The sequence below is a fragment of the Pan troglodytes genome, chromosome 13 (assembly GCF_028858775.2).
Source record: "Pan troglodytes isolate AG18354 chromosome 13, NHGRI_mPanTro3-v2.0_pri, whole genome shotgun sequence".
Taxonomy (NCBI): Eukaryota; Metazoa; Chordata; class Mammalia; order Primates; family Hominidae; genus Pan; species Pan troglodytes.
In genome coordinates, this window is record NC_072411.2 from 31,664,515 (window position 1) to 31,773,711 (window position 109,197).

The following is a 109,197-nucleotide window of genomic DNA, read 5'->3' on the forward strand; positions in this document are numbered from 1 at the left end:
GAGACTCCATCTCTAGAAAAAAAAAATTTATAGCAAACACTTTGTTCTTTTACTAGCACTGTGCAGTATTTGAAATACACTGAGAAATGCAGACCAGGATTAGCAGACGCTCATGGACCCACTATCCAGGATTAGCGAATGTTCACATTTTGCCATATTTGCTTCCAATTATTATTATTATTATTATTTTTATTAGAGACGGAGTCTTGCTCTGTCGCCCAGGCTGGAGTGCAGTGGTGCAATCTTGGCTCACTGCAACCTCCACCTCCCGGGTTCAAGCGATTCTCCTGCCTCAGCCTCCCAAGTAGTTGGGATTACAGGTGCATGCCACCACGCCCAGCTAAGTTTTGTATTTTTAGTAGAAACAGGGTTTTGCCATGTTGGCCAGGCTGGTCTTGAACTCCTGACCTCAACTGATCCACCTGCCTTGGCCTCCCAAAGTGCTGGGATTACAGGTGTGAGCCACCGCGTCTGGCCTGCTTCTAATTATTTTTATATAACGTTTTATGTTACATATAACTAGATATAAATATATTTACATGTAAACATATATTACATATTGTATACATTTTTTAACACAGCAAAGCCTCTCACATACAGTTACAGACCCCTTTGTCACCATCCTCTGGCCTATTCTCTCCCTCCCTGCACAGTATCCACCCTGAAGTTACTGTATCTTCCTCCTGCCCATATTTTTGAACTTTTGCTGCAAATACATGGTCCCTGAACTATATATAGCATTTATTCTATATTTGGTATGGTTGCTTCATTCTACTGCTGGCATTTTCCACTCAACATCCCACCTTCTGGGCCAACGCTGTTGCCATTCACAGGCCTAGTTCATTCTATGAAAATGCTCTACAGCGTTCCCTTCTCTGGGCACCTCACCACTTATTTCTCCGCTGCTCCTTGATGGATGTTTTTGCTTTTTTCCAGTCTTACAAGCAGGGCAGTGACAAGGTTGCTAGGTGGAGTCTGAATGTTCACCTAGGATGTTTCTCTAGCAGGAGGAATCACATGGTCAGCTGTGCGAGATGCGCCGTGTTGCCCTCCACAGCATCCACCCTACACTCCCCAGCAGCGTGTGAGAAGGCCCTGCTGGAGTGGTCACGGGACCCTCAGAGGAGCCTAGGCCCTACAGGGTGGGCCGGTCTCCTGTCAAGTGCTGTGAGGTTTGCTAAGTTCATTCAGGCACCACTTTGGAGGTGGACCCTCGGCACTGAGGAGGAGGCGGGTTCTTGTTTGGATCTAGATGTGTTGCGTTGTAGGTAGCATAAGGAGCTGTGTTCCCCTCCTGGTCATGTGGTAGGACAGCCATATGTTGTCACCATCCCTGTAGCACCAGCACATCTGATGCCAGCAGGAGTGGACAGCCTCACTTCTCCAGGTGTCTTCACCTGCCACTTACTGGAACCTGCTCTGTCAAGGCAGGCACTGAAGGTTTCTTCAAATACAGCTGAGACAGGGAAGGGATGCTTTGCCTTCAACATCAGTGACCCGAGTCCTCTGGAACTATGTCCAAAGAATAAGAGCACTTTCCTCTCTCAGACAACATGCAGGCAGGGTAGCGGCACCCCTCACTCTCAACATAGAATGGAACATAGTCTGTGCCCCTGTAGATGATCTGAAGGCATCAGGGGACCATGTGACACCAACCTCAGTCTCAGACGGGAGGCCCTGCACAGGGGTGCGCAGCGTGAGATAGCGCCTCTCAGCCCTGCCCCTCTGTTCTTCCTGATCCTGCAACAACATCTCTCTGGAATGGCAGTCACTGCCTTCCTCCAGCCCCATCACCATGGCTGGAGAGGAGGAGGCAGTCACAGAGGCCTCAGGGAGCAACATCTCCCACTGCCCATGCCGTCAGCAACACAAGTGAGACGTGGCCTCTGCCCCAACAGTGCTTGCAGAGCAGCGGGGAAGGTGAGTGTGGTGGTTAGTGGTTAATATTAAGTGTCAACTTGATTGGATTGAAGGATGCAAAGTATTGTTTCTGGCTGTTTCTGGGTGTTGCCAGCAGAGATTAACATTTGAGTCAGTGGACTGGGAGAGGAAGACCCACCTGTAATGTGGGTGAGCACCATCCAGTAGGCTGCCAGTGTGGCTAGAAAAAGCAGGCAGAAGAAGGTGGAAGAAGCTGACTTGCTGAGTCTCCTGGCCTTCATCCTTCTTCCGTGCTGAATGCTTCACGCTCTTGCATATCAGGCTCCTAGTTCTTCAGCTTTTGGACTCTCGGGCCTACACCAGTGGTTTGCCAGGGGTTCTCGGGCCTTCGGCCACAGACTTAAGGCTGCACTGTTGGCTTCCCTACTTTTGAGGTTTTTGGACTCAGACTAAGCCACTACTGGCTTCCGTGATCCTCAGCTTGCAGACGGCCTATCATGGGACTTCACCTTGTGATCACGTGAGTCAATTCTCCTTAATAAAGGAGTCAATTCTCAATAAATTCCCTTTTATGTATATATATATATAAATGTTTTATATATTTTATATATATATATGAGATATATATATCGCTCCTATTAGTTCTCTGCCTCTGGAGAACACTGATGAATACAGTGAGAAAGGTGGTTGGCACACCCGGGGACCCACAGAGGAAGAGAGGGGGGAACTCGAAAGTCCCCACTGAGCGCTAAAGGGATTCCCAGAAAGAGTGAACTTTCCCTCCCGAGGGGAGGAGGAGAAACAGGATGCTCCTGCGGGTCTGGGATGGTGTGGATGGCTTGGAGGGGATGCGGGAGCCACAGGTAAACTGAGGCTGCTGATGGAGGGAACAGTAGGTACCAGTCCAGGGTTTGGGGCTGTGATTTTAGGTCCCGGGCCTACAAGCTGATTAGGCCCTTATAAAACAGTTTAACGCTGCCACCTCGTGGCAAGCTCAGAGCAACTTATTCCTGGAAAACAGACAGAGGAAAAACCATCTGGTGGTGAGAATGCAATGAGAAGAGGAAGGCGCTGTCTGGTCTGGCATGCAGGGCATGGCATGGGAGAGCACAGCCGCTTGGCACCTTGAGCCTGTGGAGAGAGGCCGTGAGGGCATTGGTCACCAGAGTCCTTCCGCTGAGGCCCAGTGCTGCCCTGAACCTGCCTGCAGGTCACTGTGCCACTGCGTGATGCTGGCACCTTGTCTGTGAGGGGGAGTGCAGGGGTGGCTGTGAGGCTTCAGGGCACTTGCCCCACTGGGTGCCCACAGCCTGCCTGGAGTCCCACCTCTGCTCACGCACTACAGGCTGTCACTGGGAACCTCCTACTCTGTAGGCCCACCCAGCTTGTGACTGTGGCAACCCTGTCCCGTATCCAGACTGAACAATATCTTTCTTCTGCGCTCACTTGGGAGCAGCTTGGGCCAGGCAGGAGGGGTCGTGCTTAGGACCAGCAGCAGGACACAGAGGGGCAGGTGGCCAGCAGGCCTGCCCACGCCCATGCTCCCCATGCCCATGCTCCCCACATGAGGTGGGTTTTCCTTGGCTTCAGGCTCCTCATCTGCAAACTGACAATGCGCATGATTGTGAGGTGACATGGTGTGGGAGGTGTGGTCCCTGGATGCCTGAGGAACAGCCCAGATGGTGAGCAGTGCATTCCAGCACCCCAGCTCTCCAAAGCCCCTTTCACCTCCCTGAAGACAGTGTTCCTGCAGCTTCCTGGGGCCAGGCCACCTTCGTCCTCACCCACCCGCCTAGTGTGTTTCGGCCCCGCCCAGTGTCACCCACCCTGTGTGACACCTCCACACCCCACTCCGGGAGCCTCCTCTGTGGCCACCCTCAGACTTCTTGCATTGCCCACCCCCTCTAGCTTCCCTATACAATTCTCAGTCTCATCCTCTACACCTCTGGCTATATTGGGGAGGGGCACATTACTTTTTTCCAGTATTTTTTAAATTGTGGTAAAATATACATAACATAAATTTGTCATTTTAACCAGTCTTAAGTGTACAGTTCAGTGGCATGAGGTACATTCACACTGTTGTGCAGCCATTACCACCGTCCATCTCCAGGACTTTTTTATCTTCCCAAACTGACGCTCTGTCCCCATTCAACACGAACTCCCTGTTCCCCTCCCTCCAGCCCCCACCATTCTACTTCCTGTTTCTAGGACTCTGGCCTCTCGAGGCACCTCATGGGAGTGGAGCCCCACAGTGCCTGTGCTGGTGTGGCTGCCTTCTTTCACTTAACATAATGTCTTTAAAGTTCAGCCGTTGTACTATGCATCAGAATTTCATTCCTTTTCAAGGGTGAATACTATCCCACTGAGTGTTTATACCACATTTTATTTATCCATTCATCTACAGATGGACGCTTGGGTTGATTCCACCTCTGGGCTTCGTGAATGATGCTTCTAGGCAGACAATTGTCGCTTTGAGACCCTGCTTTCAATTCTTCCGGGTGTATACCCCGAAGTGGAATTGCTGACCAAAGGGTAATTCTGTTTAATTTTTTGAGGAACTGCCATAATTTTACGTTTAAATTTTAAGTGAAGTTTAAGTTTTATTTTTAAACTTGATGTTCAATTGTTTGAGGAACTGGCATTCACAGCATCTGCACTGTTTCAGATTCCCAACAGCAGTGCGCAGGGTTCCGGTTTCTCTACATCCTCAACAACGGTTTTTATTTTCTGTGTTTTTAATGGTAGTCATCCCAAGGGATGTGAAGTAGTATCTCATTGTTTTCATTTGCATTTCCCTAATGATTAGTGATGTTGAGCATCTTTTCATATGCTATTGGCTATTTGTATATCTTCTTTAGAGAAATGTCTATTCAAAGCCGGGTGCAGTGGCTCACACCTGTAATTCCAGCACTTTAGGAGGCCGAGGCAGGTGGATCACCTGAGGTCAGGAGTTCAAGACAAGCCTGACCAACATGGTGAAACCCTGTCTCAACTAAAAATACAAAAAAAATTAACTGGGCGTGGTGGCAGGCGCCTGTAATCCTAGCTACTCAGGAGGCTGAGGCAGGAGAATAGCTTGGACCTGGGAGGCAGAGGTTGCAGTGAGCCAAGATCGCACCACTGCACCCCAGCCTGGGCAACAACAGTGAAACTCTGTCTCAAAAAGAAGAAGAAGAAGAAAAAAGAAATGTCTATTCAAGTCCTGTGCCCGTTTTTGAATTGGGTTCTTTGATTTTTGTTGTTCAGTTGTAGAAGTTTAAAAAGAAAATATTCTGTATATTAACCTTTTATCAGATGTATGATTTACAAAGAAAAAAACAGTTCAGAGAGTATAAAAAGATCAAGTATTTTTTAAAGGGTAGATAAAAGTAGATAAGTTAGAAATGCACCATTGTTCCATGTGTAAACTTGAGACTCTTTTGCCTGTGTTTATTCTGGTTCTTTTCACAGTACATTGAAATCATCAATTGGTCAGGTGCAGTGGTTCACTCCTGTAATCCCAGCACTTTAGGAGGCCGAGGTAGGTGGATCACATGAGGTCAGGAGTTCAAGACCAGCCTTGAACCCAGGACCCAGGAAGCAGAGGTTGCAGTGAGCCAAGATTGCACCATTGCACCCCAGTCTGGGCTGCAAGAGTGAAACTATTAAAAAAAAAAAAAAAGGGCTGGGCACAGTGGCTCATGCGTGTAATACCAGCAGTTTGGGAGGCTGAGGTGGGTGGATCACCTGAGGTCAGGAGATCTAGACCAGCTTGGCCAACATAGAGAAATCCCATCTCTACTAAAAATACAAAATATAGCTGGGCGTGGTGGCATGTGCCTATAATCCCAGCTACTTGGGAGGCTGAGGCAGGAGAATGGCTTGAGTCCGGGAGGTGGAGGATGCAGTGAGCAGAGACTGCGCCATTGCATTCCAGCCTGGGCGACAGAGCAAGATTCTGTCTCAAAAAAAATAAAAAATAAAAAAATAAAAAAAGGAAATTATCAATTTACTTTTCTGCATCTCGTGTCTGCGTTAGCAGAATCTGTCTCATAGGAGACTGTGGTAGGGAGAATTCTAAGCTAACCCTCAACAACCCACATCCTATGTAATTCCTCCCCACAAGGGTGGGAGGGACTGTGAATATAATGGGCTATCAGTCTTGTGACTGTGTTAACCATATAGCACTTTAAGAAAGGGAGATTATTGATTAAGGAAGGGTGATGTCCTTGAAAGTTCAGACCAAATCATGGGAGTCCTTTGTATCTGGGTCTAGAGGTCACAAACAGGAGAAGTCAAAGATTCAAAGCCTAGGAAGGATTTGATGCAAGAGATCCTGAGGCTACCCCTGAAGGAGGAAGCTGCGGTATTGTGAGAGGGCCTGTGAGAAGCAGCCAAGTGGAGTCGACAGTGGCTCCCAACAAGCAAATGAGCGCCTCAGTCATTCAACTGCAAGAAACGGAATTTTGCCAACAACCTAAATGGGCTGGAAGGCAAATTCTTCTGCAGAGCCTTCAGAGAACTTGTGGCCAGTCGACACCTTGAGCATGAGACCTTCAGCAGAGAACCAAGTTGGGCCATGCCAGACTCCTCACCCATGGGCATGGCATGGTCATATATTTGTGTTGTTTTAAGCCACGAGGTTTGTGGTAATTTGTTGCATGGCAACAGAACACTAATAGGAACTTTGGTTCCAGGAATGAGGTGCTGCTGTAAGAAACATTTAAAAATATGCCAGTAGTTTTGGAACTGGGCAGTGGATGGGGCCTGGAAATATTTTGAGGAACCTCATTTAAAAAACTTAAACTACCTTAGGGAAAGCCTCTATTTCCTCAGATAGACTGTGCACAGAAATCTAGAATTTAAGGCTTCCATGGTTGACAGCTCACCAGGTAGGTGGGGGGTATGCTACTGGAAATGGGGTAGGTCCTGATGGCGTCACAGCAGAAATTGTGTCCAGCTGCTGTGTAGGGAGCAAACTTTCAGGGGCCTGTTTGCACATATGTGTAATCACATATCACCAGACAGGTTCTTCCTGCCTGCTGCACAGACAAAATCAATCTACTGAGACTGTGCTGTTGCAGTAGAGAAAGACTTTCATTGACCAAGCCCAGCTCACACAGGAGAACTGGCATTCTCACTCAAATTGGTCTCCCTGAAGGCTCAGAAGCCAGGGGATTTTATGGACAATTGATGGACAGGGGGTTAGGGAATAAGTGCAACTGATTGGTTGGGGATGAAATTATAGAGGTGTGGAAAATGGTTCCCGTGCACTGAGTCCACCTCTGGGTGGGGTCACAGGGCCATTTAAGTCATGAGTCACAAGTCTAGGTGGGGTCAGTCTGAAAAATCTAAAAAAAAAAAAAAGATCTTAGGTTCTACAATAGTGACATTATCTATAGGAGCAATTGGAAGAGTCACAAATCTTGTGACCTCTGGCCATCTGACTCCTGAGCTGTAAGGGATTATAGAAACTATGCCTACCTTATCAGAATTTAGTCCCCTCCCATAATCCTATTCTTGTGGCCTTTCATTAGTCTTACCAAAGGTGGTTTTCAGTCCCTGAGCAAGGAAGGGATTAGTTTTCAGGAGGAGCTATTATTATCCTTGCTTTCAAATTAAACTATAAACTAAATTCTTCTCAAAGTTAGCTTGGCTTAGCCCCAGGAATGACCAAGGACAGCTTGGAGATCAGAAGCAAGATGGAGTCAACTATGTCAGATTTCTCTTACAGTTATAATTTTGCAAAGGCAGTTTCATGTGGCTTAGGAGATTTCTAAGCAACGCTTTGAGGTGCTACCTGGTTTCATCTTGCTACTTATAGCAAAATGTGAAGGAAGAGAGATAAAATGAGGCAAGAACTGCTAAACCAAAAGGAACCAGGACTGGAGGGTTTTGAAAATTCTTAGCCTCTCCAGATGTCAAAAGATGCTAAAAGTCAGAGATGGTCACTGAAACCACGGCACAGAGAAAAGGTCGACACTATAATGTTCTGCTAAGACCCCAGAAAGACCAAGAGGTCAGAAAAGTCAGTCGATCAAAGGGCCCTTTCAAGACATTGAGGTATAGTCACAACAGAGGGCCCCAAGCCCGCTGCCATCTCAGCAGGAGGCCCAGGTGGAGGAGGGACTATCTCAAAAATATTGTGCATGTGACTTTATCTAATGAAGTGAAACTGGTGAAACACACTTACAAGGACTATGAGGTTCTTGAGATGTTTATGTCAGCAGAACATTCCCGGCTCATACTGACAGGGACAGGGAAAGTACACCATGAAAGAAGGCCCCCAGAATTCCACTTGCGGGAAGCAAGGCAATAGAACTACTTAGATGCAAACGTGCTACTTTGCATAAAAAAGGAAGGATGACCAGAGCTGAGAGCCACAGAGAATTTTCTCCCAGGCCTTGAAACCTAATGGAGTTTGTCCAGAAGGATATAAAAGCTGTTACGGACCAGTAACTGCTTTTTACTGTCCATTCCCCCAACTTCCTTTTGAGCATTATGCTGTGCCCATCTTGTCATTGTATGTGCAGAATGTTGCGGTAGGAAGTTTCTTTAATTTCATAGGTCCACAGGTGAGGAAGAATTGTACTCAAGGGCTGTGTTTAGCAGATTACAGCTGGGAACCTCATCCATATTCTATTTGGAGTATTTAAATGATGAGATTGTGGATTTTGAGCTGATGAGATAATTCTATTTAGATTTAGATGATGAGATTTTGAATTTTAAGTTGAGACTCTAATGAGATTGCCAGAAGCGTTCGAACCAGAGCAATTCCATCTTGAATAGGGGCCGGTAAAATGAGGTTGAGACCTACTGGGCTGCATTCCCAGGAGGTTAAGCATTTTTTTTTTTTTTTTTTGAGATGGAGTCTCACCGCTCTGTTGCCCAGGCTGGAGTGCAGTGGCGCAATCTTGGCTCACTGCAAGCTCCGCCTCCCGGGTTCACATCATTCTCCTGCCTCAGTCTCCTAAGTAGCTGGGACTACAGGCACCCACCACCACCCCCAGCTAATTTTTTTGTATTTTTTAGTAGAGACGGGGTTTCACCGTGTTAGCTAGGATGGTCTCAATCTACTGACTTTGTGATCTGCCTGCCTCCGCCTCCCAAAGTGTTGGGATTACAGGCGTGAGCCACTGCGCCCGGCCTTTTTTTTTTTTTTTAGACAAAGTCTAGCTCTGTCACCCAGGCTGGAGTGCAGTGGTGTGATCTCGGCTCACCACAGCCTCCGCCTCACAGGTCCAAGCTATTCTCCTGCCTCAGCCTCCCCAGTAGCTGGGACTTACAGGCACCCGCCACCATGCCTGGCTAATTTTTGTATTTTAAGTAGAGACGAGGTTTCACCATGTTGGCCAGGCTGGTCTCGAGCTCCTGACCTCAGGTTATCCACCTGCCTCGGCCTCCCAAAGTGCTGGGATTGCAGGTGTGAGTCACCGTGGCCAGCCCCCAGGAGGTTAGGTATTCTAAGTCACAGGGTGAGATAGGAGGTAGGCAAAAGATACAAGTCATAAAGATCTTGTTGATAAAATAGGTTGGGGTAAAGAAGCCAGCCAAAACCCACCAAAACCAAGATGGCAACGAGAGTGACTTCTGGTGGTCCTCAATGCTCATTATATACTAGTTATAATACATTAGCATGCTAAGAGACACTCCCACCAGTGCCATGACAGTTCACGGCAAGGTCAGGAAGTTACTTTACATGGTCTAAAAGGGGGAGGAACTCTCAGTTCTGTTAATTGTCCATCCCTTTCCCTGAAAACCCATGAATAATCCACCCCTTGTTTAGCATATAATCAAGAAATAACCATAAAAATGGGCAACCAGCAGCCCTCAGGACTGCTCTGCCTATGGGGTAGCCATTCTTTTATTCTTTTACTTTCTTAATAAACTTGCTTTCACTTTATGGACCCGCCCGAATTCTTTCTTCTGCAAGATCCAAGAATCCTGTCTTGATGTCTGAATCGGCCCCTTTCCAGTAACAGGATGAGGCTCTTGGTAACCTTGAGGTATGCTGAATGCATTTTGGGGATTGGGAGGGACATGCGTCACTGGAGGCCGGAGGTTGGGCTGTGTTAGGTAGAATTCTAAGATGACTCCCTGCCACTCAGCTGTTGTCTATGACCCTCCTGTTGAGTGTGGAGGGACCTGTGACTGAGATGGCACAGCCCTCTCATGACTGTTGTATGCTGGAGTTTAAGAAAAGGATATTGTATTGTCCCTAGTGGGCCTGACCTAATCCCTTGAGCCGGCGTCCTTATGGAGGAGTGGGTTGAACTCGGAAAGCAAGCTGGAAATGCTTGATGACGTGATGTAAGCACTTGCCCTCTCATCATTACTGTATATTTCTGGGCTTGGGCCACAGTTGCCTTCATGTCTCCCCTGCACAGTGGACTTCCTGGAGGGAGGGGCCCTGTGATGCTCTGGGGGTTTCCAGTGACCCCTGCCTCCTACCGACCTGGACTCCCCGCACCCGCCGCGCGAGATCCAGTCCCAGCATCCTGATGGACGCAGGCGTTTTCCTGGAGCCCCGCGGTTGGCCACGCGCCGCGCTCTCCGCCCCGTCGGGGACGCCCAGGCCACCGGCCTGATGAGGGAAGCAGGGGCAGAGAGCTCAGGCCAGGGCCGGTGGGGGCACTGCGCACTGGCCGCCTCCCTCCTCTGGCCAATCCTCCTGCCGCTGCGGGTCTAGTCCACCTCGTCCCTCTCTGCAGGTGAGCGGGCAGGGGTGGCCCAGACAGAGCGAGGAGCAGAGGTCGCCTGCCTCTCGTGGCCGTCCCCCTCCGCCCGACGAGGACACCCGCCAGGAGGGCCCAGCCAGGCCAGGTCTGGCTCTCCGGGCCCTGGGAGGAAGGCGCCTTTGGAAGGAAGGGAGAGGGCGGGGCGCTCCCCCGCTGGCTCTGCCGGGTTGGATCTCAGGCCTCTACAGTCCAGCGCCCCACACACCCTCATTTCCAGGATGGGGAAATGCTACTGCAGACGGGATTGTGCGCGGACTGTCTCTCGTTCGCTTCAGTCTGGGAGAACGCTGGGCCGGGAAGGGAGGGCACTGCCGCTTAGGGGCCGCGCAGTGGAGCAGTGCATCCCTTGCGCCATCACAAACGGCATTGAGGCCTGGGAAAAGTCGGGCCCAGTGCTCACCCCGTAGCCCCACGGGCCGTCGCCCCTGACAGGGGGCCATGGGCTGTGTGCTCCCGGGTCATCCAGGTGGTGCTGTCACATGGGCCACGTGGCTTCAACCTGAGCCTTGGACTTGTCCCTCCTGTGAAGTGAGAGGAGGGGCCTGGTGGCCCCGAGTCCTGTTGATCCTGATATTTGGGGGCACCAGGGGCTGGCTGGCGTCCTTCGTGCAGGCACCTCATTGCTGGGCTGTCTCCACAGTGTGTGAGAAGACCAGATTCAGCGGCAATTCCTCCGGGAGGCCCACCGGGAAGATCTTTGGAGGCCAGAGGGCTGAGCCTGAGCGGTGGCCATGGTAGGCCAGTCTCCTCTACCTAGGCGGGCACATCTGTGGAGCTGCCCTCATCGACAGCAACTGGGTGGCCTCTGCTGCTCACTGCTTCCAAAGGTGCATCTTCCCTCCACGGGCCCCGCTGTGGGAGTGCATGCAAGAGGGAAGCCCAAAGTGAGGGCGCAGTCTTTTCTTTGTACGCTTTGTTCTGGGACAGTTTGCTGCCCCAGGTGTCCTGCCTTTGACCCAGCAGTGCCCTGTGCCTGGAATGCTGTCCCTGCTCGTCACTCTGCTCCAGTCTCCTGACCAACTGTGTGGCATCTCCCAAGCAGAGGCTCCTACCTCATCTCTCACTCTGGGGTTGGGCATTCACCAACCCCACCCCACCCCACACCACATTGGTCAACCTGCTAAGATGGTGTGGTTGTCTCATTACATTGCACATTACTTTGAAATAGCTAAATGGAGCCGGGTGTGATGGCTCACACCTGTAATCCTAGTACTTGGGAGGCTAAGGTGGGAGGATTGTATGAGTCCAGGAATTCCAGACCAGCCTGGGCAACATAGTGACACCTCATCTCTACAAAAAGTACAAAAATTAGCCGGGCCTGGTGGTGTGCGCCTGTAGTCCCAGCTACTTGGGAGGATCACTTGAGCCTGGGAGGTCAAGGCTGCAGTGACTGTGATCACACCATTGCACTCCACTCTGGGTGACAGAATGAGACCTGTCTGAAAATAAGTAAATAATTAAAAGTAAAAATAAATAGTTAAGGCCTGTCACAGTGGCTCACACCTGTAATCCCAGCACTTTAGGAGGCCAAGGCAGGTGCATTGCTTGAGCCCAAGAGTTCAAGACCAGCCTGGGCAACATGGCAAAACCCATCTCTACTAAAAATAAAAAAATTAGCCAAGTACGATGGGGCAGGCCTGTGGTCCCTGCTACTGAGGAGGCTGAGGCAGGAGGATCACCTGAGCCCAGGGAGGTCGAGGCTGCAGTGAAATGTGGTTGTGCCACTGCACTCCAGCCTGGGCCACAAAGCCAGATCTTGTCTCAAAAATAAAATAAAATAAAATAAATAGCTAAATGAAAATTAACTCACTCTAGTTGGGACTGTCAATAAATACAGGAAAACAGACTTTCGTTCTAAAGGGAACCACTTCCAGCCCATTCTCCGTCTGCTGTAAACTTTAGGAATCAAAATCCTAATGTTCCACTCAGGGTGAACTTTGGTTTCTGCATCTTGCCCAGCTCTAGGCCATCCACACAATCTCAGTGGGCCTCGGTTTTTCTTGTGTAAATGGTAGTGGGTGTGCAGTGTCCCAGGCCACACACTTGACACACACTTCCGGTGATAAGACAGAGTGACAGTCCCAGGGCTTCTTAGGGCCAGGCAGGCATGGTCGAGCACCTGGCCCCTTCCAACCAGGGCTCATTGCAGGCTGTCCGGGGAACACCTGCCGGAGGCTCCCCTAGGTCCTGGCTACCCACATATGCTGGCACATTCTTCCCCAGAAGGGTCCTGCGACTCTGTATGTCCAGCCACCAGGGGGTTTTTGTCACTTCTGGAGAATTATTTGCCACCGTCCCTACAGACCAGAGTGAGGGATGAAACAGATGGCCTCTGTCCCAGGAGGTGTGAGGCAGAGGGTCAAGAGACTGAGTTACTCCTCCGATGCTTCCTGGGCTCGCTGTGTGCCCAAAGGGAGTCAGGGAGGATGTCCAGTTCTGAGCCAGGAAGCCAGAGCTTTGGACATAGCTGGCTGTAGCATCCTCCTCAGGTCCCACTCATTTATTCAGCATCCACAGGTGCCAGGCCTCAAGTGAGGCCCATTGTGTGGTACACAGAGATGCAAGCCCCACTCTGAGGCTTCTCATCCTGTTAGGAAAGTGAGGCGCAAGCCCAGGACCATGGTAGACCCTGCGCCAGACAGGGGCTTACAGCAGGAGAGGCCTTGGGGGAGGTGGATGCAGCCATGTTGGGGGAGGAGAACCACACAGCCAGGACCTGTGGGTTGGAAAGTCACTCGTTTTCTGGAAACAAGAAGTTCAGTTCCATTAACTCCTCCATGTGCTTCACAAATACCTACTGAGTTCCTGTCACCAGGTGGGGCAGCCTTGGAGAAGGTGGTGTGTGAGAACCGGGGAGAAGTGGGTGGAGCATGCTGGCTAGGGAAACAGGGTCTTTGAGAATTGCTGTAGGTCATGGGGCCTTGGGAGGGTTCTGGTCAGAGCTAGGAATGAGCCAAGTCTCTTCTTTTCTGAAATGAAGGGGTGAAGTGTAATGCATCGCCAGTGTTTTCTGCACTAAGATTCTCTACTCCTTTGAGTCTGGGGAATGCTGGGAAAGCCATCAGGAATCATCCAAGGCCAAGTGTCCTGAGGCTGTAGGCCCTCAAGCTTGTGTCAAGAGCAAAGCAGGGTTATCTGACACGAGGAAGGGAGGAGAGAGAAACCCCAGAGTGATGGTGGGGTCTGGGTGCCTTCCAGGTGGGCAGCCGGGGTGAGGGTGCCGGCCCAGCATTCAGAGGAGCCTCCCCACAACAGGTCCACTAACCCATCTGATTACTGGATCCTGCTTGGGTATGACCAGCAAAGCCATCCCACAGAGCACAGCAAGCAGATGACAGTGAATAAGATCATGGTGCACGCTGACTATAACGAGTTGCACCGCATGGGGAGTGACATCACCCTGCTGCAGCTGCACCGTCATGTGGAATTCAGCTCCCACATCCTCCCCGCCTGCCTTACGGAACCAATCACGTGGTTGGCCCCTGACAGCTCCTGCTGGATATCTGGTTGGGGAATGGTCACCGAGGATGGTGAGCAGTGCAGGGCAGGCAATGCAGGTGAAGGCGCGGGAGGCTGCTTCGGGGCTCTGCCAGTCCTCCCTAGTGTCACAATTCCCCCTGGCATGGGTCAAGCGGCCTGAGCTTCTCCCACTTTTGGAGGCAGGTACTTGGGCTCTTTGACTCTGAGCCATTCAGGATTCCCTGGTTCTGAATGTTGCTGACTCCACCCTGATTACAAGGGCCTGCTGCCATCTGACCTCCTCCAGGGCCTCACCAAACTCCACTGGAGCTTCCACAGCTGTGGAAGGTGCTGGGCATCAGTAGCAAGTAAGAGCAGGCCTGCGGGTGCGGTGGCTCACGCCTGTAATCCCAGCACTTTGGGAGCCTGAGGTGGGTGGATCACGAGGTCAGAAGATCGAGACCATCCTGGCCAACATGGTGAAACCACATCTCTACTAAAAAAAGAAAGAAAGAAAAAAAAAATATATATATATTTTATACACACACACACACACACACACACACACACACACACAGAAATTAACTGGGCATGGTGGCACGTGCCTGTAATCCCAGCTACTCAGGAGGCTGAGACAGGAGAATCGCTTGAACCTGGGAGGCGGAGGTTGCAGTGAGCCGAGATCGCACCACTGCACTCCAGCCTGGCAACAGAGCGAGACTCTGTCTCAAGAAAAAAAAGAGCAGGCCTGTCCTCCAGTCCAAGTGTTTATGGCTCAAGAACACTTATCTCTGTGAATGTGAACCTCACTGCTCACCCAGTATATTTGTCATATATTTGTATATTTGTAGACTGAGAGGGAAGAAATGTTAGGCAAAGACTCTAGCAAAAGAGTGAATGCTTTTGATTTAGGGAAATATAATGATGAGTGCAAAAAAGTAGAATGGCAATTTGGCATTATTTGTGGGGTCATGATCTGGCAGAATATCTCAGAGGAGGCATTTGGGACAGGACTTTCTTCCATGAACAGGCCAGAGCTGGCCTCCCTGACTTGGCCACTGAATGTCAGTCACATGGCCCTAGTCATGAGAGCAGCCGGCCCTCCAAAGACAGCCTCCTGGCACTGTCATTCTCAAACTATTTTTTTTTTTTTTTTTTGAGACGGAGTCTTGCTCTTGTTGCCCAGGCTGGAGTGCAATGGCATGATATCGGCTCACCACAACCCCCACCTCCCGGGTTCAAGCGATTCTTCTGCCTCATCCTCCTGAGTAGCTAGGATGACAGGCATGCACCACCACACCTGGCTAATTTTGTATTTTTAGTAGAGACGGGTTGCTCCATGTTGGTCAGGCTGGTTTCGAATTCCCGACCTCAGGTGATCTGCCCTCCTCGGCCTCCCAGGGACTGTCATTCTCTAAGAATCAAGGCAGAGAAGATTCTCCAGGTGGGAAAGGAGGAGCTAGGGCCTGGGGAAGTCACCGGTTAGTTGGATCAGCTACTGAGCAGAGAGCCACCGACCTTGATGAGAGATCTGGGCTCCAGTCATCCTTCTCTCTCCACACACCGGCAGCCCCCAAGGACACATGAGGCCCACACAGGGCAGGCATTGTGCAGGGGTGGGCCCCTGTCATCGCGCTGCTCCCACATGGGGACCCCAGGCCAGATCTGGGAGCGACATCTGGAAACAGAGCCCAAGTGTCCCCAGACCAGTTGCTCCTTGAGGAAGGGCCATGCCTGATTTGTCACACTGCTACACTGCTCAAACCCACCCAGCACCTGCTAGGTATGCCACCGGCCAGGCTGGCACTCCAGCTGCCACCCTCCCTGCCACCAGCTCTGCCTCCTCTTAGCAGCCAGAGGGCTTGTTTTTGACCCTTCTATTGTGTCCCAGTGTGCTTGGAACGACACCTCCAACACCACATCCTGGCTAGGAGGGCCCCTGCTCTGGGCCCCGAGGCGGCTGCACCTCACCTTTCACCCCACGCCTGCTCCCTTGCAGCCACATTGGCCTCCCTCCTGGTTCTTCCTACTTCAGGCCCTCCCCCTTTGGCTGTCCCCTTATCTTCGTGTGCTCTCCCTGGGCGAGCAGGCTGGGGAGGGAGGGCTTCCCTCTGGCTGCAGCTGCAGTTGAGGCCCACATCTGACACCTCCTCCCACATCTGACACCTCCTCCCACATCTGACATCTCCTCCCACATCTGACATCTCCTCCCACAGTCTTCCTGCCTGAGCCCTTCCAACTTCAGGAGGTCGGTGTCATGGACAACAGTGTCTGCGGATCCTTTTTCCAGCCCCAGTACCCCGGCCAGCCAAGCAGCAGTGACTACACCATCCACGAGGACATGCTGTGCGCTGGGGACCTCATAACAGGAAAGGCCATTTGCCGAGTGAGTGGGCTCACTCTCTCTCCCCTGTGCTGCCCTGGGCCTCTGCCACAGGGTCTCCTCTGGACCCTGCCCCAGCCCCGACTTCTTCCTGAGCCCAGCCAAGCCTGAGGTGTCGGAGCCAGGACAGAAACTCCCAAAAAGCACTGGCCCATCTGTTTTCTTTGTATTTTTTAAGAAACGTGGTTGGTAGGGTACAGTGGCTCACGTCTGTAATCCCAGCGCTTTGGGAGGTCGAGGTGGGTGGATCACCTGAGGTCAGGAGTTTGAGACCAGCCTGACCAACATGGTGAAACCCCATCTCTACTAAAAATACAAAAATCAGCCGGGCATGGTGGCACGTGCCTATAATCCCAGCTACTCGGGAGGCTGAGGCAGGAGAATCGCTTGAACCCGGGAGGCGGCAGTTGCAGTGAGCTGAGATCATGCCACTGCACTCCAGCCTGGGTGACAGAGTGAGATTCCGTCTCAAAAAAAAAAAAAAAAAAGAAAAGAAAAAAAAAGAAAGAAAGGAAAAAGAAACCTTATTGAAGCACACCATGCACAGGAAAGGGCAAAAGTACAAGTGTCCTGTGGAGGAATTTTCAGAGACTGACCACTCATGTACCCGGCACCCATGGGTTTCATCCTTGCCCATTCCTGATGCTAACTCCCCCAGGATAACTCTGCCTGCTTTCTAAAGCACCATAGCTTCATGTGGGGACTTTCAGCTGAGTGAAGCCATATGGTATGCAAGCTTTTGCCTGGTCCCATCAGTCAATGTTGTGTCTGTGGGATGCATCCATCTGGTGTGCAGTCTGTATTGTTCATTTTTATTGCCGTATGCTATTCCACTGTGCAAAGACACTGCAATTTACTCATCCATTCTAGTGTGGGTGGCATTTGGGTGGTTCCCATTTGAGGCTGTTGCAAATGGAATTGCTGTGAACTTCCTGGTGTATGCATTTCAGAGCACATAGGTTCCCATTCTGGTTGGCGGTCCCCCTGGCAATGGAATTGCCTTGCCATGAAACATGCACATGCTCATCTCTCGTTGATCATCTGAGAAACTCTGCAACCTGGTTGTACCAATTTACATTTCCACCAGCTGGTGAGTGATAGTTCAGGTTGCACCCTGTTGCTGCCAGTCCTTCAAATTGTCTGCCATTTTCATATGAACTCTTGTGTGTGGTTTTTAATGTGCATTTCTCTGGTGACTGGTGAAGATAAGCCCTTTGTCATATGTTTATTGACTCTTTTGTAAAGTGTCCGTGCAAGTTTTTTGCCAACTATGAGATTGTCTGCCTTTCATTCTGAATCATAGGAGTTCTTTATCTATTGTGGCTATGAGCCCATTATTGGATATGTTCATATATTATGAATGTCTTATCCCACTATGTGTGATCTTTTCATTTTATAGTGCGGGGAACTGAGGCCCAGAGAGGAAGTGTATCGCCCATCGTGAGGGGTCACAGCCATAGTCAAGCTTGGAGAGGCCCTGCCCTTCTTGGGAGCTGTGGGTCCCAGGAGGACTCCTGCAGGATCCTCTCCCTCTTTTTTTTTTTTTTTTTTTTTTTTGATACAGGGCCTTACTTTATCGCCCACAGTAGAGTGCTGTAGCGCAATCTCGGCTCACTGCAACCTCTGCCTCCTGGGTTCAAGTGATTCTCCTGCCTCAGCTTCCTGAGTAACTGGGATGCACTACCACGCCCAGCTAATTTTTATATTTTTAGTAGAGATGGGGTTTCATCATGTTAGCTGGGCTGGTCTCAAACTCCTGACCTCAAGTGATCCGCCTGCCTCAGCATCCCAAAAGTGCTGGGATTACAGGCGTTAGCCACCGTGCCCGGCCTCCTCTCCCTCTGTTGCGCCTCCCTCTTTTTCTTTCTCTCTCTTTGGTCACCTCATGGTGCAGAAACATTCTTCGATGACTCTCGTCACAAAATGCCCTACAGGCACCCTCCCTGCTCCCCACAACCTCCTCCCACCCCACCCATCCCAGCAGGGCTCACCCCAGGGTGCCTGCCTGTGCCCGCTCTTGCTTCCTGGGCTCCGTCCTCACCACAGCCATGCTGTCAGGCGTTGGTGCAGCATCCCCCATCAGACACTGTGGGCGGCCCCTCCTGCTCTCTGCTCTCCTCCTTGGAGGGGCCCTTCAGCCTCCTGACACCAACAGCCCACTGTGCACCACTGGGCCTGCTTCCCTTGCCTTGCCCCATTTCCTTAGACAGAGAGAAAGGGTCAGATATGGCAAGTCCCGTCTGTTGACCATTTCCCGCCAGCCTCTGCCATCCCTTCTCCTGCAGTTGTGTCCTGATGGGGCTCAGGCCAGAACCATCCTATCAGACAGAATCTGCACCAGGTCCCATGGGTTCCCTGCCCGCTGAGGAGGCTGTGGGCTGGCACAGTCAGGTCTTGCCCCTCCTTCCTGTGTTGGCTCAGAGAAGCTCTAGAATTAGAGCAGCCCTTCTGGGGTCCTTCCAGGCCGCCCCGATCCACACCCCACGTCTGCGATGTCTGTTCATGTGGAATGTCCCTCGGGGCCTCTTCAGTGCTGTGTGCACACAGAAAGACTTGGTCATGTTGATTGCACAGATGGCAGGAGGATGCTTGTTTCCTTGGGATTCCCTTTTTGGCCTATGGGATGGGGGTGCTCTGCCCATGATGTCAGGGACTTCCCCGCTTGGGGGCCCTGCCACACTCACAATCCCCCGCGCTCACCTGGGAACCCCTGGCACTTGCCCTACCCCCAGGCTGGGCATGGGCAGCACCTCTTTTCCCCTCAGCACATCCCACAGCCTGGCATTTTCTAAAAAGCTCAACCAAGAAATGGAGGGAACACTAGAGACCTTAATAAGTGAAGGACATCTGGATTCGGGACTAGATTTAATCCCAGCACCTTGGAGGCCAAGGCGGGAAGATCACTTGATACCAGGAGTTCAAGATCTGCTGGTAACATGGCAAGATCTCCATCTCTATTTTAATTTTTTAAAAAAAGTTTAAAAAAGAACAAAAATGGCTGGGCGCGGTTGCTCATGCCTGTAATCCCAGCACTTTGGGAGGCCAAGGCGGGTGGATCACGAGGTCAGGAGATCGAAACCATCCTGGCTAACATGGTGAAACCCCGTCTCTACTAAAAAGACAAAAAATTAGCTGGGTGTGGTGGCGGGTGCCTGTAGTCGCAGCTACTCGGGAGGCTGAGGCAGGAGAATGGCGTGAACCCAGGAAGCGGAGCTTGCAGTGAGCTGAGATTGCGTCACTGCACTCCAGCCTGGGCACAGAGCGAGTCTCCGTCTCAAAAAAAAAAAAAAAAAATACTGGTGGGATGCAGTGCTTGGCGGAAGATTCAGGCCAAGGCACAGCCATTCCTCCAGGCTGGCACCCAGCCACCCTGGGGACCATAGGCAGCGCCTTCTCCCCACTGGGGTCAGGAGGGCTAGGCCTGGATGTCCATCTCCTAGAATCCCCTGCTTATTCTCATGGGTTTGTGACTGCCAGGATGGAGGCTCTGCCCAGGGTCTCCTTGGGAGCTTTGTGGAGTGAAGCTCCAGGGCCCCGTGCTCGAGATTTTGATCCAGGAGGTCCCTCCTGGGTCTGGGCTTCTAACATCGCCCAGGTGACTGATGAGCGCCACTCACTCAGACAGTGGAGACACCTGCCCCACACCTTGCTTCCCACATTCCATCCTGGAGAAGCGTAAGGTCCCCTCCTGTGCCCTGAACAATGCGTGTCCCTCCCTGTCTTGGTCCCTACCACCCATGTCCTCTCTGTTCTCAGCAAGACTCCGGGGGTCCCCTCGTCTGCCCGTTAAATGGCACCTGGTTCCTGATGGGGCTGTCTAGTTGGAGCCTCGACTGCTGCTCACCCGTCGGTCCCAGCATCTTCACCAGGCTCCCCTACTTCACCAACTGGATTAGCCAGAAGAAGAGGGAGAGCACCCCTCCGGATCCTGCCTTGGCTCCTCCTCAGGAAACGCCCCCAGCCCTGGACAGCATGACCTCTCAGGGCACCGTCCACAAGCCCGGGCTCTGCGCAGCCCTTCTGGCTGCTCACACGTTCCTCCTGCTGCTAATTCTCCTGGGGAGCCTGTGAAGGGCCAGGGCCCCTGGCCTCTTACCACAAGCATGCCCACCTCAGGCCGGCCTCCTTGCTGAGCTCTGCACACTCCTGACGTGTTTCCATCTCTGAGCTCTCCTGTCCACCCAAGGCCACCCCTGCCTCAGGCCTGACAAACTAAAAACCACTCAAGAAGCTTCTTGCTCTGGTTTCTGGCCCACCAGAGCCATCTCCCATGCTCCACTGTGTCTCCAGCTCCTCAGGGAGGGAAGGTCTCCCTCCTCCCTGGGCAGGGTCCAGGCTGACCATATGGGAGCCAAGTCACTCTCCTTGGGAAGTTGGGTCGCGCAGACTCAGGCCCCATTCCTGTCCTCCAGGGCATGCAGTCTTCCAGAAAAGTGGGGCCAGGGCCTCCCCACATGGAAGAAGCCGCCTGTACTCCTGGAGCTGGGTGTTGTGCACCGGTCAGGGATGAAGCGGCATCTTCCAGGTGCGCAGGTCACAGAGGCTCTCCTCGACAGCTTGCAAGTAAACTGTGAAGGGGGCTGAGGTCTTCGGTCAGCAGTACCAGAGCTGTGTCCCATGGGTCAGCTCTCAGCTGACTGCCCCCTGTACCCGCTGCCCTGCCCTCTCCCTGCCTCCAGAGACCCAGCCCCCATCCCTGTGGCTTGCTCCAGCTTGTAGGGGTTGTGGCTTAGCTGACCCAGGACTTGCTGGTCCAGCTCTGAGCCCATAAACCAGACTCTGAGTTGCCCCTGTAAACCTGTCTGAGTCAGGTTTGTATCCTAACGAGTCAGCAGGACTCTCGAAGGGCCTCGCACCACAGCTCTCCCGCAACCCCCAACCTGAACTCACAATAAAAAGAGGGCAGCCCCCCGTCACTGCAGGTACACTGTGCCCCAAGAGCCATCCAGGTGTTCTGTGCAAATTATTTCTAGTCCTGTTGTCACCCAGATAGCCCAGGCCCTCACCAGCAGGTGGGAACAAGTGAAGTCTCATGGGCATGATCGGCAGAATCTCTTGGTCTTGAAGCCCTCTGACACTAATACAGAGGTTTCCTTTCCAACTCAGAGCCTTTCTTCCCTCCTTCCTGGTGAGGTGCCACTGAGCCAGACACCTATGCCCAGCACGGTATCTGGCTTTACAAGCTCAGCAGTGTCTGGAAGCGAGAAGAAAGCATTTCCTCTCCTGATGGCAAACTCAGTTATGGGGCTGCAGAGTGGGACTGCTGGGCCCTGAGGTGGGAATTAGCACTTGATCAGTTCAGATTTAAAGCATTAGCCACTGCTGTTGCCAGAACTGCCACTTTCCCTCTGCCCATGGTGGCCCCATGCTGGCTGGGCTGGAGTTCCCTCACGTGGTGACTTGTGCTTTGTTCATCAGCAGGCATGTTCCTACGTGGAGCATGGAGTTACGCAATGGCCTGCCTGTCCATGAAGTTCCTCTGGCCTCCTCCGATTCTGTGGCTGCAAATCCACACCTAGGAGCTCCGCAGGCCTGCTGGAGCACAGCGCCTGTCGGTTTCTGCGCCTGGAACCCACCTCAGGACCACAAGCCGCATTCAGTCTCTTTTTATAGATCTGGAACCCGAAGCCCAGCGTGGTTAGGAACTTGTCTAAGGTCACGTGGTAGTAAATACTGGAACAGGGATTCAAACCCACATCTCCAGAGAGAGCTCAGAAGCCTTGTGCTTCCCATGAGTGCAGCTGTTCCCAGAGGCCTCCGGCCCTGTCTCACCTTCCCAGACTGCCTTGAGAGGCTCTAGCTGGCCTGTCTCTAGTGTGGCCAGATTCTGTCTGGTCAGTGGCAAGGGAGGACCCCAGGCCACAATACTGACATCAGGGAACAGAACAGATCTGCAGGGCCAGTGAGTGGTGCTACGGAAAGGCTGGGAGTGGCCCCTGCGTGGTTTTCCCTAGACCCATTGTCAGGGGCTCCAGGCCTCCATGTGTTGTGCTGCACGGGCTACTGGCTCCCTCTCCAAAATCGACCCTGGGTGAGCTGTGGAGGTGAGAAGGCAGTGTGCATTTCAGAAACTAACCAAAATCAGTGAGAAAATCTTGGAGAAACTGAAGTTACCCTGGGCGGCTGTAGCTGGGAATGGAGGATGGGGCAGCCAGGAGCCAGACTTAAGAAGGCTGTTCACACTCTGCTCTTGTTGCTTGCCTCCCACACCTCGTGACAAATGCTGCCTGGTCCTGCTGAGGTGTCAGGATTGCAAGGTGGCTGTGTCAGCCAGCGTGAGGGCCCCACAAGCCACCGGTGTTGTGTGCCCTCCATCCTCCTCCTGAAACCCCCCTGGGTGGGACAGTTGCTATCCAGGGAAATGGGCCTCTTCCACTGTGATCTCCTCCAGGGCTTTCACCGGAAGGCCCGCCTGCAGGAGTGGCTTGTGGGGTGGCAGGATGCAGGAGAGAGTGAGTGAGGTGCTTCATGCCTGGGGCCCTCTGCTCTGGGGCCACCTTCCTCGTTGACTCATTGGGAGCCTTGCTAGTGCAGACAGGGTGACCAGGAGCTGCTAAGCCCAGGGAATGCACACACGTGCACTGGAGCAGCTGCCTATCTTAAGAGTCCAATGCCCACCGAAACACAGTAGGCTGCACAGCATCCACCACTGGAAGTAGAGTTGCTGGAAAAGACAGACCAAACGTATTTAATAAGCACAATAAATATCTTTTTGGATACAGAAAAATATTATTAGCAATAAGACCTAAGACAAAGAAACTACCGAAAAGAACCAAGTCAAAATATTACATATGCAAAATGTAATCGTTGAATTAAAGACCACATTACATTGAGCAAACAGGGTCAATGCAGATGAAAGAGGAAGCCAGTCGTTACTTTAAAGGTATGGCTGTCACAGTGTGGACTTTGGAGCCGGTCCACTTTAGTTGGGGTAATTTGTAGAGCATTTATTTACAAAAGTACTAATCACCCAGGTATGTTTGGGCTGAAGGCTCCGGGAAAGCCCAGGGCAGGGGTCTGGCACAGGCATCAGAAGCAGAGCTCTTGCCACCCAAGGCCCTGAGGGACCAGTGAAGTAGGAGCCGTGGGGAGAGGGTGCCTGAGAGGAGCAGGGACACTCAGCCGAGGGACACAGCCAGCCAAGGCGGCCTCACAAAGAGGGTTTTCATGGAAACAAATGCACTGACTACTTCATTCCCACATCTTTGGCTGAGGCTCCCATGGCAAGTGGAGAGAGCAGCTGCAGGTGGCCTCGGTCACTTGGGTCAGCTCTCCTGCTTAAAACAAACACAGAAATCAATAAAAATGTTGATTGTATTATTTAAAAAAAATCTTCGGCCGGTCGTGGTGGCTCACACCTGTAATCCCAGCACTTTGGGAGGCCAAGGTGGGCAGATCACAAGGTCAGGAGATCGAGACCATCCTGGCTAACACAGTGAAACCCCATCTCTACTAAAAATACAAAGAATTAGCTAGGTGTGGTGGCGGGCACCTGTAGTCCCAGCTACTCGGAAGGCTGAGGCAGGAGAATGGTGTGAACCTGGGAGGCGGAGGTTGCAGTGAGCTGAGATCGTGCCACTGCACTCCAGCCTGGGCGACAGAGCGAGACTCCATCTCAGAAAAAAAAAATCTTCATAAAGACATTGGAAATGTAGAAAGAGAACGGGGATCTGCTAGGCCATGTTCTAGAGGGAAGCCTGCCATGAGAATGGTCATCACATATCTGGGACGCACAGTGGTCTCTGCTGGGAGGGCCTTCTCAGAGCTCACAATTGGGCTGCACCTCAGCAGACCTTTGCAAAAACAGCAGAAGTCAAGGCCCAGGAGTGGAGCTGTGTTGGAGTTCTCCAGAGAAACAGAACCAATAGGATGTGTATGTATATTGTATAGTGAGACTTTTCATCTTAGGGAATTGGCTTATGAGATTATGGAGGTTGGCAGGCAGGCCAGCAGGCTAGAGACTCAAGGAGAGCTGATGGTGGATCACTTGAGCCCAGGAGTTGGAGACCAGCCTGGCCAACATGGTGAAATCCTGTCTTTACTATAATAAAAATACAAAAATTAGCCAGCCATGGTGGTGTGCGACTGCAATCCTAGCTTCTCCGGAGCCTGAGGCAGGAGAATCCCTTGAGCCCAGGAGTTTGAGGCAGCAGTGAGCTATGATCACAGCACTGCACTCCACCCTGGGTGACAGAGCAAGACCCTGTCTCCTAAAAATGAAGAGTTTCCGGGAGCTCTTTCTTTGTCCCCTAATGGTAATTTTTCTTTCCATAAACACAACCAACAAAATTTCAATTTTAAAAACTTATGCTATGGTAAGAAAGACATAGTTCTATGTTTCATGTTCTAACATGAAAATGTTACAGAAGATGCTGCTTTTTAAATGTGAAAAATCGAGTTATATTGATTTTTATTTATTTTATTTATTTACAAGATTGGGAAACAGATAAAAGGAACGTAAGTAATGTCTTAGTCTGTTTGGGCTGCTATAATAAAATGCCATAGGCTGGATGGCTTGTAAAGAACAGAAACGGCTGGGCTTGGTGGCTCACGCCTGTAATTCCAGCACTTTGGGAGGCCGAGGCGGGTGGATCACGAGGTCAGGAGTCCAAGACCAGCCTGGCCAACATAGTGAAACCCCATCTCTACTAAAAATATCAAAATTAGCCAGGCACGGTGGCGGGCGCCTATAGTCCCAGCTGCTCGGGAGGCTGAGGCAGGAGAATGGCATGAACCTGGGAGGCGGAGCTTGCAGTGAGCCGAGACGGCGCCACTGCACTCCAGCCTGGGCGACAGAGCGAGACTCTGTGTCAAAAAAAAAAAAAAAAAAAAAAGGAAAAACAAAACAAAAAAAGAGAAATTTAGTTCTCACAGTTCTGGAGAAGTGAAGTCTATTTTCAAGGTGCTGGCTGATTTGGTGTCTGGTGAGGACCCACTTCCATAGATGATGCCTTCTGGCTGTGTCCTCACTTGGCAAAAGGGGTGAGGGGTCTCTCTGGGGCAAACAATTCTATTTAAATACAATGTATTTCACACATATACATGAGCCAGAAGGAAACTCAAAGTATAATGTGTTTGAGTTTTTCTTGTTTTTTTTTTTTTTTTTTTTTTTTACAGAGTCTCACTCTGTCGCCCAGGCTGGAGTGCAGTGGGTCAATATCCGCTCACTGCAACCTCCACCTTCCAGGTTCAAGTGATTCTCCTGCCTCAGTCTGCTGAGTAGCTGGGATTACAGGCATGTGCCACCACACCAAGCTAATGTTTGTATTTTTAGTAGAGATGGGGTTTCACCATGTTGGTCAGGATGGTCTTGAACTCCTGACCTCGTGATCCGCCCGTCTCAGCCTCCCAAAGGGCTGGGATTACAGGAGTGAGCGCCACCGCACCTGGCCATCTGTGTTTTTATTTATTCATGTATCTGAGACAGAGTCTCATTCTGTCTCCCAGGCTGGAGTGCAGTGGTGTGATCACGGCTCCCTGCAGCCTCTACTTCCTGGGCTCACGTGATCCTCCCTCTTCAGCCTCCCGAGTAGCTGGGACCACAGACGCGCACCACCACGCCTGGCTAATTTTTAAAAACTTTTTCGTAAGGAAGGAATCTCATTATGTTGCCCAGGCTGGTCTCAAACTCCCGGGCTCAAATGATTCTCCTGCCTCGGCCTCTCAAAGTGCTAAGATTACAGGGGTGACCCACTGTGCCTGGCCTCATTTTATATTTATATTTACTCAAAATGACAACCTCGACAGGTTTCCTTGCACAGGTGTGCTGAGCACAGCAAGAATTTCAACGGGTAGAGTGGGCGGACTCGGGTGGGGCGCGGCACCCCCTCCCCCATCCCCTGCAGAGCTTTTCTCAGCCTGCGCCTTCCCGCGCAGGAAGAGGACCATGTGCGGTCCTGACGCTCTTCCCTGAAGAAACCCTCATGTCGATTTTCATATTATAGTGTTTCTTGCTCACCACACAGGAATTATGGCGGGCAGGAGTGAAAGAGACAGACTTTCCACACGATAACGGCATTTCCTATTCTTGGCAACATTGTTTAAAGCAAAATATTAGACTCCAAATGGTGAAACTTGGAGGATGATTCCCCCAGCTCTGCCCAATGGCTCCTTTTTCCTGAGGTTCTCAGCAGCACTTGGCGGATGTGGCTACACCGAGGTCTGACTGCAGAAGGCAGGAACCCTGTCCTGCCTTCCAGCTATTGAGATCCTGGGAGGGCTGACTGAGGCCGCCTGTAATACCAATGGGAATGAGGGAGGGGCTGGAGTGATGCTGCAGTGGGGAAAGTTTCTTTTATTAAAAAAAATATATTATTTAATTTTAATTTAAAAATTTTTGAGACAGGGTCTTGCTCTGTAGCTTAGGCTGGAGTGCAGCGGTGGCATCATATTATATAGTTCACTGCAGCCTCTACCTCCAGGGCTCAGTGATCCTCCTGCCTCAGCCTCCCAAAGTGTGGTGATTACAGAGGTGAGCCACTGTGTACCTGGCTGGAAGTTTTCATTTGATGCCAAAAGTGTCTGAGGGAGCAAAGACTCTGGGATGACTGAAGTCTCAGGCCTGGCAAGCACCCCACACAGGGAGGCTCAGGAACAAGGGTTAAAATGATAATTGACGTCAAACTTGTAGTGGAGGTTTACAGTCTCTCCTAGACTGCAGAGAACGTGCCTGGGGGTTGGAATCAAGGGGCCAAACTGCAGCCCCCTGATTTCCTGTTCGCTGGCTTCCGGACCTGCTGAATTCTCCCACCTCCTCAAGCCTGGGTTTTCTACATAAGTCAAAGACCGTAAAGGTGGCTTTTCTTTCATCATGATCTATCACATGCCATGAGGGAAAAATACAAAGGTCTGCTTGGAGGTGAGATTTTTTATTAATATTATTATTATTATTTGAGAGGGAGTCTGGCTGTGTCGCCCAGGCTGGATGGAGTGCAGTGGCCGAGCTTGGCTCACTGCAAGCTCTGCTTCCTGGGTTCACGCCATTCTCCCACCTCAGCCTCCCGAGTAGCTAGGACTACAGGCGCCTGCCACCATGCCCGGCTAATTTTGTGTATTTTTAGTAGAGACGGGGTTTAACCATGTTAGCCAGGATGGTCTCGATCTCCTGACCTCGTGATCCGCCCACCTCGGCCTCCCAAAGTGCTGGGATTACAGGCGTGAGCCACAGCGCCTGGCCTATTATTTTTTTTATTTTTATTTTTTTTTTTGAGACAGAGTCTAGCTTTGTCGTCCAGGCTGGAGTGCAGTGGCGCAATCTCTGCTCACTGCAACCTCCACCTCCCCAGTTCAAGCAATTCTCCTGCCTCAGCCTCTGGAGTAGCTGACATTACAGGCATTTGCCACCAAACCCGGCTGATTTTTTTTTTTTTTTTGTATTTTTAGTAGAGTCGGGGTTTCACCATGTTGGCCAGGCTGGTCTCGAACTCCTGACCTTGTGATCCACCCGCCTCGGCCTCCCAAAGTGCAGGGATTACAGGCGTGAGCCACTGCGCCCCGCCTGAGATTTATTATTAAATGAAGTCATTGATTCCGTGACAGATTCTGAAGCAGGGTGTGTCCGTTTAGAACCCAGTGAGCATGTTCTGGGTGGTGATGAGACTTCCCCCTAGGTTTACTTAGGTGTCCTTGCCAGAGAGTAAACCTCAGAGGCAGCAGCAGGCTGCTGAGCACAATGCTGGGTCCGAGCAGATGCTTGTTACTCATCATCCTCGTCTCGGCTCTGGGGTGTGCCCCGCCAACGAGACAGAAAGTCACCCCACCAGCATCAGGGGAGCTTTAGCAAGGACAGCCCAGTAGCAAGGCCTCAGTGGCTCCTTAGTCCATGGAGGTTCTAATGGTGTGAACAGCTCTTGCCTATTTGTTTTTAAATGTGGGTTTTATTGTTATTTAGGTAGGACAAGAATGCAGACATGGAAATGATGAAAAGATAGTTTATTATATTCATAGGGCAGGAGGACAGGCCACCCCACCCCACACAGGGCCACATGGAGAGGCACCAGGGTTGGTCAGGAAGCAAAGGGAGCAAGGGGAAAATGTACCAGGCAACTAGGGACAGCCCCTGTGCCCTGAAGCCTGCAGAAATGACTCACTAGCCAACCCTACACCATCTGCCCCTGCCTCACCTACTCCTTCCCACAGAAGCCACAGTACAGGCTCCTGCCCACAGTGCCCACTCCCTCTGCCTCCCGGCCCACCCTGGGGCTGCCCCATGTGGCCCTGCATGACACGCCTCCTGTTTCTAAGTGAGTATACACACTTTTTCCTCCTTGACATCATTTCCAGGTCTGCATTCTTACCATATCTGGTTAAAACGAATCTCATTTGAAAACGAACTGATTCGGCAAATAAATCACTCGCGAACAAACTAGTAATGTTCTCACATATGTAGTGCTAGAGTTTAGCTGTTTCAGGTAATTAACATAATTTGTATAAGGATTAGAAATAGTTCTACAGTAGATCACATTTCAGATTTAATGACAATAAATTTGTTGGAGAGTCAGTGAGTTGGGATGCAACTCCACTTGTCAAATCATGGTTGCATCACAACCATAGGTTTGAGTACAGGTAGAAGATCTGATAAAAATCAACAAAAGCATATAGGCTATATGGAATAAAGAGTACTGTATATTTTGTTGTTACTTGAAATTCTGTGCTATAATGTACTTTATATCAGTAAAACTTATAATAAAGTGATATCGGCTGGGTGCAGAGGCTCAGGCCTGTAATCTCAGCACTTTGGGAGGCCGAGGTGGGCGGATCACGAGGTCAGGAGATCGAGACCATCCTGGCTAACACAGTGAAACCCCGTCTCTACTAAAAATACACAAAGTTAGCCAGGCATGGTGGCGGGTGCCTGTAGTCCCAGCTACTTGGGAGGCTGAGGCAGGAGAATGGTGTGAACCCGGGAGGTGGAGTTTGCAATGAGCCGAGATCGCACCGCTGCACTTCCAGCTTGGGCAACAAAGCGTGATTCCATCTCAAAAAATAAAAAATAAAAAAACAAAAACAAAAAACAAGTCATATCAGCATACTGATGCACCTGTTTTGTTTCTGGAGCGCCAGTTCTTACACATCGAGCAGCACATCCTTCCCCTGGGAGTACTGCAGACATTTCCCAGCCTAGGGCCCCACTCACTTGGCAGCACTCAGCTCCTGGGGATCCAGCTAGCTCTGTGGCCACAAACTTCCTTAGTACTGTGCTGGGGTTCTGAAGGGGTCCAGGTGCTGGCCAGATCAATGTGAGTCGAGCAGCTGTAACCATGGGAGACACAGCCCCTTGTTTTCCTTTCCCTATAACAGACAGTCCAAGTGAGATAAGTGCCTGTGCATAGAAAGCTTATCAAACTTAATTTTAAATACTCAAAACTGAATTCCGTGGAAAAGTCACTCCCAGAAACTTTTGTGGTGTGATGTATGGCTGTATGTGCCAGAGTGGCTTTGCAGACAACGGAAACTGGGAAAATATCCAGAGACTGCTTTTGAACGCTCACAGCCAGAAGAGTCGATTTGGTTCTAGGCTAGAGTGGGGAAATTGTGGTGTGGCTGAAAGGAACAAGAGTGCCCCTCAGCCGGCAGGCATTTGCTGGGGCTCTGAAGTTAAACCCCAACATAGGAATGGGCTGAACATACCAGCCCTGTGCTGGTACAAGTCCTTATGCATCCCCTGCGTCTCCTCCCAGTGTCGCTGGTGAGTGGCTCCCTCGGAGAGGGGATGTGAGGACAGATTTTGCTCTTCTAGGATGTGTGGGGGATGACTGAGCCAGGGCTAAGCTGGCAAGGAAAGGGCAGCTTCTATAAACACTGCAGAATGGACACAGCTGGGGACTGCTCTGGGAAGGGAGATGCCCTCCCTCCATCCGGGTGAGCAAACCCAGAGGTGTGAACAGGCTCTTCCCAGCAAGGGGTGCTGGCAGATAGTGGCCTAGGGGGATTTCTCTATCTTTCCTCCTCAACTGCGGGGGACAGATAAGATCTGGGACACATTTATGTGAAGCTAACAGCCATGAGCCCAGCATTGCTCTTTTCTCTCCTGAGAAGTTTCTCCTTTTTAACTGTCTCCCTGGACGCCTGGGCTGCCAAAAGAAAATGCCTTTTATCTTCAAATTCTCCTCGTCTTTTCAGAGCTAGGTACTTAAGGGCTTCTCAGTTAGTTAGTAGACAGATAAATGGTAACTTTGGCTTTCTTGCTTATAATCAAGAATCATTCCACTAGAAAGATCCATTCTAGTATTCTAGTAGAGAAATCCATAGAGCCTGATTTCTAATTTTCTAATTAAAACGTATTTATACCCTATTCATACTAATATTGAACAGTTCTCAGTTTTCCTTTTAACCACAACTGTGACCTCTCAAGTTCCATTTCCTAAGTGCACCTACTGAAAATAAGGCAGTGTCTTTTTTGCCTGCCAGTGTTGTAAAAAATAGGCATTTTGTAAACACAAATTTTATGAATAGCATATACATATTCATCAAGCTCTTAGGCTAATTTGCAAAGTTCATCACTTGTTGATTCCTACAATAAACTGAAATAAAAGGTACTGCTCAGAACACACTTGAAACTACCTTGAGACAACTTTGGTATAAATATATATACATTTTTGAGACGGAGTCTCGCTCTGTCGCCCAGGCTGGAGTGCAGTGGCGCAATCTCGGCTCACTGCGAGCTGCGCTTCCCGGGTTCACTCACACCATTCTCCTGCCTCAGCCTCCCAAGTAGCCAGGACTACAGGCGCCCGCCACCACGCCCAGCTAATTTTTTTTTTTTTTGGTATTTTTAGTAGAGACGGGATTTCACCGTGTTAGCCAGGATGGTCTCGATCTCCTGACCTCGTGATCCGCCCACCTCGGCCTCCCAAAGTGCTGAGATTACAGGCGTGAGCCCCCGCGCCGGGTCTCAAAAAATATTAATGCCTAGAAATATTTATGTCTCAATACTTGAATAATTATTTTTCTCATGAACCAATGAACTCCAAGCCAGCCCTCTAATGAAGTTCTACTTTATTTTTCTTTAATACTCATTTGAATGTTACGTTAAATTCATATTTTCATAGCCAATAGCTGAAAAGATTGAAAATGCCAATAAACTAATTGACAATATAAAATGTAAAAGTAATTGTGTCACACAGGCTCATGAACTACAGTGGATTTAAAAAGCTGAAGAGCTCAACGCAAGTGCCCTCTACCCGAAGTGTGTGCTCTTGAGGGCACATTCCGCATGGCCAAGCCTGTGTGGTGTCGCCGGGCCTGGCGTCCTCAGCTAGTGGCGCGCATCCCTCTGGACTGGTTGTGGACACGACAGCCTCCTCAGATTGGGAAGCGACCTGAGAAGCGGTGCTCGGGAGACGGAGGAGGCTGGCCTGGGGCTCTTCAGGCTGAACTCTGCCTGCGTTGCCTTGCGGTGGGTTCCACAGCAGACGCTTCCCCCTTAAGGGAGATGTTGTGAAAGGAAGGTGCTACCTGTCAGGGGAAGGTGGCGGTGCCAGGCTTTCTGGCTCCAGCTTTGGCTCCTTCTCGCTGTTGTTCTGCTGTCTCTACCTACCGGTCACAGTGCTGCTGGGGACACACGTGTCCCTCTCCCAAGGATCTGGAGCCAAAGGCGCTTTCATGAAAATATTTATTACCCAATAAAAATATTCACCCAGTGCTTCAGCTTACAGTAAACTAAACACATCTATTATTTACAACATAGAAAATTAAAGGCGATGCCCAAGTCCCGGCCTTCCGCAGGGGCGCCGCTCCCGCTGGAGGACGGAAGGGACGAGGGACCGAGGGTGCGCTGGCGCATCCGGGCGCAGGAGGCGGTGCAGGAGTGCGCAGGGCAGCAAGAGTAGCAGGCTGGGCGCGCCCCCGGCGCTCGGCCCGTGAGCGTGGGAGGCCAGGAAGTCTTTCGGGTCTGGAAAAACAGATAAACCGGTGACGTATGAAATAAAGTGTTCCGGCTCGGTTTGAGAGAGTGCAATAGAAACGCCTGCTCCCTGCCTTCTGCAGGCCCTTTTCTCCTGCCCCCTCACTAGGCTCTGTCCCTGGGACGCGCTGCAGGGTGAGGTGTGCGGAGGCCAGTCCCGGCCGGCTGCACAGAGGGAAGCCTCTAAATGTTTGTAGAACTCGGAGAGCTGAAGGAGAATTACAGTACTGTGTTTAAAGGGGAACGAAGAACAGCCCTTCCGTCTTTTTCATTTGGCCCGTGACCTTTCAGGGAGTCCCGCCCCAGGTCATTGAGCGATGGGGCACATAGACCCGATTTAAAACAGTGCTATAGTATAAATCAGCTCGCTTCCATCTGCTGCAACAAAGGTTCCACTTTTCCCCAAATGAGTGCTCGAAATATTTCTTTGACGAGGGACAGCTGATAGAGCAGGAGGGTGCAGCCATCCAAAGTCTGGCGCTGTTCTGAGGAGGCCTAGCCCTGTGAGTGGCGCCGCGCCCCATGGGACTCACCTGCCGGCCCCCTCGCCCACACCGCTGGTCATAGGAGGCCATGCCTGAACGCCTAGTCCCTGTGTCCCCTCCCCACCCTTCACAGCAGGCTTCATTCATGCTGAACCCTGAGGGTCCCTGAGCCTTGGTCTTTGTGTAGCTGGGACCCCAGCCCAGAACAGCGGAATGGGAATCTCTGGAGTGGTGGGGCTGGGCAGGGTCTTGGCTAATGCCCTGGGTGGTGATTGCCATGTGAAGCGGACAACCTTGCAGGCATGGCAACCGCACCACTAGAACATTCTCACAAGCGAGTCCAGGCCTGGCTTGGAGTGTGGTCAGGCTGGTAGAAGAGCATGCCCAACTACAGGGATCCTCTCTCCGGGGCCACTGAGCAAAGGCCAGCCACCTCCCTGCCCCCTGACCAGGCCTGCCCTGCCCTCTACTATACCTCCAGGAGATGTCCTCTGGACTTGGGAACCTGGCATGAGCATGAAACTGGAAATTAACAAGGAATGATGCAGATGAACACCTGCAGCAAGAACCACTCTACACCTGTCCACAGGTAGGCTGTGGTAGCATTGGCCAGGTCAGGCTCACTCCAGGCTTGGGTGCCACCTCCCCATAGCACCCCACCTTGGGAGAGAGGATTGTTCCAGGGGTGCCAGAATCTCCAAACAGGAATGCTAACATCTAGGCTCAGACGAGGCTCCAGAGAAGCTGATGCTAAGACAGGCGCTCACAGCATGTGAAGCTATTCAGGTGAGAAAGGGGTCAGCAGTACTGGGTCCGTGCTGGCCTTCCCCTGAGGGAAGGAAACAGGAGGGCTGGACACAGGGTGTATGCTTACAGGCTCAGAGTCAGCTGGTGCCAGGACCTGTGAGAGCCATTCCAATGGCATCCCAGAGGTCTGTAGACTGGGTCTGGCCCACGGATGTTTGTTTGCTTGTTGGTTGGTTGATGGGTTTTTGCCAGAATGGCATTTTTAAAAATGAGTTTGCAGCAGTGAGGTGAGTCTTCACCTGGCCCCATCTCACTTCCGTGTTGCCTGCCCATCTCTGAAGACACCTGAGTTGGCTACATCACTATGTCATTCCACAGACAATGAATTTTAGAGTAGTAAATTGTCTCTTGATGCTTGTGAAAACTGATACTTGATGCTTTAGGGCCACAGTAGAAAGAACCACCCCCTTAGACTAACAAGGAGATCCTGGCTAACTCAGGACTGCGCAAAAGTCCCTGCTACATGGAAGCTTTTCATTCTTGGACCCGCAGAGCATCAGTCAGAGCAAGGAGGGCTCTTGGAGATCCCCAGACAGAGAGTCCCTGCAGCAGCCATGCTTTTGTAGCAACATATTCTATCTTCCACATACTCTTCAAAACCATCATAATCTCCCATTAAAGGATTTAAAACATTTACTTATCTATTACTGTGCTGTTGGCTTTGGAACATGACCAAATTTTCTATGTTCTATACAACACTATAAAAAAATCTTCATTTGTTTCATATTTATTCTTTCTTTTCTTTTTAAGAGACAGGGTCTCGCTCTGTCACCCAGGTTGGAGTGCAGTGGTGCAATCATAGCTCACTGGAACCTCACACTCCTAGGCTCAAGTGACCCTTTTGCCTCTCAGCCTCCCAAGTAGTTGGGACCAGAGGTGCTCGTCACCACACCTGGCTAATTTTTTGTAGAGACAGGTCTTGCTATATTGCCCAGGCTGTTCTCGAACTCCTGGCCTCAAGCAATCTTCCCACCTAAGCCTCCTAGAGTGCTGGGATTATAGGCATGAGCCACTGTACCCAGTCATATTGATAATTACTCTTATAGAAAGAGTACAAGAATGGGCCGGGCACGGTGGCTCACGCCTGTAATCCCAGCACTTTGGGAGGCCGAGGTGGGCGGATCACAAGGTCAGGAGATCGAGACCATCCTGGCTAACATGGTTAAACCCCGTCTCTACTAAAAATAAAAAATAAAAAAATTAGCTGGGCGTGGTGGCAGGCGCCTGTAGTCCCAGCTACTCAGGAAGCTGAGGCAGGAGAATGGCATGAACCCTGGAGGTGGAGCTTGCAGTGAGCCGAGACTGCGCCACTGCACTCCACCCGGGCGACAGAGTGAGACTCCATCTCAAAAAAAAAAAAAAAAAAAAAAGACTACAAGAATGGCACAAGGTAAAGAATCAGACCCTGTTTACTATCTGTAGGAGTTGATCTCTCTGTGTCTCAGCTTCCCCAAATGTAAAAGGTGTACCTACTTCACTGGCTTTCATAAGAGTTAAATGGGATAATGGGTATATAAAGTGCCTGAAATACACTGAGGGCTCCTCTCATGCTGTAACACCCAGAAGAGTTTGCCCTATTGCAATGGCACCTGCCACGGAGGATGTTCCATCTATCATCACTGTTGTCAAACTTCAAGTCATCATAACCACCATCAGCACAGCCATCACCAGCATCACTGTAACTTGCCTTGAAGCAGGATGAATGGGTAAAAGAACACAAAGGTGTTACTGCTCTCTCTGCACCTGACAGATGACTCTGAAGGATGACTGCACTATTTTGTCTAGCTTTGATGAACAGAGGCCACATTTTCAGAACCATTATCATTGTCCTTGGCAAATAGCAGTCCCAGCAGTGGATGTTTCCAAGAATGTAAAATCATGACCAGATATCCTGGAAGTCATCACAGCTAGTCCCTTCCCCACATTCCTGCTAGGGCGGCCTAATGGCAGGTGGGAACTGACTTCATCTGTGAGGACCACACAAGCACCCCCTGTGATTCTGATGCCTGTCCATGAAATCTGTGTCCTCTTGTCTCTAGGGCATAGAGGAGCAGCTGGTGACTTCAGAGGCAGAGGCCCAGCAAAAGGAGCACACATAGAAGAGGGGGTGCTTTGGGAAAATGTAGTCTGCACGGCAGAGGGGGAGTGCTCTTCCCTGCTGGCACCATGCAGAGCTAGCTGAGGAGAAGGGAGCAGGGTGGGAAGTGGGGTTGGGGGCTGTGCCTCTATTAAGAGTGTCCCTTGACTGCTGGTCCTACCAGGGAGAGAAGAGAGGACAGGAAGGTGAAGGAGAGCTAAGCATGCATTGTGTACTCCTCCATTGTGGGCCTCCAAGAGCAAGAGGGAGGCTGGGGGAGCCGGGTTGAAGATCTTTGGGCCACTGGTGCTGCCCTCCATGCAGCCCTAGCAGTACGGCCTGAGAGCGACAGGTGGGAAGTGGGGTTGCGGGGCTGTGCCCTTTGACAGATGGAGGTGCCCAGGGCTGACTGAAGTGGAGGGAGGGGGCAGGAGAGTGGGTCAGGGGCCTTGACTTCATCAGGTGTGCCTCTGGACACTGCACCACCAGACCACCCAGGCCTGGGAGAGGGCAGAGCTCGGGCTGGGGCCGAGAGGCTGGGCCTTCACTAGCTGTGCCCTCCATTGCTAGCCCCAGCCAGTGCTCACCAAAGAGGAGAGGAGAGAAGGCACAGGATTCCAGAGGGAAATGCGGCTCCTGCCTGTGTCCCTGCTGGTCCCACAGCTGAGCAGATGGTGCTGGCCTAGTGCAGGGAAACCACCTGAGATTTACGCAGCTAACTTGTCTCCCAGCTTCCTCTCCGATTACCAGCTGGTCATCTCCTGAAATTCTGCTCACTGAAACGGACATGTGAGGACATTGTTTGGAAATCATTTTTAAACGCAGCAATCTGGATATGAGAACTTCAAAACAAAATTTAATTCACTATATTATCCGAATGCGACTTTCTTCAATGATGAATAGATCTACTTTGCTAAATGCTATGTGGCCTAGCACTGGAAGATGCACTGTGGATCGGTATGGAGGGTGAGCCGCAATGAAGGCGCAACCGCGTGCGGGGGTGAGCTGGGGACCGAATCACAGGGCCTCTTACCACAGCGGTCAGGCGTCTGGAGGGGGAGGCAGTGCAGGGCCCCGAAGATGCACCTGCAGAGGTGGCAGGCGCGGAGGGTCCAGGCTCCGTGCTCCAGGGCGCCGCATTCACTGAGAAGACGGGGACCTGCATCAATGCGGTGGCCCGCGCGCCCCTCGCCCGAAGGCCACTCCTGCGCCGCTCCCCCACCCGCGCATCCCTCCCCCGGCGCCAACTCCCGCGCTCCCCAAGACCCGTGCGTCCCTCGCCTGGCGCCCACTCCCGCGCCCCCCAACCCGCGCGCCCATCGCCCGGCGCCCACTCCGGCGCCCCCGCACCCGCGCGCCCCTCTCCTGACGCCTACTCCCGCGCCCCCAGACCCGCAGGTCCCTCGCCCGGCGCCCACCCCCGTCCCCACCCCGCGCACCCCTGTGCCCACCTGCGCCTCTGGTCATGCTCGCAGTAGCGGCCGGTGAAGTGGGCCGGGCACACGCAGAAGCTGCCCAGCACGCAGGTACCGCCGTTCCTGCAGCAGCGCGGCCTCGCGGACGCACCTGCGGGGTCACCCGGGCGTCAGCCCCGCGCCCCCCGGCCCTCCCCGCAGGGACGGGGCCGAACGTGGCCGCCCAGGGGATGCAGTAAAATCAGCCTCCAGCCAAGTGTGTTTGCTCAGGTAAACCCTGCTTGTTAGGGATGTGAAACAAACTATCAGGGGTGCGGCCTGCAAGCCGGGCTTGCTCTCTCCCTTCCTTTCACATGTTAACCTCTGGCTGTGGCTTCACCTGACAGTGATTAAGCACAGGCCTCCTGGGCGGGACCACCCACGGGTGTGATGACGCCAAACCCACCGGCGAGGGGCCTCCTGGGGACGCGGTGTCTGGGAGAAGCCAAGCAAGAGTCCGCTGTTATCTTGGCTTGGGATATTTATTTTCAACACATTTAAATCACAGTTCTCTAGATCTGCAGCAAAATAACCATTGAAGAGCAAATACAACGTTTTACCAATGAAAGAGTAAAACTTTTTAACACCTCACTAGGAACTGTCTCTAGCTTTATAGCTTTCTAAGTGCATCATCATTTGAAGATAACAAAATGCTCTCCTTGGATTTTATCCTGAATTTATCCTACATATTCTCAGGTCCTAAACTCTGAGTCCGCAGACTGAGATGACGCCCCGGATTTTGTGGGCAGCGCCGCAACTTACCCTCTCCGAAAGCCCAGGAGTAGGTGAGCGGCTCCTCCGGCCCCCAGCCCTCGGCGCTCCCAGTCACCTCTCCGAAATGACTGGAGGTCCAGTTGAGCGGTGACTGTTGGTGCTTCTGAGTGGCAACCTTGATGACTTCCTCTCTACCGCCGTTATGTTTCTCTCTTTGATAGCCTTTAAAAAATATTGAAAATGTGAGACTGATAATGATTGAGAAACAAATATTTTATGCAATTAAAACTGAAATTATGAATAAAATGTTTCTTACTGTTTCCCAAATTGATGATCTGTAATGCCAAACTGACCGTAAACAGAAGCCTAGAATATTTAAAGAAAATCATTGAAGTTGAAAGTATCTTTAGAAGTATAAGCAGAAATTCACATACACATAAAAATACAATGCCATCATTATATATAAATATAAAATTATGTAAAATAATTATAATGAATAAGGCAATCATTTTGTAACTTGTAGGTTTTTGTTAATTTTGCTATGGCTTAGAAAGATTTTGAGACGGAAAGTGTACACCTCCTTTAATGAACAGTGGCTCATGCACTACGATTTATTCTGAGGCTCTTAAGACCCCTTCTTGGCTCTAAGATCTCATGACCTCTGTCCTTACCTGACATGGTGCCTCCAGGTCATTTTTGGTTTGAGAGTCTCCTTCTCTTAGTGCATTGAAGATCAGTTTCCAGGAAAGCTGAATCTGAAGAGTCTCTGCATTTGAAGGTGTCTTTACTCCAGTCCCTGGGGACACAGAATGGACGAGTATAGAAGATGTGGATGTTCCCTTCCCTTCCTCAGCCAGGAGAAACGGGATGGTATCTTGAGTTCTGCAGTCCCTGAGCTAGGGTCGGGGGCGCAGTGACAGGCAGGCCCCTCCGAGCCTGAAGAACAATTCCCTCTATGAGACCTGGCTGGGGGGTGGGGACTTGGGCTGACTCCCCCCAGCAGTGTTTACAGTGCTGACAGCAGCAGGAGTGACCAATCCCTGATGTAAAACATTGGTATCCAAGGTGACGAGCCATTTTCTCACTGGAAAAAAAAAAAAAAAAATCCCAACATGAACAAAAAGCTTTCACAGGAAGGTGGAGATTTTCTACTGCATACTACTTGTACTGGGAGATGGTGAGGGGCCCTGTGGGAGAGGGAGCTCCTGTGTGGGGCACAGGCAACAGCCTGGGGTCCCAGCCTCCCTGAGTGGGGAACACGAGGATAAGGGAAAGCACGTCACCCCTGCTTTAAGAGAGGCCCCCTTACTCTGCAGATGGAGCCTCTTCTCTGTGCCCAGCAAGTGGGGGAGGGGCACTGCCCCCATTTACTATAGGACCCTCTAGGGTAGGCACTATTATTATCCCCCACGTGAAAAGAGAGAAAGGGAGGCTTAGAGAGTTTAAGTCCTTTGGCAGTTAGATCTCTGAGAAACATGAATGGCACCGATATGATGAGGAGATACCCACAGGTATTTAAGGCGAGCCCTTGGGAGCACAGGCGCAACTGCGGCGCCCACCCATCGCCAGAGGAGCCTGCTGAATCCAAACGGAACCCAAGGAGGGAGTGATTTGGGGTATTTTCTAGCACCTTCTAAATCTGCTTTTCTAACTACCAGAATAGGGACTGAGCCCCTTTTATCAGCACTAAAGAAGACACTTTGCAACCCAGTGTTGCAAATTGTTCTGTGATTTTAATATAAAAACTCATTTCTAAAAATAGTATTCTTCCTCCAAGGCTGAAATAGTCTTTAATGGTGATTTAATTTCTTACATCTTTACGTGTGAGGTTTATTAAAGAGGCTGTTAAATAAAGCAATAGGAAATTGGAGGACCGGGCTACCCTGGGGGGCCTCCCAGCAATGGGTCCTGTGGGCTGCAAGGACCAGGTCAAGGCCAGCAGACCGGAGTGGGCAGAGCACATGGAGGAAGGTGCCCCAGGACTTCATCAAGCATCTGTAAGTGCAGTCATGAGACAAACACCTTGTTAATTTTGTTTTTTAGAGGCAAAGTGTCACTCTGTCAGCCAGGCTGGAGTGCAGTGGGCGATCATAGCTCACCACATCCTCGAACTTCTGGGCTCAAGTGATCCTCCTACCCCAGCCTCTGAGTGGCTAGGACTACAGGCTCGCGCCCCTATGCCCAGCTAATTTTTTTTTTATTTTGTAGAGATAGGGATCTTGCTATGTTTCCCAGGCTGTCCTCTAACTTCTGGCCTTAAGCGATCCTCCTGCCTCTGCCTCCCAAACTGCTGGGATTACAGGCACAAACCCACCGTGTCCAGTGAAAAACACACTTTATTTTTTTGAGACAGAGTCTAGCTCTGTGGCCCAGGCTGGAGTGCAGTGATGCAATCTCGGCTCACTGCAACCTCCGCCTCCCGGGTTCACACCATTCTCCTGCCTGAGCCTCTCGAGTAGCTGGGACTACAGGCGCCCACCACCATGCCTGGCTAATTTTTTTGTATTTTTAGTGGAGACGGGGTTTCACCGTGTTAGCCAGGATGGTCTTGATCTCCTGACCTCGTGATCCACCTGCCTCGGCCTCCCAAAGTGCTGGGATTACAGGCATGAGCCACTGCGCCCGGCCGAAAAATACACTTTTAAACTCAGTGGTTACTACTGGTTAATTGCATCATTTAATTATATGTAAAAGTAAGTACATTTTATGACTTTAAGTTAATAGAATCTTTTGCATGAGCTAAATTGTTTGTATACTAAAATGAAGATATATATAAGCTAGATGATTGTATTTTTTGTATAAATAAGTTTTAAAGCTGTTCATTTTACAGAGTGATGTTGAAACCAAACCTCTCTGATAATAGTAAAGCTTTAAAAGCAGCCTCTAAAATCTAACTTTCCCCCACAGTTTATTTATTAAATTTTACCTTAGTGGACATTTCCAAACATACACAAAGGCTGGTAGAATGAGCCAATAAACCCAGGTTCAACAATTAAGTATCAGCCTTTGCCAATTTTATCTCATTTGTTTCCTCCCTAACTTTTTTCTTGAAGTTTTAAAAACTCCAATACATCATGACATTTCATATGTAGAGTAAGATTTTGAAAATCTGCACTTTATAAGTGGAAACTAGGAAAAAAAAAATGTCTTGCCAGCAAGACAGAACTGAGAAGCAAGAAATAGCAGTGCGATGTGCTTAAGCTGTTTGCTTAAGCTCTGCAGTCGGCTCTGAGGAGAAGGGCTGATGGCCAGGCAATAAAGCTTCTGATGACCTATTTTTGCCAAACTGTCACTTGCTCTCCACACAAAGCGGTCCCAGGTTGCCGCATTGACTCAAAGGTCTTATAAAAGGGTTTTGCATTTTACTGCAGAGGCGCTGCCCTGTTTGCCATCAAGAGGCCCAGCTGGAAGGGTTGCCTGCGAGCACTGGAAGGGAGGAGGTGGGTCCCTGCCAGGAAAGGGCCTCTTTTCTCCTTATCAGCTGTAAACAGATAAGGCTGGAGCCGACCCACCCGTCAAAACTCCAGAGGAATGTTCTGGCTCATAGTGTGGGACCGGAACCCGTGCCAGGACTGGAGGCCCCGTCAATGTTCTCAGCACATCCATCATGAAGGAAAATGCTCTGCAACAAATTAGGTGTGAAGGGATTCTCTGAGGAGGACTTTAAAGCGATGGCTGTCCAAGTGGGCTGCCCCCGGCACCTGTGGGGAGTGAGAAACACCTTTCTCCACCCTCCTGGCTTCTTGGGTGGGGCTGCTTTCTGTCTCCACACATTTTCCTCATCTAGAGATTGCATGTGAGGGGAATCATGCAGTATTTTCCTTTTGCGTCCGGCCTATGCCATGTAGCATAATGTCTTAGGTCCATCTGTGCTGTAGCGCACATCAGAGCTTCACTCCTTTTGTGACTGAATAATATTTCACGAACACCCATCCACCGCATTTTGTCTGTTTGTCATCTGTTGATGCATATTTGGTTTTTCTACCTTTTGGAAGAGCACAGTGAGATGGTAGCTATCCACATACCGATAAAGGAGGACTCCGGGGAACCCAAATCTGGTGCCGCCTTGATTTCAGACTTCCAGCCTCCAGAACTGTGAGAGGAAATGTCTCTGTGGGTTAGGCCTCCCAGCCTGCGGCATTTGGTTAGGGCAGCCCGAGCTGACAGATACACCAGGTTTTTGTTTTTCCATGATTGTTATGTGTTATGTAATTTAGTAATTTTTGCTGCATTTAGAGTGCATTTGTACTGGTGGCTTTCTAGAATTACAGAGAGCATCTTTTACGCAGGGTCCTTACACAGACATTTTCATTCACGGGGGGACCCTGTAGACAGTCCTCAAAGGCAATGGCGTGAGTCCGGCTGATGTTCCTTTAAATCAAATGGTGAATCTGAACTGTTGTGTGGCCCTTCAGAAAGCCCAGCACAGTCTGAGATGCTCATTTTGGCCTCCAGGCAGTGACCATGCTGGACAGAACATCACCTCCGCAAGCAGTCGGGCTCCAGGACCAAACTTCATTTTCCAGATGATGCTATGCTCAGATAAGGACCTTTATTAATTATACCAATTTTTATTTAGCATAATTAGCAATGCTTTTAGTCTCTAAATCATACAAAATACCTGCCAGAAAAGATGTACTTGAACAAAACATGGTGCAGAAAGCAAAAGTTCCCTGAAGTAAAAATGGAAGCTGAAAATAATGCACTTTAAGAGAGAGATGGGGGCCGGGCACGGTGGCTCACACCAGTAATCCCAACACTTTGGGAGGCCGAGGCGGGTGGATCACGAAGTCAGGAGATGGAGACCATTTTGGCTAACATGGTGAAACCCTGTCTCTACTAAAAAAAAAGTACAAAAATTAGCCAGGCATGGTGGTGGGCGCCTGTAGTCCCAGCTACTTGGGAGGCTGAGGCAGGAGAATTACTTGAACCCGGGAGGCGGGGTTGCAGTGAGCTGAGATTGCGCCACTGCACTCCAGCCTGGGTAACAGAGTGAGACTCTGTCTCAAGAAACAAACAAACAAAAGCAATGAATCACATGAATCTGGGAGGCGGAGGTTGCAGTGAGCTGAGATTGTGCCACTGCACTCCAGCCTGGGTGACAGAGTGAGACTCTGTCTCAAAAAAAAAAAAAAAAAAAAAAGAGAGAGATTGGATCTTTCAGGGAGGCAGGCAGTCACGTGCTGAAGGACAGGCCTGGCGTGCAGGGGCCCTCCTGGGAGCGCAGGCTCAAGGAGGGGAATCAGCCTGTCCTCACCTCTGGGCTCAGAGCTGGGTCAGGCATCAAGACCATTTTATCTTCCCATGGCAGTGCCAGTGCTGCTGCAGAGCCCTGAGGACTGGGACACAGAGAAGCACCCTCCCTCAGGAGCTTCCCTTTCAACTGGGTGGCATTCAGCAAACAGCCAGGACCCTGCAGTGCCTGAGTGCTTTGACCAGAAACATTTGGGCTTGGAAGGGTCTTTCCTGCCCTTTCCTCCACCCAGCCCCTACACCCCCTACTTCCAGCCTGGTGGCCTCTCCCCTGCACCAGCACATATGGCCTCCCCTAGGGTAGGAGGGAGAGGGTGAGAGAGTGGGAGTCCCCGCCTTTTGTGACCTGCTGTCTGTTAGAGGTGAGTCCAGGGCCACTCTAAGGGTGGAGGTTGCACATTGGCATGAAGACCAGGAAGGACTCTTTGGGGCCCTGTCAGAGACTTAGCCACACCCATAGATTAAACTCATTTTGCCATATGTGCTATTTTGTTTTTAGTGAAGAATTTTAAAGTAAATTACATACATCATGACATCTTCCTGAATATTTTAATATTTAGGATGTCTGAAAAATGAGGCTGTGTTCCCACAAATCTGTATTAGATGGAACTGAATTAACAACAGTGCTCCAGAACCCTGGACCATCCAGCCTAAATTCCATTTGGGGATGAGATGCGTTTTTGTCTCAGAATCCCAAGCGGTAAGCACCATGAACCCCTCAGTTCGTATCTCAATCTTCCTTTTTATTGGATTTTGTTCTCAATTTCTAACTTCTTACTAGATTATATCTCATTTAATTCTACTTGTTAAAGCTGATTTATTCTAAAATTTGATGAAGCAAAAGTCTGGATTTTGCCTCAATATAATAAGAACCACTTAATTATAAACATTGATGCAGGGCTTTGCTAACCTGCATTTTGTTCTTGGTATAGCCACATGTCTTTTGGGCCCCTTAAAAGGTAATTTTCCATATGAAGCACTTCTATATGGATCTACAATAAGAATTAACTTTAAAGTTAGTATTTTATTGGGGGATGATGCCCTGCTGATGAAACTCTGTGAATCAACCTCATTTGTTCATAGATAGCACTTGATATATAAAGAGCTTAACACTAGTCCCTCCAGACTGCACACCAATGTTCTGGATTTCACAGTGAGACTCAGAGGGTGCATGGGGATTATCACCTGCAGCTCTGGGATCCAGCCAGTTGGGCTGGGGCTTCCTCCCTGTTTAAATTTGAAAAGGAAACCAGTTTGGAGTAAGAAGTAGATTTTGCCTTGAAACAGCCAACCTACCAGTTTTAATGATTGACAACTGAGTTCACATAGAGAACTGAGCTCAATTTAAGAGTTAATAAAATGGGCCAGGCGTGGTGGCTCACGCCTGTAATCCCAGCACTTTGGGAGCCCGAGGCAGGCGGATCATGAGGTCAGGAGATCGAGACCATCTTGGCTAACATGGTGAAACCCCGTCTCTACTAACAATACAAAAAATTAGCTGGGCATGGTGGCAGGGGCTTGTAGTCCCAGCTACTTGGGAGGCTGAGGTGGGAGAATGGCGTGAACCCAGGAGGCAGAGCTTGCAGTGAGCCGAGATCGCGCCACTGCACTCCAGCCTGGGCAACAGAGAGAGACTCTGTCTCAAAAAAAAAAAAAAAAAAAAAAAACCAAAAAACTTAATAAAATGAACAGCCTTTTTTGAGGGATAATTTCAAGGTTTTAAGATAAAAAGTAATAATCGGGCCAAGTGCAGTGGCTCACACCTGTAATCCCAGCACTATGGGAGGCCAAGGCAGGCAGATCACTTGAGGTCAGGAGTTGGAGACCAGCCTGGCCAACATGATGAAACCCTGTTTCTACTAAAAATACAAAATTAGCCGGGCGTGGTGGCACATGCCTGTAATCCCTCCTACTCAGGAGGCTGAGGCAGGAGAATCGCTGGAACCCGGGAGACAGAGGTTGCAGTGAGCCGAGATCATGCCATTGCACTCCAGCCTGGGCGACAAGAGCAAAACTCTGTCAAAACAAACAAACAAACAAAAAACAAACAACAACAACAAAATAAACCAGTAATAACTGTACTTTTACATAAAATGCAGAGACAGATTTTCTTTTCTTCAGGCCCAGGTCCAATAAGGGACCCAGAGGGGCTGTATGGAGTAGAGCTCTGCAGTTCTGAATGCCCACCCTGCTGGGAATAAGGTCAAGCTTGTTCCAAATGACTGCAGACCCAGCAAAGGACTCAGTTCTGATAAGACCTCAGCAATTTCCTGGGTGAATTTCAAGCCACTTCATTAATAAGTCAAAGCTTCACAATCGCAAAGATAAGGAATCGACCAAGGTGTCCATCATTGGATAAACGGATAAAGATAATGTGCCATATATACACAATGGTAAACTATTCAGCCATAAAAAGAATGAAATCATGTCTTTTGCAGCAACCTGGATGGAAATGGAAGCCATTATCTTAAGTTTTTAAGTGAAATAAGCCAGGCATAGAAAGACAAACATTGCATGTGCTCACTCATAATTGGGAGCTAAAAAATATGTATGCTGAAAGTAAGATGAGAGACAATGGAGACAAAGGGTGAAGGGGTGGCAGGGAGGAGGAGGAGGAGAAATTGGTTAATGGGTGCAACATACATTATTCTGGTGACGGATATCCTAAAAGCCCCAACTTGGCCACTATGCAATCCATGCATGTAACAAAATTGCACGTGTACCCCATGAATGTGTACAAATGAAAAAATAAGCTTCCTATTTTCACAAAGACAACAATCCCTTCATGCCACATAGTTTATTAATTGTTGACTTTGTGTTTGAGCTGCAAATAACTATTGTCACACAACTGTTTATGAACAATAGCTGCTTAGGGATTTCCTGAAATCTCTCCAGCAGGTGCACCTCTGTTGACATTGTTGCACGCTCCCACCCTCCTAATTCAGTCACCAGCACTCCTGAGAGCCTGCTCAGGCCCTGGCTCACTAAGTTAAGAAGAAAGCACCTTCCCTCTGCCAGCTCCAGTGTGAGGTGTGATAGAGGTCATGTGCTGGGAGATGGAAGGAGGGGTACCTGATTTGAACAGGAAGGAGGGGTGTGTGATTTACGGCCATTCTGGCTGGAAAGAAGAAGGAAGAGTGGGAGCCTTTCAGGAAGACTGGGTGGGACTCCTGAATGTGGCAGGGGGTAGGAGGCCTTGGGGCTTGTGCCCTGTGGCTAAGTTGCAGGGTAGGCTGGGGTCCCAGCCTGGGTGGCATGAGAAGAGGCGTGGCTATGATAGCAGTGTTTGTTCTGTCTGAAACTCCTGCTGAAACTGAATCCCCAGTGTGGCAGTGTGAGAAGTTGGGTTCTTTAAGTGGTGATTGGGTCCTGAGGGCTTCATTCTCACGAATGGACTCATCCACCATGAGTTAATGGATTAGTGCATTATGATATCAATGGGACTGAAGGCTTTAAAGGAAGAAGAAGCAGAGGTAGCATCAGCATGCTCCACCTCCTTGCCATGGACTGTCCTACACTGCCTTGGGACTCTGCAGAGTACTCACCAGCAAGAAGTTCCTCACCAGATGTGCTCCCTCGACCTTGGGAGAGAAATGAAAATTTCTTTTCTTTATCAATTACCCAGTTTCACGTTTTCTGCTATAAACAGCATATAACAGACTAAGACAGGTGCTGCTTGGGTTCAATGCTAAACACGTGATTTCTCTAACTTAGCAAATCGCCAAAGGCTAGGGTTCAGTCCAGTGTCTCTGATGCAGATTCACTGTTGGTGGCATTGGGCAAGGGCTCAGGGTAGCTGGGCAGCCTCAGCAGGGTGCAGTGCCAGGTCTCTTTCCAGAGGTGGCAGGTGTGAATGCACAGAGGTAGGGACCTCACTGGTTTTGGCAGACCGTTTAACCTCTCAGAGCTGGTTTCTTCAAGCACTACTTCAGCTAGTCTTAGACAAGAGGCTGTGGGGCTAAGCTTAGTGTGGAAGGGAGGGGAGATGAACACATCAATCATTAGCGTCCAAGAAGAGATGTGGAGGAAAGACTCTGGAAACAGAAAGCAGGGAGGACATTGTCTGCTTGGAAGAGCCAGCAAAACTGGGTGGAGGACACAGAGTGGTGGAGAGAGGGGCTGAGGTCAGCAGGTATAAGGTCAGCATGAGCAGTGTTAAAGAAAAATTACTCAGCGTTACTAGCATGGCAGGTGGACTTTATTCCAGACCATTGAGGTAGGTATAGGTGGATCGAGATAGATCAGGTTCAACTCAAATACAGCATGGGCAAGGGGGAGCTGATAACCAAGGAGCAGGGTTGGGGGCAGTGGGTGGAAAATGACTAAAAGGTGATTCAGAGTTAAAGGACTCTGGCTAATCTGGCCCAATAGGATTCTTGCTGACGACAGGCCATGGTGGTCAGACTTCACCTTGGGGACGATGGAGGATGAGGAGCCTCATCAGATATGGAGGGCGATGAGGTATTGAGGGTAGGGGCTTCTTGCTAAACTGACTTACCAAGGTTCTTGGTGAAACTGGATTTTACCAGGACGTGCACAGATGGACGTAGGAGGAGGTTCAGGAGCTGGACTACCCTTTGGCCAAGCAGAGAATCTTTGTTAGCAGGAAGCTGAGGGCCCGTTGCAGGGCAGCAGAGTGATAGGTAAATAGGGGGAGCATATTCATTCATTCTCTCAACAATTAAATATTAAATGCGTCTGTGCTACCAGGGATACAAAGGTAAACAAAGCAGGAAAAAAAGTTCTGCCTTTATGGCCAGTACATTCTGGTAGGAGAAGAAAGAAAATAAACAATATAAGTAAATAGTATATTAGAGGAAGAAAAATGCTATGGAGAGTAAAAAAATGAGGGCATAAAGGGACATTTGGAGTGTTTCACAGAGAAAGTGACACTCTGGCAAGACCTCCTCTGCTGAGGGAGCCAGGATGCCTGCAAAGAGTGCGCTGGGCCCAGGAAGGAGCTGGGAGAGCTGGCCCCTGCTGTAGGCCTCGCAGGCCTGCTCTCTGGTGGAGCCAGGGAGGCGCGATCTGACTTTTGAGCCTGTGTGGAGCATGAACCGCAGGGCGCAGGGTGGAGGCGGCTGCGAGGACCCGGAGCCTAGGTCAGGGCGGTGGAGGCTGGAAGCGTGCAAGAGTCGCAGGGATTAATGCTGGGTTGGATCTGGGTGTGAGAGAAAGAGCACACGGGGAGGACTCGGGGTTTTCCGTCGTGAGGAGCCATGAACTGAAACGGAGATAGTTTTGTTTGGAGCTGACTGTGAAGGAAGGGCGAGAGGTGGTGTCTATGAGCATCAAGTGGAAAAACGGAGGAGACGCTCCTAGCGAGGGAGAGGCCTGGGCGGGGCGCGACGAGCAGGCAGGTGGCATTTGGAGCTGCGGGAATAAATGCAACCCCAGGGAGCAGGTGTGGACAGAAAACAGAAGAGCGGCCTTGGGCAGCCAGGAGTCCCGAAATTTGCGCGGAGGAGGGGCCTTGGAGCGGGAGAAGAGTGGTCCAGGAAGCCACGTGCAGGGGGTGCTGAGGAGCAGCAGGGAGGGAGGCCCCCTGTCTTACAGCTGGGGGCTGCACTTCTCCATAGGCCATTGCTGCCGGCAGGAGCAGGTTCAGGGTAGTGCAGAGGTGGAGAGCTGAACTGGAGTAGCTCAGATAGCGAGAGGGAGGAGGGGTGTTCAAGGTAAGACGAGACCACGCTTTGGAGCCATTTTGCTCTACAGGGGAACAGAGAAATGGGATGCAGCTGGAGAATGAAGCATGAAGAGGATGTTTTAAAGATGGGCCAGGAAAAAGCACGTTTGTACAACTGACTAGAGAGGAAGATGTGGGTGATTCAGGAGTGAGGTGGAAGGCAGAGGTGTCCTTAAGAGGTCTAGTCCACCAGGGCAGGGGTGTGGCCATCCTTCTGCAGTAATGCAGGGAAGACACGTTGCCTTGAGGGGGCAGCCTGCAGATTTATTTTATTTATTTATTTATTTATTTATGAGATGGACTTTTGCTCTTGTTGCCCAGGCTGGAGTGCAATGGCAGTATCTTGGCTCACCGCAACCTCCGCCTCTCGGGATCAAGCGATTCTCCTGCCTCAGCCTCCCGAGTAGCTGGGATTACAGGCGTGCACCACCACGCCTGGCTAATTTTGTATTTTTAGTAGAGACAAGGTTTCTCCATGTTGGTCAGGCTGGTCTCAAACTCCCGACCTCAGGTGATCCACCTGCCTCGGCCTCCCAAAGTGCTGGGATTACAGGCATGAGCCACTGCACCCAGCCAGCCTGCAGATTTATTTTAATGAGAAAATCAAAGCAAAAGCAGGGGCATAAGTGGAGCATACGGATGGGACAGAGAACGTTGGAGGCTTTAGCAGAGAGAGGAAAGGGCAGGAAGGAGTCATCCACAAGAGGGGAGAGTACTGTCCTGTGACTGCTCCTCCAAGCCCCCTCTTGCCGGCGTGGACACAGTGGTCTGCACCTTGACCCTATTGCATGCCAGTGGAGCAGAGCCCCCCAGGCCAGAAGCCCTATAGCTGTTGGCCCTGGCTTGGACACCGGGCAGGGGGCACCGGGGCAGGAGCTGGCCGCGATCCTGTGGCCCCAAATGCCCCCTCGCTGATGGCCTCGTGTTCTGGGTGCAGAGCAAAGAGGACCAGGTGTCAAAGGCACCTCAGGCAGGCGCTGGGCTCAGTGGGCATCTTGTGCTCCGGGATTTTGAGGCCATTTGCAGCCAGCTCCTCCAGCCCCAGCTCCGAGCTGCAGACGCTGCCACGCACAACAGCACCGCCAGGAGTGTCCTGGGGGCTTTCTTCAGAGGAGGCTGTCAGCATCCTCAAGTTCCAGCCGCTTAGCCCCAGTCCTGCTTCAAGAGGCTTTTTTTCCACCAGAGGCTTCTCAATGGCCTGAAAGCTCAGCTGACTCCCATGAAGTTTGCCAGGAACATAAGGCTGTCGGTGACATTCGTGGCGCCAAGACTTAAACACGCAGTTGCACGCATTGGCCACTGTCTGTGCCACATGCACTGACACCACCTGAGATGCACACGCCGCACGCCGCACACGCACGCCGCACGCGCACGCCGCCCGCGGCAGCGGCTTGGCTGGCTTGTAATGGCTTGCACGCGCACGCCACACGCGCATAGCGGTTTGGCTGGCCTGTAACGGCTTGCACGCGCACGCCGCACGCGCGTAACGGCTTGGCTGGCCTGTAACGGCTTGCACGCGCATGCTGCACGCGCGTAACTGCTTGCTGGCCTGTAGCGGCTTGGCTTGGCTTTGCGTTCTTTGCTTGGCTTGGTGTTGGTCGCTTGGCCTGGTGTTCCTCCTTGGATTGACGTTTCCTCCTTGGATTGGCGTTTCCTCTCTCGCGTTCCCTTGCTAGGCTCGACCTTTTCTCTGCTGGGTTTGGCATTCCCTTGGGTGGGCTGGGTGTTTTCTTAGGGGGGGGGTTGGCCCTTCCTCGGGTGGGCGTGGGCTTTCCCCGGGTGGGTGTGGGTTTTCCCTGGGTGGGGTGGGTTGGGCTTACCTGCTGGGGTTGGCAGGTTTTGGCTGGGATTGACTTTTCTCTTCAAACAGATTGGAAATCCGGAGTTACCTGCTAGTTGGTGAAACTGGTTGGTAGACGTGATCTGCTCGCTACTACCAGCCTCCCCAGGCTGTTAAAAGCAGATGGTAGCTGAGGTTGATTCAATGCCGGCTGCCTCTTCTGTGAAGAAGCCATTTGGTCTCAGGAGCAAGATGGGCAAGTGGTGCTGCCACTGCTTCCCCTGCTGCAGGGGGAGCGGCAAGAGCAACGTGGGCACTTCTGGAGACCAGGACGACTCCACTATGAAGACACTCAGGAGCAAGATGGGCAAGTGGTGCCGCCACTGCTTCCCCTGCTGCAGGGGGAGTGGCAAGAGCAACGTGGGCACTTCTGGAGACCACGACGACTCCGCTATGAAGACACTCAGGAGCAAGATGGGCAAGTGGTGCTGCCACTGCTTCCCCTGCTGCAGGGGGAGCGGCAAGAGCAACGTGGGTGCTTGGGGAGACTACGACGACAGCGCCTTCGTGGAGCCGAGATACCACGTCCGTCGAGAAGATCTGGACAAGCTCCATAGAGCTGCCTGGTGGGGTAAAGTCCCCAGAAAGGATCTGATCGTCATGCTCAGGGACACTGACGTGAACAAGAAGGACAAGCAAAAGAGGTAACCAGGCCTGGGCTGGGAGGCGGTGGGACGTTGGGGGATGATGGGGACATACCCTCCTGGCGGGGGAGGAGGGGGACCTGGCTTTCTCGCCTCCGCAGGCCTCACACCACCCTGGTTGTGGAAACCTCAGAGAGGTCAGGGCACAGGCCCCTTTATGAACAGCAACACACACAAAAAAAACTTTAGCTGATTTCCAATCAAATTATAATTTCCCTCGTAGAACACTAATAGACTGTTTTAAAGTGATTTAACTTGCAAAATTAATTAAGTCAATGCAGCAGATTATTTTTCATCTACAGATTTTAAAACAATGTTCTATACATTATAGAAAAGTGTATATTGAGAACTAAGAATGAAGCCCCATAACACATCAACTTCAGGGCTAAATATTCTTCAAATAAAATCCAGTATGGATTTTATATCAATGTACACTATGTAAATACGTTCTTTACTGAGGAACCTTAGAAGGAAACTGAAATGGGAAGATGGTTCCTGTGCTTGAATAGGAAGATTGAATTTTCTTAAGATGTGAGCTTTTTGGCCGGGCGCGGTGGCTCATGCCTGTAATGCCAGCACTTTGGGAGGCGGGCGGATCACGAGGTCAGGAGATCGAGACCATCCTGGCTAACACGGTGAAACCCTGTCTCTACTAAAAATTATAAAAAAAATTAGCCGGGCGTGGTGGCAGACGCCTGTAGTCCCAGCTACTCAGGAGGCTGAGGCAGGAGAATGGCGTGAACCCGGGAGGCGGAGCTTGCAGTGAGCCAAGATAGCGCCACCGCACTCCAGCCTGGGAGACAGAGCGAGGTTCCGTTTCAGAAAAAAAAAAAAAAAAAAAAGATGTGAGCTTTTTCTATTTATCACTTTTACATAAGCCAAATAAAAATAGCAAAGTTTTAGCGTTTTTAAATTACACATGCTGTCTTTTATTATTGTGATAAATTAATTTTTTGTAACAGAATGGAAAAAGGCTTGCTTTTCCAGATATCAAAATGTCCATGTGTTATTTATTTCCACAAATTGTTTACTAACAGCTGAAAAGACATCAATGAATAGAACACAATAGGAAATTTAGAAATACCCAAATATATGTAAGAATTTAGCACTTGATAATGGTGATGTTTTGTATTATTTGAAAAAGATGGATTGTTCATAATTCATTTTTGGAGAAAACTAGCTAGATTTTTATGTCACAAAAATAAGAGTATAGATTAAAAATTTTAAATATACAAAAGGAGAAACATACCAGAAAAAAATATAAATGCCTATTTATATATGGAGATATATATATACATATATATACATATATACGTATATATACATATGTGTATATATACGTATATATACATATGTATATATACATATTATATATACGTATATATACACATATGTATATATACATATATATGTGTGTATATATATACATATATGTGTGTGTGTGCGTATATATATATATATATATACACTTTTTTTTTTGGTGGAGTCTCACTCTGTAGCCCAAGCTGGAGTGCAGTGGTGTGATCTCGGCTCACTGCAATCTCTGCCTCCTAGGTTCAAGCAATTCTCTGCTTCAGCCTACTGAGTAGCTGGGATTACAGGCGCCTGCCACCATGCCTGGCTAATTGTTTTGTATTTTTACTAGAGATGGGGTTTCACCATCTTGGCCAGGCAGGTCTTGAACTCCTGTCCTCGCGATCCACCCACCTTGGCCTCCCCAAGTGCTGGGGTTACAGGCGTGAGCCACCGTGCCTGGTGTATATATGCAGACATAATAAAATAAGCTCATTTTAAAATTGGGCAAAGTACTTTTTTTGCATATCTACCAGTGACCTATGCACATAGGAAAATACAGTGTTCCTGGTAGAAGAAGGAATTTAAGTTAGAAGAGGAATGAAATACTGCTTTCTATTTAAGTTAGAAGAGGAATGAAAGGCCGGGTGCAGTGGCTTACGCCTGTTATCCCAGCACTTTAGGAGGCTGAGGCGGTGGATCATGAAGTCAGGAGTTTGAGACCAGCCTGGCCAGTGTGGTGAAATCCCATCTCTACTAAAAATACAAAAAATTAGCTGGGCATGGTGGCACGCACCTGTAATCCCAGCTACTCAGGAGGCTGAAGCAAGAGAATTGCTTGAACCAGGGAGGTGGAGGTTGCAGTGAGCCGAGATCGCGCCACTACATTCCAGCCTGGGTGATAGAGTGAGACTCCATCTCAAAAAAAAAAAAAAGAAAGAAAAAAAAAAGGAATGAAATACTGTTTTCTATCCACAAAGTTTGTGAGGATGAAGAACAGTGGTACTTATGTAGTTGTTTAAAGTTTAAGTTGCTGCAGCTTTTCAAACAGACACTTTAGTGGTAAGAACTACATTTTAAAAATGTGTATGCTTTTTACTTATCAATTCCATTATACTGAAATATCTTTACGAAATAGATGTGTTTTTCTTAGTATTGCTTAAAATAGCAGTGTATTTAGAAGAACCCATATAAAGATTTTATGAACAAATTTCAGTGCATCCATAGGATGGAATAATATGTAACTATTGAGGGTGTCAGTAGATACAGAGATATGTCGACGTGCAAAGATGTACTTTGCTATAACAAGTGAGAAAAAAATCAGTTTGTTACACATATACATGAACAGAATCTGCTCGTGTTAGCTGAAAATCCATAGAAAATATAATCAAACTTGTTTCTGGGGATTTGTAAGTGAAGTTTTTCCCTTTCTCTTATCTGTGATATCTGCAATGAACATCTGAAGTTGTAGTTAAGGTTCATTAGTAATGCAATAATCCTTGGGAAGAGAAGGAATATGCTTCTTGCATAGATGCAAATAATTTCTCACATTCTATTATTTATTTTTATTTCTGTGGTTGGCTATTTTCTGTGAACTTTTACCCTCTTCAGAAGAAGAGGGGTCGTGTTTACCTGTTCCTGTAGATTTTATTATATATACATTTTATTCCATAATTATCTTTTCATTATATATAGATTAACATGTAAAAAGTATGAATTAATCATTTTAGTTGAGTTATATATTTATGAAAATTAAAATAGCAAATATAAATGATTATTGCTATTGCAAATGTATTGCACTACTCTACAGGAGTTTTCTTTAAAAATATTGAACTCCCAAGCTGTGTTCATCCATTTTTTCTATCCATTTAGTCATCAGACATAAGCCAGACACCTATGATGTGGCAGGCATATTCTACTATCTCTCAGGATCCTTCCGTCTTTGAAAACTACATGTTTTCCTTCTGGGCTTGAGCAAGCTGAGAGATTTAAAATTGGGGCATTAGGACTTAATCTCAATTGAAGCTTTTCCTCCGTCCTTTCAAACAAAAGCATTTCTGGAGGTAGAAAATAGTAATAGATAACCTTTAACTGCCCTTTTGAAAATTTATGTCTTGGGGAAAAGACAGTTTTAGTTGTTTTAAGAACTAAAATGTGGTACATAAACAGCATGGAATAATATGCAGCCATAAAAGAAGGAACGAGAGCATGTCCTTTGCAGGGACATGGATGGTGTTGAAAGCCATTATCCTTAGCAAACTAACATAGGAAGAGAAAACCAAATACAGCACGTTCTCAATTACAGGTGGGAGCTAAATGGTGAGAACACACAGATACCTAGAGGGAAGGAACACACACTGGGGCCTATCAGAGGGTGGAGGGTGGGAAGAGGGAAGGAAGCAGGAAATAGAACGAACGGGTACTGGGCTTAACACCTGGGTAATGAAATAATCTGTACAACCAACACCCTTGGTGCACATTTACCTATGTAACAAACCTGCACATCCGGCACATGTATCCCTGAATGTAAAAGTTGAAAAAAGCTCCACAAATAGTTTCATAAATCCATTTTAAAAAAAGAAAATTTATAACAGTCTTAAATCCTAATATGAATGATTGGAAATATCTGATGTACATACATTGTATAAATCTAAGTATTGACAAAAATGAGCCCATGCTATTCATTTGAATTCCAAGTTTTCTTTGACTTAAAGTTTATTGAAAACCAAAGTAAGAATTGGTTTATTTTAGAAATTTGTTTTTGTTTTCACCTCTGCTCTCTTATTCCATAGTTCTTTTAGGAACTAAAATTTATCTAAATGCTGGTCATCTGACTGGAACCGCCCCAGACCTGTTGTAACATATTCTACTTAATGTAAGGCACCAGGGATTGTATGATGCCCCATTATTTTATGTCTCAATAAGAGAATTATTTAAATGCCGCCAATTATAGTAAATCATGAATTGTAAGTGGTATTTCAGTGGAGACAACATGGAGACAATGATCATCTTAGAATCACTAAAATACAATGTTAGCTGTAATATTTAAAACGCTCCTGAAAGTGTAGGTATAATTGTATCATCTCACTTAATTCAAATGTTGTCTTTAGTGGTATCAGTAAAAATTAAAATATCTAACAATTATTGAGCTGTTATTTGTGTTAGGAACTATTCTATATCTTTTGTGCAGAGTCTCATTTAAGCATTACAGTGGTTTCCCATAAGAAAGCTACTATTTTCATTCCTATTTTATTGATGAGGAAACTGAGACCCCAAAAGGCTAAGCAACAGCCAGGAACTGACAGAGCTTCAAGTAGGATTCCAGCCCAAGTTGAATGTCATCCAAGGGCTATGCTCTTTGTATTCATATAGGATGCTCTTTCATTAATACAGCGAGTAAAGAGAGATAATAAATAGTGTGTTTTTTTCATGGGAAAGTTAAATGTTTGTTTTGAAGGCAGAGTAATAGCAGGCTATTCAGTGTTTGCAATTACATGAATCATTGCTATGGCTGTAGCTAGTGCACTACAATTTCCTAAAAAGTCTTCTCACTCTCATAGGACTGCTCTACATCTGGCCTCTGCCAATGGGAATTCAGAAGTAGTAAAACTCCTGCTGGACAGACGATGTCAACTTAATGTCCTTGACAACAAAAAGAGGACAGCTCTGACAAAGGTATGCAGTAGCCGACTATATCAGCATGAGGTGGGTTTGATTTCAATACATAGCATAAAAATGAATTTTCTCCTTTAAATATAACTTAGGTGGTGAAAGCTGTGGAATGTTATTTTGAATTCCTAGGATTTGTAATTTGTTTTTGGTCTAATACTGACAGGCCGTACAATGCCAGGAAGATGAATGTGCGTTAATGTTGCTGGAACATGGCACTGATCCAAATATTCCAGATGAGTATGGAAATACCACTCTGCACTACGCTATCTACAATGAAGATAAATTAATGGCCAAAGCACTGCTCTTATACGGTGCTGATATCGAATCAAAAAACAAGGTATAGATCTACCAATTTTATCTTCAAAATACTGAAAAGCATTCATTTTTAACACTGACCTGTGTAAGGGCCAGACTTCCATATTTGGAAGCTCAAGCATAACCTGAATGAAAATATTTTGAAATGACCTAATTATCTAAGACTTCATTTTAAATATTGTTACTTTCAAAGAAGCATTAGAGGGTACAGTTTTTTTTTTAATGCGCTTCTGGTAAATAATTTTTTAGAAAGCACTGAATTTGTAGAAGGTAATACTTACTATTTTTCAATTTTTCCCTCCTAGGATTTTTTTCCCCTAATGAATGTAAAATGGCAAAATTTGCCCTGAAATAGGTTTTACATGAAAACTCCAAGAAAACTTAAATATGTTTCAATGAATAGAGATCCTGCTCCTTTGGCAAGTTCCTAAGAAACAGTAATAGATAGGAGGTGATGCGCCTGTCAGTGGCAACGCTTAAGATATTTCTGATTGCTCATGAGGCAGAAGTGGAAAGCGAAAAAGAGAGCAATCAGAAATATCAAGGCCAATTTGGAAATCAGGTAATAGAGGGAAAAGACCACGAAGAGGTTGTGTGTGTGTGTGTGTGTTGTTGTTGTTGTTGATTGATTTGTTTCCTTTGCATGGTGAGACAAGGTTCTCTTCAATTTTAGAGAATGACAGTTTTCAGTTTGGGAGAGGGAGTTAGTGGGTTGTAAACTGAATAGAGATCAATTTTAGGAGGCCTCTGAGGAACCAGATTGGCAGTGAATAGGTGGTAATGTAAGGGGAAACCCTTGAGCAGAGGGAATATCAAGTAATTAACTGACTTAGTATCCTATTCTGGTAGAAATGGCCAATTAGAGTCTCAGCTCTGCTTTCAAATCTAGAGTGTCTGGATGGGAAGGTGGAAGATAAATAAGTAACAAGATCAAGTTGGATTTTGAGTTGACTAGACCCTGTTCTCTTACCGGGGAAAATCATGTGGTATTTTCAGCAAATGGGTCTCTCTCCTACTCCTTACTCTTTTTGGCCAAATCTTCAAATGAGAAAGGGAATTGATCATATGGGTGAGAAATGAGACTGAAGTAATTGTCTGTTGCACTAGCTTTCAGCTAGAATTGTGCATCCCAGTAACCTGAGGAAAATGTTTAAATAATCAACAAGTCTAGGCTTTTTCTGAATATTTTGATACAGTAAGTCTAATAAAGCCTGGATATGTATATTTGAAAATGTTTCCTTGAAGCCAGGCATGGTGGTGCGTGGCTGTAGTCCCAGCTGCTAGGGAGGCTGAGGTGGGAGGATTGCTTGAGCTCAGGAGTTTGAGTCTAGCCTGGTCAACATAATGAGACCCTGTCTCTAACAACAACAACAACAACAAAAACAACGACAACAACAACAACAACAATTTTCTCAAAATCTGGATACACTCCTGCTTAAGAACCACCCAATACATAAATGTAATATGTAAATTCTTATGTCTCAGAAACTTAAGGTATCTCTAGAAGAGTTGGAGTTGGATATGTGCTGATTTCTTTAAATCTTTCCAATAACATTAATCTGACCTTTTTTTTTTTTGAGATGGGGTCTCACTCTGTTTCCCAGGCTGGAATGCAGTGGTGTGATCACAGCTCACTGCAGCCTCGACCTCTCCAGCTCAGATGGTCCTCCAACCTCAGGTTTTTTTTTATTTTTTTATTTTTCAGTAGAGATGAGGTTTTTGCCATGTTTCTCAGGCTGATCTTGAACTCCTGGGCTCAAGCGATTCACCCACCTCAGCCTCCCCATATGCTAGGATTACAGGTGTGAGCCACCATTCCTGACCTAGTCTGACTTTTATCTCTGTGGTTGAGACATTAAAATGAATATTATTGGTAGTATGTATCAGCTTACAGAATAATACCTTTTCCTTCCTACCATCAGTTATTCACTGCCATTCAGAAGGTCTTTAGAAATTTGCTGTGAGTAGTCTTTCAATAAGTAGAGGATGGCCCTCTCAGGATTTTGTGTCTCTTTGTTCAGTCATTCAAGTACTTAGGTCAGTAAATCGTTAAGAGCAGAGTTTTCTCAATTAGAATTGTAGCAAATTCTAAACCATTTTTTGTCAATTGACGCTGTATTATGGACTATCCAGTGTGTCTCTTAAGTATGTAGAGCTTTGGCATAATCAGCATGGCAGTTTTAAACACTAAAAACCATGGAGTTATTAAGAATACAGATAGGAATTCTGTTAATTTAGTTTCAGTAGTCCTATGAACTGATGATTTAGTTAACAATCTGGGAAAATTAAATACAAATAGATTTTAAATAAATAAATGTTGGAAAATTTTTTCAAATGGGCAGTATGAGTTTTAATAGCAATTTTTGTTGCATGTTGGAGGTTGAACTTTTGGTAAAACATGAAACTAAAGAAATATTTTACATGCAGATTCTTGCTTTATACACAATTTATCTTAGGGTTGAGGATATAGAGACAAAAGATACAGCCCCTGCCCTCAAGAAGCTTTTTGTTTAGATGGGAAAAATATTATCATCCAATAACACCATGCCAAATGCTGGTTTAGAAGCAAAGAGCCTTGGAAGCAGTAAATGTTTCAAGTGAGTTTTTGAGATGATTAGAGGTACTGTGGTGAGGCAGAGAAGGGGTGTTTCCAAGGGAAGGAGCAGCGTGTGGGAAAGCACAGAAGAGTGAGAAGGAAGCGACTACATTTTATTTACTTTCTATGCGTGTAAGTCCATAAGATCTTATATAAAGTTTCCACTTCAGTTGAGGAATATGTACTTTTTTGAATTACATACGTTTTTGCTTTATATTGTTTTACAGCATGGCTTCACACCACTGTTACTTGGTGTACATGAGCAAAAACAGCAAGTGGTGAAATTTTTAATCAAGAAAAAAGCGAATTTAAATGCACTGGATAGATATGGAAGGTATAGTTCTTTCTTTTAATCTGTGTGTTCTAGATGGATAGCAGTCACTCAAGTCATAAATATTAAATTAATAAGATTAATGTATACTTACTGGGATATAGTGATCAGTATCAACACAAATCATGTAGAAAAACAATTACTTGGACTGGGCAACATAAAGAACAGTTTTAATAGGATTTGTCTTCTCATTATATTGACTGATGTTATTTGTTATGTGACATTTTTGGTTACATGATCTTATGTTAGCTAAAGGGATTTCATATTAATTTAATGAAGTTTGAACTTTAACTTTTAGTTTACTTTATGACTCAGTATTGAACTTCTTAACCCTTTCTAATAGTTTTTAACCTCTGTGTCTTACATGCTTTTCCACTAAATATGCTGTATTAAACATAAATAGGGGTTGAAAATCCTTTTGTCTTTTCAATGACTCTGCTTTAAGTTGCTTTCTTTGAAGAATATTAGTGTTAGCTTATCCCTACATGACAATGAATTGCTGTTCCCACATACTGTGGGTTCAACAGCTTTTTTCCTTTTGTTTTCCAGTGTATTTTGATGTTTTTATTTTTAATTGGTATGGAGAGAGGGAGTGAAGATAGTTTTAAGTGGATACACTTTTCATTTAATGAAGACAAGCCCTAGGTGGGTGATAAAGAGAAAAGAGCTAGGCTTTGGATTCACACAAGACTGGGTTTAATTAGTAACTTTCTTACTTGCTAGGTGTGTGACCTTGGGGACGTTATTTACCACCAAATATGTTGTCATATATGAAAAGTAGGAGAATATGTCCTTCAAAGTTGGCTGTGCATAAGTAAGAAAGATAAATGTGGCATTTAATTCAGTGCCTAGCACATGGTTATTGGCACCATTAACTGAAACTCCTATGACTACTATTCTTACCATTATTATTACTGCTTTGAGCATGCAGAGAGCTCGTATTTCTCTTACCCCCTAGCTGATTTTCTATTACAGCATGTCAGTCTAGGGAAGCTGTGACAAAATATTCACTTAAATCTTTGTCCACTTCAGATAAGTGGCCCTAACATTGTTTCTTGCCCATCAAAGGACTTTAAATTAGTAGCTTCTGCTATGCAATACCCCACTGAGATAAGAGGGTTTTTTTTGATCCCTTCCTTTTAACCTTGGTGGCATTTTACAAAGATGAACACTTGAGCACTCAAGATGCTTATGTCTTTTATTGCATGTAAATGTTTGATTCTGCACGGACAGGCAAGGTGTTAAATTGGTAAAGTATATCAAATTAGCTTTAAAAATAACTTTATTACAGTTCCTATCTCTGTCATTTTAGGACTGCTCTCATACTTGCTGTATGTTGTGGATCAGCAAGTATAGTCAGCCTTCTACTTGAGCAAAATATTGATGTATCTTCTCGAGATCTATCTGGACAGACGACCAGAGACTATGCTGTTTCTGGTCATCATACTGTGTAAGTGTTTACACTAAAAGGCTAGTTAATGCTAAATTGAGGTTTAAAATAATTATAACAGTTGCGTGTTACATATCAGGTGAGATGTCATAGTTTGGTTCAGGTAGTTTTAGAGTGGCAGTGAATTTAGTCCCCTGCATCAGCTAGAAATCAGACAAAAAGCAAGACAAGTTAGAAGTACCAATGGGTGCAGGATTCTTTATCTCAGGACTTTTAAGACCTTTATCCTTAGAGATCCCAGCATTGTTCATTTGATCCAAGTGTAACACTTATGCATGGGATAAAAAATAGTGTCACATCTTTGTGATTAGTTTTTTGGGTCTTGAAATATCCAGTGTAGTGCAAAGTCTTGTACAGTCTTCTGGGCACTATGTCCTACATACTCCTTGAATTTTTCAGGAACCGAAGGAGTTCACTAAATCCAAGGAAGACAGTCACTTTTATCAAGTCAGAAGGAGGAGGGAAAAAAAAGGACATTGCAATCATTCTGTTGTTTCCATTGATTCTGTTGCTGCATTGTTGCCATTCAAACTGGTCCTGCTGCCTTAAGATGAATCGGTAGATTCAGATCCCTGAAGTCTTCATGGCAATTCATACAGTGACTTGGAAGTTACGTTTTTTAGTTCCCATACCTATGCTTATATGCTCAGCCATTGTTCCCAGAGCACCAGCCCCCTGCTCTGGCCGCTGGGCATCTTGACTTTATCTGCACACAAAGTGAACAAATTGACCCTTCCCCCCGTATTCAGAACCTAATGTGGAACCCACATCTTAGCCAAGAATTAGCTGAGACCTTCATGGCAAGAGATCCTTTGAGGCTGTTGTTGGTCTTTTCTCTAGCAGATATTAGGTGGGCTTGTTCTAAAGGGTCAGAGGGGTTCAAATAATGTGGCAGAAAGAGATCAGTGTTTGTTTCCTCTTTGCTACCAGATCTGTACTGTGAGGCACCTTTATATCCTGTATAGAACCTTGGGCAGTAGAAAGTCCCATATGAACCTTCCCCTGAGCAGTGGCTCCCAGCTGTGGTTGGCCCCTTGAGTGATCTGATTTACATGATAATGAAAATTGTCCAAGCTACTTCCATCTCTAGCTCAAGATTTTAAAATACTTTCAAATTCTAGCTCACAGGAAGCCATTGAAGAGAATTCTCAGAATCTCAAGTAGGTTAGTTGGACTTAACAGAGCCAAGCCTTGTCCATGACTCATCACTAGGCATGTGTAAAAGTAGGGCTTTGTGCTTGCTTTGGTGGCACATATCCTAAAATTGGAACAATACGGGGAAAGTTAGCATGGCTTCTGCATAAGGAGGCAGCACAAATCTTTGAAGCATTCCATATTTTGTGCAGTCACTGGAAGGTCATTTGACTATTTGCTGACTAGCTCTAAGGAAACAGTGTGAATCAAAGCAAAATGGGTGCCACCAAAATATTGAAATTGTGATTTGTGCTGCAAAAATAGTCATGTAAGATGGCCTATGAGATGACTTAGACCTGAATAACATGTTCGGTGCAAAATATATTGTTAGTATGTATGTCGAAAATGACAGAATGTCAGCTTGCTACTTCTCCGTGGAAACTAAAAAAAAATAAAAGTAGACTTTTGGTCTCCCATGTCAGCTGGAATTGAACATCAATATAAAGCATTATCCTAACAGACATCTACTGGCTGAGAGTTTGAGTCTGTAGAGAAGGATCGTTGGTCCAAGTCAGGTCTTAACATCCATTGGTTTTTCTGCCCTTGGCGTGATTGATCAACTCCGTAACAGTGGACAATCACATTATCTACTTTAATGAGATATTTATGAATAAATTTAGTTATAAACTATGACATAGTTGAGATGCCCTGAATTATAAGCCATAAAGAGTAGGACAACTAAGAAGCAAAATTAGGACTTAATAACATTTTCTGAAAACTACAACATTTGCATATTAGAACCTATGAACAAAATACGCATTGGGTTTTATTTGGGATTCCAAGATAATTTTAGTCATAAAGTTTAGGAACAGATTATTCCATTGCTTTACTATTTCTCTGAGCATTTAAAAAATGTTATCTCATTAAATCTTTATAACAACCTAGTGAAATAAGGCAGCAAAGTCCTCACTTTGTTGAAGAAGACATTGAGCCTAAGAGAAGCAAGTTGTCCAAGAACAAATAGCTGTTCATTATGGAGCTAGGACTTATGCAGAGTTGGGACACTTTCTAGTATGTCATGCTAATGCTAGCTAATTTACTGGGTCACAGTGCCCTTGATTTATGAGTATTTCACCTTACATTTTTTTCTTCTTTAATTAGAAGCTTAAAGAGAAGTTTGTAGAATGTACTCATAAGTGGATGGGATAATACTATTAAGTTCTGATATTCTGATATTGTTTGAAATACTCTTAATAATTCTACATTTGGTAAGTTTTTTTTATATCAGTATTAAAATAGTAATTTGGTTTATTACATTTTTATACATAGAATTTGCCAGTTACTTTCTGACTACAAAGAAAAACAGATGCTAAAAATCTCTTCTGAAAACAGCAATCCAGGTAAGACTTGTGATAGTGAATTACTTTAGTCAGTTGTCCCCAACCTTTTTGACACCAGGGACCGGTTTTGTGGAAGACAATTTTTCCATGGGCTGGGGGAAGGTGGGGATGGTTTCAGGATTATTCAATCATGTTACATTTATTGTGCTACTTTATATTATTATCACATTGTAATATATAATGAAATAATTATACAACTTACCATAATGTAGAATCCGTGGAAGCTCTGAACTTATTTTTCTGCAACTGGATGGTCTCATCTGGGGGCAAAGTGAGACAGTGACAGATCATCAGGCATTAGATTCTCATAGGAAGCACACAACCTAGATCCCTCAGATGGGCAGTTCACAACAGGGTTCATGCTCCAATGAGTATCTAATGCTATCACTGATCTGACTGGAGGCAGAGTACAGGCGGTAATATGAGCCATAGGGAGTGGCTGTAAATACAGATGAAGCTTCCCTGGCTTGCCTGCTGCTCACCTCCTCCTGTGTGGTGTGGTTCATAATAGTCCATGGACTGGTATGAGTGTGTGGCCTGGGAGTTGAGGACCCCTGCTCTGCGTGGTCCTACCATAGATAAAAAAGTAAAAGTAAGGAATTTTTGATCACAAAAGAACACTGAAGCACAAGTCATGTTACATATGCTTGTCCCAATAAGGTCTCACTATTATTGACTTCATTCCTCCTCATTTGAAGTTGAAAAGAGATATATTTACTTTGTTGGAACAAGATGTGTTCTTCTACCTGCTGGTTAATTGTCATCATAACAGTAATTTTGTTAGAACAAGATGCTCTGCTACCATTTGCCAAAAGATTGTCATAATAAATATACAAATTGCCCAACTCTAGGCTCAGCAGATTATAATAAAAGCAGAAAAATGTTTCACACTAACAAAAATGCTAGTATGCTACCTGGTTGTGGACACCTAATACATTATATAGTCCAAACTGTATGAGGACACCTTTAATTTAGCCATCTATTTATCAAAGAGCTTTTGTAAGTTAGGTTTTATAAGTTGCAGGAGACAAAGATGGAATAGATGTAGTTTTGATCTTTAAGGTGCTCATAATAGAGCTGTCTCCATTTCATTTCTGTGCTTTTTCAACAGAATTTACAAAGAAAACATTTCTATTTATGTTTTCATTTGTCCACTTAACATATAACTATCAAATGTCTTTTAGATAGTAACCATTTTTCTAATGCTATAGACCACAAACAATTAAAAATACAGACAGGAGCTTTTTGTTATCATTGTCATTTTCATTATTTTACTACTTTATTCAGTGCTTACTGTGTGCTAGATACCCACTGGAAGCTTATAATTATGATTTATTATATATTGATTATGTGCCAGACATATGTGATGAGGAATGAAAGTTTTGGAAAAAAGTAGGTATGATTTAAGGTAAGCATGCAGAGAGAGAAGAATTTTTCTAGGTAAAGAAGCAGAAGAAGAATGTTTGGCAGAAGGAACATGCAGCGAGGTCATGTGTTTGCCAGAAGGAACATCTAATGAGATTGCCTGTTTGGGAGGAAGAGCAGCAAGTGCAAAAGACAAGATGCTTGAGTGAACATGGCAGGGTTTCTGAGCAGTTCACTTTTGCTAGTACCAAAAGTGTGTGACACGAGAGGTTGGGAATGAGGTGAATACTTAGCTAAGGCAAGTTTATGATAGACTTTTTAATACTATAGAAATGAGTAGGTCTTATCCTGTGTGCCATGGGAAATTTACTGGGTAGAATGCTTTGGACTGTAAATACTAGATGAACAGTGGCTAAAACAGTAGGAACCAGAGTTGTTTTGGTTGTTCATTGATATCCTAGGATCCCACTTTTCCCTCTTTCAGCTGTGCTGTTGACAGTGTTTTATTCACGTCTCCTTTCATGGTTGGCTAATCCGCAGCAGCTCCAAACATCTTGTTCTCACAACACAACATCGCAAGGGCTGCTTTTCTTCACATGTGTCTTTTAAACAAGGAGAAAACTTAGAAGCATGCAAGGGGCTTCCTGTAACATTTCACTGGTTGGGTCACACCACATGCTCATTCCCAAACCAGGCACTGGGAAGGTAAATACCTGATTAGCTTAGAATCAACATTTCTGTTTCTGAGGCTGAGGAGGGGGATTGGGATAATAAATATCCCAATAGACTTGGATTTCTTCTTCAAGAAAGAATAAGGAATGGCTATTGATAGGGAGCCAACAATGTGTGCTGCAGGGGCTCATTGGAGAAATTTGAGCAGGGGAATCACAAGATTAAATTTGAGTATTAAGGCATTCTGGTTATGGTGTAAAACGCGTTAGCAAGCTTTTTCTGTAAATGGCCAGGTGGGCAATATTTTAGACTATGTGGTCTCTGTCATATCTACTTAACCCTGCTGTTGTCTGCTGTTATAGTGTGAAAGCCACCATGATTATATGTAAGCAAACAGGCATGACTGAGCTCCTATAAAACTTTATTTACAAAACCATAATGCAGATTGGATTTGGCCTGTGGCCTATAGTTTGCTGGGATTGATGGAAGGTTCTTTACCATGTAAAGAAACCAGGAGACAAAGGAAGTTTTTGCAGTAGTCAGCTATAGTTTCCTTGTCATACATCCTTGGAGTAGCATCAATGTATTACAAGGTTTTCATCCGTCCTTAGTGAAATACATAAAGTTAGGAATCTCAACTACTTGTTTAATATGTTGGCCTTTGTTTTTTTGGTGTTATGCTTTTTTCATTTGTTTTGCTTAATTTTTTTCATGTAAGAAATAACATTAATAGTTGGCAGGCTTTTTTTTTTTTTAAATAAAAGCCATTTTGTAAATGTTTGTGTTCCCAGTGGCAATGGGAATATAAAGCAGAGGCAGAAGAGAGGTATCGTCAATATGATTTAGTGATAATTGAATGAGAAAGGCTTGGGGGACAGAGAGAAATGTCAGATAATTTACAGGTTTCCAGGTTGTACAGTAGTATTTAACCTGGATGTGAGGACGAAGGAGGAAATTTTCTGGTGAATACAGAAGAGCAAAGAGCAGCAGGTCAGCAGGAATGACTAATGTTTTTCTATGCACGTTTAATGGAAAATTCATGTAGGATATTTTGAGTAGGTAATTGGATAACCAGCATTTATAACTCGCATCCTACTAGTTTGACTCTCACTAATAAGACTTGTCAAAGATCCAAGAATCTGGAAGTTGATGATAAATGTCCATGTGTATCACCATCAATGATCAGAAGTCAGCATCCACAGACATAGAATGGGACAGATGAACTTAATGGATAAAGATGAATATCGGAGTTGTTCCTTTTAGGGAATGATACTCTCCATGACCTGTGTGAGTCACAGCTGCCAGAAAAGAGCGAGCAAGGAGCATATGAAGGCAGCACAGCAAATTCAGTCCTAGAGTGCCCTGCTTGACTTCATGTCATAGTTCTGACTTCTAAGAAATCATTTTCGGCAAAATACACTTTGATTTTTTCCCCGCTTGCAGCCCGCAACCAAACAGAATCCCTTTAGCAGGGCATTTTTGTGTTCTTCCTTTAAACAAAGCAATATATAAATAACAAAATGAAAAAAGAGAAAGAGTGTTTTTTGTATAGGCTAGTATTTAACATAAACTTGAGAGTGAGTACCAGGATTATAGTTAGAATTTACAGACTGGGTAGGAAGACTGGATAGAAATCTAAAGATTGCTGACTCAAACACAATGTGGTTTCTTTGCTTTATTGTCACAGCTCTGAATTCACAATTATTAGTTAAATTCATAGGCACTATAACTTTAGAAAGCACCTTCCCAAACCAAGTATTAAGTGATTTATTATAATTTCTCTGACTTCTTATAGAATTGACTTTCCTAGTGTTCATGAGAATTATTGAGAATTTGCTACATAGTATCATCTCAGCTGTGTCCACATGAGCTATCTGTCACCTTGTCTTAATGAATAATGGTTCACTAGGAATACTGGTTTTGGCATTTAAAGTGATCTATATCTAAATGCAGATAGGATCAGGGACCACTCTTGAACATTAATGTCCAGGCATCTTAAAATTACACATAAGGCTTTCATAATCTGACTTCTGCCCCACTCTCCATCTTTAGGCCTTTTCCCTGTGTGCCCTTTCTCTGGCATTACTGAGCTGCTGGCAATGCCCTACTCACTCATCCTTCTATTGTAGGCAAATACTTTCACTCTTTCAGGCCTCGCTCCCGCTCTTGCTGCTGCGTGGCATGCTGTCACCCTTTCTTGCCCTCTACCCCTTTTAATCTGGCTAGTCTCAATATTTAAGTCTCTGCTTGGGCATGTTTTCTAGAAAAGCCATCCCTGACATGCTTTATTTTAATTCTTTTTAAACCCTAATGCCTAGCATGTATTTAGCAGGACTCAATAAGAAATTTCTGAGTAAAATGTGAGTAAGATGATGCGCAAGACTGTCCTCTGCAGTCTTGGAGCAGATGGGACAGACATGTGGAGGAATAATGTACAGTTCAGGTGGTGAAGATGCAGTAGAAAAATCAGTGAAGTACTAAGCCTCAAGGAAGGAGGTACCTGTTTATCTGGGGAAAGACATGCAGAATCAAGGAAGACGTTCTCATAGCATTGTTTTAAAAGATAAAAATAAGGACAAGTGTGGTGGCTCACACCTCTAATCCCAGCATTTTGGGAGGCTGGAGCAGGCAGATCACAAGGTCAAAAGATCAGGACCATCATGGCCAATGGTGAAACCCCATCTCTACTAAAAACATGAAAATTAGCTGGGCATGATGGTACATGCCTGTAATCCCAGCTTCTCCGGAGACTGAGACAGAAGAATCGCTTGAACCAGGGAGTGTCAGAGGTTGCAGTGAGCTGAGATTGCACCACTGCACTCCAGCCTGGTGACAGAGCAAGACCCTGGCTCAAAAAAAAAAAAAAAAAAAAAAAGAAAAAAGAAAAATGACAATAAATATGTCAGAATAGTGGAGGGAAACATTTTAGATATTGGGAAGACATTGTACACTAATAACGGTGTCAGTAGTAATTTTTGAAATCATTTGTAAGGTACTATTGTTGCAGAAAACAGGAGGCAGGAGAGACCAAGTGGGTGAAACAGGAGGATTTCATTTAGGTTCGCACCAGCGCAGCGGATTTGCATCCGAAAGCTGAGCCCTGAACAAAGACAGGGCTTGGCTTATGTAGGCAAGCTTACAGAAGCAGAACAAAGGCAGTTAATCACATAGTGACAGTTTTGCAACCTCAGCATAGCTTATGACCTTGCAGCTGCATTGAAGGACAACAGGAACTTGCAAATAATATACATTTGTAAAAACAGCTCTGAGTGAATGCTGAGGGGAAGGGGAGACAGTAAAGGATTTTGTTTTCTTAACCTTGCTCTGGGATGTCTGGAGCCCATACCTGTGGGCTCTGGCTTCTCAGGCAGGGTCACAACGACCTTTCCTGGGCCCTGCTTGTTACTATCCTTAGAGTCAGAGGAGCTAAGTGCAGGAAAACTTGTTTCTCTTTAAAACTATATTTCCTTTTCTTTACATTTACTGCTTCACTATTAGGAAGTGGAGAACAACATACTGTGTTACCTTATATGCTTCTACTGTATTTTAAAGTTGTGTTTCTGGTGGTTTTGTTCATTTATGTTGGGTGGATGAATTTGTGAGTGAATGACATCAGGTGTCTCCCCAAGTGATTTGTTGAAGTTTGGGAGAATTATTTCCTAAGTAACTATTTCATGAAAAACTAAACACTCAATTTATGAAATAAAATGTTGTCTTAAATCGATTTTTATAAAGGCAATAGTTTTTAACTGTTCTAAGTGGTTCATTTTAACTGAATATATGGATTTCTCAACAGAACAAGACTTAAAGCTGACATCAGAGGAAGAGTCACAAAGGTTCAAAGGCAGTGAAAATAGCCAGCCAGAGGCATGGAAAATTTTAAATTAAAATTTTTGATTTAATGTTGTTTTCTTTGCTTTAATAATATTAGATAGTCCAAATGAAATTACCTTTCAGACTAGGTTTTGAGAATCAATAGATTTTTTAAAGAATTTTTAAATAGATTGTTAAAATTTATTTTAATAAATTCAGTAATCTCATTAACAGAAGAATGGATTCTAATTTAACATTTGATATTTAACTTAAAAAACATAACCACTATAAAATTTAAAATACTCTTATAATATTTTTATTTAAAATACTCTCATCTGCCTTTTTGATTAGCTTATAGCTAATCTTTCCTTTTGGAATAGAGGCAAAAACAAATTTCAGAACATTGTTCTTTTATTTTTACAGCACCCGAACATGATGAAGAAGGTACATCAATTATTGGATTATGTTATTAAGCAATAGAATTATGAACAATGTAACTCTGATGGTCCCTGAGCTGGATTCATGGTTAAGGAGTAATCATGGCCAGTGATTGAAAATCTGCAGTTTTATATTGTCAGTCACTGATACCAAGGTTAAAAATATATTCTGCCTTGTGGTCTCTCGTTGACCTCAGCGTTTCTGTTCAGGGAGGGAACCAGGTCATAAAAGCAACACAGCTGCCTATTACAAGAATCATATCTTGCAGAATGGAACCTTTGGTGTTAGTGCACAAACACAATAACATTCTAATTTATTTCAGTTGCAGAAAATTAGTACATATTATTAAAAAATCTTTATCCACTGTAATTAGTACACATTAGAATATATTAGAACTGGACTTAAGCAGATAATCTGGATACATAACACTATCATATGACAGTATATAATCTCAATTAAAATTTGAGAATTTGCATCTCTTTCTGTTTGGTGTTGATTTCATCTCCTAATAATTTAAATGGTGCCTACAATCCAGTTAGGAATGTTTTAGAAAAGCACTTCAGTGCACTGTAGGGGCTCACTAGTTAGGGTTTCATGAGGTAAACTCTTTTCAAGTGAGGAAGGTTTTGGAACACTACAAATCATCTGCTGACTCATTTTTGGTAGATTTAACACATAACAAATTAAGTTTAGTCCAAACAAATGGTGACCAAGTTAAGTTTGCTGGTTCACGTTTTTTTTCTTCCTTGGGCTAAGGTGAATTATTTTTCACATGTTAGTCAGAAGCCAGTAATGTGGCAGTAGCTAAACATAGATTAAAAAGTTAATTCTTAATTTTAATTATTATTTATTTAACAGTTATATTTTAATTTTATTTTCTAATTTTTCATCGTCCATACTTGATTAGTTAAGAATAAAATTTTTTTAAAACATGCACTCCAAAAGAGGAGACATCACAGAAACACAACAAGCAAATTAACCTTCTGTTTTTGCCTCTGCAGAAAATGTCTCAAGAACCAGAAATAAATAAGGATGGTGATAGAGAGGTATACCTTCATATTCAAATGTTTCTGTTGAATTAGATTTTTACATTATGTTGTTTAACAAAATGTAGTAAGTGTAGGCATACATGATCCTATCATGTAAGTAGCATAAATCATCAGTGAAAAAGTTAATATTTAACTCAGAAAGAATTCTGTACATTGAGTTTTCAAGAGATACAAACCCTAGAGATATTCTTTGATTATTATGGAACAATCCTGAATGGTGCTATAAAATGCTAGGTAATGCCACTTTAGGAGCTTTGGACCAATCATTTTATCTTTCTTGGTTTTAGTCTGATTATCAATAGATAATGTGCCTAAAGTAGATAGCTTCTTATTCTGTGTATCTTCCAGCTAGAAAATTGTATGGCTATTCAATGTGAAATTTGGGGAGCATCTCATTTTCTGGAATTCCATGCTTGCACGTCAGCAGTTTCACTCTGCTTCTTGTGTTGTGGCAAACTTTGGCTCCCATTTTCAGTGAGCACCATCATGTTTTTGATATCCCAGCAACCAAATGAAAAAAGAATGCTCAAAGGCAGTGGGGGAGAAGAATATCTTAGCGCAGAAAAGGGCAAACTTCCTTTCTATTCCTGAAGCCGCACAGTGTGTCATCCTCTAAATCTGACTGTTTAATGTAAAATCTAGGTGGTAAAGATGGAAGAGGACACATTTTGCATCTTTGTCTTTTTATTTGTGTGTTCCCATGAGTAAAATGGGGTAAATACATACATAAGATTCTGAAGAGTGATTGAGAATAAAAGCACAAAACGAAGGAGGGCCCTTTTTGAATTTTGGAAAATTCCGTTTCATTCATTGAAACAGAAATGAAGCAAACTTTACAAAAATTTCTGTGATATATTAATGAGATGATAATTACATCTTAAAGTTATATGGTAATATTTCTATATATAGGATCAAATTTGTGTGAAATATTTTTAATGACTAAAATAATGACAAACTGAGTCAATTGATAGAATCAATTAAAAAGGTTCTTTTTATTCAATAAAGTGATAACTATCCTTAATATCCCACTCAAGGTTGAAGAAGAAATGAAGAAGCATGAAAGTAATAATGTGGGATTACTAGAAAACCTGACTAATGGTGTCACTGCTGGCAATGGTGATGATGGATTAATTCCTCAAAGGAATAGCAGAACACCTGAAAATCAGCAATTTCCTGACAACGAAAGTGAAGAGTATCACAGGTAAGCCTATGGCAACATTGAACAGGAGATAACTATGTGCTGTCAAACTAATCCTAATTTGGGCTAATATTCATGATGAACAAATTTTATAGTTTTACTAGGATATTCAGCCTTGCCTGTTAATCAGAAAAATGAAAATCAGCGAACAATGAGTTACCATTTTTCTAGTCATTAATTTATTTGAAAAATAACCAGTATTGGCAAAGGTGAGGGAAAAGGCATTTTCTTTTCTTTTTAGTGAACTTTTCTTTTAGTTTCAGGGTACATGTGCAGGGTTATTATATAGGTAAAGTGTATCATGGAGATTTGGACTGCAGATTATTTCATCAGCCACATAATAAGCAAAACACCAAAAGTTAGTTTTTTGGTCGTCTCCCTCCTGTGACGCTCCACCTTCAAGTAGACCCTGGTGCCTGTTAGTCTCCTCTTTGTGTCCATGAGTTCTCATTATTTAGTAAGAACATGTGGCATTTGGTTTTCTGTTCCTGCATTAGTTTGCTTAGGATAATGGCCTCCAGCTCCATCTGTGTTGCTGCAAAAGAAATGGTTTCATTGTAAAAGACATTTCATACACTGCTGGTAAATACATTTTGAACATTAATTTAGTAGCATATTCACAAACACATGTATAACAATAAGGATATATAATATATGTAAAGGATATTTGTGTAGATTTGTTACATATATACTTATGTATAAGGACATTTATTACAGCATTATTATATCAAAAAGATGGATCCTTATCAATAGGAAATTATCATTATCAAAAGTAAATCATTACCAATAGGAAATAGCTCAATTTTCATACCCAGAAATTAATGTAGTATGCAACCATTTTTTACAAGTGAGGTTAGATCTAGAGTATACTGATTATTTCACAACTAAAGTGTATTTAAAGCATTAGTGATGACATCTTAAGAGTTCTTGTTAAAATTCTTGTAATATTTCCTGTGTTGCAAATGGAAGCTACATGCTACATTGACGCTGTACCTTGTTAGCAACAAGATTGCTAGTTATTAAATTTTTATTGTCAGTGACTGAGTGCTGAAATATTGGACCCTCAATCTGAATATTGCCAAGGGATTGTACATGGGGATCTGTATTTAATATAAACATTGCAGTATATTGGGTAAAACTTTTATTAAAATATATCAAAGGATCTTTCATCTGCTAAACCAGGAGTTGGCCAGCTTTTTCTGCAAAGAGCCAGTTAGTAAATATTTTAGGCTTTGTGGACTATATAAATTAATTTATTTTTGAGACAGGGTCTCACTCTGTTTCCCAGGCTGGAGTGCAGTTGTGTGATCATGGCTCACTGCAGTCTTGACTTTCTGAGCTCTAGTGATCCTCCCACCTCAGCCTCTCTACTAGTTGGGACCACAGGTGTGCAACATCACACCCAGCTAATTGACACTATGGACTGTAAAGTGAATAAGCATGGCTGTGTTCCAAAATACTTGACTTACAAAAACAGGCAGTGGGCTGGATTTGGCCCCAGGTGCTAATTTGCTGACCCTTGTGCTAAAAGGAAGGTGCTGCAAGTGAAGTGACTCTTATTTGTAAAAGTGCCCTGCATGTGTGAAATTATCCTTCCTTTGAGAAAAGGATATATTTCAGTATTCACCTCACCCTATTTTTCCACAGTGACTTCATATAATTTTAAAAATTTCGTTTATAAAATAAGATTATTGTCTGCATTTCTCCCACTTTATTCCTGTTAATAGAACCCAGTATTTTGCTGTGATCAATTTCTTTGTATATTTGATGAGTATCAGTTGTCCTAGAATTGGCTGATTTTATCAAGCAAGAAATACTGTCCTTGAAACTTTTAGTATTTCTTGGTCGTTATGCATAAGCATGAATAAAATGATAATCAGCTTATGTGTAATCTAGAAATGTTCAAGGCGACTTTTAGTTCTATAGTTTTAAGAATTTAATACCTCAGTCTGGCATTTTTAATGCCACATGTGTATAATTTTTATAACCTTTAAAATATATAATTGTTATATAAAATTTGAAAACTACACCTGTTATATAAAACTTGAAACTATTTGTCTATTACTTTTCCATGACTGTGGAAGAAAATTACAACATTCTCAGTCATGACTCCTAAGCATGATGTCCTTAAAAGAACTGTCCACACTCACGAACTCAAATTTTCTTTTCATTCACTCTTAATCTCACACCGGCGTCTTCAATTTCAGCAGTCCTCCAACATTGTTTTTCCTCAAGATTATCACAATTTTTTTCTGTAAATTATGCATTTTTTGTTACACCTCATTTTATTTAATCTGTCAGCAATATTTGAGCCAGTGGAGGGCGTCTCCTCCCTAATGGCGTCTTCAGTTGGCTTTCAGGACCTCACTCCCTCAAGCTTTTCCTCCTGCATTTCTAGGCCATTCATCGTGGTCTGTTTTGCTTGCTCCTCCTCATCTTTCTCCTTTTGGACATTGTTGTTTCCCAGGGCTCAGTCCTCAATCTTCTTTCTCCTGACTTTTTCTTTTTCTTTTTTTGAGACGGAGTTTGACTCTGTCCCCCAGGCTGGAGTTCAGTGGTGTGATCTCAGCTCACTACAACTTCTGCCTCTTGGGTTTAAGTGATTCTCCTGCCTCAGCCTCCTGAGTAGCTGGCATTACAGCTGTGTGCCACCATGCCTGGCTAATTTTTGTATTTTTAGTAGAGACAGCATTTCCCCATGTTGGCCAGCCTGGTCTCAAACTCCTGACCTCAGGTGATCTGTCTGCCTTGGCCTCACAAAGTGTTGGGATTACAGGTGTGAGCCACTGCACCCGGCCCCTTGTGACTTTTTCTATTGTGTATATGCTAGTGATTTTCAAATGTATGTCTCCAGCTCAGATCTCTCTCCTCAATTCCAGATTTCTATATCAGCCTGCCTACTTGACGTCTCTATTTGGTTAGTTATTGGGTATCACACACTTGTCAGATCCAAAATTGGGCTACTGATGTCCTTCCTGAAATCTACACCTCATGTAGTCTTTCCTACTTTGGTTAAGGGCAACTCTTCCAATTGCTCTGCCAAAAATGTCAGTGTCATTCTTGACTCATCTGTCCCTCTGACACCTCATATCTAATCTTTCAGTAAATCTTGTCAGGTCTACCTGAAGAATATGTCCAGAAGCCAGTCATATCTTGTACATCTGAGCCACTGTCATCTGCAGTCTAGATGAGTGTCATAGACTGGGAATTGATCGTCCTGGCTTTTAAAAACTTCCCTTTTCATCAATTCTTAACTCAGTGGATGTATTTAAAACATAAGTCAAATTGTGTCATTCCTCTGCCCCAGCACTTGTGATTGCCTCCTTTTCACTCTGAGTATGGGTCAAAGTTCCTCCTGATTATCTCCCTTGCTCTGCTTCAGCCACACTGAATTCTTGCCATCCCATATCTACCCCTAGTGCTTAAAGACTCCAGACACACCTCTGTGCTTGGCAGTTCCCTGTGTCTGGGAGGCTTTTTCCCCAGATATCCTCCTAGCTTACTCTTTCCATTCCTTCAGTTCTTTATTTAAAACCGCCTTTCTAAGAAGAAGAAAAGGGTAAAAAGAAACACGTTAAGGAACATCCACTTTCTGAGGAAGAACCGTGTACTACCCAGATGCATCATGCTTAAGATGCAATTGGGAGCATACAAGGAATGCTCTCTAAGGTAATCAAGGCAAGGTTCAATGAAACAAAGTGTTTATCATCTCTGACTTCAAACCTATTTGTATCTTGACATCAACACTGTTAACCTTATGTCATCGTTTCTTAGAGTCTTTGATATACAAATAAAAGGTTTTTTGTATTAGAAAAAAAAAACCCTTTCTCAGCAGGGACTCTTCTGGCCATCTCAACTTTCCCACCACCCTCCCCATCAAACACATAAACATTTCATTTTCCTGCTTTAGTTTTTCTCCTCTAACATACCATATATTTTGCCTTATCTGTCTGTTGTTATTGTGTGTTTTTCTCACTGTCATGTATAGGGTTTTTATTTTTCACTACCATATCTTCATTGCTTAGAAAAAGGCTTAGCATATTGGATGTAGCTACCTAATAAATACTTATTAAATAAGTGAATGGAGTTTATCCTGTGTATATTGTTTGATTGATTCTCACTTTAAAAATGTTTGACGTGGGTCGGGCATGGTGGCTCACACCTGTAATCACAGCACTTTGGGAGGCCGAGGCAGGCGGATCACGAGGTCAGGAGATGGAGACCAGTGAAACCCCGTCTCTACTAAAAATACAAAAAAATTAACGGGGTGTGGCAGCATGCGCCTGTAGTCCCAGCTGCTATGGAGGCTGAGGCAGGAGAATGGCATGAACCCGGGAGGCGGAGCTTGCAGTGAGCCGAGATCATGCCACTGCACTCCATCCAGCCTGGGTGACAGAGCAAGACTCCGTCTCAAAAAAAAAAAAAAAAAGTTTGACATGGTTCTTTCTAACAGTTTTGCCTGGTAATTGTCTGCATTTTAAAAATCGTTTTGGCTATAATAAGCTACATTCTTTATATTAATTTTTTTATTTAGGGAGAAAAGCCCAATATTGTGGTTATTCACTATTTATTCTTTAATAGTAATCATAATTGCAATTACGGTAAACTGAGTCAGAGGACTTGCAAACTTTACTATTTTATTTTATTTTATTTTATTTTAATTTTTTGAGATGGAGTCTCGCTGTATCGCCCAGGCTGGAGTGCAATGGCGCGATCTCAGTTCATTGCAACGTGGGTTCATGCATTTCTCCTGCCTCAGCCTCCCAAGGAGCTGGCCCTTGCATAAGGCGGCCACACAAATTTTTGAAGCATTCTATATTTTGCGCAGTCACTGGAAGGTCATTTGACTGTTTGCTGAGTAGCTTTAAGGAAATGGTGTGAATCAAAGCAGAATGGGTGCCACAAAAACATTGAAATTGTGATTTGTGCAATAAAAATAGTCATGTAAGGTGGGCTGTGAGATGACACCGGAGCCAAATAACGTGTGGGGTGTTGTGTACAAAATATATTGTTAGTATGTATGTTAAAAATTAGAGAATGCCAACTTACAACTTCTTCGTGGAACCTAAAAAAAAATAAAAGTAGGGTTTTCGTCTCCCATGTCAGCTGGAGATGAACATGTATATAAAGCATCATCGTAACAAACATCTGGCTGAGAGTTTCAGTCTGTAGAGAAGGATCGTTGGTCCAAGTCAGGTCTTAACATCCGTTGGTTTTTCTGCCCTTGGGGTGATTGATCAACTCCGTAATAGTGGACAATCACATTATCTACTTTAATGAGATATTTATGAAAAAATTTAGTTACAAACTATGACATAGTTGAGATGCCCTGAATTATAAGCCATAAAGAGTAGGACAACTAAGAAGCAAAACTAGGACTTAATAACATTTCCTGAAAACTACAACATTTGCATATTAGAACCTATGAACAAAATTCGCACTGGGTTTTATTTGGGATTCCAAGATAATTTCAGTCATAAAGTTTAGGAATAAATTATTCCATTGTTTTACTATTTCTTTGAGCATTTAAAAAAATGTTATCTTGTTAAATCATTATAACAACCTAGTAAAATAAGGCAGCATAGTCCTCACTTTGTAGAAGAAGACATTAAGCCTAAGAGAAGCAGCTTGTTCAAGAGCAAATAGCTGTTCATTATGGAGCTAGGACTTATTTAGAGTTGGGACACTTTCTATTATGTCAGGCTAATGCAAGTTAATTTACTGGGTCACAGTGCCCTCGATTTATGAGTATTTCATCTTACTTTTTTTTCTTCTTTAATTAGAAGCTTCATGAGAAGTTTGTAGAACGTACGCATAAGTGGATGGGATAATACTGTTAAGTTCTGATATTCTGATATTGTTTGAAATGCTCTAAGAATTTTACATTTGGTAAGTTTCCAGATCAGTATTTTAAAACAGTAATTTTATTTGTTATATTTTTATACATAGAATTTGTGAATTACTTTCTGACTACAAAGAAAAACAGATGCCAAAATACTCTTCCGAAAACAGCAACCCAGGTAAGACTTGTGATAGTGAATTACTTTAGGTCAGTTGTCCACAATCTTTTTGGCACCAGGGACCGGTTTTGTGGAAGACAATCTTTCCATGGGCTGGGGGAAGGTGGGGATGGTTTCAGGATTGTTCAGTCACATTACACTTATTGTGCTACTTTATGTTATTATTACATTGTAATATATAATAAAATAATTATACAACTTACCATAATGTAGAATCAGTGGAAGCTCTGAGCTTATTTTTCTGCAACTAGATGGTCCCTTCTGGGGGCAAAGTGAGACAGTGACAGATCATCAGGCATTAGATTCTCATAGGAAGCACACAACCTAGATCCCTCAGATGGGCAGTTCACAACAGGGTTCATGCTCCAATGAGTATCTAATGCTATCACTGATCTGACTGGAGGCAGAGTAGAGGCTGTAATATGAGCCATAAGGAGTGGCTGTAAATACAGATGAAGCTTCCCTGGCTTGCCTGCTGAGCACCTACTCCTGTGTGGCGTGGTTCATAACAGACCATGGATTGGTACCAGTCTGTGGCCTGGGAGTTGTGGAGCCCTGCTCTGGGAGGTCCTACCATAGATTTAAAAAGTAAAAGTAAGGAATGTTTGTTCACAAAAGAACAGTGAAGCACAGGTCATGTTACATATGCTTGTGCCAACAAGGTCTCACTATTACTGACTTCATTCCTCCTATTTTGAAGTTGAAAGAGATGCATTTACTTTGTTGGAACAAGATGTGTTCTTCCACCGGCTGGTTAATTGTCATGATAACAGTAATTTTGTTAGAAGAAGGTGCTCTGCTACCATTTGCCAAAAGATTGTCATAATGTACAATTTGCCCAATGCAAGGGTCACAGATTATAATAAAAATATAAAAATGTTTCACAGTAACAAAAATGCTAGTATGCTACCTGGATGTGGACACCTAATACATGGTACAATCCAAACTATATGAGGATGCCTTTAATTTAGCTACCTATTTATCAAAGAGCTTCTGTAAGTTAGGTTTTATCAGTTGCAGGAGACAAAGATGGAATAGATGTAGTTTTAATCTTTAAGGTACTCACAACAGAAGTGTTTCTATTTCATTTCTGTGGTTTTTTCAACAGAATTTACAAAGAAAACATTTTTATTTATGTTTTCACTTGTCCACTTAACAAATAACTGTCAAATGTCTTTTAGATACTAAGCAGTTTTTCTAAGGCTACAGAACACAAAAACACAGACAGGAGCTTGTTATTATTATCATTGTCATTTTTATTATTTTGCTGCTTTATTCAGTGCTTACTGTGTGCTAGATGCCCACTGGAATCTTATAATTATGATTTATTATATGTGATATTGATTGTGTGCCAGACATATGTGATGAGGAGTGAAAGCTTTAGAAAGAAAGGAGGCAGGATTTAATGTAAGCATGCAGAGTGAGAAGAATTTTTCAGGGAAAGAAGCAGAAGAATGACATTTGGCAGAAGGAACATGGAGTCAGATTGTGTGTTTGCCAGAAGGAACATCTAATAAGATTGCCCGTTTGGGAGGAAGAGCAGCAAGTGCAGAAGACAAGATGCTTGAGTGAACATGGCAGGGTTTCTGAGCAGTTCACTTTTGCTATTACCAAAAGTGTGAGATACCAGAGGTTGGGAGTGAGGTGAATACTTAGCTAAGGCAAGTTTACTATAGGCTTTTTAATACTATAGAAATGAGTAGGTCTTTTCCTGTGGGCCATGGGAAATTTACCAGGTAGAATGCTTTGGACTGCAAATACTAGATGAGCAGTGGCTAAAACAGTAGGAACCAGAGTTGTTTTTTTGTTCATTGATATCCTAGGGATCCCACTTGTCCTTCTTTCAGCTGTGCTGTTGGCAGTGTTTTATTCACGTCTCCTTTTGTGGTTGGCTAATCTGCAGCAGCTCCAAACATCTTGTTCTCACAACACAACATCGCAAGGGCTGCTTTTCTTCACGTGTGTCTTTTAAACAGGGAGAAAACCTAGAAGCATGCAAGGGGCTTCCTGTAACATTTCATTGGCTGGGTCACGCCACATGCTCATTCCCAAACCAGGCACTGGGAAGGTAAATACCTGATTAGCTTAGAATAAACATTTCTTTCTGAGGCTGAGGAGGGGGATTGGGATATTAAATATCCCAATAGACTTATGTTTTTTCTGCCAGAAAGAATGAGGAATGGCTATTGATAGGGAGCCAACAATGTGTGCTGGAAGGGCTCATTGGAGAAATTTGAGCAGGGGAGCCACAAAGTTAAATTTGAGTATTAAGGCATTCTGGTTATGGTGTAAAATGGGTTAGCGAGCTTTTTCTTTAAAGGACCAGGTGGGAAATATTTTAGACTATGTGGTCTCTGTCATATCTACTTAACCCTGCTGTTGTCTGCTGTTATAGTGTGAAAGCCACCATGATTATATGTAAGCAAACAGGCATGACTGAGCTCCTATAAAACTTTATTTACAAAACCATAATGCAGATTGGATTTGGCCTGTGGCCTATAGTTTCCTGGGATTGATGGGAGATAATCATGCAAAGAAACCAGGAGACAAAGGAAGCTTTTGCAGTAGTCAGCTATAGTTTCCATGTCACACATCCTTGGAGTAGCATCAATGTATTATAAGGTTTTCACCCATCCATGGTGAAATAAATAACGTTAGAAATCTCAGTTACTCATTTTACTATGTTGGCCTTCGTTATGCCTTTTTCACTTGTTTTGCTTAATTTTTTTTCCTGTAAGAAATAACATTAATAGTTGGCAGTTTTCTTTTAAATAGAAGTCATTTTGTAAATGTTTATGTTCCCAGTGGCAGTGGGAATATAAAACAGAGGCAGAGGAGAGGTATCGTCAATATGATTTAGTGATAATTAAATGAGAAAGGCTTGGGGGACAGAGAGAAATCTCAGATGATGTACAGGTTTCCAGATTGTACACTAGTATTTAACCTAGACATGAGGAAGGAGTAGGAAATTTTCTGGTGAATACAGAAGAGCAAAGAGCAGTAGGTCAGCAGGAATGCGTAATGTTTTTCTATGCATGTTTAATGGAATATTCGTGTAGGGTATTTTGAGTAGGTAATTGGATAATCAGCATTTATAACTCACATCCTACTAGTTTGACTCTCAGTAATAAGACTTGTCAAAGATCCAAGAATCTGAAAGTCAGTAATAAATGTCCATGTGCATCATCTCCGTGACAGAAAGTCAGCATCCACAGAACACAGAATTGGGACAGATGAACTTAATAGATAAAGATGAATATCGGAGTTGTTCCTCTTAGGGAATGATACTCTCCATGACCTGTGTGAGTCACAGCTGCCAGAAAAGAAAGAGCAAGGAGCGTATGAAGGCAGCACAGCAAATTCGGTCCTAGAGTGCCCTGCTTGGCTTCATGTCATAGTTCTGACTTCTAAATAATCATTTTCTGCAAAATGTGCTTTGTGTTTTTCCCTCTTGCTGCCTGCAGCCAATCAGAATCTTTTTAGCAGGACATAATGAAAAGAAGTAAGAGAAAGAGTGTTTTTTTGTATGGGGTAGTATTTAACGTAAACTTGAGAGTGAGTACCAGGATTATACTTAGAATTTATGGACTGGATGGGAAGACTGGATAGAAATCTAAAGATTGCTGACTCAAACACAATGTGGTTTCTTTGATTTATTTTCACAGCTCTGAATTCACGACTGTTAATTGTATTCATATGCACTATAACTTTACAAAGCATCTTCCCAAACCAAATATTTACTGATTTATTATAATTTGTATGACTTTATTATAGAACTGACTTTCCAAGTGTTCATGAGAATTGTTTAGAATTTGCTACATTGTATCATCTCAGCTGTGTCCACATGAGCTATCTGTCACCTTGTCTTAATGAATAATTGTTCACTAGGAATATTGGTTTTGGCATTGAAATGATCTATATCTAAATGCAGATAGGACCCGGGACCACTTTTGAACATTAATGTCCAAGCATCTTAAAATTACACATAAGGCTTTCATAATCTGACTTCTGCCCCACTCTCCATCTTTAGCCCTTTTCCCTGTGTGCCCTGTCTCTGGCATTACCGAGCTGCTGGCAATGCCCCGCTCACTCATCCTTCTATTGTCGGCAAATACTTTCACTCTTTCAGGCCTCGCTCCCGCTCTTGCTGCTGCGTGGCATGCTGTCACCCTTTCCTGCCCTCTACCACTTTTAATCTGGCTAATCTCAATATTTAAGTCTCTGCTTGGGCATGTTTTCTAGAAAAGCCATCTCTGACATGCTTTATTTTAATTCTTTTTAAACCCTAATGCCTAGCATGTATTTAGCAGGACTCAATAAAATATTTCTGAGTAAAACAAAGACTGTTTTTACAAAGATGATGTGCAAGATTCTCCCCTGCAGTCTTGGAGCAGAGGGGACAGACATGTGGAGGAATAATGTACAGTTTAGGTGGTAAAGATGCAGTAGAAAAATCAGTAAAGTACTAAGGCAGCCTCAAGGAAGGAGGTACCTGTTTATTTGGGGAAAGACATGCAGAATCAAGGAAGACTTCATATAGCATTGTTTCAAAAGATGAAAATAAGGCCAGGTGTGGTGGCTCACACTTGTAATCCCAGCACTTTCAGAGGGAATCACGAGGTCAGGAGATCGAGACCATCCTGTCCAATGGTGAAACCCCATCTCTACTAAAAATACAAAAATCAGCTGGGTGTGGTGGTGCTTGCCTGTAATCACAGTTACTCAGGAGACTGAAGCAGGAGAATCCCTTGAACCAGGGTGGCGGAGGTTGCAGTGAGCTGATCACGCCACTGCATTCCAGCCTGGTGACAGAGGAAGACCCTGGCTCATAAAAAAGAAAAAAGAAAAAAAGAAAAAAAATTTGTCAGAATAGTGGAGGGAAACATTTTAGATATTAGGAAGATGTTGTACACTAATAAAGGTGTCAGCAGTGATTTTGGAAATCATTTATAAGGTACTATTAGGAAGTGGAGAACAGTACACTGTGTCACCTTATATGTTTCTACTGTATTTTAAAGCCGTGTTTCTGGTGGTTTTGTTCATGGATGTTGGGTGGATGAATTTGTGAGGGAATTTTTGACATGTTTGTTTGTCTTCAATCTGGTGACATCTGGTATCTCCCCAAGTGGGTTTTTGAAGTTTTTGAGAATTATTTCTTAAATGACAATTTCACAAAAGATGAAACACTCAATTTATGAAATAAAATGAAATGTCTCAAATCTGTTTTTAAAAGGCAATAGTTTTTAACTGTTCTAAGTGGTTGATTTTAACTGAATATATGGATTTTTCAACAGAAGAAGACTTAAAGCTGACATCAGAGGAAGAGTCACAAAGGCTTAAAGGCAGTGAAAATGGCCAGCCAGAGGCATGGAAACTTTTAAATTTAAACTTATTGTTTAATGTTGTGTTTTTTTTGCCTTAATAATATTAGATAGTCCAAATGAAATTACCTTTCAGACTAGGCTTTGAGAATCAGTAGATTTTTTTTAAGAATCTTTTGGCCAGGCAAGGTGGCTCACACCTGTAATCCCAGCACTTTGAGAGGCTGAGGCAGGTGGATCACGAGGTCTGGAGATCGAGACCATCCTGGCTAACATGGTGAAACCCCGTCTCTAGTAAAAATACAAAAACTTAGCTGGGCGTGGTGGCGGGTGCCTGTAGTCCCAGCTACTCGGGAGGCTGAGGCAGGAGAATGACATGAACCCAGGAGAGGGAGCTTGCAGTGAGCCGACATCCACCACTACACTCCAGCCTGGGTGACAGAGCGAGACTCCATCTGAAAAATATATATATATATATTTTAATAGATTCTTAAAATTTATTGTAATAAAATCAGCAACCTTATTAACAGAAGAATCAATAGATTCTAATTTAATATTTGATATTTAACTTCAACATAACCCACTATACAATTTAAAATACTCTTATTTTAAAATATTCTTATCTGCCTTCTTGATTAGCTTATAGCTTATCTCTCCTTTTGGAATAGAGGCAAAAACAAATTTCAGAACTTTGTTTGTTCTTTTATTTTTACAACACCCTAACATGATAAAGAAAGTAACATCAATGATTGAATCATATTATTAAGCAATAGGAATTATGAACAATGTAACACTGATTCCCTGAGCTGGATTCATGGTTAAAGAGTAATCATGGCCTGTGATTGAAAATCCACAGTTTTATATTGTCAGTCACTGATACCAAGGTTAAGGACATATCCTGCCTTGTGGTCTCTCGTTGACCTCAGTGTTTCTGTTCAGGGAGGGAACCAGGTCATAAAAGCAACCCAACTGCCTATTACAAGAACCATATCTTGCAGAATGGGACCTTTGGTGTTAGTGCACAAACACAATAACATTCTAATTTATTTCAGTTGCAGAAAATCAGTACAGATTAAAAAATTTTATCTGCTATCATTAGTACACATTAGAATATATTAGAACTGGACTTAAGCAGATAATCTGGATACATAACACTATCATATGACAGTATATAATTTCAATTAAAATGTGAGAATTTGCATTTCTTTCTGTTTGGTGTTGATTTCGGCTCCTAATAGTTTAAAGGGTGCCTACAATCCAGTTAGGAATCTTTTAAAAAAGCACTTCAGTGCACTGTAGGTGCTCACTAGTTAGGGTTTCATGAGGTAAACTCTTTTCAAGTGAGGAAGATTTTGGAACACTACAAATCATCTGCTGATTCATTTTTGGTAGATTTAACACATAACAAATTAAATTTAGTCCAAACAAATAGTGAGAAAGTTAAGTTTGCTGGTTCATGTTTTTCTTCTCCCTTTGTCTAAGGTGAATTATTTTTCACATGTTAGAAGCCAGTGATGTGGCAGTAGCTAAACATAGATTAAAAAGTTAATTCTTAATTTTAATTATTATTTATTTATTTTAACAGTTTAATTTTAATTACTTTCTAATTTTTATTGTCCATACTTGATTACTTAAGAATAAAATTATTTTAAAAACATGCACTCCAAAAGAGGAAATGTCACAGAAATACAACAAGCAAATTAACCTTCTGTTTTTACATCTGCAGAAAAGATCTCAAGAACCAGAAATAAATAAGGATGGTGATAGAGAGGTATACCTTTATATTCAAATGTTTGTGTTGAATTAGATTTTTACATTATGTTGTTTAACAAAGTGTAGTAAATGTAGGCATACATGATCCTATCATGTAAGTTGCATAAATCATCAGTGAAAAATTTAATAGTTAACTCAGAATTCTGTACATTGAATTTTAAAGAGGTGCAAACCCTAGAGCTATTATTTCATTATTATGGAATAATCCCGAATGGTGCCATAAAATGCTAGGTAATGCCACTTTAGGAGCTTTAGAGCAATTATTTTATCTTTCTTGGTTTTAGTCTGATTATCAATAGATAATGTGCCTAAAGTAGATAATTTCTTATTCTCTGTATTTTCCAGCTAGAAAATTTTATGGCTATCAAAGAAGAAATGAAGAAGCACGGAAGTACTCATGTCGGATTCCCAGAAAACCTGACTAATGGTGCCACTGCTGGCAATGGTGATGATGGATTAATTCCTCCAAGGAAGAGCAGAACACCTGAAAGCCAGCAATTTCCTGACACTGAGAATGAAGAGTATCACAGGTAAGCCTATGGCAACATTGAACAGGAGGTAACTTTGTGCTGTCAAACTAATCCTAATTTGGGCTAATATTCATGATGAACAAATTTTATACTTTTATTAGGATATTCAGCCTTGCCTGTTAATCAGAAAAATGAAAATCAGCAAACAATCAGTTACCGTTTTTTTCCAGTCATTAATTTATTTGAAAAATAACCAGTATTGGCAAATGTGAGGGAAAAGGCATTTTCTTCTCTTTTCAGTGAAGTTTTCTTTTAGCTTCGGGGTACATGTGCAGGTTTATTATATAGGTAAACTGTATCATGGAGGTTTGGGGTACAGATTATTTCACCAGCCACATAATAAACAAAATACTCGAAAGGTAGTTTTTTGGTCGTCTCCCTCCTGCCACGCTCCACCCTCAAGTAGGCCCCAGTGTCTGTTATTCTCCTCTTTGTGTCCATGAGTTCTCATGTTTAGTTCCCACTAATGAGTAAGAATATGTGGCATTTGATTTTCTGTTCCTGCATTAGTTTGCTTAGGATAATGGCCTCCAGCTCCATCCGTGTTGCTGCAGGAGAAATGGTTTCATTGAAAAAGACATTTCATATACTGTTGGTAAATACATTTTGAACATTAATTGAGTAGCATATTCACACACATATATAACAGAGTAAGCATATGTAATACATGTAAAGGATATTTGTGTAGATATGTTATATGTATACTTATGTATAAGGACATTTATTATAGTATTATTATGTAAAAAATTTGGAGCTAGTCTAATTCCTTATCAATAGGAAATAGCTCAATTTCCATATCCCCAAAATAATGTATTATGCAACCATTTTTAAAAAATGAGGTTAGATGTAGGGTATACTGATTATTTCACAATTAAAATGTATTTAAAGCATTTAGTTTGATGACACATCTTAAGAGTTCTTGTTAAAATTCTTGTAATATCTGCTGTGTTGCAAATGGAAGCTACATGCTACACTGACACTGTACCTTGTTAGCAACAAGATTGCTAGTTACTAAATTTTTGTTGTCAGTGCCTGAGTGCTGAAATATTGGACCCTCAATCTGAATATTGCCAAGGGATTGTACATGGGGATCTATATTTAATATAAACATTTCAGTATATTGGGTAAAACTTTTATTAAAATACATCAAAGAATCTTTGATCTACTAAACCAGGAGTTGGCCAGCTTTTTCTGCAAAGAGCTAGTTAGTAAATATTTTAGGCTTTGTGGACTACATATATTTATTTTCTTGAGACAGGGTCTCACTCTGTTTCCCAGGCTGGAGTGCAGTTGTGTGATCATGGCTCACTGCAGCCTCGACTTTCTGGGCTCTAGTGATCCTCCCACCTCAGCCTCTCTACTAGCTGAGACCACAGCTGTGCAACATCACAACCAGCGAACTGACACTATGGACTGTAAAGTGAATAAGCATGGCTGTGTTCCAAGATACTTGACTTACAAAAATGGGCAGTGGGCTGGATTTGGCCCACAGGTGCTTATTTGCTGACCCTTGTGCTAAAAGGAAGGTGCTGCTAATGCAGTGACTTTTATTTGTAAAAGTGCCCTGCATGTGTGACATTATCCTCCCTTTGAGAAAAGGATATATTTCAGTATTCACCTCACCATATTTTTCCAGTGACTGCATATGATCTTGAAAACTACATTTATAAAATAAGATTATTGTCTGCATTTCTCCCACTTTATTCCTGTTAACAGAACTCAGTATTTTACTGTGATCAATTACTTTGTATATTTGATCAGTGTCAACTGTCCTAGAACTGGCTGATTTTCATCAAGCAAGAAATATTCTCCTTGAGAGTTTTAGTATTTCTTGGTTTTTATGTATAAGCACGAACAAAATGATAATCAGCTTATGTAATCTAGAAATGTTCAAAGGGCCTTTAAAACCTTGGTCTGACATTTCTAAATGCCATATGTGTATAATTTTTATAACTTTTAGAATATATAATTGTTACATAAAATTTGAAAACTCCACCTGGTATGTAAAATTTGGAAGCTACTATTTCTTGTCTATCACTTTTCCATGACTGTGGATGAAAATTACATCATTCTCAGTCATGAGTGTTAAGGGTGTTGTCCTTAAAGAACTGTCTACACTCATGAACTCAAATTTTCTTTCCATTCACTCTTGATCTCAATGCCGGTAAGTCTTCAATTTCAGCACTCCTCCAGAGTTGTTTTTCCTCAAGATTATCACTAATTTTTTTCTGTACTAAATCTAGGCATTTTTCTTACACTTCATTTCATCTGTCAGCAATATTTGAGCCAAAGGAGGGCATCTCCTCCCTAATGGCGTCTTCACTTGGCTTTCAGGACCTCACTCCCTCAGGCTTTTCCTCCTGCCTTTCTAGTCCGTTTATCATGGTCTGTTTTGCTTGCTGCTCCTCATCTTTCTCCTTTTGGACATTGTTGTTTCTCATGGCTCAGTCCTCAATCTTCTTTCTCATAGTTTTTTTTTTTTTTTTTTTTTTAAGACTGAGTCTCGCTTTGTCCCCCAGGCTGGAGTTCAGTGGCATGATCTTGGCTCATTGCAACCTCTGCCTCATGAGTTCCAGCACTTCTCTTGCCTCAGCCTCCTGAGTAGCTGGGATTACAGGTGTGCGACACCATGCCTGGCTAATTTTTGTATTTTTAGTAGAGACAGGTTTCCCCATGTTGGCCAGGCTGGTCTGAAACTCCTGACATCAGGTGATCTGCCCACCTTGGCCTCATGACATGTTGGGATTACAGGTGTGAGCCACCGTGCCTGGCCCCTCGTGACTTTTTCTACTGTGTATATGCTAGTAATTTCCAAATGTATGTCTCCAACTTAGATCTCTTTCCTTAATTCCAGATCTCTATATCATCCCACCTACTTGACATCTCTATTTGATTAGCTGTTGGGTATCACACACTTGTCAGATCCAAAATTGGGCTACTGATGTCCTTCCTGAAATCTACACCTCATGTAGTCTTTCCTATTTTGGTTAACAGCAACTCTTCCAGTTGCTCTGCCAAAAACCTCAGTGTCATTCTTGACTGATCTTTCTCTCTGTCCTGACACTTCACATCTAATCTCTCAGTAAATCTTGTCAGGTCTATCTGAAGAATATATCCAGAGGCCAGTCTATCTTGTACATCTGAGCCACCGTCATCTGCAGTTTAGATGAGTGTCATAGACTGGGAATTGATAGTCCTGGTTTTTAAAAACTTCCCCTTTCATCAATTCTTATCTCAGTGGATGTATTTAAAACATAAGTCAAACATTGTCATTCCTCTGCCCCAGCCCTTCTGATTGCCTCCCATTTCACTCTGAGTATGTGCCAGAGTTCCTCCTAATAACTGAAAGGCAGTAAACCATCTGGCATGTTACCTCTCCTGCTGAAACTTCTGTTTCTTATCTCTATTGCTGTGTTTCAGCCACACTGAACTTGTTGCTATTCCTTACCTATCCCTAGTGCTTAAAGACTCCAGGCACACCTTTGCACTTAGCAGTTCCCTGTGTCTGGAATGCTTTTTCCCCAGATATTCTTCTAGCTTACTGTTTCCATTACTTCAGCTCTTTACTTAAAATCCCCTTTCTAAGAAGAAGAAAAAGGGTAAAAAGAAACCCATTAAGGAATAACCACTTCCTGAGGAAGAACCATGTACCAGCACAATTCCTAGTCCAGAGAAAATGAAGAAAATGAAAAAAAAAGAGAGATAATGAGGACTAACAGAAAGGAATTAGGATTGTATCATCAGGACGCGTCAGGCTTGAGATTCAATTGGGAACATACCAGGGATGCTTTCTAACGTAATTGAGGGAAGGTTCAATGAAACAAAGTGATTTATCATCTCTAACTTCAAAGCTATTTGTGTCTTGACATCAACTCTGTTAACATCATCATTTTTTAGAGTCTTTGATGTACAAATAAAAGTTTCTTTGTATTGAAGAAAAATCCTCTTTCTCAGCAGGGACTTTTCTGGCCATCCCAACTTTCCCACCACCCTTCCCATCAAACACATAAAGATTTCATTTTCCTGCTTTAGTTTTTCTCCTCTAACGTACTGTGTATTTTGCCGTATCTGTCTGTTGTTACTGTGTGTTTATCTCACTCTCATGAATAGGGTTTTTATTGTTCATTACCATAGCCTCACTTCCTAGAAAAAGGCCTAGCCTATCAGACGTAGCTACCTAATAAATAGGTATTAAATGAATGAATGGAGTTTATCCCGGGTATATTGTTTGATTGATTCTCACTGAAAAAATGTTTGACAAGGTTCATTTTAACAATTTTGCCTGGTAATTATATGTATTTTAAAAATTCTTTCGGCTTTTTATAATAAGCTACCTTCTTTATATTAATATTTTTTCACTTAGGGAGAAAAGCCCAATATTGTGGTTATTCACTATTCTTTTACTGGTAATCATGATAATTGCGATTATGGTAAAATGAGTTAGAGAAATTACAAACTTTACTGGTATTTTATTTATTTAGAGACAGAGTCTCGCTCTGTCACCCAGGCTGCAGTGCAGTGGTGTGACCTTGGCTCACTGCAACCTCTGCCTCCTGGGTTCAGGCGATTCTCCTGCCTCAGCCCTCTGAGGAGCTGGGATTACAGGTGCGTGCCATGACACCCGGCTAATTTTTGTATTTTTAGTAGAGACGGGGTTTCATCCTGTTTGTCAGGCTGGTCTTGAGCTCCTGACCTCAGGCAGTCCACCCACCTCATCCTCACAAAGTGCTGGGTGGATTACAGGTGTAAGCCACCACATGGGGCCACTAGTATTTTATTTTTTTAGGGTGGTAAATGTAATGGACTCACAAATTCTTTCCAAGGGATTATGGACCTTCGGTATTTGAAGTAAAAAGACAGTTGGAATTTTTGCTTCCGATAGTAAGACTATACTGGTCAGGCACTGTCTATTCTGATGGAGCAGCTGTTGCTGCTTGGCTGTCTTTCAGAAGCAAGCTGCTCACACTGATATTGGTTGGTGAGCAAGGCCAGTGGTCATTGATCGATTGACTAGATTTTGAACTGGCTCTGGCTGGCTTCTTGTTACCATGGCTACAGGTCAATTCTTTCCTAAGTTTGAGTCAACTTTAACCAGAAATTTTCTGTTCAAAAGTTGCCTTCCATTAACTATGTTCAAAAAGAAACTTTTTAATATTCCAGAATTGTGGATTTAAAGTTTTGGTTATGATGACTTGGTTAATAATAGCTCTCACGAAGATTATTTTTTTGATACATCATCTTAACCAGAAGAGTTCTCTGTATAATTTATTTCTTAAAAATAATTGTTTTGTTTTTGTTTTTGGTATTTTTAGAAGCTTTTGCTCAAGTCCTAACATAATCTCCAGTAGGAGATTTTAGTCTCTTTGTCAGTTCATGTATGTATATGATAGTCATATTCTGTCTTTTAAAATTCCTTTTCTTGTTCACTTTTTTCTCTGTACAATAATAGTGATATTGTTATACATTTTTATCTCATTAAAAAGTGGTTACAATTTTCTGCTGGCAAATCTAGCTTTTTCTATATTTTGACTGAATAGGTTAAAAGTGAAGAAAATTTACGAGATCATTTTATTTTCAAACAAAATCATAAGTAATAAAAATTGCTATTTTGAATTATAAATAATGACATTTAGATATTTTAAAAATAAGGATACCCCCCCCAATCGTTTGGCTTTGTGTTTGTATGCAAATCTCATGTCAAATTGTAATTCCCAGGTGTTGAGGAAAGACCAGCTGGGAGGTGATTGGCTCATGGGGTCGGTTTCCTCCATGCTGTTCTTGTGATAGTGAGTGAGTCCTCACAAGAGCTGACGGTTTCATAAGGGGCTCTTTGCGCTTCACTTCTCTCTTTCTCTCCTGCCGCCTTATGAAGAAGGTGCCTGCTTCCCCTTCCCCTTCTACCATGGTTGTTAAGTTTCCTGAGGCCTCCCCAGCCATGCGTAACTGTGAATCAATTAATCCTCTTTCCTTTATGAATTACCTAGTCTCAGGTATGTATGTGTGTGAATTACCCAGTCTCAGCTGTGTACATATGTATATGTGTGAGTGTATATACACACATACATATATATGATACATATATGTGATGTGAGATATATATATGTATATACGTCCATTTTCTTTATTCCACTCATCAGTTGATGGACACTGGTTGATTCCATATCTTTGCATATTGTGAATTGTGCTGCAGTAAAGATATGTATGCGGGTGTCCTTTTGAGAGTACCATTTCTTTTATTTTGTGTAGATATCTGGAAATGAGAATGCTGGATAAAATGGTAGGATCTACTTTTAGTTCTTTGAGAACTCTCCATACTGTTTTCCATAGATTTGTATGAAGTTGCATTCCCACCAGCAGTGTATCACTGTTGTCTTTTCACCGCATCCACGCCAACATCTGTTGTTTTTTTGATTTCTAATAGTGGCCATTCTGGCTGCAGTGAGGTGATATCTCACTGTGGTTTTATTGTACATTTCCCTGATGATTAGAGATATTTAGCATGTTTTTATATGCTTGCTTACCATTTGTACATCTTCTTTTGAGAAATGTCTATTCATGTAATTTGGCCACTTTCCAATGGAATTATTTGCGTTTTTCCTGTTGATTTGTTTGAGTTTCTTGTAGGATATAGATATTAGTCCTTTGTTAGCATCATAATTTTCAAAATTTTCTCACTGTATAAGTTGTTGTTTTACTCTGATGATTATTTCTTTTGCTGTGCTGAAGCTTTTTAGTTTAATTAGGTCTTATTTATTTATTTTCATTTTTGTTGGATTTGCTTTTAGGGTCTTCCTCATAAATCCTTTGCCTAGGCCAATGTTTTCAGGTCTTAGGTTTAGGCCTTTCATCCATCTTGAATTAATTTTTGTATATGGTGAGAGATAGAGATCCAGTTTCATTCTTCAACATGTGGCTATCTTTTTTTCCCAGCACCATTTATTGAATAACCTGTACTTTCTCCAGTGTATGTTTTTGTATCCTTGCTCAGAGATCACTTGGTTGTAGTGGCTTTATTTCTGAGTTGTCTGTTCTGTTCCGTTGATCTATGTATCTGTTTTTATACGAGTACCATGCTGTTTCTGTTACTGTGGCCTTAGAGTATCATTTGAAGTCAGGTAATGTGATGCCAACATATTTGTTCCTTTTGCTTGGTATGTCTGTTGCTGTTCAGGCTCTTTTGTGGTTCTACATGAATTTCAGCATTTTAAAATAATTCTGTGAAGAATGACATTGGTACTTTGGTAGGAATTGTATCGAATGTGTAGACTGCTTTGGGCACTATGGTCATTTTCACTATATCAGTTCTTTCAGTCCATGAACATAGGATGTATTTTCATTTGTTTGTGTCATCTGTTATTTTCTTTGGTGGTGTTCTCCAGTTATCTTTATATAGATCACTCACTTTTTTCATTAAGTATATTCCTAGGTACTTCACACTTTTTTGCAGCCACTGTAAAAGGGATTGGATTGTTGATATGAACTCTCAGCTTGGTTGTAGTTGGTGTATAGTGGTGCTACTGATTGGTATTCATTTATTTTATAACCTCTGAGACTTTACTGAATTCATGTATCAAATCTAGGAGTGTTTTGTAGGAGTCTTTAGGGTTTTCTAGGTATAGGATAATATCATTGGTGAAGAGATAGTTTGACTTCCTCTTTTCCAATTTGGATGCCCTTTATTTCTCTTGCCCAATTGCTCTGCCTAGGACTTCCCAGTTTTATTCTTAATATGCATGAAATAAAAGTAAAATGGAAAGTGCTAAACGATGAGTTTATTTCACATCTCTCTCTCATACACAGATAAAATTATTTCAAAGTCCTATGTTAAAAACATAATATTAGACCCTGTCTTGTTCTAAAAGGAATTTCTAAGTTGTTTATAAAATACATAGGAATCAAGAATATAAGTAGAAAGTGTTGCCAAAAAATAAACATAAAAAGTATGGGTTATAGGACACAGACCATTAGCAGTCCCTGGCCTGTTAGGACCTGGGCCACACAGCAGGAGGTTAGAGGCAGGTGAGCAAGTGAAGCTTCATCTGTTTACAGTCACTCTCTGTCTCTCGCATTACCGCCCGAGTTCCTCCTCCTGTCAGATCAGCGGTGGCATTAGATTGTCCTGAGTGTGACCCGAACCCTGTTGTAAGTTGCTCATGCAGGGGGATATAGATTGTTCACTCCTTATGAGAATCGAATGCCTTTCTGATCTGTCACCATCTTCCGTCACCCCCAAATGGGACCATCTAGTTGCAGGAAAACAAGCTCAGGGCTCCCACTGATTCTACATTTTGGTGAGATATAATTATTTCATTATATATTAATAATAATACAAATAAAGTGCACAATGAATGTAATATACTTGAATCATCCTGGAACCATCCCCCACCTCAGGTTCCTGGAAAAATTATCTTCCACAAAACCAGTCCCTGGTGCCAGCATGGTTGGGGACACCTGGTTAACAGATGTGAGACCCCTTTGCCTTGTCTTGGAATAATATGCAGATATGCATTGTGTGAATGACATCTGATGGCACCATCTTGCCCTGTAAATCATTTTAGGGACACCTCCAGTATTTCATGAAAATTAAAATTTCTTCTAGTGACGAACAAAATGATACTCAGAAGCAATTTTGTGAAGAACAGAACACTGGAATATTACACGATGAGATTCTGATTCATGAAGAAAAGCAGATAGAAGTGGTTGAAAAAATGAATTCTGAGGTATTTTCTTTAGTTATTTTCAAATGTTTTTATATGTGTGTATATTTTAAAGAACTGTATTTTGGAAATATAAAGGATTTTTAAGTCATATATATGTGTGTATATATTCTATATATCCTTTGTCATATATCTATATACGTACATATAGGATAAAGCCATGTTCTTAATTCACCTTCATTTGCCTGCAACAGTTGAGTAGTGACCTGCACAATGGCCTCAATCCAAAGGAGAAGTATTTGATGTTTTTCATAAGAATTGATTATCTTTCCACATCAGAAATAAGTTTTGCTACTGAAAACAGATTTTCTTGTTTTTGGACATTAGTTTTTAAAAAAATGTTAATAGAGAAGTCAATTGATTATTTTCACTGATAAGAAAGTAGGAAATGTATAGGTTGGTCAGAGGCCACATTGTGGATACCATTATCCTTACTTTTGCAGAGAGGAACAGTTTGCTCCAAGTAGTTTCTCATTTCAATGTAAAGAGGTTTGAAAACAATGACATGCCATGATACACATTTAGTAATAATTTATTGATAAGTATTTTGTTTCTGGAGAAATAGTTCAGTATATTTCCCCTATTTCACCATTACTACTGTTTCAAACATTATAAAGAGGAAATAAAAGTTACTGCAATGGCAAATCTCATGATTTCTAAGAAAATCTCTATAAGTTGTATCTTATTTACCATTCATATTTTGAAACAAAAGGTTTCTTTTGTATTTATATATTTACACCACAGAAGTAAGTGTGGTTTTGTGGAGGATCACTAGAAGTAGCATCAGCAGACCTGGGGAAAATCCTGCATCTGTGTATATTTTTTGACCTCTCCTTTTAAGAATCGCGATCTTAAATGAGTTCAGTATTGTATGTAGAAGTGCAATGCCTAGATACAGATGTGTACAGTGTGGAAGGGTACAGTGCTTAGATTTGACAGTTATAAATAAATGTAATTCTTATAACTGAGTATAGAAATATTAGAAATGTAGAATATCGGTAAAACGTTCTTCAGTAAAAGAAACTTAAAGAACTTTGAGAAATTGCTTCTGTCCAAATATATGCATAGCTAAGGCTCTTAGGATGGTGTGGTTGATAGGTTAGATATCAGAGTGTAAACCTAATCTTAAAAATATAGTCAAATTATTAATCTTATATTTTATGCCTCTGGGTTTTTTGTAACTCAGAAAAAGGCTTTTTTAATTCTGAGATTCTTAAAAATCCTCTAGTGATTTATTTGTCATCGTCTTTAAATAAATATTTAAACTTTTAGGAATTTAGGAGCAGATTCCTAAAAGTTTAAATATTTATTTAAAGACGATGACAAATAAATCACTGGAGGAATTTACACTCTTATTAGGTTTGAAGTTTTGTCCAATTTTTTTCCAGTTAAATATCCACTATGGGAATTCTTTCATTATACAGATACATGTTATTTTTTAATTTCAGAAGAAATCATGATATGTCAATCTACTGAGTGCTAACTAAAAGTTCTCTTTGTTTACTTAGCTTTCTCTTAGTTGTAAGAAAGAAAAAGACCTCTTGCATGAAAATAGTACGTTGCAGGAAGAAATTGCCATGCTAAGACTGGAGCTAGACACAATGAAACATCAGAGCCAGCTAAGAGAAAAGAAATATTTGGAGGAAGTTGAAAGTGTGAAAAAAAAGAATGATAATCTTTTAAAGGCTCTACAATTGAATGAGCTCACCATGGATGATGATACCGCCGTGCTCGTCATTGACAACGGCTCTGGCATGTGCAAGGCCGGCTTTGCAGGCGACGATGCCCCCCGGGCTGTCTTCCCTTCCATCGTGGGGCACCCCAGGCACCAGGGCATGGTGGGGGGCATGCATCAGGAGTCCTATGTGGGCAAGGAGGCCCAGAGCAAGAGAGGCATCCTGACCCTGAAGTACCCCATGGAGCATGGCATCATCACCAACTGGGATGACATGGAGAAGATCTGGCACCACACCTTCTACAACGAGCTGCGTGTGGCTCCCGAGGAGCACCCCATCCTGCTGACCGAGGCCCCCCTGAACCCCAAGGCCAACCGTGAGAAGATGACCCAGATCATGTTTGAGACCTTCAACACCCCAGCCATGTACGTGGCCATCCAGGCCGTGCTGTCCCTGTACACCTCTGGCCGTACTACTGGCTTCGTGATGGATTCTGGTGATGGGGTCACCCACACTGTGCCCATCTATGAGGGGAATGCCCTCCCCCATGCCACCCTGCGCCTAGACCTGGCTGGGCGGGAACTGACTGACTACCTCATGAAGATCCTCACCGAGCGTGGCTATAGGTTCACCACCATGGCCGAGCGGGAAATCGTGCGTGACATCAAAGAGAAGCTGTGCTATGTTGCCCTGGACTTCGAGCAGGAGATGGCCACGGCGGCCTCCAGCTCCTCCCTAGAGAAGAGCTACGAGCTGCCCGATGGCCAGGTCATCACCATCGGCAACGAGCGGTTCCGCTGCCCCGAGGCGCTCTTCCAGCCTTGCTTCCTGGGCATGGAATCCTGTGGCATCCATGAAACTATCTTCAACTCCATCATGAAGTCTGATGTGGACATCCGCAAAGACCTGTACACCAACACAGTGCTGTCTGGCGGCACCACCATGTACCCTGGCATGGCCCACAGAATGCAGAAGGAGATTGCTGCCCTGGCGCCTAGCATGATGAAGATCAAGATCATTGCTCCTCCCAAGCGCAAGTACTCCGTGTGGGTCGGTGGCTCCATCCTGGCCTCGCTGTCCACCTTCCAGCAGATGTGGATCAGCAAGCAGGAGTATGATGAGTCAGGCCCCTCCATTGTCCACCGCAAATGCTTCTAGGTGGACTCTGACTTAGTTGCGTTACACCCTTTCTTGACAAAACCAAACTTCTCAGAAAACAACATGAGATTGGCATGGCTTTATTTGTTTTCTTGTTTCATTTTTTGTTTTGTTTTTTATTGGCTTGACTCAGGATTTAAAAACCGGAATGGTGAAGGTGACAGCAGTCGGTTGGAGGGAGCTTCCTCGACAATTCTACAATGTGGCCGAGGACTTTGATTGTACATTGTTCTTCTTTTCAATAGTCATTCCAAATATTGTGAGATGCATTGTTTCAGGAAGCCCCTTGCCCTGCTAAAAGCCACCCCACTTCTCTCTAAGGAGAATGACCCAGTCCTCTCCCTATTTCACACAGGGGTGGTGATAGCATTGCTTTTGTGCAAATTACATAATGCAAAGTTTTTTGAATCTTCGCCTTAATACTTTTTAATTTTGTTTTATTTTGAATGATCAGCCTTCGTGGCCCCCTCTTTTTACCCCAACTTGGGGTGTATGAAGGCTTTTGGTCTCCCTGAGAGTGGCTGGAGGCAGCCAGGTCTTACCTGTACTCTGACTTGAGGAGAGTTGGATAAAAGTGCACACCTTAAAAAAAATTGAGGAAGCACAGTATTTCAGTACAGTGGACAGCTTAGCATGTTGACAACTGAGAATAAAATGCTGAGTTCTGAACTGGACAATGTAAGACACAACGAGGAAACACTGGAAATGGAAATTCAATTACATCATTGTAGACTGGCTACTGCTCTACATGATTGTGACCAAAGTCAGATAGCTGAAAGAGACTTCTTTCCAGAGAACAAGACATGAACAGGTTTATTTACAGAAGACAATGAATTCTCATTTATCTCACCTAAAAGAGAACAGATTCTTTCTCAACACGTCTAATGTAGACAGTAAAATCAACAGGCTAAAAATTAAGCTCCATGAAACCAGATAAAACTCTGAGAGAAAAGACGGGGCAGGCCGCCATCTTTCCTGTTCAGGCAACTTAGTCATTCCAGCCTGCGGGCTTTGGAGAGTACAAACCGACGAGGGACAGAAGAGATCCCACAGCACAGCATAGCTGCTTTACCAAATCATGGCCAGACTGCTTCTGTAAGCAGGCCCCTGATCCTGTTCCACCTCACTGGACAGGACCTCCCAACTGGGGCCTCCAGCTACCCCCGCCAGCATTCCCTGACCAACTCTGCAGTTCCTGGGACAGAGCTTCCAGGAGCAAATGAAATCCTTTCTGCCACTGCCTCTGCAGTGGAACTGCCCTTGCTACCCTCAGAAGATGCAACGGAGCAAAGACCCTAAGTGCCCTATCAACACCTCCAATAAGCTGCAGTTGACCCAAAGAACAAGCCAGTCCATCTCCCATGGGTACCACACACGCTCCACTACTCATCACCAGACAGGGAACCCTGGCTTGGGCCCACAGCACAGACCCTCCATCCTGGGCTGCTTACACTAAGTGATTGCTAACTCACATGTCTCTGGGATGGAGCACCCAGGAAACAAGCAAAGTGGTGGAGCAGCAAGTCAGGTGATGTGGAGCCCAGAGATCAGGGATGGCTATCTCTCTAGGGTCCACTTGCCCTTGTGAGACACTTTATCCCAGCACTTTAGGAATGCTGAGGTCATACCAGCCACATCTCATGTGCAAGATTGCCCAGCAGAGATCAGGTCCGAGAGTTCCCTTTTTAAAAAAAGGAGACTTGCTTAAAAAAAGAAGTCTAGCCACGTTTGTGTAGAGCAGCTGTGCTGTGCTGGGGGTTCACTTTTGAGAGAGTTCTCCTCTGAGACCTGATCTCTGGAGGCTGGGCAATCTTGCACTTGAGATGGGGCTGGTCTGATCTCAGCACTCCTTAGTCTGCTCACCTCTCCCATGGCCCCAGCCTGGCCACACCTGCTTATGGGGCACTCTTAGATGCCCACACCATAGCTTCCATGCTAGTGGACTGTACCATATCAGTGGAGAGCTGCAGCAAGGTGGCCCCTAGAGCCACGTACCAGCCTGCACATTGCCTCTCCATACGGCAGCCCTTTATTTGGAAACTTCCTAAATCACTTTGCTGTGTGTGTTTACACGGGTGGGTTTTGCTTTACTTGCCCTGAGAGCACACGGGAGTGCAGCACACACCCCAACCCACATCAACTGCCATTAAAGAAAAGAAATTTCAGCCCAGAATTTCATGTCCAGCAAAATTAAGCATCATAAGTGAAGGAGAAATAAGATCCTTTTCAGACAAGCAAATGCTGAGGGAATTTGGTATCACCAGATCTACCTTACGAGAGCTCCGGAAGGAAGCACTAAATATGGAAAGAAAAGATCATCACCTGCCACTACAAAAACACACTGAAGTACACAGTCCAATGATGCTAAAAACCAACCACATATGTAAGTCTGCAAAATAACCAGCTGACGGCATGACGACAGGATAAAATCCACACATACCATTACTAACCTTAAATGTAAATGGGCTAAATGCTCCCATTGAAAGACACGGGGCAAGCTTGGTAAAGAACCAAGACCCACTGTAGTATGCCATCTTCAAGCAACCCATCTCATGTGCAGTGCCATACATAGGCTCAAAATAAAGGAATGGAGAAAAATATTTCAAGCAAATGGAAAACAGAAAAAAGGTGTTGCACTCCCAGTTTCTGACAAAACAGACTATACCAATAAAGATAAAAAAAGAGAAGGACATTACAAAGGTGGTCCTGACCTTTGATAAATCTCATTATTGCTTGATACCAACCTGGGCTATTTTTATTGCCAAAACCAATAGGATAATTTGCTGAGGTTGTGGAGCTTCTCCCCTTCAGAGAGTCCCTGATCTCCCAAAATTTGGTTGTGATGTAAGGTTGATTTTGCTGTACAACTCCTTTTTTGAACATTTTACTCATTTCCAACAAGGAAGGCAAGTTTTCCTGCTTCCATGACAAAGGAGAGCAGGCACCTCCTTTCCTGAGTTTCAGCTTGCTTCTGACAGGGAAGGTGAGTGTAAGTTTTTCCAGCTTCTAAGATGGCAGAGAATGATCACCCAGTCTGAGCCTTATTTCCAGGTAAGTAGCTGAATTAGAGTTTTGTCTTAAAATTTTTCCTTAATGACTAAAATTTAAGATTACCCACCAGCTGCTTTTAATTCCTCCTTACCATTAGAACACTCAGTTAATCATATGAATTGTGTGTTTGTTTGTTTTGCTTAACTCTTTTTGTTTATGTTTGGGGTTTTACTGTTGTTTCACTTTTCTCCCATCTCTTCCTGACTTGGTCAAATCCAAAGGAATGTTCCAAATTGTGGGGAGCAAGGCATCTGAATTGGCTAAAACCCCTGTGGCTGCAAAAAAAACAAAAACAAAAACAAAAAACAAAACAAAAAAACACAAAAAAACCCCACAAAAAACAAAAAACCAAAAAAAAATCCAGTTGGAAATTTTTGTTTTTTTTTTTTTTTTTTTTTTTTTTTTTGAGACGGAGTCTCGCTCTGTCGCCCAGGCTGGAGTGCAGTGGCGCGATCTCGGCTCACTGCAAGCTCCGCCTCCTGGGTTCACGCCATTCTCCTGCCTCAGCCTCCCGAGTAGCTGGGACTACAGGCGCCCGCTACCACGCCCGGCTAATTTTTTGTATTTTTAGTAGAGACGGGGTTTCACAGTGTTAGCCAGGATGGTCTCGATCTCCTGACCTCGTGATCCGCCCGCCTCGGCCTCCCAAAGTGCTGGGATTACAGGCGTGAGCCACCGCGCCCGGCCCCAGTTGGAAATTTTTAAAAACTTTTTTTTAACTTTTAAATTTTATTATTATACTTTAAGTTTTAGGGTACATGTGCACAACGTGCAGGTTTGTTACATATGTATACATGTGCCGTGTTGGTGTGCTGCACACATTAACTCGTCATTTAACATTAGGTATATCTCCTAATGCTATCCCTCCCTCCTCCCCCACCCCACAACAGTTCTCGGTGTGTTATGTTCCCCTTCCTGTGTCCATGTGTTCTCATTGTTCAGTTCCCACCTACGAGTGAGAACATGAGGTGTTTGGTTTTCTGTTCTTCTGTTAGTTTGCTGAGAATGATGATTTCCAGCTTCATCCATATCCCTACAAAGGACATGAACTCATCCTTTTTTATGGGTGCATAGCATTCCATAGTGTATATATGCCACATTATCCAGTCTATCATTGATGGGCATTTGGGTTGGTTCCAAGTGTTTGCTGTTGTGAACTGTGCCACAGTAAACATACGTGTGCATGCGTCTTTATATTAGAATGATTTATTATTTTTTCAGTATATACCCAGTAATGGGATTGCTGGGTTAAATGTATTTCTAGTTGTAGATCCTTGAGGAATTGTCACACTGTCTTCCACAATGGATGAACTAATTTATACTCCCACCAAGAGTGTAAAAGCGTTCCTGTTTCTCCACGTTCTCTCCAACATCTGTTGTTTCCTTATCTTTTAATGTTGGCCATTCTAAGTGGCGTGAGATTGTATCTCATTGTGGTTTTGATTTCCATTTCTCTAATGACCAGTGATGATGTGGTTTGCTTCACATGTTCTTTAGCTGCATAAATGTCTTATTTGGGAAGTGTCTGTTCATATGTTTTGCCCATTTTTTGACGGGGTTGTTTTTTTTTCTTGTAAATTTGTTTAAGTTCTTTGTAGATTCTGCATATTAGCCCTTTGTCAGATGGACAGATTGCAAAAATTTTCTCCCATTCTGTGGGTTGCCTGTTCACTCTGATGATAGTTTCTTTTGCTCTGCAGACACTCTTTAGCTTAATTAGATCCCATTTGTCAATTTTGGCTTTTGTTGCCGTTGCTTTTGGTGTTGTAGTGATGAAGTCTCTGCCCATGTCTATGTCCTGAATGGTATTGCCTAACACAAGGACATTTCTGTGCCTGAGTGCCATACCACCCAAAGTGATTTACAGATTCAGTGCTATCCCCATCAAGCTACCATTGACTTTCTTCACAAAATTAGAAAAACTACTTCAAATTTCATATGGAACCAAAAAAAGTCTACATAGCCAAGACAATCCTAAGCAAAAAGAACAAAGCTGGAGGCATCACAGTACCTGACTTGAAACTATTCTACAAGGCCACAGTAACGGAAACAGCATGGTACTGGTACCAAACCAGGTATGTAGACCAATGGAATAGAACAGAGGCCACAGAAATGGCACCACACATGTAAAACGACCAGATCTTTGACAAAACTGACAAAGGTAAGTACTGGGGAAAGGATTGCCTATTTAATAAATGGTGTTAGGAAAACTGTCTAGCCATATGCAGCAAACTGAAACTGGGCCACTTCCTTACACTTTATACAAAAATTAACTTAAGAAGGATAAAAGAGTTAAACGTAAGACCTAAAAGCAAAAAACCTAGAAGAAAATGTAGGCCACCAACCTCAGGGGAAATGTACTTGTAGTGAAATGCATGGTAAAAACACGCATTCCCTACTTCCTTGAGTGGTGAGGTTGGTGGCTGGTCCATCTGCTCCAAGTGGACCCTTACAGATGTGGCTGGTTGCTCTTTGAGCCAGCTTGGCCTTGCCCAGCATGCACAAGCATCAGTGAATAACTGTGCTATAAATGGAGCCACATAGAGGAAATGAGCAGCAGGCTCAAGACCAGGGTGTGCACTGCCTTTAGGGCTCCAGTCCATGCCTCAGGGATGGTATGGCACTGTGAGCTTCTTGGTTGCCAAGAGGCAGACCACAGGCCATCTTGAGGAGGACTTTATGTTCAAGTGCAGAAAACAGCCAGGATTACCACCCAGGGGACTTGGCCTTCTGTGGCCGTGGCCAGACTTAGAATTTGTGTCAAGGCAGGGCAAGCTCACTCGGAGCAGCGTGTTGGTACCTGGGGCCTGTGCATGCCAGGCAAGGCCAGGCTGGCTCAAAGAGCACCCAGCCACCTCTGCAAGGGTGAGCCTGGACCAGGTGGCCTAGCCACCAACCTCACCCACTGAAGGAAGCAGGGATGGCCAGGTTACGAGAGCCTGAGTAGCTGCCACCTGAGGGCTGATGGAGCAGAGGCCTGAGGAAAATCAGATGGCACGTTTAACTGTTTAATGGATCTTAAGTTAATTTTTCTATAAAGCAGATGTCACCAGTCCATGTCTCAGAGTTCGTATGGCACTGCAGAACACAGAAGGCCGAGTCCCCTGGGTGGCAATCCTGGCTGCTTTCTGCACTTGAACATAAAGTCCTCCTCAAGACGGCCTGTGGTCTGCCTCTTGGCCCTACCTTTAGGGTAGAAGAACCAATGTACCATGTTCGGCAGCAAGTGAGGTTGGTGGCTGGTCCGGTTGCTCCTGGCACACCCTTGCAGAAGTGGCTGGTTGCTCTTTGAGCCAGCTTGGCCTTGCCTGGCATGCACAAGCCTCAGTGCAACTACTGTGCTACAAACGGAGCCACAGAGAGGAAATGAGCAGCAGGCTCAGCAGCAGGGTGTGCGCTGTCTTTGGGGCTCCAGTCCATGCCTCAGGGCTCGTATGGCATTGCAGGCTTCTTGGTTGCCAAGAGGCAGACCACAGGCCGTCTTGAGGAGGACTTTATGTTCAAGTGCAGAAAGCAGCCAGGATTACCATCCAGGGGACTTAGCCTTCTGTGACCCTGGCCAGACTCAGAATTTGTGCCAATGCAGGACAAGCTCACTCGGAGCAGCGTGTCAGTAGCTGGGGCCTATGCATGCCAGGCAGGGCCAAGCTGACTCAAAGAGCAACCAGCCACCTCTGCAAGGGTGTGCCAAGAGCAGGTGGACGAGCCAGCAACCTCAGCTACTCAAGGAAGCTGGGATGGCCAGTTTCCTACAGCGTGAGTGGCTGCCTCCTGATGGCTGATGGAGCAGAGGCCTTAGGAAAAGCAGATGGCCCTGTGGCTTTACCTTTAGGGTAGAAGTACTGATGTGCCATGTGCAGCAGCAAGTGAGGTTGGTGGCCGGTGCACCGGCTCCTGGCACACCCTCGCAGAGGTGACTGGTTGCTCTTTGAGCCAGCTTGGACTTGCCCGGCATGCACAAGCCTCAGTGCAACAACTGTGCTACAAATGGAGCCACAGAGAGGAAAGGAGCAGCAGGCTCAGGAGCAGCATGTGCACTGCCTTTGGGGCTGCACTCCATGCCTCGGGTAATATAGCACTGCGGGCTTCTTGCTTGCCTAGAGGCAGATCACAGGCCATCTTGAGGAGGACTTTATGTTCAAGTGCAGAAAGCAGCCAGGATTACCATCCAGGGGACTCGGCCTTCTGTAGCCCTGGCCAGACCTTGCAGAGGTGGCTGGTTGCTCTTTGAGCCAGCTTGGCGTCCCTGGCATGCACAGGCCCCAGGTAGTAACACGCTGCTCCGAGTGAGCTTGTCTTGCTTTGGCTGCCATCTAATTGCTGATGGAGCAGAGGCCTTAGGAAAAGCAGATGGCACTGTGGCCCACCTTTAGGATAGAAGAACTGATATACCATGTCCGGCCGCTAGCGGGTGTGTGGTACACCTGCTCCTGCACACCCTTGCAGAGATGGCTGGTTGCTCTTTGAGCCAGCTTGGCCTTCCCCGGCATGCAGAAGCCTCAGTGTAACAACTGTGCTACAAATGGAGCCACAGAGAGGAAATGAGCGGCAGACTTAGGAGCAGGGTGTGTGCTGCCTTTGGGGCTCCAGTCCATGCCTCGGGTCATATAGCACTGTGGGCTTCTTGCTTGCCTAGAGGCAGACCACAGGCCGTCTTGAGGAGGACTTTATGTTCAAGTGCAGAAAGCAGCCATGATTACCACCCAGGGGACTTGGCCTTCTGTGGCCCTGTCCAGACTTAGAATTTGTGTCAAGGCAGGAGAAGCTCACTCAGAGCAGCGTGTTAGTACCTGGGGCCTGTGCATGCCAGGCAAGGCCAAGCTGGCTCAAAGAGCAACCAGCCACCTCTGCAAGGGTGCGCCTGAACCAATTGGACCAGCCACCAACCTCACCCACTGAAGGAAGCAGGGATGGCCAGGTTACAACAGCCTGAGTGGCTGCCACCTGGGGGCTGATGGAGCAGAGGCCTGAGGAAAATCAGATGGCACATTTAACTCTTTAATGGATCTTAAGTTAATTTTTCTATAAAGCAGATGTCACCAGTCCATGCCTCAGAGCTTGTATGGCACTGCGGAGCACAGAAGGGCGAGTCTCCTGGGTGGTAATCCTGGCTGCTTTCTGCACTTGAACATAAAGTCCTCCTCAAGACGGCCTGTGGTCTGCCTCTTGGCCCTACTTTTAGGGTAGAAGAACCGATGTACCATGTCCGGCAGCAAGTGAGGTTGGTGGCTGGTCCGGCTGCTTCTGGCACACCCTTGCAGAGGTGGCTGGTTGCTGTTTGAGCCAGCTTGGCCTTGCACAGCATGCACAAGCCTCAGTGCAACTACTGTGCTACAAATGGAGCCACAGAGAGGGAATGAGCAGCAGGCTCAGCAGCAGGGTGTGTGCTGCCTTTGGGACTCCAGTCCATGCCTCAGGGGTCGTATGACACTGCGGGCTTCTTGGTTACCAGGAGGCACACAACAGGCCGTCTCGAGGAGGACTTCATGTTCAAGTGCAGAAAGCAGCCAGGATTACCATCCAGGGGATTCAGCCTTCTGTGACCTTGGCCACACTCAGAATTTGTGCCAAGGCAGGACAAGCTCACTCGGAGCAGCATGTCAGTAGCTGGGACCTATGCATGCCAGAGAAGGCCAAGCTGGCTCAAAGAGCAACCAGCCACCTCTGCAAGGGTGTGCCAGGAGCTGGTGGACCAGCCAGCAACCTCAGCTACTCAAGGAAGCTGGGATGGCCAGTTTCTAACAGCATGAGTCGCTGCCTCCTGATGGCTGATGGAGCAGAGGCCTTAGGAAAAGCAGATGGCCCTATGGCCCTACCTTTAGGGTAGAAGTACTGATGTGCCATGTGTGGCAGCAAGTGAGGTTGGTGGCTGGTGCACCGGCTCCTGGCACACCCTCGCAGAGGTGACTGGTTGCTCTTTGAGGCAGCTTGGCCTTGCCCGGCGTGAACAAGCCTCAGTGCAACCTCTCTGCTACATATGGAGCCACAGAGAGGAAATGAGCAGCAGGCTCAGGAGCAGGCTGTGCGCTGCCTTTGGGGCTCCAGTCCAAGCCTCGAGTCGTATAGCACTGCAGGCCTCTTGGTTGACCAGAGGCAGAAAACAGGCCATCTTGAGGAGGACTTTATGTTCAAGTGCAGAAAGCAGCCAGGATTACCATCCAGGGGACTCAGCCTTCTGTGGCCGCGGCCAGACCTTGCAGAGGTGGCTGGTTGCTCTTTGAGCCAGCTTCACCTCCCTTGCATGCACAGGCCCCAGGTACTAACACGCTGCTCAGAGTGAGCCTGTCCTGCCTTGGCTGCCACCTAATTGCTGATGGAGCAGAGGCCTTAGGAAAAGCAGATGGCACTGTGGCCCACCTTCAGGGTAGAAGAACTAATGTACCATGTCCGGCCACTAGTTGGTGACTGGTGCACCTGCTCCTGGCACACCCTTGCAGAGGTGGCTGGTTGCTCTTTGAGCCAGCTTGGCCTTGCCCGGCATGCACAAGCCTCAGTGCAACAACTGTGCTAGAAATGGAGCCACAGAGAAGAAAGGAGCAGCAGGCTCAGGAGCAGGGTGTGTGCTGCCTTTGTGGCTCCAGTCCATGCTTGGGTCATATAGCACTCGGGCTTCTTGGTTGCCTAGAAGTGGACCACAGGCCATCTTGAGGAGGACTTTATGTTCAAGTGCAGAAAGCAGCCAGGATTACCATCCAGGGGACTCGGCCTTCTGTAGCCCTGGCCAGACCTTGCAGAGGTGGCTGGTTGCTCTTTGAGTCAGCTTGGCGTCCCTGGCATGCACAGGCCCCAGGTAGTTACACGCTGCTCTGAGTGAGCTTGTCCTGCCTTGGCTGCCACCTAATTGCTGATGGAGCAGAGGCCTTAGGAAAAGCAGACGGCACTGTGGCCCACCTTTAGGGTAGAAGAACTGATGTACCATGTCCGTCCGCTAGTGGGTGAGTGGTACAACTGCTCCTGGCACACCCTTGCAGAGGTGGCTGGTTGCTCTTTGAGCCAGCTTGGCCTTCCCCGGCATGCACAAGCCTCTGCAACAGCTGTGCTACAGATGGAGCCACAGAGAGGAAACGAGCAGCAGGCTCAGCAGCAGTGTGTGCGCTGCCTTTGGGGCTCCAGTCCATGCCTCGGGTCATATGGCACTGTGGGCTTCTTGTTTGCCAAGAGGCAGACCACAGGCCATCTTGCGGAGGACTTTATGTTCAAGTGCAGAAAGTAGCCATGATTACCACGCAGGGGACTCGGCCTTTTGTGGCCCTGGCGAGACTTAGAATTTGTGTCAAGGCAGGAGAAGCTCACTCAGAGCAGTGTGTTAGTACCTGGGGCCTGTGCATGCCAGGGAAGGCCAAGCTGGCTCAAAGAGCAACCAGCCACCTCTACAAGGGTGCGCCTGGACCAGTTGGACAGGCCACCAACCTCACCGACTGAAGGAAGCAGGGATGGCCAGGTTCCCACAGCCTGAGTGGCTGCCACCTGAGGGCTGATGGAGCAGAGGCCTGAGTAAAATCAGATGGCACATTTAACTCTTTAATAGATCTTAGGTTAATTTTTCTATAAAGCAGATGTCACCAGTCCATGTCTCAGAGCTTGTATGGCAGTGCAGACCACAGAAGGCTGAGTCCCCTTGGTGGCAATCCTGGCTGCTTTCTGCACTTGAACATAAAGTCCTCCTCAAGACGGCCTGTGGTCTGCCTCTTGGCCCTACCTTTAGGGTAGAAGAACCAATGTACCATGTCCCGCAGCGAGTGAGGTTGGTGGCTGGTCTGGCTGCTGCTGGCACACACTTGCAGAGGTGGCTGGTTGCTGTTTGAGCCAGCTTGGCCTTGCCCGGCATGCACAAGTCTCAGTGCAACAACTGTGCTACAAATTGAGCCACAGAGAGGAAATGAGCGGCAGTCTTAGGAGCAGGGTGTGCGCTGCCTTTGGGGCTCCAGTCCATGCCTCGGGTCATATGGCACTGCAGGCTTCTTGGTTGCCAAGAGGCAGACCACAGGCCCTCTTGAGGAGGACTTCATGTTCAAGTGCAGAAGGCAGCCAGGATAACCATCCAAGGGACTTGGCCTTCTGTGGCCCTGGCCACACTCAGAATTTGTGTCAAGGCAGGACAAGCTCACTCGGAGCAGCGTGTCAGTAGCTGGGGCCTGTGCATGCCAGGCAGGGCCAAGCTGGCTCAAAGAGCCACCAGCCACCTCTGCAAAGGTGTGCCAGGAGCAGGTGGACCAGCCACCAACTTCAGCCACTGAAGGAAGCCGGGATGGCCATGTTCCAACAGCCTGAGTGGCGGCCTCCTGATGGCTGATGGAACAGAGGCCTTAGGAAAAGCAGATGGCCCTGTGGCCCTACCTTTAGGGTAGAAGTACTGATGTGCCATGTCCGGTAGCAAGTGAGGTTGGTGGCTGGTGCACCGGCTCCTGGCGCACCCTTGCAGAAGTGACTGGTTGCTCTTTGAGTCAGCTTGGCCTTGCCTGGCATGCACAAGCCTCAGTGCAACAACAGTGCTACAAATGGAGCCACAGAGAGGAAACGAGTGGCGGACTTAGGAGCAGGGTGTGCGCTGCCTTTGGGGCTCCAGTCCATGCCTCGGGTCCTACGGCACTGCGGGCTTCTTGGTTGCCAAGAGGCAGACCACAGGCCGTCTTGAGGAAGACTTTATGTTGAAGTGCAGAAAGCAACCGGGATTACCACTCAGGGGACTCGGCCTTCTGTGGCCCTGGCCAGAGTTAGAATTTGTGTCATGGCAGGACAAGCTCACTCGGAGCAGCGTGTTAGTACCTGGGGCCTGTGCATGCCAGGCAAGGCCAAGCTGGCTCAAAGCGGAACCAGCCACCTCTACAAGGGTGCGCCTGGACCAGTTGGACCAGCCACCAGCCTCACCCACTGAAGGAAGCCGGGATGGCCAGGTTCCAACAGCCTGAGTGGCTGTCTCC

General features: G+C 45.1%; 3 protein-coding genes and 1 non-coding gene across 11 annotated transcripts; 3 read left to right on the forward strand and 1 right to left on the reverse strand.

Moving 5' to 3' along the window:
- The first annotated feature begins 10,391 nt into the window (after positions 1-10,391).
- LOC742784 (serine protease 40-like) lies at positions 10,392-23,762 on the forward strand. 4 transcript variants are annotated; one of them, XR_010149680.1, is made up of 6 exons: positions 10,396-10,571; positions 11,239-11,425; positions 13,854-14,128; positions 16,274-16,443; positions 17,391-17,530; positions 20,197-21,384. XR_010149680.1 is itself a non-coding variant. In XM_063790291.1 (5 exons), the coding sequence occupies exons 2-5, from the start codon at positions 13,930-13,932 to the stop codon at positions 22,238-22,240; spliced, it is 864 nt and encodes a 287-aa protein (XP_063646361.1). In that variant the 5' UTR covers positions 11,239-11,425; positions 13,854-13,929; the 3' UTR covers positions 22,241-23,762.
- Positions 23,763-32,035: 8,273 nt separating this feature from the next.
- Positions 32,036-38,903, reverse strand: CFC1B (cryptic, EGF-CFC family member 1B). Of its 2 annotated transcripts, XM_001144170.5 has the most exons (6): positions 38,553-38,898; positions 38,198-38,247; positions 37,930-38,103; positions 37,165-37,279; positions 36,747-36,856; positions 32,036-32,332 (listed from the first exon to the last, which is right to left on the reverse strand). In XM_001144170.5, exons 1-6 carry the CDS (start codon positions 38,573-38,575, stop codon positions 32,133-32,135), a joined length of 672 nt encoding a protein of 223 aa, XP_001144170.1. In that variant the 5' UTR covers positions 38,576-38,898; the 3' UTR covers positions 32,036-32,132. The 2 variants fall into 2 exon arrangements, with proteins under 2 accessions (XP_001144170.1, XP_054535719.1); XM_054679744.2 differs by lacking the exon at positions 36,747-36,856 and having other exon boundaries at positions 38,553-38,903.
- An 11,350-nt stretch (positions 38,904-50,253) lies between these two features.
- LOC107971418 (POTE ankyrin domain family member I) lies at positions 50,254-97,272 on the forward strand. 4 transcript variants are annotated; one of them, XM_063791071.1, is made up of 17 exons: positions 50,348-50,496; positions 50,691-51,304; positions 56,158-56,272; positions 56,433-56,606; positions 59,408-59,514; positions 60,824-60,961; positions 63,425-63,495; positions 69,329-69,399; positions 69,769-69,789; positions 70,785-70,829; positions 71,867-72,033; positions 77,980-78,050; positions 83,345-83,415; positions 85,098-85,142; positions 85,490-85,674; positions 94,274-94,394; positions 95,900-97,272. In XM_063791071.1, exons 2-17 carry the CDS (start codon positions 50,784-50,786, stop codon positions 97,223-97,225), a joined length of 3,249 nt encoding a protein of 1,082 aa, XP_063647141.1. In that variant the 5' UTR covers positions 50,348-50,496; positions 50,691-50,783; the 3' UTR covers positions 97,226-97,272. The 4 variants fall into 4 exon arrangements, with proteins under 4 accessions (XP_054535720.1, XP_054535721.1, XP_063647142.1 ...); XM_054679745.2 differs by having other exon boundaries at positions 50,254-51,304; XM_063791072.1 differs by lacking the exon at positions 69,769-69,789 and having other exon boundaries at positions 50,331-50,496.
- Positions 62,196-62,302, forward strand: LOC112208444 (U6 spliceosomal RNA). The gene has a single exon (XR_002942929.1). It is a non-coding gene; the product is annotated as a U6 spliceosomal RNA (small nuclear RNA).
- Positions 97,273-109,197: the final 11,925 nt, after the last annotated feature.

Bases quoted from the DNA above. Each gene is read 5' to 3' on its own strand.
- LOC742784 (XM_063790291.1), top strand. From the start codon at position 13,930: ATGACAGTGAATAAGATCATGGTGCACGCTGACTATAACGAGTTGCAC. The intron at 16,444-20,852 runs GTGAGTGGGCTC...CCTGTCCTCCAG, and splicing joins CAGGAAAGGCCATTTGCCGA to GGCATGCAGTCTTCCAGAAA. The intron at 20,966-21,858 runs GTGCGCAGGTCA...TTTGTTCATCAG, and splicing joins GATGAAGCGGCATCTTCCAG to CAGGCATGTTCCTACGTGGA.
- CFC1B (XM_001144170.5), bottom strand. From the start codon at position 38,575: ATGACCTGGAGGCACCATGTCAG. The intron at 38,248-38,552 runs GTAAGGACAGAG...TAAATATTCTAG, and splicing joins ACCTGGAGGCACCATGTCAG to GCTTCTGTTTACGGTCAGTT. The intron at 37,280-37,929 runs GTAAGTTGCGGC...GTGACCCCGCAG, and splicing joins CTCCTGGGCTTTCGGAGAGG to GTGCGTCCGCGAGGCCGCGC.
- LOC107971418 (XM_054679745.2), top strand. From the start codon at position 50,784: ATGGTAGCTGAGGTTGATTCAATGCCGGCTGCCTCTTCTGTGAAGAAG. The intron at 59,515-60,823 runs GTATAGTTCTTT...CTGTCATTTTAG, and splicing joins GCACTGGATAGATATGGAAG to GACTGCTCTCATACTTGCTG. The intron at 72,034-77,979 runs GTAAGCCTATGG...TTTTATACATAG, and splicing joins GAAAGTGAAGAGTATCACAG to AATTTGTGAATTACTTTCTG.